At 42.0% G+C, this 130,903-nt stretch overlaps 1 protein-coding gene and 1 long non-coding RNA gene across 11 annotated transcripts; one reads left to right on the top strand and one right to left on the bottom strand.

Moving 5' to 3' along the window:
* Positions 1–23,328: 23,328 nt before the first annotated feature.
* On the top strand, positions 23,329–88,527 carry DCUN1D4 (defective in cullin neddylation 1 domain containing 4). Of its 8 annotated transcripts, none has more exons than XM_031434792.2 (12): positions 23,370–23,447; positions 28,989–29,157; positions 42,161–42,231; positions 42,409–42,448; positions 50,071–50,185; positions 52,971–53,062; positions 60,346–60,416; positions 64,709–64,800; positions 71,015–71,123; positions 82,763–82,867; positions 84,968–85,070; positions 85,176–88,527. In XM_031434792.2, the coding sequence occupies exons 5-12, from the start codon at positions 50,115–50,117 to the stop codon at positions 85,229–85,231; spliced, it is 699 nt and encodes a 232-aa protein (XP_031290652.1). In that variant the 5' UTR covers positions 23,370–23,447; positions 28,989–29,157; positions 42,161–42,231; positions 42,409–42,448; positions 50,071–50,114; the 3' UTR covers positions 85,232–88,527. The 8 variants fall into 8 exon arrangements, with proteins under 8 accessions (XP_031290626.2, XP_031290636.1, XP_031290652.1 ...); XM_064486761.1 differs by lacking the exon at positions 23,370–23,447 and adding an exon at positions 23,736–23,912; XM_031434766.2 differs by lacking the exon at positions 28,989–29,157 and having other exon boundaries at positions 23,329–23,447.
* A 16,480-nt stretch (positions 88,528–105,007) lies between these two features.
* LOC116147643 (uncharacterized) lies at positions 105,008–130,440 on the bottom strand. Of its 3 annotated transcripts, none has more exons than XR_004131191.2 (6): positions 130,208–130,440; positions 128,258–128,550; positions 126,788–126,907; positions 125,706–125,881; positions 123,432–123,604; positions 105,008–105,433 (listed from the first exon to the last, which is right to left on the bottom strand). It is a non-coding gene; the product is annotated as an uncharacterized LOC116147643 (long non-coding RNA). The 3 variants fall into 3 exon arrangements; XR_010381256.1 differs by having other exon boundaries at positions 128,322–128,550; XR_010381255.1 differs by having other exon boundaries at positions 128,258–128,540.
* Positions 130,441–130,903: the final 463 nt, after the last annotated feature.

The following is a 130,903-nucleotide window of genomic DNA, read 5'->3' as shown; positions in this document are numbered from 1 at the left end:
GGAACAGGTCTGATAACCCAGTGACTCTCAGCCTGGGGTGGGGGTGGCCTGTAGACTGGGGAAGGCAGAGCCCGTGGGGGAAAATGGAACCATCTAAACTCCCCCACCCCTCTGCAGTGGACATATTCTTACAGCCGATGTCACCTCCATTCTGGAGACCAGGCTCTCTTTTCTGTCCTGCTTGCTCTCCAGCCAGTTTTCTATTTAGTGGAATCTGGCAATTCAGGAGATGTTTCTTTTGCTTCCCATTTCTCATTTGGTTTTTGAATTCTACTACACTTTTTAAACAATCAGATGGATTTGGGGAACAATGGAAGAGACAAGAAAAAAGGAAAAGTGCTGATCTGCTGTATTGTGGAGTGGTGAATTTATCTAATTTTATACATTTGGGTCAGTAGTTATTTTGATTTCAATATATTCTGGAAGCATCCGATTATTTTAGCCATAGCTTCTTAATGAGCTAATAATGTAATCTCTCTCTCTCTTTCCTAGGTAGATTACTTTAATCTATATCCAGGAGCTCTGAAAGAGTTAATGCTTTGAGCTGCCTTCATTATGTGAGCAGCTAATAGGACCAGTAACATAGTCAAGTAATTTCAGAGTAAAGACATTAAAGAAGACTCTAGAACAGGTACCAAGCAGTGAAACGTTGACTGATAACGCAAATAACCAGACACCCTTAATAAACTATAATTTTTCTCTGCACCCAATTTGCAGGCATAAGAGGCAATTCCTAAGAGAATATGCCCCTTTCAGAATCCTGAAATGCATAACAACAGGGCTGGAAGGGCACCTGGAGATCCCGTAAATTAGCTCTCATTTTGCAGACAACAAAATGAATTCAGAAGCTAGGTATCTATGTAAGGACATACCTAAGTAACAGAAAAGCTGGAACAAGAACACAGGTTTCTTGACTCCCTGGTCCAGGATTCTATGTTCTATGGCTTCTTGTAAGATTTGGGGGGAAACATTTGCAGGGTATATCATGAGGATCTGATAGACAGTCCATGCTTCTACACCACAAGAACTGATGCTCCAAATTGAGTTCCTCTGTCTGTCTGTCTGTCTGTCTCACACACGGCTCTAATCACGGACGGTCCCCCAGCCCTGGATTGACCTCCCTACAGGGACAGACGCCCACTTTCACCTGCACCTCTGCTTCTCTTACCTCTCCCCCTCCCCCCAGGCGCGAGTGCAGTGCCCGTGTCTCCGGTGGAGAAGATTCCCTTCCCAACCACCTTTTGGACCTCATTTCTTCCCTTTGCTCTGTTCATCCTGCTGTCAGCAGCTCTGTAGAGACTCTGCCTCCCCCATCTTATGAGATGCTCTGACCAAAGGGAGCCCAGCACACTCGCTAGCTAAGTTTGTTACTGATGCTTTGCCTGGCTGGCTGGTTGGCTGTTGGAGTTCATCCCCTCCCTCTTTTACTCCTCCAAGGTCATTCCCTCCATAAGGAGGCTGGACCTCATCTTTGCTGGAAGCTGGAGGAGACAGACCCCAAATCCCTCTGGTGGCCTCTACTCACAGCTGGCAGCTGGGCTCCTTCCTTGAGGTGAGTGTCTGCCTTGCTTCAGACCCACTGACTTATTTGGAGAATTAGGCCAATGCTTTCCAAACATTTTGATGGATGCAGCCCAATCAGTAAAAAAAAAAAAAAAAAAAAAAAAAGCATGCTTTCTCAATATATTTACTTATAATTTACATATAGGTACTACTATTACTCCATATGTTAAATATAAGTAAAGCTTAATTTATCTCCACTATTTTGGGGTAAAAAGAAATACAAATGTGGGAGAGGGAAATAGCTCAGTGATCGAGTGCTTGCTTCACATGCATGAGGTCCTGGGTTCAATCCTCAGTACTTCCATTAAAAAAAAAAAATGAAGTTGTAAAAACAAAAAAGAAATATAAATAGAAGTTGTCACAAATTCTCTTTGTACATCCTCCTTCCCCACTCGGCCCCAGAACTGCTGAACTGGGCGGTGGAAGCTCTGGGAGCCACACAAGGGGTAAGTGGTTTCAGTACTAGTAATAATAATTGCCGCCGCTTTTGCGTGCTGACTGTGTGCCAGGCACCATACAAGCCTTTACATAAAATGTTCTATTGAATTTTTGCAGGAGCTCCACGTGGTAGGCACTATTGATTCTCATTTTATTGTCAAAGAACCGAGGCTTAGAGGTGCCTAGCTTTGCCCACTGTTGCCACTAGCAAGAGGCAGGGCAGAATCAAAGCCAGGTCTCTGACTCGAAGCACAGCTTAGCCACTGTGCTGTGCTGCTTCGGGGATGACAGCGAGCACTTGCTGAGGGCTAAGCACTGTGCTGAGCCCCGGACACACACAGGGAACAGGGACGCAGCCTCTGCCCTCGTAAAACTGCCGTCCTACTGGGCCCTGACCTCCTGGGGGCGCCCTAGATCTGACTGAAAAGGCTTTGATCCGCTTGAGCATGTTAGGCTCTTACAAAAAAAAAAGGTCACAGCATGAAATTGTTTGCAGGAAATTTTTTAAACCTTATAATGTGTAATTACACAGTATTGTAGCCCATTTGGAATTCTGCTGGTTCTGAGTCTTGGAATCTTATTATCATTATAGCATTATTTCAATGGGAAAATGCATTTTAAGTTTCAGACACTCAACTTATAAACGAACTTTTTAATAAAGTGACTTCTCACATTTTTTTTTTAAGAGTTTGGACTTCCTGAACAACATGCTCAGACAAAGTTATCAAAGCATTTTGGAAAGATCAACAAGAAGCACTGATGAAATTGTCAGATAATTACAGTATCATGTTCTTTGAATATTCTGGTTGAGATGATTGCTTCAAAATACTCTATGGTGAGTATAGTCATAGGGAAAGAAACCATTGCCCCAAGTTCCTTAATGAAAAAATAATTTAAAGCCTGATGATATTTTCTTTTCCCAGCTGGAGATAACGTTAAAACCCCATACTCCCAAAGCCTGGCCCCCGTCAAAGTAAACAACTAGAAGTCAAATGTATTTCTCTTTATTCCTACCACCGTGACCTGATAGCAGTTGACGTTGCATCCCTAAACAGTAATGGCAAATGTCACAAAAGTAACAATTCTAAACACCTGTGTTCCGAGAATCTTTGTTCTTTTATATACTATTGACAAAACATGTTGCTTTGTAGTCTACAAGCCCTTTTGCTTCAAAGATTTCTTTTTGATCATCATAGTCATCTTTTTAGCTAAAGTTCTAATTATCTATCAGTGTATAATAAGCCATGTCTCATGATTTTGTGGTGTTGACCTAAAACAAATAGGCTACCAGATACTTCTCCAGTAAGATGGGTCTATTCGGGAGACCCATAGCAGAGAATTGCAGCTTGGGGTTGGCAACTATGACAAAGGTACGTGCAAGTCCCCAAGCCAGAAGGGAAGGAGAACACTTTTATGGAGGAGAAAAGGACGTTGGGAGGGCTGTAGTAAACGAAGAACCCAAGGCTTTTCATTGGCTGAGTCCTTGCCAGGAAAGAAGAGGAGCACCCCACTTTGGTCTCCTGACTTTATTTAATTGAGGTTTTTGTTTTAGTATTTTTTACAGTGGGTTAGAATTTGGGGCAGAACTCAGCTGGGCAACCCTTCTGTTCCATGCGGCACTGCCCAGGTCACTTGCAGGCGTGTGGATGGTGGCTGGGCCGGACTGGAGGGGCCTACCTGGCTTTACTCACGTGGCTGTGCCTTGATGAGGGTGGCTGGGAGGACTCATCTGAGTCCCTTAGCTGTCTTCTCTACGTTGTTGGGTGATGGACTTCATTTATGGTGCCTCAGGGCTCCCAAAGCGAGTTTTCTTGGAGACAGAAAATGGAAGCTTCCTGAAGAGTAAGACCTGGGCTGAGAAAGTGGAACAATGTCACTTTTGTCATATCCTATTCACCAAAGTAGTTGCTAAATTCAAGGACAGGGGACAAGGACCGCACCTCTCAATAAAGAAAGGTATCAAAAAGTACGTGGCTTCCTTTAATCTGCCACAGCTAGATTTCAGAAGGTGTTTTTGCATTTTCTAGATGAGGAAACTAATATTGAGGCTAACCGAGTTGACTTGCCCACAGGGGACATCTATCTAGTTAGTGAGGAAGGTGGGACACCGCCCAGGACTGCTGATTCCAAAGCCAGTATACCTGTTTTGGGGGGGGAACTCACTGACCTCAAATATTTTCTGAAGAACCAAGTATGTAACACCGCTACTTTTTTTCGTTTTGTTTTTTGTTTTGCTTCTTGGCTTTTAAAAGCGATTGAGGGAATTCAGGGCATTTGAGGGCCCAGACGAGCCATTGAGTGTCTGTGATTCTGATGGGACATGTGCCCAGAGCCTCTCTTTTCCCATTTGACCTGTGTCCTTCCTGAGGCAGGACTGAGGTGAGGGCCCTGAGGGAAAAGGTGGAGGACTTTCTGTAGGAGGTGGGTGTCCGATAATTGCAGTAGCACCGGATGCTGCCCTCAGCCTAGGCTGCTGGTTACGTCGCCTTGAGTTCCGAGCAAGCAAGAGGCTTCACCCGTGGACTAAGCACCGTTTATTTGAGATTAATGCGGGTGGAAAACTAGTCAGAGTATAAACAGCCATGGGGCGAGGAAATAAGTCTGAGTCAATTCGTTGACTAATAAGAATCAGTCCTTTGGAATCCGGCTTTAAGTCAAGACATTACTCAACAAGAGCCAGAGTGTGCTTCACAGCAGTATTCCTGCACAGTACAAATGGCTTTTTTGAAAAGCACTGCCCAGTACATGACATTTGCTCTATTGCTCAGATTTGGTCACAGGAAATCCTGGGGTTCTCTCTGGTAGAAGGCAGTTACTTTGTCTTTACTAATAAGCTATCCTTTCAATTTCCTTTATTTCAAAATTTCAAAAGATGCTTCTTTTCTCTTCCAGTGATGCAATGGCTATTCCTTTTTCTTATTACAGTGGTGCCTATTGCTATGTTATCTAATATCATTTTATATTATTAATTATGTAATATTTTATTTATAGTATAATAATACTGCTATAATAGCTTATTGCTATGGCTGCTATAGCCAATTGCTATATTATCTTAGATTTAAATTTATTTACCGAGTCTTTGCAAATACCTCATCTCTCCTCTTCCAAAGGCCTGGAATTTGTTTTAATTGCCTCGCAGAAACCTGCCCTATTTTTTTACCAAATAGCCAAAGCACTGAAGAAATCTACATCAGATGCAAGGGGGAAAAATTCCCTTCTGAGTGCTTCTGAATGTAACTGTGCTGAACAGCACATCACAGACGCAAAGCCAGGACTTCAAAGTAACAGCAAAATTAAAGTTCAATCAAAGCATCGTTCACTCAGAAAATTTTTGCTTTGTGGATATCATGTACCACATGTACTTGTTGCAGTGGCTAGAATTTCTATAAAAGGAACAACAGGAGTGCGAGATTGCATTACCTAAAAGCAATGGTGCTGTTATCACAAAGGGAAAAAAGAAATTAAAGCAGACGAAAGATGATAGAAGGAGAGTTAGCTGAGAATGAAAGGCAGAGTGCCTGAGCACTGCTGGGGAGTGTTAGTTGAGCCCATCTGATGTTTCCCCTTATTATCTCCTTTATTTGCAATGTCTGAGGCTTAGGAAATTTCTGTAATTGATGAAGTATCACCAAGCCTGCCTCTCTGGCCAGGAAAGCCATGCTGGCTCAATTGAGAGCCATGGTTTCCAAAATGGGATCTTTCACTCCTGGCTGCAGGAAAAATATTGGAGTTATTATTTTATTCTGTAGTATTTCAGTATTTTACATTTCAATTTGGGGGTTATGTTTTTAGCAAGGCTATTGAACTGAGGTCTACCACAGGCGGCATTGGTATCACCTGGGAATCTGTTAAAACTGCAAATCCTCGGATCACATCTCAAACCTACCGAAGCGCCACCGCTCTGGGGATGGGGCCTGATGCGCTGGGCTTGAATAAGCTCTTGAGGTGATTCTGATACCCGAAGAGTTTGAAGAGCAAACTGGTTTCTAATGAATATATTTGCAAATGAATACACACAGGTGGGACATGCACGCAGACGTTTTTTACTGCTGAGATGCTCAGACAAAAATGTTGGAAGATGATGCTGTGATGGAAACTGGCTGACTCAAGAATCATGTATTCTCCTCCTCTTTTTTTTTCTCCAACTTTGCTAATTAACTCTGGTTAGGGAGGGTCATTTAGCTTCTTTTACTTCCTGGGTGAGCTTAAACAAGTTACTTAATCAGGCTGGAAAATGAATAAAGTGAGATAGTAATCTCACAGGACTATTAAAGAGCGTTGAGTGAGCTCGTGTATAGGGGCAGCAAGTAGAGAACCTTGAGCACAAAAGAGACACTTGGTTCCTCTTTTCCCTTATAGCTGTGGACCCGCAGCATCAGCAGTGTAAGCTCTTCTCTTAGTCCCCAAGCACGTCAGTACATGTATGGAAGCTAAAAAAAAACCCAAAAAACTCTTATGGTCCTATAACCTTATATATTACACTTTGTGACACTTTGCTGATAAAGACAGATGGAGAGGGCAGCAGATGAGTTCATTCAACACATTTACCCTTTCCAAGAGTTGAATGTTATTTTCCATTGAAATTCCAAGCTGCAAAGAGCAGTGTCGGTGATGCTGCAGACTGCAGCAGTTCAACACCATGCTGTCGTGAGGAACAGCCAGCAAAACCCATTACTGACGATCCTCTAGAGCAAGTGGCCCCTGACTCAAGCTGCGCATGCTTCAGCCTGGCAGCTGGACCCAACTGAGTTAGCTCCTGGGCGATGAGGAGAACTATTAGCCAAAGCTTTTGTTGAAGAGATCTGGGACCTGCGCCTAAACTTCAGTGTTCTTAAGAATCACCTGGAGAGCTTGTGTAGATGGCACACTGCTAGGCCTCACCCCCCCAGAGATTTTTATTCTATCGTTATGAGATGGGCCTAGGAATCTGTATTGTTAACAAGCTTCCCAGGTGATTTCATTGCAAGTGGTTCATGCACAAGAGAATTTACATGCCCTGAGTCGCAGATGTTTTAGAACTGATTAGCACTTTGGAGATCATTTGGTGTAAGATTTCTTACCCTTTTTCCTTCACGAGAGCCAGGACGATTGCCATTAAGATAAATGCATGACACTGTCTCATTAGTATATTCACATTTGGCAAAACTACAAAGGATGGGAAGGACGAAAGCATCCCAGAACTACCAGCAGCAGTCAGTAGTTTACGGCAGACCACGGTGTCCGTACTCAGTTCCCTACTATTGAATTTAACACCACCTCTCAAGAAAACCTACCAAGATTTGAAGGAGAGAGGGTAAGTGATGACACAGAGATGACCTTAAATCCACTCATGTTTTAGAACTAATTCATTAGTCATCTTGAGTACTTTGTTGGTAATAGATTTCCTGGTGACACAAATCACAGAGGAGACACACCACTGTGGCAGACACTGCGAGTTGTTACTAGTGGTTCCTTGATGTTTCTTTTCCTCTGTCCTCTGTAATGACCTCCAAATTTTAGCCAGTGGACACCCAGATAAAACGGCTACATTTCCCAACCTCTCTTGCAGCTAGGAATGATCATGGGCCTAAGTTCGTGACAATAGGATGTAGAGGAAGTAGCGTGTCAGACGTCCAGGCAGTGTCCTTACAGGGAGGGCCTGCCTCTCCTCCTTTCTGTGGCTGGAATGTGGAGGAGAAAGCTAAAGCAGCCAGAGGAAAGAAGCACGTAGAAGGAGCTGGAGGCTTGCGGTGCTGAGAAATCTAGGCACTGGCCTTGAGAGCTGCCTGAGAGTGTGATGTTGAAGGAGGGTCTGGGTCCGAGTGTGCGTAAAAATGACTGTGGCCTGCAATGATGTATCGAGGAGGATTCAGGAGAGGATGCAGTGAGGTCTTTACTTCCTATCTTAGTCTGCTCAGGCTGCCATGACAAAATACCACAGACTGGGAGGCTTAAGCAACAGACATTTATTTCTCACAGCTCTGGAAGCTGGGAAATCCTAGATCAAGGTACTGGAAGAGTCAGTTCCTAAGGGGGCCCTCCGCCTGGCTTACAGACAGCTAACTTCTCGCTATATCCTCGTACAGCTATAACACCAGCCCCATCCTTCCCTCTCATGACTTCATCGAAATCTAATTACCTTTAATGGCCCCACCTCCAAATACCATAACATTAGTACTGGTATTGGCTGAACCATTTTACATCCCCACCAGGAACAGATGAGGGTTCCAACTTCCCCCAGATGCTCACTCACACTTTTCATTTTTTTTTTTTTATTATAGCCATCCTAGTGGATGTAAAGTGATAGCTCATTGTGGCTTTGATGTGCATTTCCCTGATGACTAATGATGTTGAGCATTTTTTCACTTGCTTGCTGGTTATTTGTATATCTTGATTGGAGAAATGTCTATTCAAATTCTTGGCCCATTTTAAAATTTGGTTGTTTGTCTTTTTGCTGTTGAGTTGTAAGAGTTTTTAAAAACCATATCCTGGATACCAAGCCCTTATCAGGTATGTGATTCAAAAATATATCCCCCATTCTGTAAGCTGTATTTTTTTTAAAAAATTAATCAAATTGATTCAGAGTTATCTTTATACTAACATAAGTTTCACTCCCTTGCGTTCTGATACTCTATCTTGGGTTAGGGCCATGTACATACATACAAATGTTTGTTATATATTGCCTCACTCCTAACCTTTGTAAGTTTGTGGAAACAAGATGCTCATGAAACCCCATTTCTCAGGTGTATTATGGCAGAAAAAAGACTGAAAATTGCTTTTCTAGACCTAAAGTCCAGATTCAAGAATAGGATGATGTTTTCCTGTTTCCTGCATTACCAAAAGCTGGTACAGAGGTGTGAAGCAACAGCGGGAGGGAGACCAGCTAACGTGACATGTAGGAAGTCTCCTTACCACATTGACCTTGCTGTTCCTCAGCCCTTGGATCTTGAGGCAGAGTGAAGAAAAGCAACCTCGTTCTGTGACTCTTGTTCCCAAGGCTGCCTTGTTCAGCAGCCTCCATAGGACAGAGCGCATCTCAAGCCATTAGAGTTTGGCTTATTAAAAGGGGACAAGAGTCTCACAAAGCCTCAAACACCAGCTTTTTAAAACAAAACTAATAGCAGCAGCAGCAGCATGAGATGCAGCATGAAGCTGAAACCTTTCAGGCCCTGGAGTTGGAAGGGAAGGATAAGCCCAGAAGAGTGACTGCCCTTAACATGGGAATAAGACGAAGACCGATGGGAAAGCATTCTGTTCCTGGCTGACAAAACCACAGAGGCTTTCAAATTTCCCAACACCTCTAGACAGGGTCCTAGCAGATATGGAGCACAGAGTAAAAAGCTTCTTTAACGTTCAGCTGTAGACTTTCAGATCTGGAAAGTGCTTCATCTTAAAGGTGACCCACTGGCACTCAGCAAGTAGACACAGCATAAAAGCCACTGACTCTTCCTCATGAACTCAATCCCACTGGCTATCCACAGTCAAACTCTAGATACACCAGAGCCATCTGTTAACATAAGAATAAACTGAAGTTTGCACATGTTAAGTCAGGGTCAGTAGAAACCGTGGGTGAACTTGGTGGGTGATGAAAAAGTATAGAAAAGCCACTCTGTCCTCTAATCCTTCACCACTTTTCCAGTCCCGGTGGACAAACTGATCACCAGCAGAGAGTTACTCAGTTCTTAGTGGATGACATGTCTACTGAGTTTCTGTTACGTGCTGGAGACAGTCAGAAGCAGAGCTCCTGTTCTGAAGGTGAGGCAGCCATACAGAGTAGGTTTCTCACGTGGAATGATGGGGCCTGGCAGAGTGGGGAGGAAGGAGGGCTGGACCAGCTTTGCTCTGCGAGCCAGCACTCTCCTGGTTGCAAGTGACAGAAACCTAATTTGAGTTACCAAAGAGGGAACGTGTTGTCATGAAACCATTCCCTGGAAGGTTCAGGGATCTGCAGGCTTCAGAAGCAATTGGAACCAGGGCCTAGATAGCCATCAAGACAAGGCCACCGCATGGGCTGCGTCTGGAAAGCTCTTCCTTCCCACTTAGTTCGTCTGCTACTCATTATTCGTGTGTCCAGTCACCTCCTCAGGAAAGCCTCCCCACCCCCAGCTCATCTCCCTGACTGAATCACACCCAGGCTGGTCTATTTAAGCCTTTGGGGCAAATTAGAAAAAAGTGACCCTTTTGAGTGGCCAGTGGCAGTGTGTGAATAGGGTACCCCTTTCTCTGGGCACGTACAGCTTCATGCCAGGCCTCGTGGAGTGGTGAGGAGACTCTTAAGTGGGATTTCAGCCCACTTGCCCCCTTGGCTGTGCTCCTCTGTGCAGTATACAAACTGGCCCATCCGGCTTCGGACCCCGTGGTCCTCAGCTAGCTTGGTGGGCTCTGGGAGACCCCCATCCTTCTGCTGAGCCTCTCCTCAGCCCACGCCCCATCTCCAGTGAGGGACCACATTGTGGCCAGGCAGGTGAGAGACTGAATTTACATTGTCCGAGAGCAAAGATGGAAAACCAAAGGAAAAAAAAAAACCAAACCTGTATTCTACTGTACCTGTTTTCCTTATCACTTGTCAGAGTAGCAGTATTATTTTACTTGCTTGATTATTTAAGGAATATCTCCCCTGCAAGCTTGAAAGCCCCATGAGGACATCAACTGGGCCTGTTTGTGCTCAACAAACGTATTATTCCTAGAGCTCAGCAGTGTCTGACGTGTGGAAAGCCCTCAATAAATAAAGGTTGTTTCATGACTAAACGAACCTGCAAACTGATGAGTGTTTCTTTATTTCTCTTAAACTGGCTTTTTGTTTTTAAATGAGGGGGGAGCCATGGTTGCTGGCAGCTTATAAGCCCATAGACAGAGAAGGCTGCTTCTCCTTAATTCCAAGTTTAAAAATTCCAGGGAAGGATGCTCATTGGCCCATTTGAGATCACATGCTCACTGGGAGTGGGAAGCACCCCAATTGGCAAGTCCTATCAAAGCTCTGTTTGATGAATGGAGGCGTGAGCAGTTCCCCAAAGAAGAGGAGGCTCTTTGGGCAAAAGAGGGGAAGGCTGGGCAGAAATGACTCCCAGTGGCCCCAATGCTGCCACTGACTTGCCGTGGGCTGGTCACTTCTGTCTTTGTTTCCTCACTTGTGAAATGAGGGAAGGAGCTGAGCTCACCTGTGAGATCATCCAGCCCAATGTTCTATTCCCTCTTATTCTGGTTCTGGTTCTGGTTCTGTTTCCTCCTGCCAAATTCTGTTCTAGTGCCGCAGGTGTTAAGCGGAACGAGACATGACTGTGGGCAGCCTCAGTCAAGGACGGCTTAATGGAGGTGAGCGTTACGCTGAGCAGGAAGGGCCGAGGAGGAGTTGTACAGCAGAGAGAGAGGAGGGGAGGCTTTTCAGGGTGAGGGGCTGGCTGGGGAAAGTATGATGGGTCTTAATGTTGAGCCATTTGTTTGCTAGAAGTTTTTTTTTTTTTTTTTGTATAAATATCTTTGCAAGGGGTACCAAGTTAACTCACCTATATTTTCTCTTGAATTAGCTTATTCAAGAACAGCAAGCTGGTCATCCACAAGGATCTGAGGGAATGAGACATTGGACAGGTAAGTTTTAATAATCAAAATAGGTCTTGAGTACAAGCATCTCTTGGTTGTATGAATTAGGCTGATCACCGTGGGGTCTATATATACAGTTGACCCTTGAACATGGTTTGAACCATGTTGGTCCACTTATATGCAGATTTTTTCAATAAATATACAAAAATACACATGAAGAACATCGTGTGCAAGATTTGTGTTGAAGTGGATAGCCTATCCTTACATAGGCATAAGGTGAGTGATATTTAATATAAAATTAATAATGTGCTAGTTTGCTTACTGTTTTATAACTTTGCTTTCAAAGAATGACATTACCATGCAATATGCTTCTCTCTCTCATAATTGGTGAAACTGTGTATCAGCCTATGATCACACAGGTAAGCAGGGTTTTTTTTAATGCCACTGCCAGCCATGCTGCCATCCCCTCCCACCCTGCACCTGTCACTGCATGCTCTGCACACTAGCTGAGTGGTTTTTTAAAAAAAAAAACAAGGTTTCCAACATTGTATTATTATTCTTTTTTAATTGAAGTATAGTCAGTTTACAATGTTGTGTCAATTTATGGTGTACAGCATAATGTTTCAATCATATATGTTCATACCTATATTCCTGTTCATATTCTTTTTCGTTATAGGTTACTACAAGATATTGAATGGTTCCCTGTGCTATACAGTGTAAACTTGTTATTTATCTATTTCTGAAAATGAAAAAAAATTTTTTTTGTTTATCTATTTTATATATAGTAGTTAGTATCTGCAAATCTTGACCTCCCAATTTATCCCTTCCCTCCCTCTCACCCTGCTGGTAACCATAGTTTGTTTTCTATGAGTCTGTTTCTGTTTTGTAAATAAGTTAATTTGTCTTTTTTTAAAAGATTCCACATATAAGTGATATCACATGGTATTTTCTTTCTCTGTCTGGCTTAATTCACTTAGTATGATAATCTCCAGGTCCATCCACGTTGCTGCAAATGGCATTATTTTATTATTTTTTATGGCTGAGTAGTATTCCATTGTATAAATATACCACAGCTTTTTTATCCAGTCATCTGTTGATGGACATTTAGGTTGTTTCCATGTCTTGGCTATTGTAAACAGTGCTTCTATGAACACTGGGGAGCATGTATCTTTTCAAATTAGTTTCCTCTGGATATATGCCCAGGAATGGGATTGCCGGATCATATGATAAATCTATTTTTAGTTTTTTAAGGGACCTCCATACTGTTTTCCATTATGGCTGCACCAAACTACATTCCTACCAACAGTGTAGGAAGGTTCCCTTTTCTCCACACCCTCTCATTTGTGGACCTTTTTGATGGCCATTCTGACCAGTGTGAGGTGATACCTCATAGTTTTGATTTTCATTTTTCTGATAATTAGTGATATTGAGCATTTTTTCATGTGCCTATTGGCCATTTATATGTCTTCATTGGAGAAATGCTTGTTTAGGTCTTCTGTTCATTTTTGGATTGGGTTGTTTGTTTTTTTGTTATTAAGTTGTATGAGCTGTTTATATATTCTGGAAATTAAATCTTTGTCAGTTGCACCATTTGCAAATATTTTCTCCCAGTCTGTAGGTTGTCTTTTTGTTTTGCTTATGGTTTCCTTTGCTGTGCAAAAGCTTGTAAGTTTGATTCTGTCCCATTTGCTTATTTTTGCTTTTATTGCTATTGCCTGGGTAGACTGCCCTAGGAGAACATTGCTAAGATTTATGTCAGAGAATGTTTTACCTCTTTTCTTCTAGGAGGTTTATAGTGTTTAAGTCTTTGATCCATTTTGAGTTTATTTTTGTGTATGGTGTGAGGGAGTGTTCTAACTTCATTGATTTACATGTGGCTGTCCAGCTTTCCCAACAACACTTGCTGAAGAGACTGTCTTTTCTTCATTGTATATTCTTGCCTCCTTTGTCAAAGATTAATTGACTGTAGGTGTGAGGGGTTTATTTCTGGGTTCTCTGTTCTGTTCTATATATCTGTTTTTGTGCCAATACCACACTGTTTTGATTACTGTAGCTCTGTAGTATTGTCTGAAGTCTGGGAAGATTATTCCTCCAGTTTCATTCTTTTTCTTCAGTATTGCTTTGGCAATTCTGGGTCTTTTGTTCAACACTGTATTATGAATATGACTATGATCCTACATGCCATAAAATTTTTATAATGATTCATTCATTAGTGTATAGGCTAGGCTACTGGGAAGCAATTATACCAATTATATTAGGCAACCATAAAACAATTGTATTGCTGCTTCTCTGTTATCAATGCATGAGTCGTTATACCTGTAAATAAATATGAATTTCTTTTTCACATTATCTTTTCACTTTTGATGACAAGTGTTAGTAATATATATAGTGTCCACAGTGTTTTGTGTTATATAAGACAGTACTGATATAGGTACTAACAAATGGCATAAACTTACAGCATCAATACAGTACTGTAAATGTATTTTCTCTTATGATTTTCTTAATAATATTTTCTTTTCTCTAGCTTACTTTATTATTAGAATACAGTATACAATACATACAATATGCAAAATATGTTAATCAACTGTTTATATAATCAGTAAGGCTTCTCGTCAACAGTAGATTATTAGTTAAGTTTTGAGGGGGTCAAAAGTTATATGCAAATTGTCGACTGCAGAGGCACTGGCATCCCCAACCCCTGTGTATTTCAAGGTACAACCGTACTTTGCATGTGTGCTGGTGAGGGGTGGGGAAAGTTTTGCTCCAATAGTGGGAGGCAGGGAAGAAAGATATATCTCCCCTTCATGATGCAAAACTGGCACGAGGCTCTTCCAAACACAACTGGTCCTAAACCCTTCCCATGATCATTAAGTACAATAACTTCTTGGCACCTGTCTGTTCCCCTTCTGATTTTTCAAGTAGGCCCTCTGTAGTTTTCCTTAAGGATGTGGTTTAAGCTCAGTTCAGTCTTTGTCAATCTTGTTCCTATTGTGGAACAGCGAGGTTTGCCTTCAGTCCCTAAGGATGAGCTTCATCTAGAAAGTGGGAGCAGTCCGCCCAGGAGGATCATCCAGCAGGCACCACGATGAGAGCTCTGGGCACCTGGGGTGGGGGTGCCTTGATGAGGGAGAGAAGGCTTCTAAGGGGAAGTGGCAGGAGGAGGACAGGTGGCACAGTGTGGAGCCCGGGTCAGTGGCCATCCTTGAAAGGCACGTTGCCTATAACACTATTTTGAGCCTTGCTCTCACACACCCCAAAGTGTAGTCCTGTTGCTGGACCCTTTAATCTGATTAACAAGGAGGAGAAGAAAATTCCATACCCTAGAATTGGGGAAACCACGTTTCATATTACCACTAATGATGGACAGAGAGCATACAGGACTTGCCTGGACTCCTAGAACTATGTGGGGTGTGACTGCCTACTGGTGCTAGAAAAACAGGTGCAGCTTCTACATGGAAGGCCCTAGAGTGTGTGTTGGATGAGGAGGGATGGGGTGGATAAACAGGCCCCCTGTAAAATGTTATACAAAGTTGCAGTATAGCATAGTGTTTAAATACACAGATTCCAAGCCAGCCGGCGTGGGTTTAGTTCTCCTGGTTCCGCCACTCAAGCTGTGTAACCTTGGGCCAGTTGCTTGACCTACTGTGCCTCAGTCTCCTCACCTGTAAAATGAATTTAACGAAAGTTTCTACCTCCTGGGACTGTTGGGAGGGTTAAATGAGTTAATACGAGCTCCCAGTGCCAAGTGAGTGGTACTTAAGTATTTGCCAATATTTATCTTCCCCAATCTATTGTCTGTGAATTTGAAATGCTTCCCAAAGCTGAAGTTATAAAATTTGAATGGTGACTTAGAGCAGACTAAGGTTGTGGTGATAGAGCTTCAAAGCCAGAAAAAGTGACTGTGAGATGGAAAGATGAAGAATAAAACGGAAGCAGTTGTAGGGGCTCAAGGTTGGGCTTTCGGGATAAACCGACCAGACAGAGGGATGGGGGCAGGAGGCTGGGAAGCCTAGAGCTCAGCCAGAAGGGATCAGTGCCCGGGGTCCGGACAAGGCGGGAAACACTCAAACGAGAGAGAAGGCACAGGGGGACTCTGGGCCCGGCCCAGAGTCCGGGCGTGGGTTGCTGCCGAAAGAGCATTTTTGACTGCAACCCAGTTTGGAACTGGAGGTGAGCAAAACCTGGGAAGAGATGCAGTTTATTTCTGGCATCTCCTCTCCAGAGAGCACCACCCCTCTCTTGCTCTATGTCTGATACTTTCACACTGTCTTGAAAATGCTGTTCCTCTAGAGCCATGCCTTGTCCTCCCCACTGCTCCACAGCGTGGAACCGCTTACCTCACCCACCCCTCCCTGCACAAGCTTCCCGTTATCTGAGCCAAGACTCAGAAGTCAGCCTGCCTCGAGGAGACCTAACAGCGTGGAACTCATCTCTCACTAATGAAATCACTGACAGCCACGGACTAGTCCCTAAGGTGCCTGGGTTTTTAAAAGGAAATACTTGTAAACTCAAATGAATCTCTAACTAGGAATTCTTAATTTAGGGGGTGACGGTGTGAGTGCAGGTAGATTTCAGGCCTTTGACAGAGAATCCTCATTTTCATTGATTCTTAAAGGGAGTCTGTGATTCCCAAAATGTTCAGGATATTTGCTTTAACCTATTTTGGCTAAGGCAGTGGAATAAAGGAAAACGGAAGCCTTCAGTTTAGTTGGAAGAAAATAGTTTTCAACTTCTTAAGTTAGAGGTTTGCATGTGTGCATGTCTCCAAATTCTTTTCTGTTTCTATTTTGGAACCACAGATTGTTTTTTTTTTCTTTAAATGTTTGGATTCATTGCTTTCTTTCCCACCAACATGGCTCCTGTGGTAGCCTCAACTGGGCGTTCAGGTGTGACCGTCAGGAGCTGTGAGGTAGCTGAGGCAGGTGTAACCAGGTTGTAGGAGCTGGAATCTGCTTAGTCACGGGTTTTTGACATCTTACGTCCTCTCCCTCTCTAAAACAGGAAGTTCTTACTTCCATAACGTGTTATCATCACCAGGGAAGTGAGCATATATTTTCCACAGCACCCGCCCCCTCTTCCCTCCCGCATCCCCTATTGCTGTCTGCGTCTCCATCCACTCTCCCAGCATGCTTCACTTTGCCATAATGAGATGCTCGGCTCCTCTGCAGCCACGACGTCTGGAGATGGATGGGGCCTCCTGTACTGCCCTGAGAGGGATGTTAAAAAGACACTGTATTCATGGAAGCAGGCTAGGAAAGGCGAGGAGAAATGGAGAGCCTGACAACACACAGAAGCCATTGTCCAAGTAAAATGGTTATTCTTTCTGTCCATCCCCTGCGAGCTGGAGTAACTGCAACAAAGCCATATTTATGAAAGTCACTATAAAGGTCATGAATTGTTTAGATTCTATTGGAAAATTACACCTTCTGAGATTGAATTTAATGTGACATCATTAGGGCTTGATTAGCTCAATGCGATTAAAGTGAAAACACCCAATTCAGAGAAGAACATGTGGTAATGAATGAATACATTTTTATTCAAATATTCTGTTAAATCCCTAGGCAGGTGTGATTTCTGTGAAATAAAAGGCCCTGGATAAAAAAGAAAAGTGTCAGTATAAGCATGTTATGGTTGTGCTGCAGAAAAAGATTAGCAGGAAAAAAAAAAGGCTTATTAATGCTACAGTAATAGTCATATGTCAAGAAATCTTGGAGGTTAGAAATAATTCAAAAAATAAATGAAATTTCCTCTATATCTAGGACAGGCAAAAAAAATTGTTACTAAATGAAGTCAAAATTGAAACACTGATGTCAAATTTCAGTGTAACTGAATAATTCTTAGCTTTTCTGAGAGATGTCTAAGACGGCTGCTTTATAAAGGAAAAAGGATCTTCTAGAAATTTAAAAATACAGGCTCATTGTTACTTCAAATAGTCCCAAACATAAAAATTAGCCAACTGCACCTCCCAAGATTACATTAGATTCACACAGAAATACATGGCCACATCACAGAGTTGATGCTCACACATTGATTCCTGCTTCCCTCCTACTTTTATAAATGCTTTTACATATTTTATCTTATTTAGCTCTTATTTATCCCTTGAAGATATTACTCCCATTTTTATAGATGATGGAACTGAGGCTCAGACAAGTTTAATGCCTCTTCAAGCATTTAAGTAGTAGGTAGGATTTGAGTTTTAATTCAGGCTGGCCCAAGGGTAATACTTAAAGATATTTTGCCTGTGTCTCTAGTATAGCAGATTTTAAATTGTTTCTATCAGTAACTGTGGCTCTCGGGGAGAGGCAGTATTACATCAAAGTTAAGGAAGAGAAATTATTCATTATGGGAACCCAAAATGTGTCTCTCTTCATGCAGAATCCCCCGTAACTGATTACTTGTTTAGGGTGCTGTCTTTCTATAGTCACAGGCATTTCCTATATCCACTTGAACTTCCAGTATCAATCAGTTTTCATTAAGCAAGTTTCCAGAGAGTTTGAATGACGGGCATTGATTTTTTTTTTCTTTACTGTGTAAAGTCTCACATGCCAGTTCCAAACTAGGGTAATTTCACACTGGTAAAGGACACTTTTGTATGCTAACTCGGTGTTCACCGTAAACTCTAGAAGGGAGGAAGGAAGCCCAGTTAATAGAACACAGCGACTGTGGAGTCAGGGACTAGCTTACAGGGAAAGACAGACTTGGAATGACAAGCTGGATGTGAGAGGGAAGAGTTTATTCTAGAACGTGGGGAGTCCTTAGAGTGTCACACTGACCAAAGCAGATAACATTTATTCAGCATTACTACATGCCAGGTACTTTTAAGCGCTTTACTTGTGTTTATTCATTCATTTACTTCTCATCACATTCCTATGAGGTAGGTCCTACTATTTTCACTATTTTGCAAATGAGGAAACCAAGACAGAGAGGTGTGAAGAAATGTCTTTTAAAGTGGTGGGACCACAGGATTTTAATCCAGGCCATCTGACTCCAGAAAGCCTACATTCTGTTCAGGAAAAAATGGCAAAAGGGCTCCCAAGGCTAAAATAATGTCCAATGTAGAGGTGGTTCCATAAAGTTCCATCTGTTAAGGTTTTTTTTTTTTTTTTTTTTTTTTTAAATATTGGGAGGCACGTTCCAGCCCCAGTAGAGGCTGATTAAGAAATGGAAGTCTCTTGAATGTGCATTTTAAGCCCACATGACAGGAGTACATCGGTTCTATGAAGTAACATGCAGTGATTGTAAAGGGGCTGCTTGCTTGTGTTTAACAGTGTCCTGACCTCAGGTGTAAGAAAGGCAGGGGAAAAGGAAGCTGATGAACGAAAAAGCAGTAAAGCAAGACAGAAGGCAAATGATGACGTATTTTTGGCTTGTCAATTACTACCAGTCTTAAGGAGGGACTGTCCTTTTTGGTGACCATGAGGAAACTGACTACTTCTATGCTTTTTCCTTTAACCTGATAATTGGGACCTGACTACATGGAGGTATTGAAAAATGAAACCAACAGTTGTATTACCTTAGCAGCATCCAGCAAGTGGTTATTTACAAAATTGTTCTATGTATATATGTGAGAAGGAACACATTACAGTGACATGTAATTAAAATTAAAAGCTGAAACTGGTTCCCAATAACACAGGCCTCAGTGGTTAAAAGGTTAATTCCAGTAAGCTGAAGAGGCTGCCCCCTCCCACTGATATAACAGGGTAGAGATTTTATTACATTCAGCAGAACCTCATTAGATCCTTGGGATAAATAATCTTATTGATAATATACCATGAAATAGATAGCTGCTTTTGAAATAAGATAAAAGGATAAAATAGATAAAATGTAGTAACCTGGAAATAATCTTTCTGACTCATATCTTTCATAATATACACCTACAAAGGCAGTTTGAGTGGCTAGATATTCAACTTTACAAAGAGGCCAGATTTCACATACTCTTTTAAAAGTACATTTATATCCATATTATTATATCCTTATAAGTAGAACTCTCAGGTATGTAGGGCATATATTAACTTGATTAAGAAGAGAGAGAACTGAAGTCCAGCCTGGGAACATTATATCACAGGGAGTTTGGCAACTTAGGGGCACTATTACTTATTAGTGGAGTGGCAAGTTCCTTAAGGTCTCCCAGCCTCAGTTAACTTATCTGTAAATTGGGGATAATATTAGTACCCCATCGGGGTGTTGTGAAGTTAGGTGGAATAATTAACAAGCAAAGCACTGTAAGAGTGGAGCATATCACACTGGAAACACTCAAAAAAGTTTTCATCATTTGGGTCAACAAACTCAGTTGGTTATGAGTTTGGAGAAATAAACCATCCTGTATCTCTATGCATATATTTATTTTCCCCCATGTTCTGGAAACCCACTTAGCTGCACTTTTGTAACTTGGAGAGTTCTACGCCTTCTCTCTGTAATCTGAGGGTGAATTAATTCCTCCCTGCAGTGTGTTTTCTCATTCTTTTCAAATCTCATATGGGCACATTTATCTATCTGTCTGAGCAGGCCCAACCTTATTTCAGGCTTGAGGACTACACCATTCTCCATTCTGCAACCCCAACACATGCAGGAAAAGTGGGATGTGTGGAAATTGGGGGAAATTTTATTAAGGAGCACTGTTGTTCTTTCTCTCACTAGACTTTTCCATAACAAATTTTAATCTAGGCCTAAGGTGTTTAAAATATATGATTAAAATCAGTATTGTACAACAAATAAAACAGAAAAATTCCAATTAAATTAGGTTTCAGTTGACACAAAGTACCTTGCTTTAATATTACCTTAAAGCAGTAACTGGGTGAAGCAGTATGGCAGAGAGACTGCATTCCCAAATAGCTCTACCCACCACAGCCCCAAGACAATTATTAACTGTTTTCTCCAAGGATCTGAATATAAATGCACTGAAGTGTAACATTATTATCTCAGTAAACATCCCTACAGGAATCAAATTATTTGGGAATGCTACCAGTGAGAAAAAATGGAAATTTACTATAAATTGAAAACAATTCCTTATTGAACTTCATAAAAAAGAAGGCAATATTCCAGCTCTGAAGTTAGAATGTGGAGATTGACGTAACTTGCAACTGGAAAGGGACAGTAGTAGTTTACCCATCTTTGGAATTTGAAGCTTTGCTATTGGACAGTGTGGTGCAGGGTATAGGAATTGGGAAATTTGCGTTTAAATAATGCTTTGTTATTAACTAGCTGGGCGACTTGGACTTCACATTTAACCCTTTTGGACCTCATGTATCATATTCTTAAAATGAGGAGGCTGGATTTGATAATCTCCAAGGTTCCTTCCAGATCTAAAATGACACCTTACAGTCAACATTCAGTTCACTTTAAGGAAGAGTTAACTAGTGCCTACTATTTGAAAGCACTGTACTAGGTACTAGGGACATAAACATAAATATAACAGGATTCCTACCCTCAAAGGTTTATAATCTTGTGGATTATTAAAATAACAGGGTAATATGTGCAGAATACTATGTAGTCACTTAATTATACCTGCTTTATTTTCCATAAAGCAGGGAGGCTTAACAGACTTATGACCTTTGCCTCTCAATCCTCAGGCTATAGGTGACTCACTACAAAGATCTGTGCAAATTACTCTTGAAATCTGTTTTTTATTTGAAAATAATCATACCGACCCAACTGAAAGTGATGCTGGAAAATAACAAAGGTTGTATACTCTATAAACTTTTATGGACACCATGGGCCAGTGGAGTGTTGGGTGCTGGGGCAAAGGAGCTGGCAGGTCCCTCATGCAGATTACCATTATATACATTATTATACAGTCTGCTGCAAATAAATAAATATATATATAGCAAATGACTACCAAAAGCAAATTAACTGTGACTTTATTTTAATTTAGAGGTGTCAAGAAGCAAGTCCATTCCTGTGCAAAATAACATGTGTCTCAGCCCTTGAAGTACCATGATAAGCAGTAACAAGCCACACAAAAATTACATATACAAAATATTATGAACTTAGATAAACTATATATAATTATTCCCTAGAGGTAGAATGGGTTGAAAACATAAATGGAATAAAGAATGCAGGAGCAGCTTTTCTGCTCAGACTAAGGACAGACATTCTTCCAATTAAATCTGCCCAAAGAGGAATTGCCTATTTCAGAGTCTAAAGGTAGGGCCCAGCTGATGCTGTCAGGTTAAAGGTCACCAATGATGAGATTCTTGTCTGAATTGAACCTGAAGTAGATACATTCAGGTTCAAGTCTGAGATTCTATGATTAGATGAAGTGATTCATAGTGTTTGAATGATGGAAATATGATAGATATAAAATTAGAAGGATGTAACTTATCAATGAGACATTAGGGATTAAGAGGGATGGAGTATATTACAAGGGGAGGGGTGAGGGACAGAGGAACTGGTTTCATCTTGTTCTTTCAAACTTCTTGTTTTTGGCTGTAACATTTATGCCTTGATTTGAAACCTAAATTTCAGAACCCTGAAACTCAAAAGCCTTTCGCTGTATAAGTCTAAAACCAAAACGACTGTGTTGTTACCAGTTGTTTGTGGTGTCATCCATTCGCTAAGGCAGGACGGTGGAATGCCCTGGCTGCGGGATGGGGCAGGGCTTGGGGATACAGAGAAGTGGTGTATGTGTGTTGTAGTTGAGATAGGAATAGGAGAGGGCAGTCCTCCATTAATATCTCAAAATATTATTCTACTACAAAAATATGGTGAGTGTGATGACTTGGTTTGAAAGACTTCAAAAAAGAACTGGTCAGAACTCAAGAAAATGGTACGAATTCTTGACTTGGGAAACTCAATGGTTAGAAGACTTCACCTAAATTAAAGCCTTCTTCTGCCAAATAATAGCCAGTTTTGTTTTCTGGACCGCTTCTTAGCGTTCAGTGACTTAGGTTCATTTAGCTTACGCTAAGTGTCCTTTGAGGGCTGGTGACCTAGCCCCTGGACTTGCTGACGTGCTAGACTGAGCCCGAAGCTCAGAGCGTGGCCCTGGGTTTCCTGCATGCGGTCTAGGGGAGCACATATGTATATCACCGACAATGCAGCATTCGAAGCTTTTAGAACAGACCATTTGTGACGAAGGAGGAAGAAGTGTGTTGACTCTGGAAAAGAAATGCATTTCTTCAACGGGGAGAGGATGGATTGTTGTACAAGGAAGAATTTGTTCCTCACCGGAGGGTTTGCTGGAAATGAAGACACGGCGATTCTGTACCCAGTTTCTAGCTGTAGGAAACAGCAAGAGAAGTCCCAGTCCAGGTTCGGCGCAGACTGGGCTCCTGCAGAGAGACGGTCGGAGCCGTGCGAGACAAGCAGGGGACCCCGATGCGTCGCGCCAGGCGCGAGGGAAGAGCTGATTCCCCTACTCCGTGCAGCGGGATACTAGCTGCCCCAACTGCTCTTCCTCTTCTCGGTTCTTGGGGAAACACTTCGCGTGCTTTGTTTCAGACACCGACCCATCTTTCTCGGTTGGTCTCCAGATCCACCAATCCCGCCCGCCACAGGGCGGGGCTTCAGGGTCAAGGTGGACCAATTCCCCAGCCTCGCCCCTACACGCGCTCTCGGACCCCCAGGGCTGAGTGACAGCGCCCGGGCCCAACAGACTATCTCAGAGCGTGGCCTCCGCCAGGGGCGTTACGGAGACGAGGAGCCAGGACCAATCACATTGGACCTCAGGCGGCGGGGCCTCTTTGCCAGCTCCAGGCCGGCGCTCTCCGCACTCTTTTTGTCAAATGAAAGACGCGTAGGGGCGGTCCCTGAGCCAAGGTTCAGCCAATGGAGGAGGCGAGGTGGGCGGGCCGGGAGTGCCTGGCGGCGAGTCCTCTGCTCCCAGCCGAGGTGCGGCGAGCCGGTGGGGGTACCGCGAGGCGAGCGCGGGAGCCTGGGCGGCGAGCGGGGTGTGAGCTGCCCGAAAATGCACTCGGATGCCGCCGCTGTCAGTGAGTAACAGAGAGCGAGCGGGCCGGGACCAGGCGTCTGCCAACACTCCTCGCTCGGCTCCCGCAGTCCCCGCCCCGCGCCTCCTGTCCCGAAACGCGCCGGGAGACCCGGCCCGGGAGCCACCCCTTCCCCTCCCGGGGCCGGGGCGGGCGGTGACGCTGCGGGCGGCGCGGGGCGGGGGCGGGCGTAGGGGGAAGGGGCCGGCCTGCCAGGGGAGGGCGGAGGTGAGGGGGGTGGGGACTGGCTCCATTTCAGTGTTGGGGGAAGGGGGGGCGGGACGTGCGATGAAGGGCCGGGACCAGAGTGTCCGGGGTGAATGGAGGTGGAGGCAGCGGCAGGCGCTAGCGTGCAGGGCCGGGGGGTGGCACCGGCTGGCGGGGAGAGGGGGCGAGCGAGCGAGCGGGGCGCAGGGGTGAGGATTTCCTAGGGGCTGAGCGGTGCGGGCAGCTCCGTGAGAAAGGCGGGTGAGTGCTAGGGGAGCGCGGGGGCGGGGACAATGGGAAGAAGGGCTGTATGGCGGGGGTGGGGGGAACAATGGGGTGGGGGAATGGGGGCAGCGGCCGAGCGGGGCAGAGGGAGGGCACGGAGATGAGGGCTGATGTAATGGGAGAGAGAGACGGTGGGAGGGATTGGGGTGTGATGGGATAGTTGGGGAGTCCGGCGGGCGGGAGGGCCATAGGAAGCGTGGTGGGGTACCTGGGAGTGGTGAGAAGGGGCAAACGTTGGGTAATAGGATGGAGCAGGTGTTGGGAATATAGGATAATTGGGAGTAAGAAGAGAAGGTGGGGAGGGTTTGGGGTGACAGGATGGGGGCAGGGGTAGAGGAGGTGCGGTGGGGGTGAAGAGCTAGTTGGGAGGAAAGGGAGGTTGGGAGGGGCCGGGGCGAGGGGAAGACTGTCTAGTCCAGATTCGGTCCGCGCGGGGCTTGGGGGGGAGGTGTCAGACTACGTGTTTAGGGGAGGTGTATCCTACCCCAGATCAAGCCAGGGTCTCTCGAGGGGGAGCCCTGAGCTTGGGGGTGCGAGGAGAGGAGGGGGCGGGGCTGATGTGGAGGGGGCGGGACTGAGGAGGAGGGGGCGGGGGAGGTGCCCTGAGGTTGGCTCTGGCCGCGGTTCCCCCCGAGCGGCGGGAAGCGAGGTCAGCGCTGGCGCGGGCTCCGGCTGCGGGACTGGGAGGCGGGGCAGGGGCGCAGGCTGCAGGTTTTCCTTGGCGGCAGCGGGAGGGGTCGGGCCCTGGAGGCCGGGCTGGGTGGGGGTTGCGCAGGGGAAGTGTTGGGGTCTCCGGCGGTCCATGGGTTTGGCAGTCTGTGACGCAGTTGTCTAATTTCTGGTCGTCAGGTGTGGAGGCTGGTGCCTTGAGACCCGCTTCCCTTGGGGGGAGGGCCAGACCACAGGCCCGGCGCAGCGCCCGCGGGGCGCGACCTCTCCCAGTCTTGCAGGGAGGGAGCTTTAGGGGTTTCCTTTAGGGTCCGGCTCCAGCCGCCGGGTGTTAAGGGGAAAGGCGGTCCCGCGGAATTCTGGGACGTGTAGTCCGGGCCGCGGTTGGGTTGGGTGCACGTGGGTAACTGTGGAAACGAGTCCCAGAATGCAGCGCGCCCCTTGGAGCCTCCCTGCTCTGCTAACTCGTGCTTTATTCCCGGAGGATCTGGGCCCGCACTGGGGAGGCGCTCCTGTCCCCTGGGACCTTCTGCCTGCACCACCGGCTGGGGGAGGACCAAGCCACAGGCAGCCCTTTCACACTTGGGTTCTCGATCCCCGAGTTGATTATTTTCACCTGCATTTGGTAGCCTTACTTGTAGAGTAAATATTTGTTTAGTCTTGACCCATTTAGTACAGAGGTTATGGAAAAAGCATTCAAGATGCAACATTCTAAAGCAATATTTAGGATGGTGTATTTTTGTGGCATCCAGTGTATATAAACACTTGGTTAAAAAGTTCTGTCTTATATAAATCTGTGACTGTGGTGGAGATAACATGTAATCCTTATGAAGATAGTCTAAAATACGTGTTTGTAGTTCTTGGGCCATTTGTATTGCCAAAGGGGGGCACTTTTGGAAAAAAGGTGGTCTTGAATTGAGTGTTGGAGGCGGCTTAATGGAATTGAGAGTAGAAATGGTCTCACTCGTTTAAGCCAGTGTGAGGATGTGACCATGAGGGAAGGGAATATATTAAGTCTTTGGTTTTCAAAGAAGCATGGGAAGCCAGTGAGACTAGAGGAAGGTAAACTTAGTGGAGGACCTTAAGAGGTTTATATGTGTTTCTGTTCTGTTTTCAGCTGTGGCTGTAATTTCTTCTGTCTTCTTAATATTAGAAACCATGCTTTTAGCTTGTAGACTCCCCAAACATCACATCCTTTGCCAGTTCCCTTTACCGTTTATATGCGATGACTCCAAAAACTGTAATGTAGAGCACCGTCACATTAGCTTAGAGATGACAGAATATTTTTATGTGATGTATAAGGTGTTATGCAGCTATTGGTAGCATGGTCACTAGAAGAGTATTATAATGACCTTAATGATAAAATTTTACCAAGAAGTCCAAAGATTTGAAAACTGTCTAGTATGGTTACAAACATACTGAATTTGAGTACTTGATTGAATGATGGTTCTTTTCATAATGGCTGAAAAATAGGGCAATGTGTGGTTTTATCCGGAAAAGATTTATGTCTTATCTTATGTTTTATTTAAGCTTATGATGAAATAAATATCCAGGAAACCTTTTGTGATATGTAAATGTGTAACATGGACTTTTTTTTTTTAATGTGCATTTTTCACTGGAATTTGGTATTGTAAAGGGTGAGGTCTATGAGGTTGAGAACAAGAGATGTAATTATCTTCAAGACGGTGTTTTTAAAGAAAACATTAGGTTAGTCATTTCTTTACCTTTTCTTTTTTTCAATTTCATCCCAACGGGCAGGTGCCCCATACACACACGACTACCCCTTTCCTCAGCTCCCAAACCCTAGGTTCCTATGCATTATCACCTTACACTTTCTACTCTGGTGTTAGAAAGAAGTTCCTCTTTGATTTTTGGCCTTTGGAGAGGTCCTTTATTTTCTTATGAACTTAACTTTGCCTTTAGACAGATGTTTCTAAAACTCCACCCGGAATTTTTTGACTGTTTTCAACAGATGGTCCCAACTTAATGATAGTTCGACTTTATGATGGTGCTAAAGCAAAATACATTTGATAAAAACGGTACTTCAAATGTTGGATTTTGATTTTTCCGAAGCTAGTGATGTATGGTAGGTTACTTGCGATGCTAGGCTGGGCAGCCACCGCAGCTTTCAGGCGGCCATATGATCATGAGGGCAAATAGCCGTACACTTACAGCCCTTTTGTACCAGACAGCCTTTCTGTTTTTCACTTTTAGTGCAGTTTTCAGTAAATTACCTGAGATACTCAGTATTTTATTATAAAATAGGTTTTGTGTGAGGTGATTTTGCACAACTCTATTCTAATATAAGAGTTCTGAGCATGTTAAAGGTAGGCTAGGCTAAGCTGTTGTCTGTAGGTTAGTTGTATTAAATGCATTTTCGACTTAGGATATTTTCAGTTTACAGTGGGTTTACTCAAGAGGAAGCTCTGTATTGGGGAGGATTTTCACGTTATTTCGTCCATAATGTTGCCAAGAAAGAAAGCCCCCCTCATTTTCTCCGCTTTAGAGGACTTCTGTGCTTTTTACTCTTTTCTTACTCTGTTCTTGCTTCCAAGAAGTAGCCCGACTAATACGTGACCACATTTTTTCAAATGTTATTAATTGTTATATCCTTTTCTCTTTTTACCTTTAGCTTCTCCCAGAAGCTCTTACTAGCTTATTGCTTTCTTCCTGACTGTATGTTTGCATTGCTCTCATCTCAGTAATAACAATCTTGCTTACTCAGCAGTGTAAATATCAGTGTGTCAGAAACTGACCTCGCGATGACCTCTGTTGTATTAGGTGTGATGCTTCTGACAGGTAAAACTACTCAATCCAAAATGACTTAAGTAGTGGAGTTTATAACTGTCCAGTAGCAAGAAGTTTAGAGATAGATGGATTTAAAGCTAGTGCAGAGTCATAGTGATGTCTTTTGAGAATGTATCCTTTTCCCCTCTATTCTTAGTATTTTGTCAAGATCTCTAGGCTCATTGCCTCCTGTTTCCTGTATGGTTGCTGCAGCACCAGACATCATGCCTATGTAAGAAAGGAAGGGAAGGAGTGTATTTCCTTACAATTCCCACTTAACAGAGAGGAGTCTTTTCCAGAAGGTCACCTTGGAGATTTCCCCTTCAGTCTCTTTGAGTAGAGTTGACCTCATGCCACTGCTGGTTGTGAGGGAGGTGGAGAAAGTGAGTCTGGCATTTTGAGCTTCTGTTGTGTGGTGTGGACTTTGCTAAGGTGGAAGAAGGGAATGCTCTGGGTTGACAGTCTACAATTATATCCCTGATTCAGCTACTTTTTTTAACTGTCTCTGGCTTGGTCTCAATCTTTTTTATCTGTTGACTTGTTTTCTGCCTCATTCTAAAATAATTAGAGGTGACTTACTAAATATAGATAAAATCCTGTTAAGAGAAAGAAATTATACATTTTCAGGCTGCACATAAATGCTTGCCATATGTTAGAAATGGGCCATATATTTGGCTCTGAGCTTCCTAGTTGCCAAAATAAAGAGGAAAACAAGACCAGTTAATTTTATTCATTTGGTTAATGAAACTGCACTTCATTTAATAATGCAGGCTGGAAGCTTAGACATTTCTCATCCTGCCTTTCCCTGGTTGCAGCAAGTCAGAGGCCACATCTCTTCCCATGCCTGTCCCCTCTTTTCTATACCTAGTGCCATCACCCTAGGTCTGATCCATCCTTTCTTGTATTGTAATAACCAGTAATCCTTTTACCAGGCTCAGCCTCCTAACTTTATCTTCTCCATCACCAGTTAATTATCTTTGTCTTTATGACTCCCCTACTCAGAAACCTCAAAGACTCCCGTTTGTTTACCGAAATACAGTCTCCTCAGAAGCTGGGGTTGGACTTGTTCTCTAGTTTAAGCTTGATCTCTTCCTCCCAGATTGCTCCCCCATCGCCCACTGCCCTCTATGCTACGTCTGTGGAAGTTCCCTTCGTGGCGTTCCTTGTTCCCTCTCCAGCAAACTTTCTCATTGAGCCTCCAAAGGGCTGTTTATTTCTCTTCTCAGCTTTCTCTCATTTAACAATAACTGCTTGTTTACTTATTTGTCCCCTCCCCAAATAGATTATAACCCCTGTGGGGTCTGGGACTCTGTCTTCCTTGGTGTCCCCTTTATGGTGCAGCATGATGCCTCTCTTAGGTCCTCAAATACATAATGAATTGGACTTTAACAGTCAACTCTTGACTAGTTAGTGGATTATCTGGAATGTATTCATTCTTCCTCCTGCTCTCCAGCATGCTTCTGAGTCGTCTGTTGTTGTCTTTGGATTTTTTTTCCTGGAGTACAGACTTTCACTTACTCATCATTCTCTGCCGTTTTTTGATAAAGGTGTCTTATGCAAACCAATTTAAATAATACTTCCTTTTAAATCACGCAGATACCAGTTTTGAAGAATGTCTGTGGCGTGGAGAGACTTCTCAAGGACAGAGTAGAGTGCTGGTGATGTGCTGAGGCACCAGAGTCTGTGGACAGGACCCGTGTCCATTTCTGACCTATGTAGCAGGCCTAGGTGGGGACGGCTGAAGTAAGGCTTGGCAAGTTGGATGGTAAGGGGCTTAATGTTTCTGCTTTTCCCCTCTTTTTGTTTCATGACCAGATTCTGGCCCTAAGGGTTTCTTTCTTAATGTTAGCAATGCACTGAGATAACTAAAAGTCTTCCTTTAGTTAGAAGGTAAACTTCGTTAGTTGGAGGTGAATTTTCTGAGAATCTGACATTAATGCTGATCTCTTTTTATAGGTGATCAACTTGATTTGGTGTTAACAGCTTTTCATAGCTTATTTTTGAGATTCAGTGATCTGCCTTTCCACTCTGGTTGGACTCTGGGGACAGGGTCAGTGGTGGGAGCTGCCTTTGCCAGCGGTCAGGCGGGACTCTGAGGCACACATCAGTCACGCCACTGATGCGACCTAACCACATCTTTGTCCCCCCACCCACTCCCACAAATTCTTGGAAGTGTTAGGGATGGAAATTATATTGGTAGAATATTTATTTTGTTTAGCTAAAAATCATCTGATAGTCCAATTGCTTTATGACTCAACTTTATTGAGTATAAATTTACATTCTATAAGATTGTACCCATTTTATAAATGTGTGTGTGTTGTAACCACTAGCAAAATTCAGATATAGAATATTTTCATTACCCCAAAGTTCCCTTGTGTCCCCTCACTGTCTGTACTTCTCTACTTCCCACCACAGTTTTTGGCTTTTAATATATATCACCTTAGGCCTCCTCTGTGTTAGCTGATTTGTCATTTTGCTGTTCGTGGAGGTATTATAGGATAAAAAGGTGTAATAATCACTCTGTCTTTTTTACTGAACTATCAGTGCTGTATAAATTAGAAATCTGATAATTAATACTTTACTACATAGAACTCCTTGAATTAGATGACTTGATCTCTTCAAAGATTTTCTGGTGGATGGCTTTTGCTTCTCTGTGGGCCAAAGATACACAATGCTAGAATTTGCTCCTTGGAGATAATGATGTCTTTTGTCATCTGGGTCCGGTTGGGAGGCAGGAAAGCATAGCAGTTAAGTGTAAACTCTAGAGTCAAAATGCCTGGGTTCAAATTCTGTTTGCCTCTATTAGCTGTGTGACCGTGGGTAAGTTACTCAGCTACTCTTTGTAAGCCTCAGATTCTTCAGGCGTTAAAAATATCTGCTGCAGGGTATGGGGTTGTTGAGTCAGCAGTGTTTGTTGTGCACTTACTGTGTACCAGGCTCTGTTCTTCATCTGTCATGAAGTCCCATTTCAGTGTTGGGGAAGAGGCAGATGATAAGCAGGCAGATCATGCAGTATGTCAGGTGGTGATAAGTTTGTTAGAGAAAAGCGAGCAGGGAAGGGGAGAGCACAGGTGCCCCTCTGTGTACAGGGGCGGGGAGCCCGAGCCGGGCTGTTGTCATTTTACATAGCTAGGTCAGGGAGGGCCTCCCTAAGAAGCTTTTAAGACATGACCCAGTGGAGGTGAAGGGGCATTCCAGGGAGAGGGGACACAAATGCAGAGGCTCTGAAGGGGAGCAGGCGCGTGTTTGACGGACAGCAAAGAGGCTGGTGTGCTTAAAGTGGAGTTGGAGGTTGGGGGGAGAGAGAGAAGCAGGAGGCAAGATCAGAAGTGATCCCGACGATTGAATGAGATAAAGCGCATAAAGCCGTTAGAGAAATGCTTGGCACTTTGCTGTCTTTATTGCAAATGATTACTGTGTAATGTCAGTTTCTTCATTAGGCTTTAAAAGGAGACCTTTGAGAGGAAGAGAGGTTCTAAGAAAAGAACCAACTGAGGCGTTCCCTCACTCAGTCACTCAGCAGCCATTGCTTTCAGGTGCTGCTGTAGCAGACACGACTGAGCCGGGGTCCTTGTGTGGAAGGACGTCCTTCCAGCGGGTTTAATGCTGAGGCAGAGAAGTACTGGGCAGTTGAAGTACGGGCTGGGGCCAGGTCAGAGGGATGCCCAGGGAGCTTTGAAAGTAGGCGGTCATTAGATTTGACTTCAGGGAAGGTTTAGCGGTTGTCATGTGGCTTTAGCTTTTGAAGTTTTATTACAGGAAGAAAAGGTGGGTGTGTAGGGGGTAGGGGAAGAGGTGGGAGGGTGCTCCCAAGCAGAGGGACAGCCTGGCCAGAGCAGTAGCATGGGGGTTGGGCCAGAGTGAAGGGGAGTGAGGTGGAGGGTGGGCAGGAGCCATGTGGGGAGGGCTGAAAAGAGGCACCAGGGAGGGTTGATGAGTAGGAGGGAGGTGAGGGGAGAGAGAAGTCAGAGGATGTGGGGCACACGGAGAGAGGAGGCATGGGATGGGGATGTTGACACACATCAAATATACAGTGATTATTCCTGGGCCAGCTGCCTTGCTTGCGTTAACTCATTTAATCATCACCACAGCCTCTGAAGTAGGTTCTGTATGTGCTGTTTTTCATCCCCATTTTACAGATGAGTAAGCTGAGGTACAGAGAGATTAACAAACCTTCTCAAGGTCACACAGCTGGTAAGTGGTGAGCTGAGATTCTAACTCAGGCACTCTGACTCCAGGGTCTTGGTGCCCCACCACTGCCTATGAAATATTACAATTTCATTTGTGCTTTTCATTTAATCCTTGTGGTAACCTGGCAGGCAGATTGGAATTCCATATTTTGTCACTGGCCTACCAGTGGCGAGGGCAGAGCCAGTTGATAAGATTATCTGCATTTTGTTTGTGGTTCTTTTCTTTTTGGAATGGGTCCCAACAGAATCAGGATCTAGGATGAATTCCTTCTTTCCCACTCCTCCTCTTCCCCTCATTTCTACCATCGTACAACGACAGTGGATATTTAAAGACAGATTCTAGCTGGGCGACTGATTGTGGCAAAGAAAAGTATTTTTCTTAACTCACTAGTGAAAAAGTCATTTTTAGTCCTCTCAGATTTTATTTTAAACAGACATTCATACTAAATACTTTTTGGACACACACTTTATATTATTTTTAAAGATGAGTGACATCTAACAACATTGCAGAAAAGCCAGAAAACGTAAAACCTGCCTTTTAGTAGAGCAACTAGTGTCATTTTGGTGTAACCTCTTTGAAATGATTCTCTTCTTTTTTTCTGTAGTTGAGGGTGAGTTTAAGTCTTTTTCCCCTTTAAGATCTCTTTCTACAAATGCCATTCCCAAAATGAGACCACAGATTACTTGTTCTTAATTAAACAGGAAGCTGAGAAGGATAGTTGTACATTCAAGTCCAGACAACTGGCTACTGAAGTGAGAGTTTTAAAGACCTTTCTGCCCGGCCTTTACTTTTTGTTCTTCTAGGTTCAGTCTGTCTTAGTCTCTTCTATGTTCTAATAATTATAGGGGTTAAAATAATGAACCTTTATTAGTGCTTGGTATGGGTCAGCACTGTGCTGTCCTTGGCCGGCACCGTGTCACTGACTCCTCACAGCAGCCTGCTCTTCTGGCTTTGCAGATGAGGATGCGGGGGCCGGGCTAGGGGCAGGGTCACTTGGCTAGGACGCCACAGAGCTGGGACTCGAACCTGGGGCTTTCCGATGCCAGAGCTACACTCTTTAACCTACATCTAGGCTCTTCTAGCATTAGTAAGATTAAAGGATGATTTTTTTCCCTCTGAGCAATGGAGTGAATCTGTGTTCTTCAGTGGTTAGGGTGGGGTGAAGAGAATGAATCTAGGGCCCTTTGTACCTTGTCCCATTGGGAGGACAGCCAGACTGGCTCTCTGGGAGTGGTCGGCTCCTTTGAGATGGCAGCAGCAGGCTCAGGCTGGGTGACATGCCGCCTCTCTTGGGCAGGTGGTTGCTCCCAGCCTCTTCCACGAGTCCTGTGAGACTTAGGAGGAAGAAGCCAGCATTGATGTGCTCTGATGGCTCTACCTTTGGATCTTGTATTCAGTGAAAACGCTGAGTCACCTGTGGTGACCTGCTCTCCACCCCCTTGTCATTTTTCCCCTTTCCGCGCTCACCTTTCTGGCTTTGCGCCTTGTAAATAGCAAATATTTATTGATAAGGAGAATGATGTTAACCCCTTCCTCGCTGCTACTTTGTTTCTTTTGGACCTTGAAGGGCTTGGATCTTGGTCTTTTTTTTTTCCATGTGCAGAGGGGCTACCTGTGAGTGAGTTGGACTCCCCTCTGGCCTGTGCTGAGATTGTGAGCATGGATTGGTGGCCAGAGCTTGGGGATTGAGTCGAGGGTGGGGATAAATCGCTCCTCTCTGGTTGCACAGTAGAGCTACCTGGGCTTCTTGAAAAAATGTTTGCTGACCACACTCCTGTTTTTATTTAAATTGATCTGGATGGAGCCCCAGGCACTGGCAGTTACTCAGACTCCCCAGGTGATTCTGACGCGCAACCGCTGTGTCAATTTCAGCAGCTTACTGTGTGAGCGGGGGCGCGGGGAAGAGGGCTCCAGAGCTGTGGCTGCCCTGCCTGGCCCTGCCCCTGCCCCTGCCCCTGCCCCGGGCTGCCTGCCCCTGCCCCTGCCCCGGGCTGCCTGCCCTGCGCCCGGCTCTGTGCCAGGCACCTTGCAGCACTCGTTCATCTGATCCTTGCAGTGTCCTTATGAGGCTGGCACTGTTAACTATCCGTTTTATGGATAAGAAATTCCTCCTTCTAACAATGAAGGGCATGGGGTATGATGCTGACCTACAGACCTGGCTTTTGGCTTTTCCTAGTTTTCTGGTATAGAAAACTCGTTTCAGATGTTTATGTTTTAATAATTTGGCCTCAAATATGAATATATTTGTTTTTACAAATGAGACATATTCTTGTGCCCTCTCTTACAGCTAAATGACTGTCAGTTGGTATACAGAAGTATAAACACAATACTGGTTAAAACATTGCTTTTTATAGTGTCAAAAGTAGACTTCATTTTATGATAGATTTTGAATTTCAAGACATTTCGAGGTGAAGTGCATTCTATACTTTTAGAATCACATATACTCTGTACGTTTGAGCTCATACATAGGTCTGCCCGACTTGTAATCTGGCCCGCTCTTTACACTCTGGCTTCTGTAACCCTCCAGGGTACTAAGCAAGTTGGATTTCAGTATTTTAAACGTGCTCAAGTCTCCCCATCATAGAGCTCACACTCAACACTCCTTCAACCCCGCGTGCATTTCCAGTCTCCCCTTCACAGTGAACTTCTGGAACAAGTTGTTTATGCCTGACATGATCTGATCCCTCACCTCCTGCTTTATCCTTGGCCCATTTCATTCTGCCCTCAGTTCTGTCATCACAGTCTTCGTCACGGTCACGGAGGAACCTCCACGTTGCTAAATCCAGTGGCTACTTTTAAAGCATTTATTCCCCTGTGTATTGGTATCCGTCATGTGCTAGGTTTGTGATGTTCTAGGTATTGGAATATAGTGGTGAACAAGACAAAAGAAAGTCCCTGTCAATGTGGAGCTTGGACTCCAGGGAGAGTGACAAAGGATAAAGATATAAATATATATGAAATATAATGTCAGGGTCACAGAAGACCTCATGTTGTTTGACTTTATTGATAGAAAATGTCTAGAATAGGCAAATCTATAGACAGAGTGGGTTAGGGGTTGCTTGGTGCTATAGGGGTGAGGGGAGAAATGGGGAGTGATAGCTGATGGGGTAAAAACATGTTTTAAGGTTACATTGTGGTGATGGTTACATAGCTCTGTGAATATAACAAAAAACATTGACTTGTGCACTTTAAATGGGTGAATTACACGATATGTGAATTATAGTTCAGTAAAACTGTTAAAAGTGATGAGTGCTATGCAAAAATCTGACTCTGGTGGCGGGAGTGGCATGGCTGCTTTGAGTAGGGAAGTCAGAGGAGGCCTCTTGGAGGAGGTGACACTTGAGTAGGTGTTTCAGTGATGTCAACCATGAGGCCTCATGAACCAGAAGGCATATTAAATGAAAAAGGCCCTGAGCTAGGAGTTCACCTGAGTGTTCAAGAAGAGTGTGGCTGGAGAGGAGTGAGGAGGATAATGACATGGGATGACTTAGGGTCAGATCATGTAGGGGCTTGCAAGGACTTGTTGAAGACTTAGAGTTTTTTCTTTTATGCTGCAGTCACAGATCCAAAGTCTCCAGATTGATATCTAAGGTTGTTGCCTGTCCTTTGCAGGTTGGCAGTGGTCTCTCTCCCTCTTACTGACCTTTTCATCTGCAGTGTATCTGAAACCCACAGGAAAGAGGGCTCCTGTTTTTAGAAGGAAGGAGACAGGGCAAACCTAAACAGTGACTCTCAACTACAGTACACCATTGGCTTTAACAACAACATTTTTTTCTTTTTCCATATTATTGAGTAGAATTGAGGTTTCAGGAGGATGGGCCAGGTAACCCACGGTTTGGAAGACCCATGAGCCTTCCAGGTGGAATCCCAGTTAGAGGCCCCACCCTGCGCCGCTCGGTCATGCTCTTGTCCTGTCCCAGGAACGTTTAGGATGAATGCTGATTTTGATAACCTTTCATTTTGTCCAATTTTGTTTCTCTTTTTTGGCAGTGACATGGTAATGGCCCCATGTTCTATCTCCCATCCCCACCCCAAAAGCCATACTAATTTAGTTCATCGTTTTCATTGTCATCAAAATGCCTTTGTAAGTACATATCTGTGCATAGTGCTGTGTTAAAAACTTTTATACCTGAGAGCATTGATTACTGGCCAACTGGAGTTTAGTTAATAATAAAATACTTTCATGAATCTTTAGTGACAAGAGGAAAGAGGTGTACTTGAAAAAAAACATTGGTGTTTTGTATCTTTTCTGCATAATCTTTTCTCTTAAAAAAAAGTTGGTAGATGGTTTTAGATTTCAGCAGTTTTACTGTCTTTTTATTTAATATTAAAGCTCTCTCACTTTGTGCATGCTTGTTAACAACCTTGGGTGGGAGATGCTGCTGCAACATCATTCCCTTGATGGGGTTGAAGACACATGGACACTTTTACTCCTATCATAAATACACTAGAATGGACGAAGGGGCTGAGGATTGGGAATTAAAATGTGTGAATTATCCCCAGCATGGCCACAACAAGTTGTCTGACCTTGTTTAGGCTAGTTTTCCAGATAAAGGAGAATTTCTGAGGAATTGGACAAAAAGACATGAAATGTTGAGCTTCCTTCTCAGCTCCTGAAAGCAGTCTTAGTGGTTTTCCTCCCAGTACAATCACATTTTTAATAGAGGTTAGTTCTGAAGTCCATATGTCAGGCGAAAATCACCAGTATTAAAACTATCACTGGAAACACTTGCAGAAGGTACCCCCTGATTGGAGATCATCTCCAGCGCTGCACTTAGAGCAGCATTTAGAACATGTGGCCGGCTCTTCAGCTGAGTGCCAGTGGAAGCAGCTGGCTTACGTTCAGGGACCGTTTTATGAAAAATATCTCTCTTTAAATATGCAGCTCCTACAGTGCTGTGAGATGCTTGACATGTGATTGGCATGTGGAAACCGGGCCAGCCCAGGACTGTGAGATTCTTGTTGTCCGTCTCTTGCTTATTAAGTAGAGGCCTCCAGGGCACTTACTGGGACAACTGACTCTTCTTCTCTCTTTCTCTCTCCTTGCCAAGCAATTACGTTGAATTTGTGTGAGTTAAGTGTGGATATCCTGCACTCCCACTGTACTCACGGTGTCTCCTCTCCTCTTTCACTTCCACTGTCTACCTCAAGGCCCTGATCATTTGGCACCTCAGGCACTTCCAGTCTTCTTCAAAGGCCACTCTAAATCCAGGCCACACACTTGCTGTAGGGTGATCTTTCTAAAAACTGATGAAAACACTTCTGTGGCATCTAGACTCACAGCAGTGCTTCTTAAACTTCACGCTTGTTCTGCTCTGGCAGAATTATTCTGGATTCTGGGAGCGTAACTTGGTTTGGTAATGTTTTTGTTTTCATGTAAAACAGCTATAGATGAATTACCATTGAGAGAATTGATGCTGCTTGAATGTGCCATGTTTATCTGTTACATTTGCATACCCTTTGGTGGCCCAGTTGGAAATACAAGTCTTTAGGAGATTAAACTCTTACGCAAGATTCAGAGCTGACTTTTCCTGACCTGGCCTGCCTTTTGAGTCTCCTCTGTTACCATACTCTTCTCACAAATGAAGATCTAATGGTGTTAATGCACTGAGATGCCCTGAGCATTTTGGATTTAAGTCTTGATGCCTTTGTACCTGCATTCGTTTATTCCTTGAGTATTTATTGAGCACCCGATGTGTCCCAGGTATTGCTCTAGGTACTTGGGATACAACAGTGTACAGGACCAAGTTCTGGCCTTCATAAAGCTTACATTCTACACAAGAGGAAGCTGAGAAACAAAGATGACATAAAATCAGGTGATACTAGTGCCAGAAAGAGAAGTAAAGCATGGTGAAGTGATTGATAGATAGTGAAGAAGGGGTCCTGTTTGTTGGATCTGGCAAAGTTCCGTAAGAAGGTAATATTTAAATTGCAACCTGATAAAGTGCGAGAGCAAGTCATGTTATTATTAGTTGAAAAAGAGCTCAACACAAAGAGAACAACAGCATGTGCAAAGGCCCTGAGGCCTGAGCATCCTTGGAGTGTCCACAGAACAGTAAGAAGCTTACTGTGATTGAGAAGAGTGAGCAAGGGGAAAACGGGTAAGAGATGAAATTGGATAGATGCGTAGAGGTGGAGTGTGCAAGGCCCTGAGTCCATGATAAGGACTTTTCTTTTGCCTCGAATACCTTCGCCTTTCATCTGTAACTTTTGGGTGAGGTTGGAATTAATTTTAATTTGTTCCCCATGGTAGCTAGTTTCTCCTCTGTTTACTGAATAAGTATCTCTCTCCCCACTGATTGGAAATGCCATTTAATCATGTACTAATTACATGTGTGTTTATACATACATACAAACATACAGGCATGCATGCAGACGTATATTTATTAGCTCTCTTCCACTGACTTGTCTTCTTGCACACGTACCGTACTGTTAAAATTACTGGATCTTTATACCAGGCATTGGCAAGTTACAGCCCGTGGGCCAAACTGAGCCCACCACCTGTTTTTCATAAATAAAGTTTTATGGGAACACAGCCACATCCCTTTGTTTATTATGTATTGTTTATGGCTGCTTTTGAGCTTCAATGGCAAAGAAGTTGCAACAGAGATACTATGGCCAACAAAGCCTAGAATATTTAAGATCTGGCCATAAGAATTTACCAACCTCTGCTTTATGTTACATATTGATATTTGATGGGGCAAGTTCTTCCTCATTCTTCTTTTTCAACAATTTTTTGGCAAGTCAAGCATATTTGTTCTTTCAGGTGAACTTGAGAATCAATCTGCCAAGCTTGCCTGACTCCCTTCCTTTTCCTCCACTTCTTTTGGGCTAGGGAACAAGGAGGCCGGGAGAATAGGCATTTGGTTGCATTTAACTTGCAGTTTAGTAAAGGGTGAAGTGATCACTTTATAATACTGAATCTTTCCATTCCAGGGATATAATATCTCGGCATTTATGTCCTTCGGTTAACTTGTACTGTTTCTTCTTTTGGATGTTGCATTATTCCTACATGTATTATTGCCTTTTGTTGTTGTCATAACTGAAATCACCTCCCAGCTGTATTTTACAAGTGACTATTTATGGCATGAAGGAAAGGTTCGGATTTTTATGTATTTAAATTGTTTCTGACTCTCTTACAGAAGTAAACTCCTATTAGGACTGTTAATTTTTAAATTTGCTTCTTTTGGTTCATGGTCATTGTGTGAACTTACCAATAATTGTTTTATTCCTTATATGTCTCTGTCTGTACTGTGGGATTTTGTACCGAGGGTAGCTTGGGGGAAATGGATTTTGACCCTCTTCAGTGGCATTCACTTTTTTCTATTATACTGTTAGGTACAGCAAATGGTAATAAAAAACAAACCCCCCAAAAACCGAGAAGACTTTATGCCCAGTCAGCACTTGTTGATCGTTTTAAGAACACCCAGAAGATCATTTAGGCAAGCTGTTAATCAAGCAGGCTGTGCCTTTTTTGCAGAGCCATTTGTTGCTCTTAGTGCAGAATGTAAGGTTTGCATGTCACACAGGAGAGTCCAGCCCAGTCACTGCTTTACTGTGGAGGGCCATTTGATCATGGACTGAATTAACCGAGCTTTTATCCTCTGGAGTTGAGATGTGAGCAGGAGATTTTTATAAATCAGTTAGTACTTTCCTAAATACGTTCTCTGTAAAGCATTTGATCTTTACCCTTAACATCTATTCCTTAAGGATGTGGAATCTATTTTAGATTTCAAGGTCTGTTACTTGCCCTGAGCACTGAGTAGATGAACCATAAATTCAATATATGTTAACCTTTGTGGATTTATGTTTTAATGCCATTTTGGTCTCTTTTCTCCCCCCTGAATCTGTCTCCTTCTTCGTGTCTTAACCGTGGTGAAACTAAAGAAAAAATATTCATGTTGCTAGTTCCTTCTCTCTCTTTTTTTTTTGGTGAAGTGATAAGGTGGTTATGGTATTAGACCCCGGATATGTAAATAGAGAATTGCTGACATACATTCTGTGGCTTGTGACATGAACCTGGTTACTCTTGTTGCCTGTAAAGTGAAACTTCACGTACAGAACCTGATCTTAAATGCTTTTGTTTATTTTCTCCACTGTTGAGATTATCTCCCACTGTCATTATGAACATCAGTGGGTGATGTGTGACTGCAGAAATGTCATCATAGGCTGTAGAGATGATCAGCCCATGGGCCTCAGTCACAGAGGAAGCTCCAACTTTGATGTGAGGCTTGACTTGGACCTACAGAAAGTAGAGACCATTGTAGATAGCTCTGTGGTGTGGAAAATAGTATAACTGAATAGAGTGATAATTGATATCTTTTATTGGGCACATACTGTGGTCCAGGCATTACATTCACTGTTTGCCCCATGTAGGTATTGTAATCTCATTTTAGGGATGAGGACATTGAGATTTAGGTTAAGTAACTGGTAGACCTGAGTAACAGTTCAAACTGTTAGACATCAGAGTCAGGTTGTAAAACACAGTGATATTGTGGCAGAGATCCTGTATGTGTGTAGAAGAATTTAGCAATTTTAATTCGTTTAGATTCTCCTGTATGAATTTTGACAGTTGAATTAACATTAGGGGGTTCTGGAGACCTCACTGCTACAATGATATTTGGCAAGCCCGTTCTCTTTTCCCTTCTACGTGGCCTCAGTGAAAAGAGATCTAGACCCTTAAGTTTTCTGTTTTTGTTTTTTGGGGGGCCCAGGAGTTTATATTTCAAGATGTGAATGTAGAATATCATTTGTCTTCCAGTTTTTAAATTGGGAGAGTACAAAAGGGGGGTTATGGCTTGGTGGTAGATGCCAGGGGCTGGGGTGGTGTAAGATTAAGCTCCCCAAAGCCTTTGCAGGTCAGGAGGGGGCTGTTGCTTCTAGCTTAAGAGCCCCCTACCCAGCTTCCAGGTTTATGAAATACAAGCATAAGTAAATAAATACACACACGTATGTGCACCCAAACACCCCACATGCTTTTTAATCTTTTTCTGTGCAAGTGCACTAATTAACATGGAAACTCAGGGTTCTGTGCACATTATGTTATCATTTACCTTCAATATGGCTAGACTATTCAGATGCCAAATAATTGACACTCTTCTGTATTTGAGGCCCTGCCCTGGTTATCTCTCAGCCAAACACTTTGCTGCTTTGGACCTTTCTCGATGGCTGTGCCTGTGGTGTCAGGCCACAGGCTCCCTCTGGGCCGGCCGGATACACGCACGTGTACGTGTACCTGGACGACTGCTGCTCCTGACAGTGGCCTGTGGGTGTCAGGGGCTTTGCTGCCTGCTGGCCCGTCTGCCCTCCAGGCCAGCGCAGACCTGGATTCCTGGCTCGATTTAGAAAAGAAAGTGATGCTTTCTAAATACTGGCAGGCAAGTCAGCTTGCTTTCCAGATTTGGAGCAGCAGCCCCAAGAGTCCAGCCCCAGCAGAGGCAACTTGAAAATTGTAGTGTCTGCTCTTTGCATCTGATGTGTGTCCCGAATAAAATATTCCAGTGAGGGGCAATGCTTTTCTTTTTTATCAGAATGGCATAACTTTGAGAGTTAGAGTATCTTTTCAAGGTTACTTTCAGACTAACCCTTTCTAATCTGTATGATAGTAAAGAAAAGGAACTAATGTAAATCCTGATTTTATGAAAATATTTCTGTTGATGCTTATTCAAATATGAAATTATTCATAGACTTTTAACTCATATTCACATAGCCTAGTATGTATGCAAGCATACTTAACTTTATAAAAAAACATTTGAAATTGGAGATTCAAAAGTCTAACGTTTTAACTTAAAAGTTTAATGTTGTGCAGGATTGTAAGACAGAGCAACTTAATTCGTCTTGTGTGTATGACTTGGTGTGCAGTTCTGAAGTTGTTAGAGATGCTACGTGGAGACAGTCTGATTTGTTTCTCTGTGAGTGTGAGCTCTGCCCTTGTGCTTCTGGTTCTATGGCACGTTTTACTATCGCAGTGCAGATAACTATAAACTCCCTCACAGGGCGCTGGGTGCTTGCAGCTGAGTCCTTTGATCTGTCCATCTTGTTAGATAGCAGGGGGAGGGGCCTAGATTCCCTTTCTGCTTAGCTGTATAAGAGCCAACAAAATGAGTATATTGTAAGAAATGCTGAATGGTTGAGATGCTTTCCTGTTATTTCTTTCCAGGAGCTTGATGTTGTGTTTGGTTCTGGAGAAGAGAAAGGGAAAGAGAAAGTGAACATGTTTCATTTGAGATCTGTCTTCCATTTGTGTGACTTGTTTAATTTGCTGACATTGATACTTTTCTATCAGGCTCAACTTCGTTGCTCATAGGATATTATAACTACTGAAGTATTTTTGTTTTACCTTATAATTCACATGAACATTTGATGAACTTGAACATTTGGTTGGGAACTTAACTTTATTGTCAGACTATTTCTAAGAGGTTGGTAGTTGCATGTTGTATCTTATTTATTAAGTATCAATGGAGATAGTATTCAGTTGTATCAAAACGTGTTTATCTTTACTTCTGAACTCTTTTTTAATAGTCTTTTTGCAGTATGGGAAATAAATGACACTGAATTTTCCCTTTTTTCTTTTAAAGACTTTCAGTTGAACTCTCATCTCTCAACACTGGCAAATATTCATAAGATCTACCACACCCTTAATAAGCTAGTAAGTCAATCTTTTAAAGACAAACTACCAGCTATTTAAAGTAGTTGTTTTAAGTGTATTTGATAAAAATTTAAATTATGGATATTATGATATTGGCTGTTTATGAAAATACTGAATTTTAAAATTTGCTGCATGGCATATGTGATTTCTTGGTAATAATGAACATATTTCTTGCAGAATCTAACAGAAGACGTTGGCCAAGACGATCACCAAACAGGTATCTGTAAATGCTAACACTACTTAATTTTAAATAAACTTCCTAATACAAAGTTATGAAGAAGAAACGCCAGCTGAGAATGCTCTGTGTTATTACAGCACATTCCATTAACAAGTTGTTACTTGGTTGAGGATGTTTTTCAGGGTGTATGAAGGCAGCCATGTTACAGCTCCTTCCCACCAGGAAAGCAGTTCTGGTTTAGGACAGAGAACTTCAGTGCCTTTAAAGGGAAACCTCTAGGGATTCTCTTCAGTGGTTTCAAGATACCGTTTCTCTACCGAAGTATTTTAGTTAATACCAAAAAGTTGCTACTGTAATGCAGTTGAAAAGTATTCCATAGATGTTTGTTGAATTGAGATGTAAAATGAATTGACGGGTAGGGAGGGGTGTTTGTGTGTGTTGTGTAGGTTGTGAGGATTTCTGAATGGGAAAATTGCAAGTTGATTATTGTAAACAGTTCTTTAGCCCCTTGGTTCTCAGGCTCCAGCTGGCATCATGGTTGCCTGGGGAGGGCTTGTTAGAACAGGTTGCTAGGCTCCGCCCCCCCCTCCCCGTTCCTGACTCTGGAGGTCTGGGCTGGGGTCCCAAAGCCTGCATTCCTCACCAGCTCCCGGGCCATGCTGATGCAGCTGGTCTGGGGGCCACAATGTGAGAACCCCTTCTCTAAACCGTTGATGGTCATGAAGTTCAGAAACTTGCACTTGATCTGTAGTTATGAAAATTTCTAGGAAGAATTGTTAAAATGTATTTTAAATTTGTTGAAAAATACCACAGGTATATATGAATACGTGCTTGTTAGAGAGTTGTGAATAGCACAAAAGCAAATGGAATAAAAAGTGCCAGTCCTCCTAAACGGCTCCCAGTCCAGCCTTCCCCCGGTACGCCGTTTAATGTTTGTTCCTTCAGACATTTTTGTACCTGCATGTATTTTTATGGTAGTGGGTTGTTTAAATTTAGCATCAATGAGCTCATACTGTACATTCGATGTAACACTGTTCTTTCATTTAATTTTTTATTTAATGGTATGTCTTGGAGGTTGTTGGGATCTAGACCTGTCCCTCCCCTCCAGATGGGTTCAGGCACAAGATGGAGATTAAAGTAACAGTTTTGTTGGAAAACAGCCTGGATGAGCAGCAAAAAATGCAGAGGCTTTTCAGTATTTCACCTGAATTAAATAGCCTTAGATGCTGCCACAAGTAGTTAGGCACCACCCTCTTGCTGGCCCGCCTCAAACTCCCCACTAATGACAGAGGAAGGGTGTCAGCTTCTGCTGGCCAGCTGATCCGAAAGGGAGTTCAGCTGGGGCTGGGCCCTTCTGCTCAGTTCCTCCTCACTGGACTACCAGCTACATCGGACTCTCCACTCCTTCCAGGGGAGGGGGTGAGCGGAGGGGGCAGAGACCATGATGAGTGTGTTCTAGAAGGCCAGGCCGCAGAGGGTCCCTTCACCTGATCTTTCTGTTTCAGTAAATATAGGTCAGCTCAAAGGTGGTCAAAAACAGCTTCCTTAATAACTTTGAAAGTGATTTATTCACATGGTTTTAAAAGAAGTGTGAGAGGTGTAAACAGACAGCGGAGGCTTCTGTCCCGTTGTATGAGCCCTAGCTCCCGTCCCCACTGGCGCTCCACCCTTGACTCTCCAGACACAACTCCTAGGCTCTTGTATTTGCTTCCTGAATGATGATGACACTGATATATTTTCCCCAAGTACAAGTGTACATTTCTGTTGTCCTCTTGTTTCTGTCAGTATATCTTGGAGATCTTTTCATAGCAGCACATTTATAAAGCTTTATTTTTTAATGACTGCTTGATTTTCTATTCCATATTTAAGTGTGTGTAACTTTTAGCTACTACCAATAATGCTGAATATAATTTTCAGGGCCAGTTTTAATAGTCCAGAAAAACGCAGTTCTCTCATATTCTGAAACAGTATATTGGTAGGCATTGGAGATTTTTTTAAACTTCAGAGTTAGTGTAGTTTTGACTTTTTTTAAAACCAAATTTTGTATTTGTAAAGGCTTTGGGTTGTCTTTTCCTTGGCTAAGGTAATAAAACATCAGGGTTCTGAGTCTTATACGTTACGTAGTGAACGTTGAGCTTTGGATTTAAATGAGTGTTGTTACGATAGTAATTTCATATCTAAATATTTAAACTGAATGTGGCAGTTTAATAATTGTAAGCTATAATTAAGGAAGACGAAAGTGGAGAGTGTGTTTGGCCTCGTGCCTCCTTTTCCGCCCTTGGGGACAGTGGACATGTCTGGTGTTTGGTGCACGACATGCTGGCGCTGCGCCTGGTACCTCGGACGTGCCAGTCAGTGTCAGTTAGCATTAGTAATTTCGTAGAGTAGTCCAGCTCATTAATGTTCCCCCATCTGGTTACAGCATCACGTGTGATCACCGTACCTGACAGAGTATACTTTAAAAGTTAAACAACATAAGATCTCTAATGTTTGGAAATGTGAGAAAGTTCATCACTGTAGTGCCTCTTCAAATCTCTTGGCTCAACAGTAGTCTGAGAGTTTCTATAACAACTGTATATGGAAGAGCCAAACCAAGTGCAAAAGAGGCCAGTGTCTTCCTGCTCTGTCTCCTCTAACACTTTACTTTGGTGCTTTCCGTCTTCCTCCCACCAAAAAAAAAAGGAGGGGGAAAAAAGGAGAGAGAGCGTGTAGGTTAATATTGGAGAAGTAGCCCAAAATACTGGGAGTGAACTTAAAAAGCTAAAGAGGACCAAAAAAACATGATGAAGGAGGATGATAGTTGTTGAAAGTCAGTGTTATTTAGAGAGAAAGGAAAGGAAGTATTTTGGTCTTAAACAGTAGGATAAAAATTGCATATTTAGACACTAATAGTTTTACTCAAGCAAGCAAGTAGTTCAGTGATCTGTTCAGGAAATTGAAATAAAATATTAGGTACTGATAAGATGTCTTAAAATTCAGCCTATTTATCAACTTAAATTACTATGTCTTTGTGACATTGGTTCAGTGAAAAAGAAGGTGAAATAGCTGTATGAAAAGTATTGAAGTGGTAAAGTGTACCATATAAAATGTTATTAAGTGAATCAAGGCTATATGATACAACAGACTCATTAAAATGAAAATTAGTGAGATTTTTATATTGGAATATGCATTTATACTAAGTTCAGGAAAGTCAGAAAAATTTTCTAATTGTATAGATCTCTTATTTGGGGATGATTAGAAACTTGGCACACAATTTAATATGTCTTAAAGGAAATGAATCCTGCACAGGACTTTTTTTTTCACTTGAGGCTCACAAGCAAAAAGATTTTTTAAAAAAGAAAGTAGTGGCACACCTACTTAGATATACTGTTTATTAAGAATAACATGCTTAGTTAAATTAACAAAACAGCCAGCTGCATAGGTATTAAAAGGTCTTCAGTCTGATCCAGGTGAACTCAAATTGCTCTTTAAAATTGATTTTTCTGGGACCAAATATTAGAATAGATATGATAAAAATGTTGGCAGTATTTCTAATTGTTTAATGTGGGGAGAATAGTTATATTCATTGACTACCTGGTTTACTTGAAAATACTGTCAGTTACTAAAATACTTTATTTGTTCTCTTTGAACATTGAACCAAAAAGAAATGAACCTGAACGCAAGTCCTAACCTTTGGGTAAAAAATATAAACAATCTGTGTTGTCTTCCTGAGGATCATACAGACACCTCTGCATCAAGAAAGAGTTTCTAATGATGGGGGAGTTGGGAAGGTTGATTTCAGAGTCCCTGTCCAGCTAATGTAGGGATGTTGCAGACTGAGCACCAAAGACCTGGCACAGTAACACGGAGGAGCCTGGGTCTTAGTCGGGTTTACTAGCTGGGATGATTTGTGTCTTCCTCTTCCCACTTCTCTGTTATATAGGAAAAGCCTTTCCCTCTTTCATAAGACGTTTCTGATGCAATGTAGTTGGATCCCTGAAGTCTATTTCACCACTGTTTTTTCTTGGGTGATTGGCAAAGATTGAAAACTTGCAGCCCTATTATTTTAAATTAATTTCGCGTTTCTTGAAGTTCATTAGGAAGTCGCTTTTATTTGTTAAGTATTTATTTGAATAGGAGCTTTAGTGGCTCAACTTTATCGGCTAGTTTTCTTATTCGTAGAATTGGGGTGGTAATAACACCTCTTCGGTTTGTGAAGATGACTTTGAAAGTGCTTTGTAGTTATTATTTTAAAATGTCAACCTTAATATTTTGTCTCTATCTGTAATGTCAGCTTGTTTGTGCCTAAGTAGATATTTTTAGTGAGTTAGAATAGCTTATTCTTTGAAGCAGGTAGACATTCCATAACAGTCTTGTTTATATTACTTGCTTACTTGATTTTTTTTAGTTTAAAAATAAAGGGTAGATAAAGTAATGCAAGTTTTGAGTCAGTAAAGTCTAAATTTAATGATATAAATAAGTACAAATTTGTAAAACATTCATTTAGCTTTAAGTGTTTATATTATAAAGACATCACAGAGTTATTTTAAGAAGCAAACATTCTTGAATATTTGTATATAAAAAAAAAAAATCCTACCTGCCAGGAAACTTTAAGTCGAGTGCTTGCCTTAACTGATGAATGGGGGGAAAATCTGAAATGGTGATGTGTTACCTATTCATAGAGGTTTCAAATCAATGGAAATTTACTGATTTGAGCAGAATTTGATTGACACAAATTTTGAATAAATGTTTTAGGAACACATTTGTTCAAAAACTTTTTTTGGAAGGTTGACCGTAGGACTGTTAGTGATGTGTGTGTCTTATTATTACCGTGGTAAGATGCTGCATTAGCTGCTCCGTCTGCATAGGTGAGCCAGGCGGGGCCTACAAACAGGTGTACTTTCGTGCATGAACTTAAAGACCCGAGTTGTTGCTCTTGCTCAGGTAGGCTCCCTAGAGCCATGCTGGGGGTGGGGGAGCAGATTTCGGGCCACCAGGCCTTGAGTTGTGTGCCCTCTGTGTGTTTTTGTTGACTTGGTTCATGTTGTCAAATTATTTGAAGTAAACTTGTTTTCCTCAGCATTAAAAAATTGATTTTGAGGTAGCCTGAAACTTTTCACTGTCATACTGGGCCCTAGGGTTCTCCCTGTGGAGCTGTGCTCTGTCGTCCTTTGGACCTTCACAGGGGTGTGACTTTGACTCATCCTTCCTGGGAGAGGGGTGAGAGGTCAGTGAGCCAGTGGTACCTGAGCTGTAATGGTCACTGGGATGAGAAGACACCGTTTCATTGTGAAAGATGCCCCTAGCAGTCACTTGCTTATTATGGCAGGTTAGAGTGGAGGGATCTGAACAAATGCCATGGGAATAAATGAAAATAAAATGCCAAATGTGGGATAATTTGGGGCTAAAATACGAGTAAGTTTTACACAGACATCAGGAAAAGTGATTCGGGAAACTTTAACAGAAAGCATTCATCAGTAAGGAAAAAAAACCTGAAAAAGTTAACTTAGGATGTTTGCATGTTTACCGGAGGCATACTCTCTCTTGTGGGGTAGGAGTCAGTGAGAGCCAGGCGTAGTACCGGTGTTTCTGCGGAGAGACAGATAGTAGAGGAGCTGGTGGATTGATCTTTATTGGTGAATGTTGGTGAAGACATTGTTTTAAATACTGTCCGTCTTCCCACGGGCCGAGGGGAAAAGTGCATTTCCTCTGCGTTCTGCAAACACTGGTGGACGGGAGGGGTTCCTGCCTCCGGTAAGGCGAGGCGTACTTTCTCATTCCGCAGGCCCCACCCCAAGGCATTAGGGACAGGAAGGAATCTTGTCTTGTCTGTGGGTGGCTGTCCAGACCTTTCTGTGTGCCTCAGTGTACGCGGGGTTGTCGCCCACGGGGGAGAGGAGCGGGGTGCACAGGGGTGGCAGCCGTGTCCTGTGTGGCTGACCATCCGGGCCCGCCCCCCCGCCCCTGGTGCTCTCTCCTCCTTGACTTCCCTTGGTTACACTGGCTCAGGTTTTCTCCCCACCTCGGACTTCCCCTTCCTTCCCAGCCCCAATGTCCACACTCCACTCCCCGGGGCTGTGGCCTCGGGTCCCTGCTTCTCAGTCTCTGCTGTCAGGGCCACGTGGAGGTGGCCGGGGGTTTGGGCCTTGCTGCCAGGCTGCTCAGGTTCCTTCCTTAACTTCACCTCCTGCTTTCCAGCTGCTCCTCCATCCCTCTGCTTGAGTTTGCTCATGTGTAAAATCGGGGACGTAGGCAACACCTCCACCATAGGGTGGGTGTGAGGATCCAGTGAGCACTGAGGTTCAGCCCGAGCTCACACCCCCAGCGTGGCGTCAGAGCCCAGCACCTACCTACGTGCACCTGAGCGCTCATCAAGCGGATGTCTCTTCTTCACAAAACTCCTGAGAGGTAGATATCCCAGATGATGTAGAGGTAGATTCTTCAAATGATGAACTGGAGACCCAGAATAAGTCAGTGCCTGATGGAGGCCCGTAGTAAGGTGAAGAGCTGGAACTCGTTCACTGGGGGCAGATCACCCACCCCAGCACCCAGTGCTCTCTCATCCCGTGGCTCACTGAGGGCCCAGCGTCTTGCACCAGGGACCAGTGGAAGTAGGAGAGACGTGCGGTCCAGAATTCACCACTTAACACTTATGAGACCTTGGAGAGCCTCAGCCTTAGTTTTCCCATCTGTCAGTAGAGATAATTATCTCTGCCCTGCCTGTCATTCAGGGTGGTTGTGGGAAGCAACTGACATACTATCTCTGATAGCACTTGTGCCAAGATGGGATGTTTTAATTATCTTATAATTGTCTTGTAATTTATAACAGTTTAGGACAGTGAGACTGTCTGGGTTTGAACTCCAGTTTTTCCACTTTACTGACCTTTCTCTGCCTCCGTTTTCTTATCTGCACAGCCAGTAGTGATTATTCTTCTTTCATAAGCTTGTTATGAGGTTAAGTGAGTTCATACATGTAAGTGTTAAGAACAGGGCATGGCTCATGGTAAGGTCTCAGTAAGTGTTCCATGTTGTTATTGTCTGTTGTTATTACATTTTAATATCTTCTACCAGATGAAAGTTATGCTTCTGAAAACCCTGACCAGAAGTGGCAGAATTTCCTTCAAGTGGCAGAAACAAAACTAAAAATGATTATGGTCGTTTTGCTCAAGATCGTGTCAGATTTTTGCCCTAAAAATCGAAATCCTGTTTTTTAAAAGTCAGATATGCCTTGAAGCTTAAGAATGTTGGGACTGATGTGTTTGTATGTATTTTAGGTCCAAGGTCACCAGTCAAGCTGGCCTTGCTTAATGAGTTACGGAAACACGATAGCAGCACAATTCCTTTTGAAGGAGCATCGACATGTAAAAGAAGCTGGAAGTGTAGATGATTTATATTAGCATTTTTGGAGAGTAAACTGAAGTCATGATAACTGTCATTTCTGGTGTGGGTTTTTTTTGGGGGGGAATAATAGATTATTTGTGTCATTGCTAGGTTTATTTCTTGACCGTAACATTTTCTCTAAGAGGAACTAAAAGCCACTTTTTCACCTTATAGCATTTGTAGATAACATCTAAACTCTTTGCAGTACAAGCCACGGCCGCTTTTCCTTTAGCAGTGATGTCCCGTGGAAGGGTTTCGACGTGGCACTCCTGACTTTTGTGCTCTTCGACCCTGTTTTGTAGGAAGTCTGCGGTCTTGCAGTTCTTCGGACTGCTTTAGTAAAGTGATGCCGCCGAGGAAAAAGAGAAGACCTGCCTCTGGAGATGACTTATCTGCCAAGAAAAGCAGACACGATAGGTACGTGGCAGAGACCCTGCATCTGGAATGGTGGCGTGCATGCCTGAGAGGCACCCTTCTGGCCAGGCCCAAGTGCCAGCTAGAATATTGCTGTGGTCCTGCCAGGCAGACTTTCAAAGTGTAATTCTTTCGTGGTACTTATTTAATGTGTGGGTTTATGAAACAAAAACAAATTAGGTCATCTGAGTTCTGATAAATTCAAGTTTTATCGTAGTCCATTGATCCACTAAAACTGGTGTAGAGTTTCTTTCCTTTTAAGGGCCTGCGGTCTGTGCCTGCTGAGGACCTCAGGATTGCATGTATCTGTTCTTGACAAGGGTCGCACGGGAGTCCCGTAGCTGCCTTGGCAAGGACCGGGTCCGAGCGGCTGGGGAGAGCTGCCTGTACTGAATGCTCTAAGCCTGCCTGGATTATTAGTCGAGCTGAGGTTTATTCTCAGAAGAGCGAGAATTTGCTTGAAACCGTGAAAAACAAAACTGTTGAGATCACTTCTTTCAGACAACTGTTAGTTTTGGTAACTCCCTGGGCCTGTTAAACTTTCTTATTTTAGGCATCTTTACTGATTCCCCCTGATTTTAATAGCCATTTTTTGGTTCTCTCTTTTCTTTTCTTTCTTTTCCTTCAAACAATGACCAGACAGCATCGTTTTCATCTTTCCAGCTTTTTCCCATCTTCCTCCTCTCAGCTCAGTAGGTCACTTCACTTCACTAGGAGGCCTGAATTACCACACTGATAAATCGAGGGGGTTGGATGAGATTTTTCTGCTTCTTTCCTGTTGTGATACTTCATATGCTACAGCTCTCGCAGGGATAGAGAGGGGGACTCTGAAATGTGAAAGTCATGTCACTGTTCATATTTCCATTGAGCGGGAAATAGTACCTGAAAGAAGATAGCAGTGATTAAAAGATAATCACCAACAATGTTTAGACTAGTGATTCAGCTTTATGAAGCCAAGTTCCTTGACACTTTGGTTTGTAGATGTGATTATCAGGGAATTGTTAAATTCTAACAGTCACATAGCATGACTGTATAGAGCACTTACTGTTTTTTCACCACAGCCTAGCATCATTTAGCATGATAAAAGCCAGTCTGAAACCTGGTAGCTGAACTGCAGAAGGGCATGAGGTACTCCTACTGAGAGCATTTTAGTGGTCATCCAAGGGATGGGGAGCTTAGCATTATCTGAGTTTTATTCTCGGTCTTTTTAAAAAAACAACTTTATTTACATACCACAGTGTGCACAACCTTAAGTGTACAATTCAGTGATTTTTTACTAAGTTGTTAGAGTTGTGCAGCCGTCACTGCAAATCAGCCCAGTGTGAAACCCTGATGACCATATACATTTACTCCCTGTTCTTACTCCCAGCCCCAGGCAACTATGAATTTACTTTCTGTCTGTGGATTTCTCTTTTCTGGGCATTTCACATAAATGGTCTTTTTGTGCCTCTTTTATTTCACTTAGCATCCTTTTATTGAGGTTCATCCATGTATGTAAAAGTATGTGTTAGTGTTTTGTTTCTTTTATTTGCTGAATATTATTTCCTTATCCTTTTTTATGTAGAGAATTTTTAAGTAATTCAAACATTACAGTGTCATATATAGGTCTCCAGGTTATTGACCAGTAGTAGACTTTGAGCTGAGATTGGAATGTCCAAGCCCAGGATTTGAACATATCTGTATGAGCCCTGGCCAGTATCCACCTTTGTTTCCAGGTGGTATGGCTACTTTTTTATAAAAGAAATACAAAACTGATGGTTTGCAGTTTCAGTATCTTAATACCCTATAACCATTTTTTTAAAGCTCCAAATCTCTAATCAGCAATATATAGATATTCTGGTGAATGTCTAGGTCATGAATAAGTGCTCATTTAAGAATAATTCTGTATTATTTTCTATGCTATGTAAATAAAAACCACATTTATAAATGTTTATATATATAACTATTTAGACCATTTGTATATAAATAAAGGATAAAAGAAGTATATACACATAATTTACTCTATCAAAATCATGGTTTTAAAGATACTGCCTCTTCTCCCCTCCTCAAGTAGGGAGTGTCTTGGTTCTCAGCCCCATGTCATCATGAGGTAAGGAGTCCCTGCGGAGGGTCCTTGCGTTGCAGGAGGAGGCCGCTGTGCTTGCTGCTTCATTTCTCCACACTATGCAGCATTTCCACAGTCCTAGGGCGTAATGAGAAGAGGGCAGAAGCCAGGGTTTCTCTGTATTTCTTTTCCCTGAGGTTTTGTTCCTGAAGGCTTGGACATAATTTGATGTTTTTTTTAATTTGCTATAACGTTCCCTGGAGATGTCTAATATTGCCAGGTTCATCCTTAAACTGTGCTCTGTGCCCAGGCTGACCCATATGACACAGGAGTCTGGAGAACTTAATGCAGAGGCATGAGTGAGGTCTAGGGTCATCAGTGGAAGAAAGCACCATAGACATTTCTTGCTGTATCTCACAATCGTTCTCTAGCTAGTTCTGGCTAGAGAGGTAGAAGGGAGTATATCAGATACTTGTTCTGTTCAGTTCTTACTAATTATTTGTTCGTCAAAGAAAAACCTGTATTAAGTGCTTACCATTTAATTCTATATTGGGTATGACTGTGTTTAAAGCTACAGTTATAAAAGCTGAAGCTTCCAAATGAAAGAAGTGAAATATTGTAAATATACATGAAATACCGATTGAATAGATGTCTGTTTAGGTAAAAGAATAAAAACTATTTGCTATTTAAAAAAACTCGGTATCTTTACTTTAAATAACTTAAAACTCCTTTCTCAATTTCTAGCATGTATAGAAAATACGATTCAACTAGAATAAAGACTGAAGAAGAAGCCTTTTCAAGTAAGAGGTGCTTAGAATGGTTCTATGAATATGCAGGTAGGTAATCATTTACATCCTCTAAGATTGAGCTTCATAAAAAGAAGGAGATTAAAGAATAAAAAATGAGTACTTTTCGAATTCAGTGTGTGTGTGTGTTTGTGTGTGTGTGTGTGTGTGTGTGTGTGTGTGTGTGTTTCTGCCTGTGCCTGTTTTTGGGAGAGAACACAGTTGAAACAAATCACCAAATATCCTATTTATAGCCAGTAGCTAAGCCAAAGAATTCAGAACACTAGAAGGGAACTGAAAAGACGAAATGTACTTGGGAGAAATACTTTGGATTGCTAGGAAACCTATTGAGCATGCTGGTAAAGGGTGATTATTTGGTTTACACATCAAAGTTAAAATGAGCTTTGCTGCTTTGAACCTTTGTGCAGCACAGTGGAATTTCTTATATTAAGTGTCTCTGTTTTGAAAGATCATTTGGCAGACAGTGTTTGTTTTGTCATTTAAAATGTCTTAAATCCGATCCCATTTTTGCAACTTACTATAATTGGTTGGATAATGTAATACTGAAATAAAGGATTTGTTTTTGTGGCTGTGTATGGTGTAAAAAGGGGGAAAGAAAAATTTTCAGACAAGTTTGAGCTGAGGGCTCTTTTACCTTTCCTCCTCCCCACCGTGTTTCCGGCTCTGTCATAACCTGTCATCTTGACTGTTCCATCTCTACTCCCAGCCAGGATCTATTTGCTTCCTATTGTCTTGTTTAAAAAATAATAAACTGAACAGATCATGCATGTCATTCTCTAACAGTCCACTGCACCCTTGCCCCCCACTTAAAAATTCCTGCTACCTGTAGGATGAAAGACAGCTAACATACTGCTGTCCCTTTGCCTCTAGTGTTTGTCTCCACTTTTCCATCTGACAAATTGCTATACATCTTTTACCTTAATTAGCTTAATAGCCTTCCTTTTACTTATACAGGAAAGATATTATTCATACCTGGTTTTGCTGGGTATCAAAACGAGGATTACTCCTAGGGCCAGTGTTTTCCTCTATCCCTACCCTACCCTTTTTTTGATAAAAGTCTTGCCCCTTTGGTCACAGAGCTGTTCCAGGGGCTGGTGGGTAATCCAGGTAGGGACAATCAGATACGATTGTCTGTGGTTTTCAGGTTGAAGCTGGGAGAGGAGCATCTTTCTCCTCTGGTGGTAGGCTTGAAAGGATGTGATCCTGAGTCCTGTAGTTCTTTGGATTTTTGTGAGCCATCCCAGTGTCTTTCTAGTGAATTCTCTTTCATTACTTGAACTAGTTTGAGCTGGATTTTGTTGGCAGGTCATGACAACATAGTACAAACGCTTATATAGTATTAGAATTTATTGTTTTCATGTTTAGGTCCTGAGAACATGAATCTCTTGAAGGCTTTGGTATTCCCAGTGAATGTGGTCGGCATGTTGCCAGGTTCTCAGTGCTTGGGGGCTTAATGAATGGAGAGTTTCCTTGTATTCGTGTCACTTTGACTATGAAGATCTCTTGCTTTCTTACATTGGTCCACATTTATTGTTATGTAATGTATTATAAAAAGGAAAGTTTAAACAGAGAAAAAGTGTACTTAATCCCACTACCATAGCACAGCTATTTTGACTTTTATGTGTGTCTTCCTTTATAAGCAAATATAAAATTTTCCATAGTAAAAGCCACACTTCTGTTTCCTTTGAAAAGGAAGCAGGCTACAGTTTTCCTTCTTGTTTGCTTTTCTCTAGCTCAGAAAGGTGACATTTAGGACAAAGATTAAGCCACATTCTTTAGGCTCCTTGAGGTCCCTGCGAGGTGGTTCCTTGTGGTTTCATCACTGCAAGAAGTTTCTGTGGGTGTGACTATCCATATTTTTATTAACCACCCACCCTTTTTTTGCTTCTTTTCTTTATATCTTACTGGTAGGGAAAATGGCTTGAAATTGGGAATTAAAAGCCCCAACTAGCACCTGCTTTCATTTTTAATATCCCAACCACATGAATAAACACTGTAGATCAGTATTATTCAAGAAAAACGAATGGTGAGATGTTCCAGGAAGGCAGACAGGTTGTGCTCTGGGCGAGCGTGTGGTAGCAGGCGATGAGGCCACGGCCCCCGATGCTCGGGCGAGGGGCCTGTCCCACTGTGCTGTTCGCATGCTCCCTCGGAGAGAGCCACCTGGCTTTGGCTGACTCCCTGCAGTGCACCTGGAGTGGAGTGGAGGGTGGGAGGGGCCTCGGTGGTGTCGTTGTTCTACATGGGCGGACCTTAGTTCTTCCCAGAGTTCTCAGTTCCACCCCTTACCTCACCCTCTGCCCTCTGCGGCTCCTGCAGCCTGAGCCCAGCTCCTCCCAGCTCCTGCCTGGCCAGTTAGCCCCATGCATTCTATGACGCAGCCTCTCACCTTTTTAAATCCCTCTCAACTCAATTTCTAATTATCAGAAATTTAATACATGCTCCACTGGGGCTCTGGTCCTGTTCTCTGTGGTTGTAGGTTTACTCTCTTTTGTACTTTGGTTCTCTGTGACTTTAGAAAGGATTGGCAGGGGGAGTGTGTTTAGACCTTCATCTGAAAGTGGAATCCAGTTTCTTTCCATTGCATAAAAAGTTTTACGTAAATGATCTAACAAATTCTTTCCAAAATATATCTAGGAATAAGAGGTTAGGCCAAATATACAAGTGCCAACATTGATTTCAGAGCCACACTAAAGTTCACACATGTTGGTTGTAAAAGTTCTGCGAGTCCTGACTGTGGGCTTTTCCTTTCTACTTTGGATAGGTTCTACAGCAGAAGTGTTCACTGAAATGAGATTAGGGACCAGGAGCAGGTGCTCAGTGGCAAAGTGGTCTGTCAGTGAAGGAGACGACATGGCCTGTTTGCTTCAGTGGTGCACCATGGTGTAATTATGGAAACTACCATGAGAGTCTTGGGCCATCACAAAAAGCTTAAATATATTTAGTGAGGGGCCCCTGCTTGAAATGTCAGTGGGAGTGGGAGGATCACTTTTTTTTGAGATTATTTTTGGTGCATCCACTTTCCAAATGTACCTCCAGTATCTTGTCACCAGGGCATTCTATAGCTTATTATTTCAGATATAACTTTTTTAAACCATCTCCCTCAAACCTCACTTTTAATCCACTTTGTGTTAGCCAGTGGCATATTTATTAGATTAAGATTGCTCAATTCTGCAGGTGAATTGATAAATCTAGTGTAAACACATCCATAATCTCAGTGAACAGCGTGATTACGACTAGATCTAAATGCGTGCGCAGGAAAGATAGTGAGAACAAAGGGAACGGTGTGGTAGATGGCAGGGTTACGGGCAGCCTTTAAGTGATGTTGACTGATGAGCTGTATTAACATATTTAGGGTAAAATGTTAAAGTAGCATGAGTCATGCCATTGCAGATCACCCTGTTAAAGCCTTGTTCTTTTAAAACACACAGATGCAAGTGTATATAAGTAGTATGACAATGGCATTGCATAAAAGGTGGGAAGAAGAACAAAAGGGGTAACTTGACATCACTACTGCCCAGCACACCTCAGCAGACCTTTGCGGGCTCGCTACGTGCCAGACTGTGGGGTGTGGATGACGGAAGCGCCGTGCTTGGAGCTCATTTTCTAGTGTGGCAGGCAGCCAGGCAGACAGACAGACCGACCAATGGAGGAACGTCGTCCTTGCAATGAGCATTCACCCGGAGAGGAGGCCGGGTTGCTCAGAGACCCTCAGGCCTTGTGCACAGCCAGCAGGTAGGGCAGGTGGCTTGCTAGACTCAAGAATAGTTTGCAGTGAAGATGAAGAATAGAAACCAAAGACAAGATTATGAAGTACCTTTTTTTTTCCTCCGCTCTATGCAACCACGTCCCAAGAAGTCCCATCAGTAGATACCAGAGAGGCACCTGTTCCTAAAAACAGAACTTCCTAGCAAAATAGGAATAGATGAATACTCTCATCTGAGGATAATGATTCTTTAATCTCACTGAGTACTTTATAGGAGTGGATTGAGGAGAAGAACTATGAAACGTGGATACACATGGTCACCTACAGTGCAGTGATGCAAAGTGTGTCAGCCAGGTGTTCTCACAAGAGGGTTATCAGGCATGTAGTGGACAGAGCAGGGTGAAGATTTGATAGGTACAGCACGAACCCACGTATGCAGATAGACAAATCCAGAACTGCATTTCATTGTGTATTTGCACATACATAAATACATAGCAGAAAGGTCTGGGGGGCTACATGCCTAAACGGTGAGGAAGGGGAGAAGTCAGTCTCTCTGTTTACTCCACTTTACTTGGACTTCTCTGTTTGAACATTTCACCATGTGAATGTATGCATGTATGGTTTGTGTAATTTACACTAGTGTGCACTTGTGGGCGTGCATACTCTCAGCCCCAAACAGTGAAGTGCTAACTATTCCCATTTGAGTCAAGAATGAGATAAGGATGCCACTCTCACTTTCTTATTTGCCATTGTTTTGGAAGTTATTAACTAGTGCTGCTAGATGAGAGAAAGAAAGAAGGGGCATAAATATAGGAAAGGAGGTGGCAAAAATGATCATTGTTGAAGATGAGATGATTGAATTATTGTACCTGGAAGGTCAAAGAAAATTGCGTGAAAAACGTAGAAACTAGTATCTATTTCATGCATGTAGAATTCTGTAAAACGCCTTATTTGGGGAAGGGTTCTTCAGGAAACTCTTTCATAAATAGTTGTCTCTGGGGAGTAGGGAGAGGTTAGAGGGGAAACCTTTGCTTTTTTAAACATTTTGATTTTTAATTTTACTTTTAAGTGAAATTTTGTGTGATGTTCATGGATTAATGTTGCCCCAAAAAGCCAAGTTAAAAATTAAATGTGCTTTTTTATTTGATTTTCCCGTAATAATCAAGGAAAGGAAATTAAGAATATGTAGAAAAACATGTCAAATAAAAGGAGGAAAAAGAAAGTACTGGAAAAAAGTAACAGATTTGGATATGTCAAACAAAATTTTTTTTAACAAAGTAGCCCATTTGTGATTAAAGGAAAATAGCACATGCAGAAAAAGTATTTGCTCTGGCCAGATTAAGAGGAAGAGCTGAGTTTTGACTTTAGGGGGAGCTAAAATTGGAAGCAGAGGCGTGACACAAGTCTTAACCTGCACCCAAGGTGATTTTAATATTCATCCTTCCTTGAGAACAACCGTTTATACTTCTATTTTGATTGAGTTATTACTTTGTATAGAAATTACTCTTAAGCTTTCCTGGAAGTCAGGGATCGTGTATCATTCCTCTTTCGCCACTTTGACAGGGCGTAGTTCCAGCGTGTGCCCAGCACATATTATCTGAATGAAACTAAGACGTTTTAAGATAGTGGGTCCTGCTGGACTTGGCGACTGACTAGATCTAGATGCTGTGGAGGACTGTAGAGTGATTCTGGTATTCATTCATTCATTCAGTGAACTTTATTGAGCAACTACTTTGTGCCAGGTGGTATGCTTACACTATAAGCTATAGAACAAATAGCCCTTAATCTTGAAGAACTTAGAAGGAAAGACAGGTGATCTGGGACTTAAAGCAAATGCAAGAAAAGCACTCCTAGTGTTCCAGGGGGTCAGGAGAACTGCCTGGCCCAGCCTCTGCTGGAGGGGGTGGGAAATAGCGAGGACTGCCTGTCTGGTTCCAGTCTTAAAGGTGGAAGGAGCTTGCATAGGAAGGTGGGGGTCACGTGGCTGAGGCCACAGAGAGTAGTCTGGTGTTGGGTGTGTGTCAGGATGTGTGTGCAAGCAAACCATGGGTAGGTGTTTCTGGATCTTCATTTTTCATTTAGCAATATTTATTTGATTCATTTATTTCCCAGAAACTAGTTTAAAGGTGGAAAGCCCTCAGGCTGATGAGGAATGGAGGCAGTACATCATCGAGAACCTTATTTGATATGCCGGAGACTTTGGACTTTATCCATAGGTGGTAGGGAGCATCGAAGGATTTTAAGCCAGGATGGGGTTTGTGTTTGAGATTGCCTTTCTAGGTGAGTGTGTGCAGGATGGGTCAGAGGGGGGTGGAGCTCTGGAATTAGGGTCATCCTGAGGAGACTGCTGGGGTCATCTGAGGGAGAGAATGATGTCTGGACAGGTCAGGGCCCGACAGGTGCAGTTAAGAAATATTTGGGAAGTAAAATTGGTGGCACACTGGATAATTGATTGACTCTGCAGAATGTAGGAGAAAGGAGGACTCCAGGATGACTCCCGGATCTCTGTTTCTGGTGGTGCCCCCAGCTGAGACAAGACAGGAGGATAATCTCGCAGGTTTCGCGAGGAGAGATGATCAGCTCAGTGCGGTGGTGGTTGCAAATGTGAAATGCAGGAGAAGCAGATTTGGGGCAGAAGGTGCGTTTAGTTGTGACAGTTAAACAGGAGGTGGGAAGCCAGACGGCGATGTAGTAGACAGTCCAGAAGTAAGAGGGGGAGAGATCTGAAACCTCGGGTGCAGGGGGGGTTTCCTACTAGAGTGGGCCAGAAGAGGTTTCCGCACGGAACTCTGCACGTCAGGTTCAATATGTTGAAGAAGCAAAGATAAGCCAGAAGAGGAGAGAGACAGGGCCCTTCCAGAGTCGTGGGAGGGGACAGTTGTGTGAAGAAAGAACTGCTTCACAATTTTCGGATATCACAGAGAAGTCAAATAAAACGAAGATTGACTGTCCACTAGATTTGGCGATTAGGAGCTTACCAGTGACCTAGGCAGGAAGAGATTCATAGAGAGATAGGAGCAAACCCAGACCGCAGGGTTGGAGAGTGAACAGAGCTACGGTAGAGATGGGACGTGTGGGCAGTTCTTTCAGGAAGAAGCAGAGCTAACAGAGTGGGGAGAAAGGGTTTATTTTCTTCTCCAGAACAGAAAGACTGCTGGCTTTTTTTTTTCCTGTGTAAAAGAAACAACTGCTATTTCCCAATTAATTTTATAAAGAATATTAGGTGGTTCTTTGCTGTGTTTCCAAAAATTATTGTATGTATTGAAATAAGAATAGAGATTTAACCTACATTAAAGAACAGGAACTGAATTCATGTAACTGTATCTTTAGATATAAATTATATGTACATATATCCATAGGTTGAGGGACTGGGCGAATTGAATTGACTTGAATGATTGTGCAGAGCAGAGTCCTTTAAAGATAGAGCTGAAATTCCAGAATATTTTTCAAATTGGTGATTTCTTTCTTCAGAGAAGATTTATGGTCTTTAAGCATTATTTGATCTGACTTGACTTTAATAGTAAATATTTGGACAGTATACTACTACTACAATAGTAATAGTGTACGTGGTTAGATTTAATTTATATGAGATTGCATTTCATCACAGGTACTGATGATGTTGTAGGTCCTGAAGGCATGGAGAAATTTTGTGAAGACATTGGTGTCGAACCAGAAAATGTAAGTCTAACTTACCAAGTTGGGCAATCAGTTGATCTGATTTTGTCCCTCAGCAAATAAAGCAACAATAAAGAAGTAACGATGTGTTAGTTTTTATGAGGCAATCTAAGAAGTAAGTTCCAATTCTAACTTGATTTGCAAGCAGAATTTTTTGTTGCAGTTGATATGGTGTAACTACAGTTGGTCATTTTTCCCTCTCATTTAATTTCTTGTCTCTAAAAGGTTTAGTAATAAAGTAATTAAACTAGATGTTTAAAACGCAGTATGGGCATGTGTACCTACAGTGACAGATCAGCGGGGGTACCGACGGTGTTGTATATCTTTGTCCCCCTCTGTAGTTGTTCCAGCCTCATGTAGAGTTTGTACAGGACTTTGAATAAATTATTCATTCATAAGGGTTTTGAGTAGGTTGTAATTATCAAGAATTTCTCACAGCTCTTTTACTTCCAATTGAATTTAGCTCAGAAAGTGATTGCTTTTTTAAAAGCCCTAAGTATTTCCTTTAAAAAATTTAATTAGAAGTTTTTTATATGCTTCATTATTTTTGCCTAATTCTTATCATCATGTTGTTGTTGAATTTTTTTCCTATTCCCACATCTTCTCTCTTACTCTAAAATGAAAAATTAGACAAATGCCCTGACTCGTAACTATGCAGTTTATTTTACATCAGCCTCCAATTTAACAAATGTGTCTTAGATCCTAAATGAATTTGTGATCTGGAAGAGATCTCAAGGGATCATCCCTTTGTTCACACTGTTGGCAGGGTATCTGGGGCCTATGCATATACGTCACGCTCTTCTTTGAGACCTCACACTTTTTTCTTAAAAAATTTCTTGTTACCATTTCTATGCTTCCGTCCTCCCCCGCTTGCCCCCAGTAACACTTTAAACTTTCTAAAGAGCCTTTGGACCGTCTTTAATTTACTACATGGATTTTTGTCTTGTATTTTTAATTTTAATGTGATCTAGTTCAGGTATCTTGATAAATTATTCAGTTTGGTTTGCAAAGGTTTAGGGACAACTGGGTCAGTAGTGTTTTGGTTGATCTGGTCCATAGACTAGTCCTAGACAGACAAGAACATGTCGCTGACTTTCAGAAGGAAGTGTTCAGACGGAGGCCTGGCCAAAGTCGGCAGTGTCTTCCGGACAGGAGTGCAAGAGAGGTGAGGGTGAGCCGGGCCTGAGAGGAGGTCCAGAGGGTCCACCAGGGGACAGTGATCGGCGATGATCAGAGGGGTGGGCAGCGGGGCCGATGGGAGGAGACTGGGAGAGGGATGCAGGGGGCACTTACTCTCAGGGGCAGATTCTAACCGGGGGGAAAAAGGGAGGCCTGGCCTTGAAAGTTCCTTACCCCCAGACACCAGTACTCAAAAAAAAAAAAAAAAAAAAAAAAAAGCTGCCGTTATTATCCCTTTTTGGCAGTGGTGAGTCCTTTAGTGCTGTATTTCTGTAGGAATAGAAATAGTCTTGAAATGTTGAATCATGCTGAAGGCTGAAAGACTGAATTTAGACTATTATTCCAAAGTACTTATTACTGCACTTCAATTAGAAGATGCCGCTAATAGAAGTTTTATTATTTTATATCATCACTAAAAAGGAAAAATGTTGCTGAATAAATTCTGATAAGCCATCAATTGTGGATGCATCCCAATTTCAGAAGTTGTTTGAAAAACGAGCGCTGAAGTAGATTTTTAAAGGCTTGTCTGCATTGATGAGTAAGCACTTTAAAGTATTTAAAACCCTCACCTGGCCTGATATTTATAGCTTATGAAATATAAGCAGGCTTGTAAAATTCAGGTCAGCTTTCATTTACTAAGGTAGCAGCAAAATCCTTTAAGTAGTTAGCTTTCTTATTAGCTGTCCTGATATAAGATCTCTTTTGTGTAAAGAAATACCCGCTACAAGTCTCTGCTTTGGCTGTTTGGCCGCATTTCATACATACTTGTGTGTATGTGTGTTCCTTTACTATAACCGTTTGTTTTTAACTTAAGAAGTGTTTAATAATGGAATTTTTAAACTTTCTAATAGAGGACTGAGTGTAGATATTGTTTGAGAAAATACCAAGTTTGAATTAGGAAATGTAGGTTAGTTCACTAGGTAAGTTGATATACAGAAGTCAGAGTTCCAAGAAAAGCCGAGGGACGGGGAGAAAAATCCTCTATGTGTGAGAAGTTTGAAGAACTTGTAACCTCTTCTTTTTGGGAAATTCTTCTTAGGCCATTGGTCTCTTTAAGTCACCATTTTTAACCTATTTAACAATCATATTTTGTGATGTGCACAATATGTGGGAAAGTTGGTTCACTTATCAGTCCTAGTAATTACCCAATAATCTAGATTTTTAAAGTCTAGAAAACCTAGTGACTTTAAAAAAAGATATGTACTGATTTAACTGATATTTGATGAACGGTCCTAGAGATTGGTGGGTTCTCACTGGTGTTAATTTCCAGCGTAGAAAATCGTAAAGTTAGCATCAAGAGAAAGCTTTTTATTAATCTTCCAGTTATAAATTAGACAAAGCTTGAGATTTAGTCTACAGACCAGCTTGTTGGCAGTTAAAAGGACAGACCTTCTGGACCTCCTGAATGCTGCTGTTCTGGAGTTCGTAACGTGCCTGTTGGCTCTTGAGGCTAATTAAATCATCTAAAGTGATTTCTGAGTGGCTGCTCGCCTCATTTTTTCATGTTATATCAGCCGGATTCCTTTCACTAGCACCATCAGCTGACCCAGTTGGGCACATGGGTTGTGGTTTAATGGTTTGGGGCAGTTCTTCTAGTAGTTGAAATGAAACCATTAGGTCCAGTATAAAGAAATCAGGTTAACTGCTAAATGCCAAGTATGCTAGTCCCTGGCCAGCTGTATTCCAGAAATATTTATTTTCTTCCCACTGCCTTTTTTTTTTTTTTTAATAACAACGAATGGAGATACAGCCATTCAGCAGTGTTGACGTGATGTCCAACTTCGCATTTGGGTTCCCTTATGTATGAACAACTGTCCAGAGGTGATCAGCCCTGCAGAGTGGCAGGACCGGGAAGGCCCTGTCTTCTTCACCTCTCTAGGAGGGGCTCACTTCCTTTTTCAGTTACTCTTCATCTTACCCTGAGTCTTTGAGGTAGATAAGGTGAGAGGGCTTCCTCTTTCCCCGAATGTGGGACGGCCTCAGCCCTGTCCCTGTGCAGAGCCCTGGAGAGCTTGCAGCTGGAGGCGCCTTTGAAATGTCATTTTGTCTTTTATACCTCAGGTGTTTATTAAACTCATCATCACTATCTTGGTGCCACCTTTTCCAAAGCAGCCAAGTGAAAAAGTGATGAGCAGTGCCAAAAACCAGAGTTGTCACCGTTCCTGATATCTGCAGAGTTTCAGAAGAGCCACTGAAAGTGAGGGCGATGCCCCACTGAGAATTGTCTGGGCTGTCACTCACCCTGTGCCCGTTCCAGGACTGGTGCTGTTGAAGTGGAGTGTTAAGCTGCTTTAAAATCAGACCTCCCCCGTCACCCCCCACCCCTGTATAGGTAGTTGACTTCGCAAACATTGATGTGTTTGTGATACAGCTCCCTACCGCCTGCCTTTTTGGTTCTGCACCTTGCTTTCTTCATTTTCACTTAACAGATCTTGGAAACTGTTCCATATTTGTGTGGATGGCTCCACTCATTTGTCTTGCTGGTGGCATAGTACTATTTTGTATGGAATGTGTTTAGCAAAGAAGTATTTAAGTAGTCCTTTATTAATAGACGTTTGGTTGTTTTTAATCTTTTACTACTACTAATAGTACTATAGTGAATATGGTTGAGTAGACATGTTTGTGTACCTGTGCTGGTGTGTCTGTAAGTTTCCATTGGTGAAACTGCAGAGTCAGTAATTGGCTTCCATTTGGGTAGATACTGCAGAATTGCCCTCGGGAGAATTGCCCCTTACACTTCCACCGTTATGCATCATAAGAGTTCATGTTTCTCCAAGCCCTTGTCAGTGGACTGAATTATCAAACTCTTGGATGTTTGCCAAACTGGAACTCATTTTTTGGGTGGGACCTCATTTTTATTTATTTATTTGTTTGTTTGTTTATTTATTTTTTAATGGAGGCACTGGGGATTGAACTGAGGACCTTGTGCATGTACTGTACCACTGAGCTGTATCCTCCTCCCAAAACTGGAACTCATTTGTGAAGTTACCCTGTTCATGTTTCAGGGACTAAACTACCATGAACAGGAGCGTTTGGCGTGGTATTCATGTGTTTACTTGCTGAGCTCTGTCCTCCTGATTTGATTGGTCTTTCTGTTTTGTTTTGTTTTTAAACAGGTAGTTATGCTTGTCCTAGCTTGGAAATTGGATGCACAAAACATGGGTTATTTTACTCTACAGGAATGGTTAAAAGGAATGACTTCTCTACAGTAAGTCCTGAGGCTGCACTGGGGCAGGCGGGCGGGGGTCTCCTCTCCCTGCTGGCTGCCTCCCCGCTGGGATCTCGGCGAGCCCTGGTTGGGTGACTGGAGGAAAGCCAGGTGCCGTGGACAGGCTTCATCTGTGGCCATAGGTGTAAAGACTAAGCCCCATTTTTATACGATGAGGAGGGCTATTATGGATGAATTTTAGCAATTAAGGTCTTTATATAATGTATATTGTTTATTTTAGTGTTCTAGAGCAGCTCGATAAAAATAGGCCATCCTTTTCTCATATATGTGAGCCACAAAGATAATTTAAAATTTTCTAATAGCCACATTAAAAAGAAACAGGTAAAATTCATTTTAGTATATTTTATTTAACCCACAACATCTAAAATATTATCATTCCAACATATAATCAATATTTTAAAAATCAGTGAGTTATTTTACCTTCTTTTTTCATATTAAAACTTCAAAATCCGGTGTGTATATTTTACATTTGCAGAGCATGTCAGTTTTCATTAGCTATGTTTCAGGTGCTCCGTACCCACATGTGTCTAGTGTCTTCTGTATCGGACTGCACAGGTTTAGAGCTTAAAAATCAGAGTATTAGCACCTACTGTACAGTTAGTGAGAAACAACTGAGTAAAGTATAACTTTTAAGTGAAGATATTTGTTATCTTTTATTTTATATATTCTGATATTAGCTCTGGGCACAGTTAGAACTTCCTTACCCTAGTGATTAAAAAAATAGTAACGGTAAGGATTCTGTTTTTCTTACCTGGCCCAGAATGAGGAAAGTCAGTGGTTTTATGTGTTCACTTTGTGCTTGCATGCATATGTATCTGTGTGTTGTTTACCTATGTGCTTGCCAAGAGTTTCACTTAAGAAAACACAAATTGTTCTTCTCTGTCATCCGGGGAAAGACACACTTGAGGTGGATGGTGAAATGTTTCAGATGATGCTGGGGGAGGAGTGCTCATTCTTTCTGTAGGAACTGAAGTGCCTGAAAGGACTTCTCTTCTTCTTTTCACTTGAACCAGGAATAATAGACTTTAGTTTTCCTGGATTGAAATTGGAATTGAAATGGTTTTATGGCTTTATTTAAATAATTTTGGAACTGATCAACTTTTAATATCATTGACCATTTACTCCTGGTAATAATGCTTTATTTGCACTGTGCCTTAGTTTGTGAGGACTTTTCACATTTCTCTCATTTGAGCCTCACGGCTCCCGCGACAGTTCAGGCTTTTTTCTGCACATTTTACAGATGAGGAAACTGAGGCTTAGAGGGGATTCGTGATTTCTGAAAGTAAGTGGTAGGAATGGGAAGAAAACCTAAGACTTCTGATTCTTAAGTCACATTCTTCCTCTAACAACTGTTGCCTGATGACAAATGAATTTTAAATAAAAGCCAAATCACCCTTTTACAAATGCACTTTCCTCTCAGCCTGCTCTAGAATTTTGGGGTTAGTCTCTGAAATCTCTCAAAATTGTGTTTGTTGTGTTGGGGAACATCTCCTTGCGATTTTAAGCCTTCTAACCCTTGCATTGCTCTCCACGCTGCCTCTCTTTGTTGCTTTCCAAATAGAGCGCACGATGGCTGCTCTTTTTTTTTTTTTTAAGGATCCTTGTTATGATGAATGCACAGCCAAACTAAGATTTCATTCAAGGCTTTTGAGGAGGTGCCATCAACATTTTTTCAGGCACATTTCTATTTGTCTTAAGAGAGTATAATATCCGTTTTTGTATTGTTCTAGATTCTTTTTTACATTTGCCTTTACGAAGAATATTACACATTGCCAGGCCTTCCCCACGTTTTAAGGATCACATCACCTGGGAATTGAAATATGTGGTTTCCTGGAAGAAGTCTATTTGTACGTTCACAGGGAGGGGCCCAGGGTTGGGGGCGTTCTGCAAACTCTTTGTCGGTAACTCTGCTCGCCACTCTCTGTGACACAGGAGGTGGCAGGTGGGTTCCTGTAGAATGCTGCCACGGGGTCCTTGCACTTCATGATGCGGTGACAAGCCCGAGCCACTGTAAAGGAACTGAGGAAGCTGCTTTCTTTCTTCATGTGAAAGTCTAAGATTAGATTCCTTATCAACGAAGTGAAGATGATTACTCAGAATAACCTTTAAGGTTCTTTGTAGTTCAAAAATAGTGCAATTTCAAGTTTTAAGAACTTCTGCCCCTCCTCTCCTTCCTGCCTTCCTAGATTCGTCATTTGTTCTGCAAATATTTAAATGGCAGTGATGTGCCAAGCACAGTATTCTAGGTCCTGTGAAACAAAAGCCAGGAACAAGACAAAGTCCATTTGGGGCAGGAGCTTGGAAGCAGTGTTCAGGCAAAACATCCAAAAGTAGTAATAGGTCATTTCTCTTTATGCTGCTTGAATTAACTAACTAAGTACTGAATGTACAAGGTATGTACACCCAGTAAATAAGAAAACTCAGAGGCTAATCATTTCTATGCTCTAAAGATGGTAAGTAGTTCATCTTTGAATGATCTGTTTTGTCTTCTGTTTTTCCTTTTTTGCTCATTTTTGGCTTTATTAAACCTGTCCAGTGAACTTTTTGGGGCTCAATCTGTAATTAAAGTGTATTTAACAAAACCTTTCTAAAAAAATTATTACCATACAATAGGAGCATGCTAGAAATCAGAAGCCCATGAGTTTTGGCACCAGACAGTTTTGAATCAGTTGTGCCACTCCCTGGTGTCCCTGGAAGCGTCCCTGAGACCAGGGTGGTGAAGTGATGAAATGTGGCTTCCCCTGGGCACCTGAAGTCAGTCTCCTTGACACTGTCTAGAGCAGTGGTGTGCTTGGCCTCTCCAGGGCCACGTCTTGTGAGAGTCTTGGAAGAAGTGACGGCAGCTGGTAGGGAACGTCCATCCCCAGGCTTCCAGGGTCCCCCTCAGTCAGAGAAGGCCACAGCTCTTGTTTTAATCGACTATTTCATTTATTGCCTCATTCCAACATGTGAGTTTAAGGTTACCCCTGATGAATTAAGCTTACAGGGATGTTTAAGGTAAATAAAACCAAACCGAAAAAAATAAAGTGTGTTAGAGTTGCAGCTAACTTTGCATAGAAGCAATGATGGACTGGGAAAATACCTTTGGGCTGACTCAGTGAAGGGGCAAAGCCTGTCCCAGGGTCGTCGGGTAGAACTGCCTTTGATTTTATAACCTTTGAGGATTATTGACCGGATTCCTATTGCTGAATGTGTTACAGCAGCAAAGCTCAAAAAAGCCATGATTCTATGATACATGCATATTTTGTTGTGAGAAATGATGCTCCTTAGCGGTGTGACACTGTCACTCTACGACTCCCACAAGTTTTCTTATTTGTGGTACACAGAAAAGCCAGGGGAAGTGGGTTAAATGATGTGGCTACTTTCGAAAAGTCTCAGGCCAGGCCCGGTTCTTCACAGCCCCTTTGTTCTAACAAGTCCCTCTGCAGGTGGCCTTGTCGAGTGGCCACTAGGTGGCAGCCTGCGGTTCGGACCTGGGGACTTAGCAGCTGTCTCCCTGGTGGGGGTTAGTCCATAGCTCCATGAGACAAAGCCCCTTTTAAAGCAGGTTGAACTCTTTATTGACAGTATCATCTCTAACCCATGTAACCATCCTTAGTGATACATGATGTGAAAAACCTACTTTGGGCAGTTTATGCTTGACACACCAGACAAGATCTGTGAGCGTCTTTCTTGATGTCTTTTGCCAGCACGGCTGGACTCACTCCCGGCATGCTGCAGAACTTCACGTTTTGTCTTGAAACGACTTTGCTTTCTGTTAGCCGTGCAGCGGTTGTATAAATGAGTGGTTCCTGCTCTAGAATCAGTTGAAACAAACAACTGCTCTTCTTCCTGGGAGCCGGGGAACCTTGGCCTTAGATGTTTTGGGGTTAGCTGATTTCCCTCCTCTTTGACCCTCCCCGATGTTACTACTAATAAAATATGTTATTTATATACATGCTGGGAAAATCAAACCATACGGTAGAGTGCCCAATGCGACGTAAGCCCTGCTCCCACTCCTGCCTCTGAGACCCCCACTCACTGCGTTCTTGTGTATCCGTTTAGCCTTCATCACCCTCATTTCGGTTCTGGCATTAGATCTCTAACTAGGTTATCCATCAGTCTCTTTTTTTCCTTTCCTAACCCTTCTACACACAGATCCAGTATGGGCTTTTCAGAATGGAAGCCTGGTTATGGTCTCTCCCATGGTAGGGGGTGGCTTCCATTGTTTCCAGGATTTAAAAAAAAAACAACCCAAATCCAAAAAACCCACTGTGGACCACCGAAACCCTTTGTGGTCTGGCTCCATTTCAGCTTCATCTTGTACTACTCTACCCAGTCTAGTCAAAATGGTTTTCTTTTAGTCTTTGGACTTGGTATGCTCCCTTCTGCCACTGGGCCTTTGCACATACTGTCCTGTAATCTGGAAAGCCCTCTCCTCCAAAAACATCTAGTTTCTGCTTATCTTTCAGCTCTCAGCTTACATGTCAGTCCCTTAAAAGAACCTTTTCTGACTTCTAAAATTGTCTAATTTTAATCTTTTTAAATTTTCAAACATGAAGAAATAAAGGACATTCTAAATTGTTGTAGACTCACAGAAATGATACATTTACTTTAACTTTTGGCTTTTAGATATTTTATCATCTCAGTGGATCAGGAAGATTTTTTGTAGATAGCTACAAAAAAGCTTTCACAAACTTATTGCTAAAAATACATCAGTGTTCTCTGTTATGAACCATATTTTAATTTATAAAGTATTTAAATACTTATGTTGATAATATCTGTAATATGTATTATCCATACTTAGTATGTAGAAGCTCTACAGAGAAACACAAGGAAACACATTTAGCATTGAAAAGCTTTCACATCACCAGTGAAAACAGTGACTCTTGGTTCTCATTGTTAAGGGCTAGATATTATGAACAGAAAATTAGTTTGTAAAATAACCAGTTAGTCTACTTCCTTAAGGAAAATAAACAGTATGTCACTTACTTGTGAAAATAGGTTATCATCACCAGGGCTCCCTGGAGAAATGGCTGATTCAAGTCTAGTCTAGAGAGAGTACAAGGTGAGCTGGAATATTTTGTGCCGGAAAGCAAGGACATGCTCAGAGACTGTTGGGGACACGTCAGAAGGACCCTGGAGCCAGCTCGAAGGGGCCACTGCCCAAGTGAGGACAAATTGTGCATCAAAAATAATGAAGACAGTAACAGATGACAACACTGAATAAACAGCAAAAATCTTTAAGTCCAGAAAATAAGAAAGGTGGTGTGTAAAACTCTTCTTTCTAGAACAATTCCAGCCAGAAAGTGTAAAAACATGATAGAGTTAGAAAAAGCACCATTCTGCATCTTCAAATGTAAAATGGATTCAGGCAGGGATCCTCAGCAGATGTTAAAACCATCCGGTGAGAGGTTTCTGAGGAACAGGAGTCACAGTCTCAAGGAATCATCCCCAGATTACATCCTGTTTCAGAGTGGGGAAGGGTACCATTAAGTGGAGACTGGCGGACATTACCTTCTCCAAGTGGTATTCTGGCGGCATCACCAGTGGCAGGGCACACTGACATATGAGCCTCCTCGTGGGGGTGTACTGAGAAGGACATCACGTGGAGTGTCATTCAACCTCAGGGAATCACAGGGAAATTACCTGACAAACAGATTCTGCAAAACAAGAAGTCTAGTATCTTCAAAAATGACATTGTCAAGACAGACAGAAAAAGGGCAGGACACCCTTGCAGAGACTAAGGAGATAGCTGATAGTGATGCGTGAGCTTTGAGTGGGTCCCAGATGGGAAGAAAGCAGCAGCTGTAAAGACAGTTGGGAAATTGCACATTGGCCATGCATTAGCTAAGAAAGTTAACGTTTCTAGAATATTAAGAATGATGATGGTATTTAAGCATTCAGGAGTAAAGCGGCATTATGTTGGCAATGTACTTTGCGAGTGGTACAGAAAAAAGTGCACGTGTGAGGGGCGCACAAGCATGACCATGTTCACGGTGAACCGAGGTGGGCATGTGGGTGCTTAGTTACTATTTCTTCAACTTTTCTGTACATTTGAAATTTTTTAAAATAAAAACTTTATAGAAAAATATAGCTCATTGTGGACGTTTTCCAACCCCAGGGTTTTTATTCTTTCAGTATTGTGTTTTATATTATTACCCCACTTAAGAAAAAACTCGGGTTATAATTTGCCTTTATTCTGTTTTTCTAGATGTGATACAACAGAAAAACTCAGAAATACTTTGGATTACTTAAGATCATTATTAAATGATTCTACAAACTTTAAGCTTATTTACAGATATGCGTTTGACTTTGCACGGGTGAGTTCTCTGGAGCCTATCCAGATGTTTCCCTCTCCTCCCTCCCCTTTTTATTGCCTTTTGAGGTTGTTTAACATGCTTCAGCAAGGAAGCTGAATAAGCTACTCCCAGGATGCTAGTTAGAATTTCTCTCTACATGTGTACTTTCTACACTGACTCTGATTTGAGCAAAAATCCAGTATGTCAGCAAAGGCTCTAGTGACGGACCTTTAATAGCTCTTGAGATTAGCTTAGAAGGAGCTTATAAATGAGCATGTAATAGACACTATTCTATAAGTCTCTTAGGTAAGTTTGGGAAAGCTTTACTTCCCACGGAACAGCAAACCTTCACCACTGAGTTTGCTGGAATCAGCTCTCAGATAGAAGCCAGTTTCCCTTTGGGTGCTATATTGTATCTGGAAATCATCTGAATTTCAAATGTGAGCTAACTTCAGTGGACATTATTCAAACATAGTTTCCAGTCATCCTTTTGAGAAGTGATCATCTTGTTTGTCACAGTTCTACTGGGGTGAAATAAAGCTCTGTTTTTCAGCCTGGTCTCCATAGGTAGTGAATTCTGAGGCACTGGTTGGCATTGTGTTCATTCACAGCCCATGGCCAATATGTACGATTAAGCTGTATTCCGGAATGGTGGTTTCTGTTATGTTTGTATGTATGGTGGGTTTAGGGCACTAGCTTTCTAGAGTGATGATTTTTTTTTTAAGCAGAGAATTCAGTGACTTTTTTTTTTTCTTATCACCATGTTGATCTTTTTCACTTTTTCCTTGCTTTGGTTCTGTTAGCTCAGCACCGAAGGTTTACTTGATGGTGAATTCTGGTGCATCTGTAATAACATTAGTTGTTCCCTGTAGTGTCTTCATTTGTGAATTTTTGCATTATGTTTGCAACCTTCAAATAAAATCAGGACATGCGTGGAAATGTATAGGTGTTAGAAGTGATATGGTGAAATTCAGATGCAGTGTTTTAGTGGATGGTATTTGTGTAATTGTAGATAAAAGTTGTTTGCCAGATGCTTTTAGAATGGATGCATAGTTTCTAGGATTAAGTTTTTTTTCATGGGATTTTTTTCCCTCCCTGAGGTCAACTGCTGCTTATTGTATGGCTGCAAATTTGTTTAGAAGCATTATGCCTTCTCACCAAAATAAGCCATATTTTCTACCATCCTTGTTTGGGGGTCAGATTTTCCCACGTGTCCACTGCTTTAGAACCAGGTTCCATCTTGTTCCTCCCTGGCTTTATGTCCCCTTCTCAGTCAATCACTGAGGCTCCTCTGTTCAGCTGCCTCTTTCTTGGTGCTTCCTCTACAGCCTTGGGGTTGAGGCTGGGCTCCTCCGCGCCTGTACTCCTGGGGCGGTCTTGTCTCCACGCGCTTTCCCTTTTCACCTGGTGCCACCCATCAGCTCACAAAGCCAGCAGCACCCATCACCTCCCTGTGAATGCAGTGCTTCCCCGTGTAGATGGCACAGCTTCTCCCACAACAACCCTGAGAGACAGACAGGGATCGTTTCACCATCCTTCACAGCAGAGGAAAGTGGAGAGATTGGGCCTGGGGCACATGGTCGACCAGCAGCAGATCCAGGACGCAAACTCAGGTTGTGGCCCCAGGTCCCACCCGCGGGTCACTCCAGGCCCTCACGTTCAAGTCCCAAGCTTCCTCTCCCGCAAGACACCTGTGTGGTGGTGACATCCAACTAGCTGTTGGCTGACCCTGCTGCTTGCATCTTTGCCCTTGGCTCTCCTTGGAGCCCTGTCTGTGCTCCGACAGCTCCCTCCAGCATCGGGCTTCTGGGCCCAAGCCGCATGCTGCCACTTTCACGCAGCCTCCCCCGATCATCCCGCCCCGGCCATGTGTGCCTCCACTTACACAGCCTTTCTGTCCTCTCTGTCTTGCCTGTGGAGTTTGGGGACAGGCCTTAGTTTTTTTATGACAGATTAAGGGGCTACGTGTTTTCTTTCTTCATATCCCTTGTAGCAGCCTGCCAAGATCTTTGCTTTTAAGGAGAGTATCAGTAAATGTCAGTGAATTAAGCCCTTTCTGTAAGATAGATAACAACCACCCATATTTAATCATTACCAAAAAGATTCAGTTCAGCTAAAATAGGCTGTAAGATGAATTTGTTATTGAGTCCTTTTTTTGTTTTGTTCAGCTGTATCCCACAAGTTTTGAGATGTGTATTCATTTGCATTCAGTTCAAATATTTTCCAGTTTCCCCTGTGATTGCTTTGGACCCACTGGTTATTTAGAAGTGTGTTGTTTGTGTTACTTTCCAACTGTTGAGAATTTTCCAAGTAATCTTTCTGTCGTTTCTGCTGTGGGCAGAGAACACACTCTATACAATGTCAGTCCACTTAAATGTATGGAGTCTTGATTTACGGTCCAGAATATGGTCTGCTGTGATGAATGTTTTAAGTGTACCTGAAAAGAATGAATATTCTGCTGCTGTTCAGTGGACTGTTGTATAAATGTCAATTAGATCAAGTTGGTTGATGGTTGTTGTTTAGGTCTTCTGTATCCTTATTGATTTCTGCCTACTGTTCCATCATCTCCTGAGAGAGGAACATTGAACTCTTCAACTATAATTACTCCTCCTGTTGCTTATATCATTTTTTGTGTCATGTATTTTGAAGTTCAGACATTAGGTTTAGATATACTTAGTATTACTACGTCCTTGAAGAATTGACCCTTTAGCAGTGTGACATGTCTGCCTTTATCTGATAGTATTCCTTGTTCTGCAGTCTACTTTATCTGATTCAAATGTAGCCATTTCTGCTTTTTTTTAAATTAAAGTCCATGTGATATGTCTTTTTTAATCCTCTTACTTTAAACCTATTTGTGTCTTTATATAGTGGGTTTCTTGTAGGTCGCATATGCGTAGTTAGGTCTGGCAGTGTGTGTCTTAATTGAGGTATTTAAACCATTCACATTTAATGTATTTGTTGGTGTGGTTGAGTTTACATCTCCTATATTGCTGTTTATTTCCTTTTTTGTCCTACCTGTTTTTGTTCCTCTTTTGCTCTTTCCATGACTTGTTTTGGATTGGGGTTTTCTTTTTTCAGATTTATTTTAATCACTCCATTCCACTGTCATTAGCTGTGTATCTGTTTTATGTTGTGTGTGTGACTGCTCTAGGCTTTACAGTTTACATCTTTAAATTTTCACAGTCCATCTTCCAGCATTGCACCACTTTATGCATAATGCAAGAACCTTTTACAACAGTGCACTTTCGTTTTGCCCTTCCATCCTTTCTGCTGCTGTTGTCATGCATTTTACTTATTCACGCACTGTACATCTCATAATACATTTAGTCTGTTCAGGCTGCTGTAACAAAATACCAGAGACTAAGTAGCTTATAAACAACAGAAATTTATTTCTCACAGTTCTGGAGACTGGGAAGTCTAAGATAGCAGTGCCAGCAGTTTAAGTGTCTAACCAGGACTTACCTCCCAGATAGCTGTCTTTTTGCCATAAGCTCACATGAGAGAAGGGAGGAGGGGCCTCTCTGCAGCCTTTTTTTTAGGGGCACTACTCCACGGTCATGAGGGCTCCACCCCCGATCACCATCACCTTGGGGTTTAGGATTTCAACATACAGGTTTGGGAGGAGGGACAATGACATTCAGATCATAGCATATACTGTTATCGTTTTTGGCTTAAAAGGGCAAAAATAACCTTTTATATTTACCCGAATATATACCACTTTTGTACTCTTTCTTCCTTTTGTGTACATCCAGATTTCTGTCTGGTATCATTTATCTTTTGCCTAAAAAATTTCCTTCAGCATTTTTCATAGTACAGATTTTCTGGTGATGAATCTCCAAGCTTTTATCTTGCCTTCAGTTTAGAATGTACTTCTCTGGATAAAAGATTCTAGTTTGACCATTTATTCTTTTACTACTTTAATGATGTCTCACCATTGTCTTCTGTCTCATGAGTTTCTGTTGGTAAGTCTGGTGTCATTCATTATTCCTTTGAACATAGTGTTTTGTTTTGTTTTCTGACTACTTTTATTCTCTTTTCAGCAAGTTGACTGTGACGTGCCTTGGCATAATTTTTGTTGTGTTTATTCTGGTTAGGACTTGTTGAGTTTTTTTTAGATCTGTGGATTTATAGTTTGTATTAAATTGGGAAATTTCTCAGCTGTTATTTCTTCAACTATTTTTTCTGCTCTCCCTCTGTCTTCTGCCATTAGTGATACCTACGTTAGATGCTTGATATTGTCCCACAAGCCACCGATGCTGTGTTCAATTGTTTATTGTTGCTTTCCCTTTTTGTTTCCCTTTGGATTTTTTTTTTTTTTTACTGTATCTTCTAATACTATTATTTTCTTCTGTAGTGGCTAATCTGCTGTTAATCCTGTTAATATTTTTCATTTCAGATACTGTATTTTTCATGTCTAGAAATTCCATTTTTGTCATTTTATATCCATTTCTTTCATCATGGTAATATTTTCTTTTACCATCTTGATCATCCAGAACTTGTCTATCACAGGTGTGTGAGCACCGTTTTCTTCTGGTCTCTTCATCTCTGTCATTTCTGTTTCTCTTGCTCTTGGTTACATTTTTTATGTTGGTTATGGGTTGTATTTTACAGCTTTTTGCATTCCTAGTAGCATTTTTTCTTTTTTTATTGGATGTTGGATAGTGTGAGTTGTATACTGTTGGTTGCTGGGGTTTTTTGTATTCTTTAAATAATGTTGGATTTAAATTTTTTTCTGGTGTATAGTTAAGTTACTTGGAATCAGACTGATCCTTTGAAAGGACTGGTCCAGAGCTGCCTCCGTCTAGGGATGATTTAGCCCTACTAGTAAGACAGTACCCTTTTGAGGACTCTGCCCAGGGCCCTGTGTGTTACATTATCCCCTGTGGCTGGTGGGAGTACAGACAATTCCCAGCCGCTGTGAGCTCCGGCAACTTCCGCATACTCTACTGCCGGCTCGGGGGGCTTTCCTCTCAAACATGCACAGGTGAGTCCTCAGCCACTGACTGAGGACACCCTGTGGCTCTCCACATCTCTCTCTCTGCAGCTCCCACCTTGCTGATTTTTTGCCCCACAAATTATATGCCTCCTTGGACTCCACAGACTCTGTCTTTTCCAGCTCAGCAAGCTGGCTTTCCACTAGGCTGGGTTTGGGTTCCCTGTCCTGTGCTGTGGCCTGAGATCCACCTCCACAAAGTATGCTAGTGTCACTGGACGGCTTATCTTTTCCCTCAAGGGTCACAGTCCTGTACTGCATGTTGACCAGTGCCTGAGAGCCATTGTTTCATATATTGTGTCCAGTTTTCTGGTTGTTCGAAGTGAAGGAGGGAAGGGAAATCTGGTTTTGTGACTCCATCTTGGTTGGAAGCAGAACTCAAACCCCCATTTTTCCCCCTCCATTTTTTTTCCCCTACTAGAGAAATGGCTCCTAGAGGTAATAATGCATAAGTGCACATCAGACCTTTTAAACTTAAACTTCTAATACAAACCAAACTTTGTTATAGTTTTAATATCCTAAATATTCTCTATTGCAAATAACAATGGCATGTGTTAAATACTCTGCATTATACTTTAATGTACCAGGAAAGAAACTGTAGTCCAATACCAGAAAATGATAAAATGTCCCTTTAATATCTCTCCGCCAGACTTATAGTCCTAAGCGTGTGATTGTTTTTTCCCTCATCTTTGAACCTTGTAGCCAATTAAAAGTAATACTTGGCTGTAAAACTATATTATTTTTCTCCTACTTTTACTTTGACTTGGATTTATTTATAGTATGATGGATGCCAGAGAGTCATGAAACTTTAGAGTTAAAAGAAACCTCAAGAGGACCCTTGGTCCAGTCTTGTCATTAAGCAGATGATGAGACTGGGGGCTAGAGAGAAGGGGACAGCATTAGGGCTGAGCTCTGTCCCTGAGGTGCAAACCAGTGTCCTCTCCACAGAGCCACACTGCCTTCCTGACTCAGACTGTGACCACCCTGTGGTGCCCTGGTAGAGGAAGATGGTGGGATATAAACTGGGGGAACAAAATGACCAGTTCCTTCATACGAGTGGAATTTTGTCAGAGTATTTTTATGCTTAGTGTTTTTCCCCCGGTGTAAATTTTATTTACTATATAAACAGATACTGTTGTATGGATTCCTTTAAGTAAAACAGCCATTTTTGTCTTGATTCCTAAAAGGAGAGTAAGATTGGACAAAGAGAATGAGATAAAAGATTTAAATATAGTAATTTTTTGTTGATTGGGAATAATTATTAAATACAGGTTAAATTTAACTTTTCTACATTCTCTGGGGCAGAGACAAGGTACTCTGCCGGAAGTCACAGAGAGAGTTGCCACTTGAGTTGCAGAGAAGGATGGACGCTGGGCTGGGTGAGGTGCTGCTAGCTGCAGCATCTTAGCCTGGATCAGAGCAGACACCTGAACTGACAGCGATGCCGCTCTTGGATTTTTCCTAGCAGTGCAGCACCGCATCCTGCAGCCCTGGTGCAGAACGGAGAGAATGATCTGAGGACTGAGAAGTTTGTGGGCTTGGCGGGCTGAGGGGAGCTGAGGGGAGCCCTCCTAGAGTGGAATCAGGAAGGAACTGAAGTTAGGAGAAGCTGCTGGATGCAGAGAAGGGAGGCCTTCAAGGTGAGGGAGAAGGAAGGGAGTGAGCAAGAGAAGAGAGGAGATTGCTCCGGGCCGGGGAAGCCCTTTCTCTTTTGTTCCCTGAAGGAAAGCCTTAAGAGGATGTAGCAGAGGGGTCTGTGGATGCAGAAGCCCCCAGTGAGACCCCCTTCCCGAGAGGTGATCCTGTGACGGTTAGTCTGTTGCAGGTCAGTCCTTACAGCCCCCACCTCGGCGTGGCCACGTTTCCAGCTGTAGGTACCGGGGCTGTTTTTTAGTTTCCAAGGAGGTGTTTCAGGAAGGGTAAGAGGCCACACGGATTAAAGCTAACGTCTAAGTCTCTTCCATTTAATGGAATGATTCTGGAGGTCGCTTTTGCTGGGTCTCGGGTTCAACACCCTCTTCTGTCTGCGAACTCTGCCTGGCTCTCACCTAAGTCTGTTGTGACCATTTGATTCATTTCCTCTTCTAACTTGAGTCAGTTTCCTACTTCTTTACTGTCTAATTTCCCCTCCACACAGCTCCCCAACACACCACACACACGGTCTCCTCTCTTTCTTATGCTTTCATTGTAAATTATGTGGAAAACCGAGGGTGGGCCTGGGTGAGGACTCAGAGGTTGGGAAGACCCGGTGGTCATCTGATCCCAGACCCGTTGCCCTGAACTCTGTCAGTTGACCTTCAGGATTACCCTTTGGTTGTTGCAGAGTTGCCCAGATTTGCTCAGCAGTTACCTGTAAAGCTAATTGGACGGTGTCTCTCTTAACATGGAACGCCCTCTCCTCTCCTTCCTGTTCGGGGAGGCAGATTGGTACACATTGAGATGCTCAGGCTTGGAATCAGACTTCCTGGTTCAGGTCCCAGCTCACCCACTTACTGACTGTCATCTATCTCCTGTGCCTCAGTTTCCTTATTTATAAATTGGGGATTATGATCATGCGTCTCCTAATACGGTTATTGTACTAAATGAGTTTTAAGCACTTAAAACAATCTCTGTCTTAGTTTAAGTTCTCAGAAAAACTTATCCATAGGATAAGAAGTAGTTGTTGAGTTATTCTTCACTGACGTTATTTAGGTGTTTGTAAAACCCAAGTTTCAAATAATGGCTTTCCTTCCAAGAGTAGTGCTTACAGCAGTAATCTATGCCAAATAAAACAACTGTGGAATGACTTTTTAATTTTGTTTTAAAGGAAATGTCAGATCTTTTTTTCTTTTCTTTTAAAGGAAGTGTCAATAATTGAGCTTAATCAAGTAATTGCCTTACAAACATTGTTTATTTGAAAGCTATGCTGGGTAAATTCTAAGAGCATACTTTTTTAGTTTCATTTTTCCCAGTGGGAAGGGCACTCATGGGTTTTATGACCTTTTTGCTTGTTTTTAATTTTTTTTTTTAACTCTCTTTCAAAAAACTGGTTTGCTATATTTTCAGCTTTATAAACAACCACATTAAGATTCAAATTCTTTAGAGTTTTTTTGTTTGTTTGTTTGTTTGTTTTGCCTTATATTTGTTGAACTGTGTTAAGGAGGACTACATTTTCTCTTTATTTTGTGTAATCCCCACGGTCTTAAGTGAGAATTCCATGACGTGTATTATAGGTTTTCAGTTAAGGCCTTTTGATTTCACATACCAATTTCTGACTTGGTCCTGGCCATTTATGTTTGTGATCGTGGTCACTTGTATGTTGTTTCTTGAGTTCACTTAGTACCTCTTGAAAATCTTAGGGAATTCTTTTTTAATATTGAAGGTTTTTTTCTTTATAATTTTAGTAATTCAACATTCCCCTTTTCAAGTACAAATCTTTAAGCTATAATAACATTGTGAAAATTGGAAATAGATCATTGAAAAAGTTAGAGGCCTCTGATACAGCATATCTGGATACCTAGATGTTTGAAGATTCATTCATTTTTGTCGTATCATGTTTATAATCTATATATTTACAGTTACCTACTTCATTTCAGTTTGGTCATTTGTGCCATTTAAGAAGAAGAAAATGCCTAATTTTACATCTTACAGGACGACCTGTATTGGAATAGTTTATATGAACAAAGGCATTATTTGTTTTTGTATTTGAACTTCAAAACAGAACTTAATAAAAGTTCACTTTTCTCTAACATTGGCTGTTAGTAATCTTTAGCTTGAGGGGTGCATTTATTCCGTATACAAAACATAACTTCTTAGAGTACTCGGAGTAGGATCCCTTGGTTTTGCAGCTGCAAATAAGCAGTCTGATCTCACCTGTAACTGCTCTTTTAAACTCTGTTTAAGGATGACAACAAGGCAGGATCCAGTTGTGTATTGTAGGGGGTTAGTACAGCTTTGGTGTATAGAACCTGGTCAGTTCCTATTATTATTTGAAAAATAAAATTGTTACTTAGTTTGTTATCTTAGAAAAGAAAACTCTGTGAAATATATACCTGGAAATCTTGGGTCAAGAGGTGGGCAGGGAGAGAAGTTTGATTTGTTCTCCCTTAACCTTGATGGGCTGATTTACTCTGGACAGTCTGTCTCAAGGTACTTTCTGCCTAGATTCTGACCTTGAGATGCACAAATCTGCCCCTTGCTCCTCGGTATTTACAAGTATTAACAGTGTACTATTCGAATTTCCTGCGAGGGGTTTCTGGATGTCTTTGCTCTATTCTGTGAATTTGTTAAGGTGATTAAAAAAAAAAAACATAATGTTGATGGCTGTTTCATAGCATCTTGGGAGATCCATTTCACTTTTAATTGGGAACCTCCTTGCAGAGAATGCCATCAGAATCACTGTCAGTGAATGCCCTGGGCGCGTCTCCATTTTGCTTTTAGTAGATGTTTGCTCTGGGATCTCTCAACTGTGCTGTCCTAGGAGTTCTGCGTGTTTCCAGTTAGGGTCGTTTGTACTTAGCCTACGTCCACCCACAGGCAGTGTTGGTTACCAGCGAGCTGTTGCGATGGCGAGTGCATCCATAATGTCTCTCTCTCATTTGCTAGGCAGAAGATGGTGTTAGTGATTGCGAGCCCCCAGCTGGCACCCTTGCAGAGCAGGAGTGAGTGAGTGCTGTTCAGCTTTCCGGTCCTGTGAGTCTGATGCCTTTTCCCCATGTTTTGGCATCACTGCCAAACACATGCATTGAAATCCTTCATGATCATCAGTTTGTCAGATGATTACACTGTTTCAAAGAGTCTGTCCAGGTCCTTTGTATCTTTTTTTTTTTGTCACTTTAGTGTATGTCCATTGTGATGGGGACATTGATGGTGTTGGAAGAAGGCACAGTGTGTATCAGGGCAAGACTAGTGATTTTGGGTTCAGTGAACGACCGCGGACTCCTCAAAGGGAGACTCCCCAATGCGCGCCCGTGCCTGCAGCCCAGGGCTGCCCGAGCTGTCATTCTCCACGTGAGGTTGGGCCCAGCCCTGTGGTGCCGTGGGCAATGTCAGCAGTTTTTCTTGTGGCTGCTGCACCACGGGGTGTGGACAGGGTGTGCCATTGCCATCTGCCTCACGCGCATGACAGGGTGAGAGGTTTCCGTTTCCTGGCACAGGGCACTGCCAAAGTTTGAGCCCATGTAGTGCAACAAACCCGTGAGGCTGGTAGTGAAAGGTGGACTGTCTCGAGGGAGGGCACCTGGCCCACTGCATCCTCCACACGGAGCGAGTCCTGCTGCCTGAGCAGGATGATACAGCCAGAGCAGGTAGTGGAGGGGAGGCCCGCCTGTTGGCGTTAACTGTGGAATTGGGGTCCCCCACCAGAGCAGAGAAGGGTGACTCGGAGCCACCTGACCTGGTCTGTTCGTGAGCCGTTGTCATGCTTTACAGCTGGTACCGAAAGCCAGACCTGTCACTCATCTCCCCATATCTTCATCTCCCTTGGTGGTGGTTGTTGAGTGAGGCCCTTCCTTACATTTGCTGTATTAAGTCCTTCACTTTAAAGTCTCATGTCGTGGCCAGAAATTCTCTGTGTACTAAAGAGCACTTCACTGGTAGACTCCTTGAGGTCACAGTTAATCTTACCGGTGTGGCTGCACATGTGGCTGACAGTGGTGGTCACGGCATCATCCCTTAGTTTGGTGAACATTTAGATTCCACCCCACGTGGGCTAGCCCGGCACTTTTCCCCCTTGTAGAAAAGTACTTTTGCAAACTTTCTTTGAAGTTAAGATACCTTGAGGAGGTTAGCTTTGAGTATATAAGATTGCTGCCTAGGGTCCCAGATCCTCTGCCCTTTTACATAGAAACTGCCCGCTTGTAGTTCCTGAATGGAAACTTTGTAAGAAAGATTAGAGTGAGAAATTAGATTCTTACTTGCAGCTCAAAGTGGAATAAGCTTAGTCTGCCCATGTGCAGGTTTATGTAAGTGTCTTTTCTGGTTTCCTTATAAAATGTTGTCTTTCACCTGGCTCTCGGTTAGGCGTGTTCTGCTAGGAGATTTCACATCCAGCAAGTTCAAGGTAAGGAGGTCTGTAACAGGTAGACACCCTCCTCTTCCCCAGAGTGGGTGGATGAATACGTCCTCTTCCTTGGAGAGACTCTCCAGAGCCCTGGCATTCATGATGAGCTCAGTTTAATTCCAACATTTTTAGGTACAAGAAAACGTTTACCAGTGAAATAAAATTGTTGGAAAAATGACTTTTATCAAGGAAGCCTGATTCCTAAGCATGGAAATAGAAACCTTTAAACTCCATTTAGTTAAGTTTATGGGCTTTGGGGTCTGTAATTGTGAATTTGATAACAATCATAAATGTCAAATAGCAAGTGATTGTGTTATAGATTTTTTAATTTATCCCCTGAAATAATCATAGATATTGTAACCACATAACTAATGGATTTTGCATTAGGGTGATCATTCAGTTGACCTGGAACTCTCACAGTAAAATTATGTAGTATGAAAACGTTTAAGTCTTCCATTGTGTCTGACTGCTTCCCCTCCCCCCACCATAGTCTTGATTCAGGGTTTTTACGGTATGTGATAAATGAGCTGTTTACTGATTTCTCGTTGAAGTAAAATGGAAGTTTGGATTATTGGAATTTATTCTTTGGGGGCATCTGGCTCATCCTTGTTTTTGTTTGTTAAACAGGAAAAGGACCAGCGCAGCCTAGACATAAACACTGCCAAGTGCATGTTGGGACTGTTATTAGGAAAAATCTGGCCCCTTTTTCCAGTTTTTCACCAATTCTTAGAGGTACTAAATTGTTATTTTATGGAATGTATGTTTGCTTGCTTAGAACTACCAAGTATATTTTATTTAACCATTTTATGTAACTTTGTTTGTTGTGCCTTTCTGCCTGTAGGAACTATGGCGACACAGTGGCTGTCAGTGAGCACGTCCCTGTGCTCTGAGTGTACGTGTGCGTGCATTTCGCATGCCGCATTGTCCCTGGTGCAGGTGCAGGTGCATCAGACAGCCACAGCTCTGTCCTGTCCTCTCTCGTCCCCATTTTAAAGCTTTATTTTTGTTTAGATTTCCTGCTCTCTATAACTAGAGGAAAACAAGATTTACTTTCTTTTGTGGCTTTAGATGAAGTTCTACTTTTATGAAGCAAAGGTTAAAGAACAGCCATCTGCCTTATTACTAAATTAAGTTTGTGATATATTTATCTACTCTTATCTCCAAGTAACTTGAGGACCTGGATCAATCTAAGTGTTTGGCAGACTCCTTCAGACAACATCTCTCGGTTTAAGGTTTCTCCACATTTGTATTCGAAGTAATCCAGCACTTCCCTCCATTATTTCCTTTGCATTAGGTATTAATGATTGAAATTTTGAGCTGCTGGTTATTAGGAACTGGCTTTGATGCCCTGTAATAATAATGTAGGATCCAGGAGAATCTGAGATGTGAGTTTGAGTTACTTGGGTTGTCACATATGGCATCCTTCTTGCCTTCCAGACCTAAACCCCTTTAAAAAATGCTTTTTTGCTGAAAAGGATGAGGGTGCTGGTCTTTGAGAAAATCCTGGGCCTTACCCTGACTTCAGCTTCACTCTTGAAACCACCTTCCTTATAACTTCTTTTGTGTCATGGTCAGAAAAACTTCCAAATGTGATAGGATTCTTTGAGGACTATTACTAAAAATTGCCTTCAACATTACTAACTGGGGCTCCTGAAGAAAGGTATAAAAACTAGTTTTTAATGTAAGAAATATGTGTTCACATAACAATCCATATTTACCAGTGATCTGTTCCAGTTTCTCTGACTGCCCCGAGAAATGTTGGCTTTATTTGGAAAATAAGTAGAAACAGGTCTTGTTCTCAGAGAGTTGAGCAGAACTGGAGCCTGGGCGTGAAGGGCTCTGGAGCTAACAGACCTTGCCGCCAGCAGGTTGGACTTCGCACAATTCCAGGAGCGCCATCAGCTGTTTCAGTGACTGGGCTTTGCTTTTGGTTGCTTAGAAAGTTACACTTGTGGTCTGTGCTTTGTTCTCTGTCTTATATTAGTTTACGTTTTTCTGTTAAAGGGAGACGGTAGTCCTTTCATTCGAGCTTTTTTTCTCGTGTTTGCATCCTCAAAACCATTCACTCAACTCTCTGCTTTTTATGTACATGTATTGTTTTCCAATATTCCCGATTTTAGTGGTGAGGGTTTAAAAGTTGTTGGACTGGGTTCTATTTTTAAATCTTTATACAGGAAACTGCATTTTAAAATACACACACAGCGTATTTCTTGTCTGGGAGGAAGAGAAGAACTATTTCATGGCTATGCTAATTTCTTTTATGATCAGATTCAAAGTCAGAGTTACTAGAAGAGTAACCCTTCAGGGGCCAAAGCACCTAGTCCTGAGGCCGCTTACAGCACGCGGCAAGTCCTCCTTGAGTCCCCGGCGCTGCGCGCTGCAGGCTGAGGAGACAGTGAGCGCGCTGTCCACGTGGTGGCTCCTAATGGGAGCAGCGCTTTATTTAGCACTTACTCTGTGCCAAGCCCGAAGTGAAGTGCCCTGCACAAGTGAGCTCTTTAATCCTTGCTGCATCTCTGTAAAGTAGGTATTATTGGTCTTTTATGTGAAAGGGCCTTTGCCGTCTAGAAATTGCACTTCTGGAATATAAAAAATGGTGTCTCTTTGCTGTGCTTGCCCTTTTGTGTTGAGCCCCCCCGATATTTTTGTGAAGAAGATTGTCATCTGGAGTTCTTCTGCTCTGTCTCTCACCCTTCTAGATCGGTGCTTAACACACCTCATATGGAAAGAGTTAACCTTCATGAACTTTCCTAAGTTGATTCGTACAGCAATTGAAACCATCCCATTTGTTAATTATGTGTCAGTAATTCATCTTACTTTTCCCTCCATCAGCAATCAAAATATAAAGTTATTAACAAAGACCAGTGGTGCAATGTGCTAGAGTTTAGCAGAACAATTAACCTGGACCTCAGCAACTACGATGAAGATGGAGCATGTGAGTACCGGGCCGCGCGGCCCTTCACCCGTCGCCGCCCACCCGCTGCTCTACCTCGTCCTGAAGAGCTCATGGCTGTGCTGTTTTCTCTCTGTCTCTCTCCAGGGCCAGTTTTGTTGGACGAGTTTGTGGAGTGGTATAAAGACAAACAGATGTCCTAGGACTTCACGCATTGCAGCGAGAGAGTCACTGTTACCACAGTTATGTCAACCATTAGCCATAAATTGCTGTTTATACCCAAGCGCATGCCGCTTTTCTTGCACTGTCTCCCTTTGGCAGGGCCATGTTGGTGTTTGCTGTTGAATGGGCCAGCTCTGCTTGCTGTGTAGCATTGTTCTCTTGGAAGGCTGCTTTGCAGTTTGTATTTACACTACAGATTGGTGAATTTGCCAACGTCCTCACTGTGATTATGTGTATATTGCTGTTTAAATTTTGTATATGTGTATAAAAAGAAAAAGCTTCACCTAGAGATTATTTCTGCAAAAATGTATTGTAAAATAACTTTTGTGGCATATTTCTAGTCCCTTTTTTTCAAATGAACGGATTATACTTTTATTTGGTCTCAAATGTAGCATTTCAGAAAACAAGACAGAACAACCGTTAACCATATGCAAATGAAGCCAGAATAATTAACCTTCCTGTTTAAGAGGCCAACTTTTAGGAGAGGGGAGTCATAACTTCTCAGAGGCATATGCCAAATACAGTGTGGTTTACTGAAATAATAGCATTTTTAAATGATGAGAGTTATAATAATTGAACGTAGAGACAGGTACCATGCCACAAGTCTTTTCTACCACGCAGGGTGTAGGTTTTGATTTTCTAATGTTAAAGCTGAAAGCTGTTATATTTTGAGTATAGGTACAGATGAACAAATTACAATTGCACCTTTATTTTCCCATGGGTTTTAAACTCTTGTAAATTTTCTTAATATATATATTTTTTCTTTTGCATTCCTCTAGTCAGTGTTTGGTCTGCTGATGCTTTCCATGCCATTCTAAGTAAAACTTATTCTGCCGCCTCCATGAAAACCTAGTGATTTTGCTGGCAACTTAGAACTACGGAGCACGTTTAGTTGTGGCTTAACTATTTAGTTATGCTTTCATGGTGTCTAATTTTCTAAGTTTTGCAGGGAAAAGAACTATACTATAAGTGAGAGGTGTTCTGTTTTGTTTTGTTTTCCTTTTTCGTTTCTTTCACGCTAGGCTTTTCCTGGCAGACTGTCCATTGCAGGCAGTGGACACGACACCACCAGCACTGAGCTAGTAACTCTGTTACACGGTGGGACCTTTCCCGGAGGGGCCGCTCGTCATTGCCTGAGTAATGTGGACAGAGGGGTGATAGCCATTATGTGTGTCGATGAGGAAGCAAGAGTAAACAGGACGGTATTTTTAGGTTTGTATTTCACGTCTTTTCCTTCTTTAGCTTGTCTTACGCTTCTCGAGGAAATGTATAGATAACTATAGTGTGTTTCTCCCTCAACTATCTGGTGCTATTGAATGACTAATTTAGTCCCTAAAGTTTTGTGAAAACACAAAAGTCTAATGACTTAAACCAAGTGAATAAAAAAACTAATGGTGCATTTGAACAAGTGAATGCTGTAGTTGTGAGCAGACTCCATGATGGAACATGCAACGGTCAGAGGAGGTTTGGATTATTCCAGAATCTGGCCCCCAAATCTTTTGGGTCAAATGTGAACCTTTAATGGCATCACGTGAGTAAAGCACACAGACAATGCTACTCTTGACCACGATTTCACGGTTTCTTTGTAAACAGTGTTCAGATTTTCATATTATTTTTTCCCTAACTGAACCACCAAAGACAGAAATTTTGTATGTATATACAGTGTGTGTGCATATACAAAATCATGATACGGTAGAATGAAATTACTTCCTTTTTCTACCAAATAGAAAGGTTTGGTTTGCTGTGAAATAAACAGAAGTTTGGAAAACTCTGTAGTGATTAAGCATACTTCATCATTCCTTGTTTAGAAGTTGTAGACTCCCTTCTACCTTATGCATTCACACCAGTTTGCACAAATTAATCTCTGAAAAGAAAAGAAGGTGTGGACGGCAAGCACAGTTCCTGAGACGGAGGTGCTGGAAGGGTTTCCATTCCGACAGGTGCCTGGGGTTCCAGTGGCGACTGGCCGTAGGCCGGTTCGAATCTGTGGAGAACTTGGTTCCTTTTTCAGAAGTATCCCGTAAAGTTAAAAAAAAAAAAAAATCACACCTTAAAAGCAGCAGTTCTGAAATTTGATCAAACATTTATTTTGTTTAAATCAAGTATAAATCATAGAAATTATTTTAAAAGGTATTGTTAGAGACTGGAGAATTTTTAAAACACTAAGCACAGTTAATCCTAAAATAAAAAGACTGTTACGGGGACGATGTTACATTTCAACCACAGCGAACATTTTGATGATAGGGGTTTTGGAGAAGCCAAGTAAAAACTATTTCATGATGTATAATATGAAGGTCAGTATTCCAAAAGGATAACCTTGCATATTTAGGAAAGTCCAGATAATCTCTGAACTCCCTTGAAAAATAAATCTCTGTGGCCACAGAGTGCTTGCCCTTGGTTTTCTTGAGTTTATGCAGTTAATTTTTAAGGGGAGGAAGAGGGGCCAGAGTAATAAGATACTTTTTCTTAAAGACGTCCCTAAGTTACGTAACACTGAGCAGTCACCGAGCACGTCCTCGTGAGCTAATAACGCTGAGTGAATGAGGGTGCCTTCTGGGTTTCTTTTGTCACCTACGCCTCCGCCCTTTCTCTTCCATCGTGCTTTGAACTCCACGCTGCAGTTACTCCGTCATAACGGAATACAACTTTTAGATGTTTGCTGCTGCGGTAGGTCAGAAATTTCATTATTTGATTTGCCATAAACGCCCTCTGTAATGTTACGTGCAGCTTATTTGAAGCATGACCTCCGAATTAAGTTTTTATAAATCTGACTAGACCAACCTCTAGATTCTGGTTTAACAACAGATGTCTGTAGCCTCTCAGCCTCCATCTTAACAGTGCTTTTGAAGTTTATACAGAAAGCTTTAAAAGTTAGTTTGTGCCCTTGGTTTTTATTCTTACAACTGCTAAAATACCTCTGTAAGCCTTATCTTTTATTCTTTCATACGTTGTATAATAAATGTATAGAATTCATTGACCAACTAAAATGTTGGGTGTCTGTAAATGAGACCAAAATGTGGGTTGCTTTTTTCATAAAACCATTTCTCTCGGGGTTACTGTTAAGTGAACAGCAGCTAACCTGTGACTGTGAATGCTTCGTGTCGTCAGTATTTGCATTACCTTCATGAACGTGTGCAGGTCCTGTGACTCCCAGCTTAACTGAAATACTGTTATGCCACCTAACTTGAGTACAGCAAACTGGTTTTAGGTTTTAATGGAATTGATGTAAAATGATATCTCATAAATAAAAAGTATTTGTGTTTGGTTTCAGAACTGATTTGTGAATTCTTTCTTCTCTTCTTTGGCTTTTTCTTCAAAACCTCTTGAGGTAGTTTTATTTTTTTTCTAATTTTTATTTTTTTTTAACAATTTTTATTGATTTATAATCATTTTACAATGTTGGGTCAAATTCCAGTGTAGAGCACAATTTTTCAGTTATACATGAACATATATGTATTCATTGTCACATTTTTTTCTCTGTGAGCTACCATAAGATCTTGTGTATATTTCCCTGTGCTATACAGTATAATCTTCTTTATCTATTCTACAATTTTGAAATCCCAGTCTGTCCCTTCCCACCCCCCGCCCCCTTGGCAACCACAAGTTTGTATTCTATGTCTATGAGTCTGTTTCTGTTTTGTATTTATGCTTTGTGTTTTTGTTTTTGTTTTTTAGATTCCACATATGGTATTTTTCTTTCTCTTTCTGGCTTACTTCACTTAGAATGACATTCTCCAGGAGCATCCATGTTGCTGCAAATGGCATTATGTTGTCGGTTTTTATGGCTGAGTAGTATTCCATTGTATAAATATACCACCTCTTCTTTATCCAGTCACCTGTTGATGGACATTTAGGCTGTTTCCATGTTTTGGCTATTGTAACTAGTGCTGCTATGAACATTGGGGTGCAGGTGTCATCCTGAAGTAGATTTCCTTCTGGATACAAGCCCAGGAGTGGGATTCCTGGGTCATATGGTAAGTCTATTCCTAGTCTTTTGAGGAATCTCCACACTGTTTTCCATAGTGGCTGCACCAAACTGCATTCCCATCAGCAGTGTAGGAGGGTTCCCCTTTCTCCACAGCCTCTCCAGCGTTTGTCATTTGTGGATTTTTGAATGACGGCCATTCTGACTGGTGTGAGGTGATACCTCATTGTAGTTTTGATTTGCATTTCTCTGATAATTAGTGATATTGAGCATTTTTTCATGTGCTTTTTGATCATTTGTATGTCTTCCTTGGAGAATTGCTTGTTTAGGTCTTCTGCCCATTTTTGGATTGGGTTGTTCGGTTGTTTCTTATTGAGTCGTATGAGCTGCTTATATATTCTGGAGATCAAGCCTTTGTCGGTTTCACTTGCAAAAATTTTCTCCCATTCCGTAGGTTTTCTTCTTGTTTTATTTCTGGTTTCCTTTGCTGTGCAGAAGCTTGTAAGTTTCATTAGGTCCCATTTGTTTATTCTTGCTTTTATTTCTTCTAGGAGAAAATTTTTGAGATGTATGTCAGATAATGTTTTGCCTATATTTTCCTCTAGGAGTTTTATTGTATCTTGTCTTATGTTTAAGTCTTTGATCCATTTTGAGTTGATTTTTGTATATGGTGTAAGGGAGTGTTCTAGCTTCATTGTTTTACATGCTGCTGTCCAGTTTTCCCAGCACCATTTGCTGAAGAGACTGTCTTTATTCCATTGTATATTCTTGCCTCCTTTGTCAAAGATGAGTTGACCAAAAGTTTGTGGGTTCATTTCTGGGCTCTCTTTTCTGTTCCATTGGTCTATATGTCTGTTTTGGTACCAATACCATGCTGTCTTGATGACTGTAGCTCTATAGTATTGTCTGAGGTCTGGGAGAGTTATTCCTCCAGCCTCTTTCTTTCTCTTCAGTAATGCTTTGGCAATTCTAGGTCTTTGATGGTTCCATATGAATTTTATTATGATTTTTTCTAGTTCTGTGAAGTATGTCCTAGGTAATTGGATAGGGATTGCATTAAATCTGTAGATTGCCTTGGGCAGTGTGACCATTTTAACAATATTGATTCTTCCAATCCAAGAGCATGGAATATCTTTCCATTTTTTAAAGTCTTCTTTAATTTCCTTCATCAATGTTTATAGTTTTCTGTGTATAATTCTTTCACCTCCTTGGTTAGATTTATTCCCAGATATTTTATTACTTTGGGTGCTATTTTAAAGGGGATTGTTTCTTTACTTTCTTCTTCTGTTGATTTATCGTTAGTGTAAAGAAATGCAACTGATTTTTGAACGTTAATTTTGTAACCTGCTACCTTGCTGAATTCTTCAATCAGCTCTAGTGGCTTTTGTGTGGACCTTTTAGGGTTTTCTATATATAGTAACATGTCATCAGCATATAATGACACTTTTACCTCTTCTTTTCCAATTTGGATCCCTTTTATTTCTTTCTCTTGCCTGACTGCTGTGGCTAGGACTTCCAGGACTATGTTGAATAGGAGTGGTGATAGTGGGCATCCTTGTCCCAGATTTTAGTGGGAAGCTTTTGAGTTTTTCACCGTTGAGTACTATGCTGCCTGTAGGTTTGTCATATATAGCTTTTATGATGTTGAGATATGTCCCCTCTATACCCACTTTGGTGAGAGTTTTTATCATAAATGGGTGTTGAATTTTATCAGATGCTTTTTCTGCATTGATTGAGATGATCATGTGGTTTTTGTCCTTTCTCTTGTTGATGTGATGTGTTATATTGATTGATTTGCGTATGTTGAACCACCCTGTGTCCCTGGGATGAACCCCACTTAGTCATGATGTATAATCTTTTTTATGTGTTGTTGGATTCTATTTGCTAAAATTTTGGTGAGGATTTTGGCGTCTATGTTCATCAGTGATATTGGCCTATAATTCTCTCTCTTTGTAGTGTCTTTGCCTGGTTTTGGTATCAGGGTGATGGTGGCTTCATAGAATGAGTTTGGGAGTATTCCCTGCTTTTCAGTCTTCTGGAAGAGTTTCAGAAGGAGTGGTATGACTTCTTCTTTGTATGTTTGGTAGAATTCCCTGGTGAAGCTGTCCGGTCCTGGACTTTTATTTGTAGGGAGGTTTTTTATTGCTATTTTGATTTCATTTCTAGTGATCAGTTTGTTCAAGTGGTCAGTTTCTTCTTGATTCAGTCTTGGTGGACAGTATGTTTCCAGAAACTTGTCCATCTCTTCTAGGTTATCCAGTTTGGTTCCATATAGTTTTTCATAATATTTTCATATGATATTCTGTATTTCTGTTTTACTTGTTGTAATTTCTCCATTTTCCTTTCTTATTTTGCTAATTTGTGCTCTCTCTTTTTTCTTCTTTGTGAGTTTGGCCACAGAGGTTTATCGATTTTATTTACTTTTTCAAAAAACCAGCTTTTGATTTGATTGATTTTTTTCTATGGTCTTTTTAATCTGTATTTTATTTATTTCCTCCCTTATCTTTATAATTTCCTTCCTTCTGCGGCCTTTTGGGGTTTTTTGTTCTTCTTTTTCTAGTTCATTCAGCTGGTGGGTTAAATTGTTTATTTGAGATTGTTCTATTTTGAGGAAGGCCTGTATCGCTATAAACTTCCCTCTTAGCGCTGCCTTTGCGTGTCCCATAAATTATGTGTGGTTGTGCTTTCACTTTCATTTGTCTCAAGGTATTTTTTAATTTCAGCTTTGATTTCCTCATTGACCCATTGGTTTTTTAATAACATATTGTTTAATCTCCATGCTTTCCTTTTGTTCTCCTTTGTTTCTCTGTTGTTGATTTCTAGTTTCATGGCATTGTCGTCAGTAAAGATGCTTGAGATAATTTCTATCTTCTTAAAATTGCTGAGGTTTCTTTTGTGCCCAAGTACATGATCAATCCTGGAAAATGTTCCATGTGCACTTGAAAAGAATGTATATCCTATTTTGGGGGGGTGTAATGCTCTGCAATATCCACCAAATCTAATTTTTGTAATGTATTATTTAATTTCTGTGTTACCTTATTTATTTTCTGTCTGGAAGATCTGTCTAGTGATGTTAATGTGGTGTTAAAATCTCCAATTATGATTGTATTCCTATCAATATCCCCCTTTATCTCTGTTAGTAATTGTTTTATGTACTTAGGTGCTCCTATATTGGGTGCATATATATTAACGAGTGTAATACCCTCATCTTGTATCACTCCTTTAATCATTATAAAATGTCCTTCTTTATCTTTCTTTATGGCCTTTGTTTTAAAGTCTATTTTGTCTGAAATCAGTACTGCCACACCTGCTCTTTTGGCTTTTCCATTTGCATGGAATATCCTTTTCCATCCTTTCACTCTCAATCTATATGTGTCCTTCTCCCTAAAGTGGGTCTCTTGTATGCAGCATATTGAAGGTTCTTGCTTTATTATCCAGTCTGCCACTCTGTGTCTTTTGACTGGAGCATTTAGTCCATTAACATTTACAGTAATTAATGATAGATGTGTGTTTATTGCCATTTTGAACTTATCTTTGCAGTTAAATTGGTATATCCTCTTTGTTCCTTTCTTCTTCCTTTTGTGGTTTGGTAATCTTCCTTTGTATTATCATGGATTTTATTTAGTTTTTGTGACTCCCTTGGAAGTTTTTGGCTTGTGGTTACCCTTTTCTCTAAGTCTATTAGCCCATTACTGTATCTCGAACCCATCCTACCGAAAACAAAAAATTTAAAAAAGAAAGAAAAAAAATACTCTGTATTTTCTTGCTTCCCTCTCCCACTCTTAATGATTTAAATGTCTTCTTTTACAATTTCGTGTTTATTTTATTTGTAATTCATGAGTTATCACCTTTCCAGTTATGAGTTTCTCATTTCTGTAGCATCCTGCTTCTTTTCTATTTATAGTAGACCTTTCAATTTATTTTTTAGCATGGGTTTAGTGTTGCTAAACTCTTTTAGTTTTTACTTGTCTGTGAAATTCTTTATCTCTCCTTCTATCCTAACGGATAGCCTTGCTGGATAAAGTATCCTAGGCTGCATCTTTTTTTCATTCAGGACTTTGAATATATCTTGCCACTCCCTTCTGGCCTGTAGTGTTTGTGTAGAGAAATCAGCTGAGAGCCTTATGAGGGTTTCCTTGTAACTCACTCTTTGCTTTTCTCTTGCTGCCCTTAGGATCATTTCTTTATCCTTGACTCTAGCCATCTTGATTATGGTATGTGTTGGTGTGGGTCTGTTTGGGTTCTTCCTGTTTGGGACCTTTGAGCTTCCTGTATTTGGATATCTGATTCCTTCTTTAAGTTTGGGAAGTTTTCAGTCATGATTTCTTCAAAAACCTTTACAATCCCCTTTGATCTTTCTTCCCTTTCTGGGACCCCTATTATGTGAAGATTGGAACGCTTTATGTTATCCTATAGGTCCCTTATGTTGCTTTCATTTGTTTTTATTTGTTTATCTTGCAGTTGTTCTGATTGGGTGCTTTCTGTTGTCCTGTCTTCTAGGTCACTAATTCGTTCCTCTGCATTATCTAGTCTGCTTTGCATAGCCTTTAGATCTGTTCTCATCCCAGCCAATGAGTTTACCAATTCTGTTTGGTTCTTCTTTATAGCTTCAATTTCATTTTTGACATATTTTATATCTCTAAACACTATCTCTTTTAGTTCCTTCAATACTTTGATCACTCCTTTTTTGAAGTCTTGATCTAGTAGGCTATCGATGTCTATTTCATTGATCATTCTTTCAGGGGATTTCTCTTGTTCTTTTAATTGGGAATGGTTCCTCTGTTTCTTCATCTTGCTCATATGTCTCTGGTACTGTGGCTTATGGAGTATCAGTTATCTATTGTGGTCCTTAAAGGAGTTTATTTATTTATCTATCTAATGCCTATGTAGGAATAAAACAGATTTTTAGCATCTTTGCCTTTTGAAGAGGACAGTGTTCTGTTGGAGTTCCGCAGGTACTCTAGTTGGCTGAATGGGTCTGTAGATGTGAGTCTTGGTGTATCTGTGGGAGAGGGTGAGCTACGTGCGTCCTACTACTCCGCCATCTTGGCCTCCTTGGAGGTGGTTTTAAAGTATTTTATTTTTTATTCTTCTTTATTTTTCCCCAACTTTTTATATGGAAAAATTTCAAAGCTATAGAAGGAAGATGCAAGAATGACATAATAAACACCCCTACACCTGTTCCCTAGGTCTTCCAGTGGGTGATGTTCTGAGTGTGTGTACTTCTCCTTAACAATACATGATAATGTTTTCTCTGAACCATCCTAAATTACATTATTGACACTTCATATTTTGAAACAAGGACATTCTTACCAGAGTACTGTGATCATACTCAGGAAATAAACATTGATACAGTATGATTACCTAATACACAATCCAGACTAAAATCTCCCGCTTTGTACCAATAATGGCCTTGGTAACTACTTTATTTTTAATCCAAGGATAAACAATGTATTTAGCCATCATGCCTCTTTAGTTTCTTTTAATCTAGAATAGTTCCAGATACAGTATTTTAATGTTTTCATTAAAGATAGTACAAACACTCCTCAGCCAAAAAAGAAAAAAAAAACCAGTTTAAAATTTGCTACCGTTATGTTGTGTATTTCTAAACACTGAGCTAATAATTGAGTGCTTACTATGTGCCAGGAGCCAGGGAGAAGTGACCATTTCTGCTGCCTCCAAGGCTACAACCCACTGAGTCCCTGAGTGTGTATCAGTCCTGGTTATCAGTTTCTAAAATTGTCTTACACTAGAATCTTAGCTCCTTGGTGCCAGAACCTCAGGCCCAGAGTAGATGCCGGGGAAGTAGACATGGAAGGAAGAGTTCCCAGTTGGCCAAGAATCGTCAGGTCCTGAAACCTCGTGTAAAGATCAGATAATCCAAGAAGGACTGATACAGACTTTAAGACTTTTAGAAGCTTAAAAAGCGAGAGAGGAGGTGGACAAACAGGATTCCTGGAAAACAGGATCCAGGTACGCACAGTTTCAATTGGTGATGTAAGTGGTTCTTTCAACTATAATTTGGGCCAAAGCTAAGGATCAGACCAGGAAAATCCCTGTTCTTCCAGACATCCACAAAGGCTGAGGGTGGACGGCGGATGGCGATAAAGGAAATGCTTACCCTAAACGGATGGCGAGGAGTGGGAGGTGACCAATCTTAGGACAGGGACTTCTTAGCCTGGCCTATGGCAAATGGCAGAAGGTCGGGGAGCACATTATCCACTAATAGAAAATTGAAACAAAGTTCTCCTGCAATGCAACTGAAACAAGGTAGACTGGAGAGAGATTGAGTCACTAATGCCTGCTCAAGACAAAAACAAGTAACAAAAACAACCCAGCTGAAGTGCACTGCAGACAGACCTGTGAAGGGAAGTTACAGGAAGATCACTTTAAAGGAAAAGGCATTTTTAAAGATAGGTTTTTGAAATAATGGGGCGAAGAGGAAAGTGAACCAGAAAATGAACCATATTACCCATAAAGAGAGGATGATCACTGGGTCAAGCCCCAGGGCTACAGAAATGAGGAAAAGAGCTACTTTTGGATGGAAATTTTTTTCAATTTGTTCAAACCTATAGGAAGGCAAAACCTGTTCCCCAAGGTGCCCTGACACGCACTACATCATGTTGAAATGACTCATTTGAATGTTACCCCCAAATCCTGATGTGATTTGAACCTGAACTTTTAGGCAGAAGATTAAGCTTTTATGATTCTTTTAGAAAAGAACTGCCTTTGGAATTTTGTCATAGCTAGAAAGAAAAAAAGAAAAACCATCACATGAGGAAATAATACATCAGGCTTTCTGGCCCTGTTTACTTGTAGGGCAGAAGATAATCCAAAGTAAGTCATGCTCGCCACTTTTGGCACATGCAGCAGAAAATAGTTTGTTTTTACCCCCCTGAATTTGTTCCGAACATTTCTCTTCGATTGCCATAACAAAAAACTAAAATCATCCCATGTATAAAAGTACTTGCTTAGAAATGATGGTGAGTGAGTAGCTGTGCTGAGAATGATAACTGGGAACTGAAAAGCAAAAATTGACTATAGTAATTAAATGGAAATTAAAAAAAAAACCATTTAAAATGTAAATCTCTTCTCCCAAAGAAATGCATTCAGTCCTTTGAGAGAAATTCCTTTGCAATCACTGAAGAATCCTGGCTGTGAGAAAGCTAAAGAGATTTGGTTTTTCCCTCTGACCCTTTCAAGCAGAGACCTCAGAATTGCCTAAATTGGAATAGCTGGAATTCTAACTGGGGTTCTCTAGATGAGTTAGGATAAAAGGGGCTGTGGCTGTCCTCCTTACTAGTGACCTCACTCGCCAAAGAGTTTGGGGCCAACTTTTAATATTGAAAGCCACTGCATTTTGTCTCTAACTTGCTTATTTTGGCTTCATTCCCTGTCATGGCTCCTACATATTGCATCTTGAGAGTAGGACTTGGACAAGGGTTGTAATCCTGTCACATATACTCCCCAAACCACTGAATAAAATAGGTGCCTTTTAGCAACCTATTGTGCATGTGTTAAAGTGCTCACAAAACCTTCCAAACCTTATTCCTTCTCCGTTAAGTTTGATTTTTGGATTCTCAGTATAATCATTGTCTTAATATTAACTTTAATTGTATGTTTTCCTATGTGAAATTGGGAACATAAGCACTAACATTTATAAGCATGCAGAGAGGGGACTGGGGTAAATAGAAAATCAACAGACTGAAGAATTAGGAAGGACCCCCGGATGGGAGGTCTTGTGCTGATCAGGTGTGAGTGGCCTCAGCCACTTATAAGTGGTAGACCAGAAAGACTGATTCAGTTGAAGCTGAGGATTCCTTTTGGAGATCTGGGCATTATAGGGACAGATGGGGGCTCAGCCTAGGACTCTCCTTAGGGAGCTTCAGCGAGGTACACAAAGATAGCGATAGAAGCAGCAGAGAGGTTGGACTTCAGGACTGAAGAGTTTGTGGTTGTCACCAAGAGATAACAATATAATTGGTGAAATGATACCAACAGAAGAAAGATACTGACAGAAGAAATATCCTTTAATGGTAAAGGATATAGAAGGTCCTGAGGCATCAAGTAAAGCAAGAGATGATAAAGTGTGTTCCCTGATGAAGGAACTGCTTCCCAGCATCCCAGAGCCCACCATGGGGCTGTCTCCCACACTGCAAGGGTTCTGCCAGGCACAAGGTGCTCTCTTTGTCATCAACCCGAAATCTCTCTCTGAACCCTACCCTTTTGGGTTTTTAAGGAGGCTTCATAACATAGGCCTGATTGAGTTCAATCATCTATAGCCAATGATTTAACCAATCTCCAGCCCCTTCTCTTGAGATGGGGGGTTGGGCTAGGACTGAAAGCTCCAAACCTCTAATCACAGAGCTGGTTCCCCTAGCAACCAGCCCCATCCTCAGGTTACCTAGGGGCTTTCTAAAAACTATCTCATTAACATAACAAAAGACACCATAATTTCCAGTCACTTAGGGAAATTACAAGGATTTTAGTAGCTCGGTGCCAGGAACTGGGACGAAAAACAAATACTCTTTATTATAAATCACAGTATCACACATAGGTACTGACACAAGGCTGTCACTGATCAACAGAGAAGTTAAACAAGTTCTAGCAGCTCCATGTTCCTGTGGTCAGGGAATATCCACTTCTCCCTCCTTTCTTGAATTTGGAGTATTCTCAGGATCAAGGGGAGGAAGGAGATGCTGATGGAATGAAGGACTGAAGGAAGCAGGAGGGACTGTAAGGCACAGGAAGAGGTCTAGGGGAGGGACCAGTTTTCCCCTGAGAGAAGCAGAAGCCAGAAGATATTTGTAACTGGGTAGGAGGTAGTTAAGGGTTCTCCCCTTATGACCTTGATTTTCTTGAGACTGATTCAAAGATTTCTGCTGAGAGAGAGGGAAAGAAAAGGTGGGAGGTTCAAGGAGAGGTGAAAGTTTGGAAGAGCCCCTGAGGAGAATGGGAACAGATGATTAAGGAATAGATCTCATTGCCCTGAGAGAAATAAAACATAAAAGTAAGACCTGGCTACGTAACTGTGGCACAGTCAGAAGTGATGGATCCAGGACCTCAACATTAGATTCAGGTGACGTGGCTGGCCAGCTCCAGCCCCAGCCTAAATTGGTATAAAAAGCAGGATTTGAGCTTTGGGCTCGTCTCCCTCTGCCAACTGCTGAGACCACCCACCTTCAGACATGCCTTTTGAGAACTAAGGGAGACCTAGTAAAGCCATGTCCCCTGGCTTGACTTATCACATATCTTTGAATGCTTGCATGTACTTTGCATTGTTTTCTAGGTGAAGGGGTGGCGAACCAAAGTGGAAGTTTCCCTAGCTGAGCTGAGCTGCCATTCCTTCCAGTCTTCACACCCAGACCAGCCCTGTGGTCAGCCCTGTCCCTGTCGAATGATCAACAGACTTGGGCACAATGATCTCATGTGTAAGAACGTAGCAGGGAAAGACCAAGGCAAGCATGAGAAACTTCCTAAATTACTGGAGTGGGGTCGTCCAGCCAGTGGCTTTCTGTGGCTTTTGAGCTGCAGGCACCATGGAGGGTGCCATCTGTGTGATTATCTCAGGGCATTGGAGGGGATCAGCCGGTGGATTAAAAAGGAAAGGTGTGGCAAAGAGGCGTGTTGTGCCTCAGAATTACGACACCAGGAATACCAGATTAGTCCTGACTAATTTAGAACAAACATCAGAGGAGGTCAAATTTTTCCAAGGTAGAGAGTGAGATATTAAGGTAGAAGGACAATTAATGATCACTTAGGTAAAGAGGATTCACCCAGGGATGTTCCAGTGGGTCATTGCCTGCCTGGCATATAGGAGATCTTGAAGGGTGTTCTGGAGGATGGAAGTATAGACCAAGAATAGAATCTAACTAGGCAGGAGACACTCCAGTGGGGAGCAATCTAAAAAAGGAACTGATGGTGAGTGGGAGGAAACTGAAGAATGGGTCTGGTGGCCTTACCCCAGGACTATGACACCATCATTGGCATGTCAGCATATTTAATAGAGAAAAGAGGAAGCAGAGGTTGACCTTGTTCATCATTATCCAACCCTACACTATCCAAACAGCTCATCCAGCTGGTCTCCAAAGCTTGGACCCAAGTGATCCTAATATCAGGTCCATCAGAAAACTATACCTCTCTCAAGGTGTTAGAAAAGTGGAGGGGTTGGAAAACCTTTTCTGAGGGTTTTTTTCAATATGAGAAGTCAAATGATAGCTGGGTAACCCCCGTCACTTTCAAAATGTGTATCCTATTTGGTGAGAAAGCTGAAAAGATACATTGCATAAGAGCCAGATTGTCTGGGACCCACTGGGTCGTTGTGATTGTGGGAGACCAGCCAGCATGCACTGTGGACATATTAGGAAACAAGGGGAGGGGTGACAGTCTCTTCTCTTCTGTGAAGACCCATGTCATAATGGTGGATAGGATTGACTCAAAACTTCTCCCTTTACCCCAACTCTCCCATTAGTTTAATGCTTTGTCATTACCCATATGCCAGGCAGAGTGGAGTAAATCACAGCCCTCATCAAAAACAAAAGTGGTGGTTGGGGTAGAGGAGGACGTATATATCATGCTAGATAACACTTTTCCATATTCATGAGTTGCTCAGCCTGAACTGGGGGTCTCTTTTCGAGACAATGGGGCAAGAGCATAGAGTGTACCCTATTGGCTTATGTTTTTGAAAAGCTCTTGAGAAAAACCATCAGGTGCAACAGCTAATGTAAAAGTTAGCTGTAAGATCTTTCATACTATGGAGGGACCAAAGGTCCTGGGAAGTAAGACTAATTTATTCTAAAATGAGAACATTCTTGGGAAGTATGTGGATAACGTGTGAACTTGGGCTTCCTACAGTGGCTAAGGTGTCCTGGACAACCTCCTGCTCATCCAGGGAGATGAGCCTCGTACTCGAGACACATCTTTTTCCCTTCTGGCCATTGTCAATTCTGAAAGTGAAAGCAGAGGTTGAGGGACTCAGAAGACCTTTTCAAGGTCTCACTGGGATGGGGGTGACAACATTAGAGTTCAGAGTCTGCCAAGGAGGATGGGCTCTGGTAAACCCCCAGACTTCTGGTCAGGACCCTGAGAAGTGACGGGGTCTGTGAGTAAGAATGAGCTTGAAGTAGACTAGTACTCACAGGATTAAAGCTCAATTCCAAATCAGTTCAGTCCCTCATGGGATTAGGGTAATTGCCTGAGTCTAACTGCCTGACGGAACTAGAATTAAATTATCTCTGGAAATATATATCATCTGTGAGTGATATGCTTCATGAAGTAAAATTCTATTCAAATTCTATTCACTCATGAAAAAAAAAGAATTCAAATTTAAAGCAAAGAGATGTGATTTACCTTAAGCTAACAGACGAAGAAAATAACACAAAATCTAGTGATGCTGACATGAATGTTTTCCTACAAGGTATGAGAATCTTTGGTTTCTGCTGAGTCTTACTTCTAAGCATGATCTTGCTGTCTTTTTTGAACATGTGAGATCACACATCTCCAGCCATGGCAGAGTGGACCTGGGGTACACACCTGTCCTGACAGGTACCTATCCACAGACTTGGCTGAGTCTTTCATAGTCTCTTCCTCAGGAATTTGAACTAAGATATATGGAAATAGGAGGAAATAGGTGAATATAGGTGAGTATGAGATCTATAATGTCACACAGATTTGGTGTAAGTTGACATCTTACATCGTTTACATGTCAGCAAGTCAGAAGTAAAAGCTGATGAGCAGAGAGTAGCAATAAGAAGCAGGTATGAGATGTGTAGTTCCCAGAGAGATGGATGGGGCAGTTTCGGTCCCCACAGTTCCAGGTCCACAAACCATTTTCCCAGCTCTTTGTTCTGCCTTTTGATGTCCATTTTTGGATATCTATAAGACTACTGAAGCCTTGAAATAAAACTTTCTTTTATTAGTTAAAAAATAGTATACAGAACCTCATGCTATATCTAAATTTCTTGTACATAGTGTTAGCAATCATTAAAAAAAAAAAAACAGGCCTACAAAATGACAAGTTTTTTTTAAGGGGAAGAAAATCAATAGAAAAAAAACTCACAGGAAATTCAGATATTAGGGTTATCTGACATGGAATCTAAACAACTATAAATGAATATTATGACACAGAATTTCAACAGAGAACTGGAAACTATAAAAAAGAATCAAAAGGAAACTCTAGAACTGGCAAACTCAATTAGATGAAATTAACAACTCAGAGGATTGGATTTAACAGAAGATTAATCACTACATAGAATTAGTGACTGGAAGATACGGCAGAAAAAATTGAAAGCACAGAGAAACTTTGAAAAAATGTAGAAAATATAGAGACAAGTCAAGAGATTTATGGCACAGTAAGAAGGTCTAAAATACACATAATTTAAGTCCTGGAAAAAGAGGAGAGAGAAAGTTTAAAGAACATTATTTAAAGAAATAATGTTCAAGAACTTCCCAAAACTAATGAAAGGCAACAAGCCCCAACTAAAGAGTTCACGAACACCCAAGCAGGACAAATAGAAAGAAACCAAACGAGTAAAACATACAAATAAAACTTCTGAAAAAACAAAGACAGAAAATCTTAAAAAGCAACCACACCTACGGGTAGCAGCTATAAATTACTACAGAGAAATTAAAAATAAACGACAACCAAAAGGCACTGGAGAGTAAGCAGAAATAGGCGGAGCCTGAAGGGAAACTGACACCTGGGTTAAGATAGTGGCACAGAAAAAGTTATCAATTTATTATAGCATTTAACCTAGGGTATGCCCCAGTCTGTACCACATGGGGTGAGTAAAACTTTGATAGAAACCCTGCAGGAGTCTTCCAAATAACCAGAGGACAGACTTCAGGGCAATGACGACCCCTGGAAAGTGAGGGAGGAATCCCAGAAACTGAGCCAGAGAGAAGGCTCTAATTCTAAGTCTAAACTCTCCCTAACTCTTCAACAAATCCCTGAACCATGCGTGCACAGGGCAGTCTGCAAGATAAAACTGCTGAAATGAATTTTGAGTTGCCACACAGTCAACAGAGTGCCATTTGAATGGAAGCAAGTTAATCAACACTTTTTGGAGGCACTTAACAGAACTCAGAGTTTCCACAACAAAACTGTCACAATATCCAGGACACAACCCCAAATTACTTATGAATAATCAGGAAAATATAACTGAATCTCAAAAGAAAAGACTATAAGCAGAGACTGGTCCTGAGATGATCCGGATTAGAATTAGTAGGCCAGAAATTTAAATTGGATACTATAACTCACTCAACATAAAACAAAATATGATCATAATAAGGGAAAGGATAAGAAGTCTTTGAGAAATTGGAGTATCTTATAAATATGACCAAATGGGAATTCCAGGACTAACAAATACAATACCAAAATAAAAAGTTCACAGGAAAAAGATTCAATATAAATGATGCTAAATCAATGGACATTAATCCAATATGAAGAACAAGGGGGAAAAGATTGAAAAACAAATAGAAGCTCAGGCATCTACAGGACAATGGCAAAGATTTCACCTACATATAACGAGTTTCAGAAGTGAAGAAGAGGAAGAACGAGGGGAAAATAATAGAACTCAAGGCTAGAATTTCCCCAAATTTGGTGAAACACATACTTATATAGATTTGAGAAGCTCAGGAAACCCAAAATAAGATAAATATGAATAAAACCACGTCTAGGCACATCACAGCCAAACTGCCGAAAACCAAAGATAAAGAAAAAATTACAAAAGCACCCAGGGTAAAAGACAATCTGTTATCTATATGGGAACAGCCACTTCAGTAACCACCGCTTCTCAAACACCACGCGCTTGAACACAAACCTTTGATGTGCTAAAACTGAAAATGAGCTTGTTAACCCAGAATTTTTACATCCAGTGAAAATATCCTTCAAGAATAAAGACAAAATAAAGACAATTTTAGATAACTGAAAAATCAAGAGAATATATTCCGAGCAGTTTTGCAGTACAAGAAATGTTCAAGGAAATTCTTCAGGCTGAATTGAAATCTTATTAGCTACAAATAGTTAAGAATATAGGACAAGTTAATAAAAGGGAGGCAATGGAGTAAGCCAAAATAATTAAAATGAGAATAAGAGATATAAAATGAACACCAAACATGTAATGCAAGTATAATACAAATAGTAAGATGGTACATGTAAATCCAGATATATCAATAATTAGAGTCATCGCAAATGGCTGAATTACCCCACTTAAAAGACAAGGATCTTCAGGACAACAACAACAATATAGGCTGCCTGTGAAAGACAAACCTTTAAAAATAGCAAAATATTTAAATGATAGGGTAGATAACACAGGTCACTGCAGGGGGGAGGGTTTAGCTCAGTGGTAGAGCGTGTGCTTAGCATGCACGAGATCCTGGGTTCAATCCCCAGTACCTCCTTAAAATAAGTAAATAAACAAACCTAACCACCTCCCCCCCAAAAAAACCAACCAAAAAACAAAACCAAAAAGATAGGTCACTGTAAACATTAACAAAGAAAAGGCCGGTAAAGCAATTCTAACATGAAACAAAGTAGATTTCCAGGTAATTAAAGATAAGGAGGGACATTTCTAAATGGTAAAATGTTCAGTCCATCAAGAAAATACGACAGTTCTAAGGTTTTATCACATCTCTCTCACTGACAGAACAAGCAGACAAAATAGGTATTAAGGATATTCAGTGTTTGAAAAACACAACAATCAACCTTGACTTAATTGACTTACATAGCACACTGCTTTCAACAACGTCAGAACAGGCAATTTTTTCAAGTGTACACAAAACAATACCCAAACCATATACTGGTTCAAAAAGCAAATCTCAACAGATGTCTAATAAGGTACCTGTGTGTTCTGCTTAATAAGAAGTGAATAACAGAAAAATCTTCCTACAAAACAAAATGAAGGAAAACTTCAAGCCTGGATGACCCCACCAGTGAATTCTTCCAAACATTTAAGGAAAAGATAACATTAACCTTTTGAATCTTATTTTAGAACGTCAGTGTAAGTGTAACCTAAGAACACTACTGGGAAGAATACTGTTGGTCAATTTTTGTGGCACATGTGCCAAATCTTAAACAAAATACTAACTTGAATTTGATAAGATTATCAAATTGGGTTTATTCCAGGAGTGAAAAGTTAAACTTCTGAAAAATCAATCCAGTCTATTGTATTTACAATATAAAAGGAAAAATCATAGTCATCTTAATAGTTTAAAAAAAGATTTCACAAGGACCTACTGTATAGCACAGGGAACTATATTCAGTATCTTGTAATAACCTGTAATGGAAAAGAATCTGAAAAAGAATAGCTAATGTATAACTGAATCACTTTGTTGAAACTAACACATCATTGTAAATCAACTATACTTCAATAGAAAATAAATTTTAAAAAGATTTCTCACAAGCATCTGAGATTCATTAATTAAGCATCTGATGGTTTATACAATTAATCATCTGAGAAATACAAATTAGAATCCCAGTGAGAGAATTTTACTCAAACTCTAGAGTGACTGAAATGAAAAATAAAATAACTGGCAATACCCAGTTTTAGTGAGGATACGGAACAACCGAAATTCTTATCCATGGCTGAGTCAGTACACTGTGGTACAAATACCACGGAAAATCATTTACTTTTATCTACTAAGTTTGAATGTACACATTCCCTGTGATTCATCATTTCCGCCCAGCTATATACTCACCAGAAACACTCACATATGTGTGCCAAATGACGCTGAAACAAAAATTCAGAGTAAAACATGCCTCCATGCAACAGCATACGTGATCATTACAATTCTAACACTAAATGAATGAAACAAGACGTAAGTCACTGTCTGTAATTCCCTTTACATGAGGTTCAAAACCAAAACCAGAATTTGTAGCGTTAGAAGTCAGGACAGTGGTTACCTGTGAGGAAGAGGGAAAGATTCATCATTTGGAGACGTTATCAACGCAAGTTCGTGTGCCCAACGCAGAGTGAGGCCAGACAAACTGAAACGTCGGAGTTTGGAGCAGAGAAAGTTTTATTGCTGGGCCAAACGAAGAGAATGCATGGCGCATGCCCCCAAAAAACCCCAGACTCCCGGAAGGGTTTCAGCTGAGCATCTTTAAAGGTCAGCTGAGGGAGGGATGTGCATCATTCTCTGATTGGTTGATGGATTGTGGTTGATGGTGATCAATCCTTAGGCACCAGAAGGTCTGGGGGCTACATCCTCATGATCATCAAGTGGTTAATTTCTTCCATTTGGTGGTGGTTTTTAGTATCTGAAAAGCACAGGAACTATGCATGAGATACTATTATCTGGGTACTTCAGAGAGGAGCTGCAGCAGAGGATACGGGGGAGGAGTTTGTCCCAGGTCCTGCTGGGTTTCGATTCCCCACTTTTCTTTGCTGTTCCTCAATCTTGAGCAGAACAGGTGTTGGACAAGAAGGAGGATGATGTTTTGGATAGAGAGGTTAATCATAAACTTGGCAGGGGAACTTGGTTTCAATCTCCAATCCTATTTCACCCCTCCCAATATCTTTCAGGGAATGGGGTGACAACCACTCTGGCTGCTTCCTACTGAAACAGGCCATAGTCCTACCTCAACTTGGGGAATGGACACCAAGTCAGAAATAGTCCAAGTCCTGGATCAGAGTCTCATATGATTAAGATCTCATTCCCTGAGGAATTCAGGAGAGTAAGCCTGAAAATCAGTCTGTACCTGGCACTCTGGGGGAGACTTATAGCCAGGTAGCCAGTTGTCCACTTTTATCCAAGTAGGTTTTAACTTTTGATGTGGTATTAAACATATACATAACAGGAGCTGATGGCTACTGCATGTTTCCTTTTTCTGCTAACATAGGAACTAAAGCAACTTTATTGTTTAAAAATTTAATAGCTACAAGAGGAGGCCTTGAGGTCATAAGGTTGCAGCTGCCATCGGCCAGCAGACGCTGCTTTCAGAATGGCTGGTGGCGTTCTGAGGATGACACGGCTCATGAAATTCGAGTTCTCAGCAATACAGGAATGTGCTTGAAATCACGTCCAAAACGGCCACCTACTTTTCCCTTGGATGTCTGAACCACAGCTACCCCATTTTGACTTCTGAATGCATTCTCCTCCTCTAGGCCAAAGCAGATGTACAATGCATGTCCAAAAGACCACAAAACAGGCCACTTTGGTCAGTAAAGTTTAAGTTAAACCATGTATGAGCCAGAGTGACTTCCCCACAACTCAATATGTGCAGGTTTTTCCATCATTTCCCCTTTTGATTGTAAATCTTTCAGCAGAAAGCACTTAATGATCAAAATCTTTGTCCCTTGAAGCTGGGGTGGTGCTCCTGCCCCAGGTTTAGATCATGTCCCGCAGTGCTGGGCCTCCTTTATATTTGCCTAGATACTCACATTGGGGGAAAATGAATCACAGTGTATGTGGTACGTGAAGCATCCAATTAGATTCCCTAGGCCCTCACAGTGGGGCCACAGAGCAGCCAGGAACCTCAAAGACCAGAAGATGATATGATTGAGGAAAGTCCTTTATGAGGCAGAGGCTTTGAAGAGGCTCAGCTAACAAACATCCTGCAGGGACTCTCCAGCTCTGCTGACTGGGAGTCGCGAGCCAGCCATTCAAGTGTGGAAAGTCTGCCGCTGAAGTGATAGCTCGGAGTGTCTGGGGACTGCTTTCTATGACCCAGGCCCCACTCTGCAGGCAGTGATTTGCTTAGTCCTCACTGTAACTTTATTATTCTCATTAAACACGTGAACATATCAGAGGCACACTGGGTAACGATTTTCCACTTAAGAGTAAAGAGGCAGGATTTGAACCCAGATGATCTGGCCTCTTTTCTTAAGAAACTTTACTGTTATTATTATTATTTTTTTTGGTAGGGGGGTAAGTAATTAGGTTTACTTACTTTCTTTTACAGGAGGTACTGGGGATTGAACCCAGGACCTCATGCATGCTAAGCATGTGCTCTACCCCTGAGCTGTACCCTCCCTGCAAAGAGCCCTTCCTCCTAATTTCCATCCACGCAGCTCCTCCAGGCTAATCAGCAGATTTACAAGCTGCTCTCACACACATCCTCAGTAATGGGATGGAGGGAACACAATTTTTTTATGTGCTGGAAGAATGTTTTTCCTGCCCAAAGAAAATACTAAATTTTTTTCTCCGTTGGCTGTGGTTAGGAGCTCATCTGCATGGAAAACCCTTGCTTTGGCAGCTTTGCAAGAGAAAACTCTTCCTCCCGCCTAGTAAAGGGGGAGGCTTGGAATTCGGGGAGGCTGCTGACCAACTAGAAACTTCTGACCTCAGGAGAACTTGGCTGTGCTCTCTCCCCATCTCCAGAAGCAGTAGGAACCCTTTCTTTGCAAAGCCCTGTTCTGTTCAGGACCCTGTCAGGTTCAACCCCTAATTCTTCAGGAAGAGGGGAGATTATAGACTATGTATCATTTTGTAACATCAGACTTTCCTCAGTGGGTCACCGTTCAGTTTTTTGTTTTTTTTGTTTTTTTTTTGTTTTGGTCAGAGCTTCTGGTTTTTATTTATCTCTTTATTTGAAGATACATGAAATTTTTATGAATTTGGTTTTTGTTGCTCTGATAAGCAACTGGGCCAGTGTGGGAACCAGCAATCCAGATTTTGACACTTTCCTGCCTCCTTTAAGCTGGTAAGAACATTTGCATTTCCAGAATTTCACCTTTTGGCTTGATCTGACTTCATCTTAGAGTAACTAAAAGCTAGTTATTTCTTCAAATGAAGTTCTAAGCAACTAAGTGTCTAAGGAATTCACTCACAGCTAAAATATTACACATGGTATCCTTATGACTCCTTTCTTTCTATAAATGTATTTCTGGAAGTGCTTGATTAAAGAAAGTGACTTAAGAGAAGACAAGGAAACCCTGACATGGCTCAGATTGCGTAGGGGTGCTGGGCTGTCTGGGAACTCTGATTCCAACCCAGGTAACTGTTGGGTGTCAGGAGATGGCAAAGTGCTTACTGGAATGAAGCTTGATTGAAGCCAGTGTGGATTGTAACTGCTGCCACGTTTCTACTTGTCCGGGCAGCAACCTCAACATGTGAGACCTACTAGCATGGCTCATCTCACCCAACTTAATTATATGAATACTAATTTTAAGATGCTCTTGGATGCGGACTTGGTGCCAAGAGCAACTCAAGTTTTTTTAGTTATCTAATAGGTTAAGGAGAGGCATAGAACTGACAAGAGAAGGAAGGAAGGAAGGAAGGAAGAAAGGAAGGAAGGAAGAGAAAGAAGAAAGAAAGAAAGAGAGAAAAAGAAAGAAAGAAAGAAAGAAAGAAAGAAAGAAAGAAAGAAAGAAAGAAAGAAAGAAAGAAAGAAAGAAAGAAAGAAAAAAGAGAGAAAGAAAGGAAGGAAGAAAGAAAGAAGGAAAGAAAAGAAAGAAAGAGGAAGGGAAGGGAAGGCAAGGAAGACAAAGGCAAAGGCAAAGAAAAAGGAAAAGAAAAAGAAAAAGAAATGCCAAGATCACAATGAGCCAGCCCTTCTCAGACTTCTACTTTCTGTTTCTTGGATAGGCGCTGATACCAGTGTTCTCCGTGGGACAGATATGGATTCTGTTGTTTTGATGATGTGTCTCCAAATCTCAGCAGCAACCAACAACATACAACTGGGATGCTTTGCTTATTGCTCGTGACAGTGGTAAGATGTTGTGTCCCTGCCCTAAGCTCATAATAATATTTTTGTTAAAATAACAAATGTGTGTGGTTATGAATTATATAATTCAGAGAGGATGTCAATGAAAACCAACAGTCACCTGCATCGCGTATTCATTCCCAGCTCAGTTCAAGCTAAAATGTGAAACTTTGGAAATGCAAAATTTTCTTAACAAATTAATATACTTAATGTACAAGAGTTTTCTCTTGCTGTTTGATGGTTTGTTCTCCAATTTCTCTGTTTACTACTGAGTCGTGTCATTCAGTTGGCTTTTCATCTCTTTCTCTTTAATGTTTTAGGCCTTAATCAAGTACCTGATGATCTGCCAGAAAATCTGCAAATCCACAACTTTTCTTGAACCTATTGGAGAGCTGAGGTTGCAGGTCAACCAACTAACTTGAAATCTAAGGAAAGACAGGCACCTCCGAGAAGGAATGAGCCATGGGCACTGCTTCTAGATGCATACAAGTTAGTAAGAAGAATCCAGCTAAGATTTTTAATAAATTGCTAACTGCTGAACGTGACCAGCAGAAGAATAGAAAACCTCTCGGAGCAACAGAATCTACACCAACTTGCAGGTTCTTCACTGGTGCTCACCAGGGGTTCACAGAAAGCCTGGGGACAGGGTGGGGAGCATGGTTTGTGTCCTGGCCAAGGAACACTGAGTTTAGGGAGTTACCTCTTTGTAGCAAGCCTGCTCTTTGTCTTCGGGGAGATGCCACCTCATCCCTCAGGCTGCCCCCTGCACACACAACCCTGAGAAGTGGCCCAGGAAGGGTGAGAGCTCGCATTCTCAGCACACCCAGTAGGAACTTGCAGGGACCCACATGGCAGATCACCTCTCCCAGCAAGGTCAAGAACCAGTCTCAGAGGACCTGGCCCAGAGCCTTCCCACCGAGTAGGAAGAGCCCTTTCCTGCCCACCAGGTCTAGACCACGGGCTGCTCGCTGAGCACAGGAGGATGTGAGACAGTGGAAGTAAAAGGTCAGACCTGCCCCTCTGGCCTTGAGGGATTGTAGGAGGTGAAGAGAGAGGAAGCGGGAGGGAGAGAGATGAGGAGGGAGGGCCTGGGTGAGAGGAGACCAGGAGAATGCTGAGGGCGTCAGGCGGGACTCTGGGAGGGGGTCGCCTCAGACGATATCCCCCTGCACCGACCTGGGGCCACCAGAGCCAAACTGCTCAGCCTCAGCGAGGCCAGGAGATGGGGGCTGGAAGTTAGCTTTCCAGAGCTGCTCTCTGTCCCACTGTGGTGCGGCTCAGACCCAGGCAACCCCTAAATGACCCAGAAGGGGGTGCACTGGACCTAACTTAGGTGCCTCCGGGGATTCCTTTGGCCCTGTGCTCCTGGGCCCAGTTCTGGGGCTGCTGCCAGCCGGGCTGGACCCTTCCCATCCTCTGCCGCTCTCTTCTCGTTGTAGGCAGCAAAGTACAGTAATGCCTAGCCTGAGTGTGCCACTGCCCCTGGCCTGCTATTGACCTCACCCCCTAACTGTTGAAAGGTGGGCCCCATGGGAGCCATTGTGGCTGAAACCAGACGCCACCATTTTCAAGTTCAGATGCAGCCTGACTTGACAGGGATGCGGCATCTCTGAGTGCTGTGTGGAGCGGCAGGGAACACAACCCAGAATCGCAGAAGAATTCTGACTTGTGGGGTGAAGTGTGAACTGGGAGAGACAGGAAGTGGGAAGGAGCCAGCGGATGCATTCTTCGCCCTCTCCCTCTCCCCTCCCTCCACCCTCCCCACACTCTTTGACTATCTCAAGACTCCATGATCCATGCAGCCACTCCAGAGATATCCATGTGCCTGGGCAACCAGCTGCGTTCCCCTGAGCATCGTCTTGTGCTTGCATCCCTTGTCCTCTGCTTCAGTGACTTTTTCCTCTCACTCTGGCTTCCCCAGGACTGTTCCCCATCCCCATCTCTCCCTGACAATAATACACTGGCTTTTAAGTTTTGCTGCAGATTCTTTTCTAGTGACATCAGACTCAGGCAGGGTACATGGAGGTTGGTTAAGGTTTTGCCTGGGGACCTCGTGCCAAAGAAGATCATAGAGATAGGGTTAGGGGGTCCTCGGTGAAGGGCTTTAGAGCTAGCAGTGCAGGGGAGTCTCAGTGTTGGTGAGAGCCTGGGTGGGGTGGGCCATTAAGGGACAGGCCTTGAGGAAGTCAAGGAAAGTGACAGCCGGAGAATGACAGGAAGATGCACAGCCACTTGGCGGTCCGGGGACACCTCCTGCAAAGCCTAATTTGAGACTCCTTTGTCCCCAAAGCCTCAGAGACAGAGCATGTCCCTCATACACCCCAGACGCCAACCAGCGGAGAAGAATGGAGAAGTCATTCTGACGAGGCTGCTGAAACCAGTTCTGATGGAGAGTTCAATTACTTCTCAACAGACTAAAATTTTACACAAAAAGAAGGCATTTAGATTGGAAGAGATAGAAAGACTTTTTATTGGCAAGTCTGTTATTCCTGCTATCCCAGGAAGAGTATCAGTTACAGATGAAAGAAAGAAATTGCATTTGCTCTGCAAGTCTGCGTGCCTTTTGAACGGTTTTGTGGCCCTGCTATAATTTACTGGAGTTTTGGGTGAGAGCCAAGAGTATTGGTCTCAGGAACAACATATGGCCCTGGGCGGGCAGCCAGCCGGGCGAGCACTACTGTTAACCAACTTTGTGATTGGGAGGTAATTCTTTCTTTGTCTTGAAATGTGGCTATTTGGCCAGATACATGGTTCCAAGTCAGGGGCTGCAGACGGCAGATGCCCACGTGGGCTGGGCAGGTAACGAAATGGGTGGAGTGGACTTGCTGGCAACTGTGTCGATCCAGAGTATGTTTGCCCTGTATGATCAGGACAGCCACCGCTTGACTGCTGCAGAAAAGAGGGTGTAGTGTTCCCAGGAAATAGCTTACGTTTACTGAGGCAAAGAGATGATCTCATTTTAAGCTCACAATAACCCTATGTGGGAGCTACCATTACTATCCCTATTTTTCAGAGGAGGACAATGAACTTGAGTTACTTTGAATCCTGAGGCACAGAAAGCTTAAGTAACCTGAAGGCCAAGCAAGTAGAAAAGTGCAGAGCTGGGCTTCGGACTCAAGCAGTCTGCTCCAGAACCTGTCCGGCCATGATGGCACAATTCTGCCGATTTTCCATGATTAGTCAGAAATTGAGATTAAAAAAAATGTATATAGCATGGGGAACTATATTCAATATCTTTTAATAGCCTATAATGAAAAAGAATATATGTATTTATAAAACTGAATCACTATGCTGTATGCCAGAAACTAACTACTTAAATAAAAATATACTTAAATAAAAAAATTTTAATCTCCCAATTTAAATATTCAGAGTTAAAAAAAATATTCTGCAAGCCAAAGAATACCAAAATATGGGCCAAGATATGGCCTGTGGGTTGCCAGCATGTGTTTGGTGTTCCAAGAGGGTTAAGTTAGAAGGTATCCTTGGAAAGCAGTGTTTTTGTTTATGTTTTCCTCCCCCAAATATTCATAGCAGAGTTTAAACTTGTGGGTTTTCCTTCAGAGTAGTCAAATTGCACCCCTACACATTTTTACTGGCAAAATTTCCATTGCTCAATGTATTTCTGGAAATTCTTCTTTTGGAATTGCCTTCAGAAAAGTTTACAAACCAGCTAATTATTTTGTAGCCATATCTCCTTTTTTTTTTTTTTGATGAAACTAGCATTTCCCTGCGTGATTCCAATCATCTTCACCAGATGTGGCTCTGAATCACTTAGTTATTTCCCAAAATCACATCCATTCTGAGTGGATGGCAATTTACTGCCCCAGGAATCATTCAAAAGAATGTGTTTCAAAAATCATTAAAATACGCTGATAGCCTTCAAGATAACATTTAAAAGGACACACCAATTCATCTCTTCATGTTCTTATTGGTTAAAAAAACCAGCCCCTAATATCAGGCTTCATCTCATTTATATATTAGCCGGGTTGGATATTCTGAGCAATGATGTGATATTATCCCTGGTTGACGCTGCCATATAAATTCAATCATCTCTCTCTCTTTGGTGCTGGAATTATGACAAGGTACAGAAATTTAAATGGTTTTAGGTCTACAATGGGATGATATCTGAAATCTTGAAAAGCTGAGTAGTGTGCATTAGATTACTTTTTCTAGACTTTTTGCTGTGTGCAAGGTGGCTCTGTATAGCATGGCATTTCTAAATGCACCTGTTATGTGCAGTTTCCCCTTAGTTCCTCTGAAACAAATTCCAATGCAGCTACTAGCTGCATAAAGAACGCCATTTAAGTGAGGCATTTAAGTGGGAAAAAACTAAAGAGGAAAATGAAATAAAGAAGAGTATCAGCGGGGGAGGGGATAGCTCAAGTAGTAGAGCACATGCTTAGCAAGCACAAGGTCCTGGGTTTGATCCCCAGCACCTTCTCCAAAAATAAATAAACCTAATTACCTCCTGCCCCCAAAATAAAAAAATAATTAAAAAATAATACAACAGTAAAGAAGAGTATCAGCGATGACCAGTTGCACAGGTCATTCTGTTTCTGTTGCATCCATCCTCAACTCAGGGATTCCCCAGAAGTCAGAGTAGGGGGCGGGTACAGGGCTCTATTCTACAGCCTCTGATACCATTTGCTAATTCCGCTAGATTAGAGTGAGTAGGGTTGGCTTCCAGCTAAGTGATACTATTCTGTCTCTATTGCATCTGTGGTAGAATCCATTTATTTTTCTCTCTTTTTGTTTTTAAAACACATTCTCTTCTTACCCCAAGCAAGTGTTAGTGCCTTCATTGCTCTTTCCTGTCCAATAGTTTCTAGACTTGGATTTTGTGACCTGAAATTTTTCTTCTAAGGGCACAGATTGACATAGCAGTGACAATTTTAAATTTTTCCATCTAAGGATATTAAAAAAAAAAACTACTATCATTGCCACCATTTGATGAAAGGAAGGAGATTTTAACCTTTAAAAAAGTATGAAAAGACATAATCCTAGAATAAAGGATGATGAAATAAATTTATATTTTCACATCCTACAGGATCACACCAGTTCTTCAAGGGAAAATAACAAATGTTGGTGAGAATATGGAGATATTGGAACCTCTGTGCTCTGTTGGTAATGTAAAATGATGCAGCTGCTGTAGAAAACAATAGAGTGGTTCTTTAAAAAATTAAAATTCAAATTTTCACATGATCCAGCTATTCTACTTCTAGGTATATACCCATAAGAATTGAAAGCAAGGTCTTGAACAGATATTTGTATTCCAGATTCACAGCAGCACTATTCACAATGGCCAAAAGTAGAAGCAACCAAATTGTCCACTGACAGATGAATGGATGAACAAAATGTGGTATGTACATATCAAATACTGTACATATTAAAAAAGAATAAAATTCTGACACATGCTACCACATAAATGAACCTTGAGGACCTTATGCAAAGAGAAATAAGCCAGTCACAAAAGGACAAATACTGTATGATGCCACTTATATGAGGGACCTAGAGTAGTCAAACGCATAGAGACAGAAAGTGGAGTGGTGGTTTCCAGGGGCTGTGGAGGAGGGATATGGGAGTTACTGTTTAATAGTTACAGAGTTTCAGTTTTGCATGCTGAAAACTTCTGGAGATTTGTGGCGCAATGATGTGAATATACTTAACACTACTCAACAGTACACTTAAAAATGTTAAGATGGAAAATTTTGTGTTTTATGAATTTCATCACAATTAAGCATTAAAATAAATAAAGCCATCATTCTCTTCAAAACAAAACAGAACCCTTCCTCCATGAGTGTATTTCTTGCTTCCTCCACATCTCGACAGGCTTCTAAAACTTCATCAGAGATGGGCTCTGATCCCCTGTGACTGTCGGGGAATCAACAGACAAGGAGGCCTCATGTTTCTGGAACTAACCTCAGGTTCTAGGCTAGAAACAGAAGTTAAGTGTCCTTGACCTCAGCCAACAAGAGAGTTTACCTGGGACAGGGTGGCTCTGTGGAAGGAGTCTGGCTGTGTTCCCCAGGCAGTGGAAGCCGGCCAGTCTCTGGCCGCTCTTAATTTCAGATGAGGAATCTGAGCTCTGAAATGCATAATCTTATTTATTTCCCTTAGCACAGGGGTAACATTCAACTATTTTAAGGACATGCATTAATCAATAGAATGGATGCTGGCTCAGTGCTGGGGCAAAGATCTGGAGCCCCTCCTGCTGCTTTACCAGGTGCTCTGCCTTTGCTGGTGGGTTTCAGGAGGCCAGGGAGGCTGCTGAATTCGTGTTTCAGTATCTACCCACACCTCCAGCTTTATGAAGGTATAATTGACAAATAAAGATTATAAATATATACAGTGTACAACGTGATGTTTTGATATATGGATACATTGTGACGTGATAACCATAATTAATTCAACATATCCATCACCTCACATAGTTATCCTTTGGGTGTGTGTCAGATGAGAATACGTAAAGATTTACTGCCTTAGCAAATTTCAAGTACACAACACAGTATTACTACCTTTAGTCACCATGCTATACATTAGAGCCCCACAATTTATGTATCCTGCATAACTGAAACTTTGTACCCTTTGACCAACATCACCTCATTTTCCCTACCCTCAACTCCCTGGCAACCACCATTCTACTCTCTGCTTCTGAGTTTGACTTTTTTAGATTCCACATACAAGTGAGATCATGCAGCATTTGTCTTTCTGTGCCTTGTTTATTTCCACTAGCAGAATGTCCTCTAGGTTCATCCATGTTGTCACAAATGACAAATTTCCTTCTTTTTTAAAGCTGAATAATATTCCATTGTGTATATATACAGCACATTTTCTTTATTCATTCATCCATTCGTGGACACTTAGGTTGATTCCCTATCTTGGCTATTGTGAATAGCACAGCAGTGAACATGGGACTGTAGATACCTCTTCAAGATCCTGGTTCCATTTCCTTTGGATATATACTCAGAAGTGGGATTTCTGGATCACAATGTAGTTCAATTTTTCATTTTTTGAGGAATCTCCATACTGTTGTCCATGATGGCTGTACCAATTTACATTCCCACCAACAGTGTATATGTGTTCCCTCTTCTCTACGTCCAAAACTTCTCTTTTGTCTTTTTGATAATAGCCATTCTAACAAGTGAAGGTGATATCTTATTGTGGTTTTGGTTTGTATTTTTCTAATGATTAGTGATGTTCTATTTTTTTCATATAGGTCTTCTTTTGTGAAATATCTATTTAGATCCTTTGCCTATTTTTTAATAGAGTTATTTGTTTTCTTGTTATTGAGTTTAAATTCCTTATATAATTTGAATATTAGCTCCTTACCAGATGTTTAGTTTGTAAACCTTTTATTCTGTTCCATGGATTGTCTGTTTATTCTGTTGATTGTTTCCTTTGCTATGCAGCAGCTTTTTAGCTTGATGCAATCCCATTTGTCTATTTTTGGGTTTGTTGCCTGTGATTTTGGGGGTCATATTCAAAAAATAATTGTCCAGACCAATGTCAAGAAGCATGTCCCTTATGTTTTCTTCTAATAGTTTCACAGTTTCAGGTCTTATATTAAAGTCTTTAATCCATTTTGAGTTGACTTTTTATATGGTGTGAGGTAAGGGTCTAGTTTCATTCTCCTGCATGTAGATACCAAGTTTCCCCAACACTGTTTATTGGAGAGATTATTCTTTTCTCATTGTGTGATCTTGGAACTTTGCCAGAGATCAATTGATTGTAAATGCATGAATTTATTTCTAGAATCTCTATTCTGTTCTATTGGTCTATAAGTCTATTTTTATACCACTACCATACTGTTTTCATTACTAGAGCTTTGCAATGTATTTTGTAATCAGGAAGTGTGATGCCTTCAGTTTTGTTCTTTTTGTTCAAGATTGATTTGGCTATTCGGGGTCTTTCATAGTTCCATATAAATTTTAGGATTGTTTTTTCTACTCTGAAAAATGCTATTGGAATTTTGATAGGGATTGCACTGAATATGTAGATTGCTTTGGATAGTATGGCCATTTTAATAATTTAAGTAATTATTCCAATTCATGAACATGGGATATCTTTCCATTTACCTGTGTCTTCTTCAATTTCGTTCATCAATGTTTTATAGTTTTTTTAGTGTACAGATATTTTACCTCTTTGGTTAAATTTATTTCTAAATATTTTATTGGTCTTGATGCTATTGTAAATTGGATTTTTAAAAAATTTCCTTCTCAGATACTTTGTTGTTAGTGTATAGAAATGCTAATGATTTTTGTATGTTAATTTTGTATCCTGCAACTTTACTGAATTTGCTTACCACTTATAACAATCTTTCAGTATAGAGTCTTTAGGGTTTTTTATATGTAAGATCATGTCATTTGCAATATTTCAATATCTTTACAAACAGTAGGGTCACACTGGTGAATGCCAGCTCAATACTAGCTTCCCAGTTAGGTTCTTAATAAATGTCTTTTTAAAACTTTCTGAACTCTGCCACGCTGAACTGAGGAGGGAGGAGATTTGTCTGTATCTGGAACAAGTTAGCTAGGGAAAACAAAGTGGCTTAGATCAGGTGTATGGGTTTGGGGGGAGTCAGGGAGGAGGGATGGTAACAGCTGGCCAACTGGAAAATCAGGGAAGAGCCAGGTAAACTGTGGTAAGGATGTGGGCAGAAAGGAGAAGTTGGAAAGAGTAAGTGGAAAAACATTTCTCCCCTCCTGCTTTTCAAGGGAGTGTGCAGAACCATGGCATCCATAATTAACCTTGCAAATTCTGAAAGTAAGGACAGTAATAGTTCATTTTCCTCCCACCATTTTGTTGGATCTTGGAGCAAATCACAAAGCAGATTTTCTGAAGCCAGCAAACCAAGTACATAGCTGGTGAGTTCAGGGAAGAGTTAGTTTTTTTGTATAAAGTCAGGCTCAGTGGCTTTTGGCATCTTGTGGGCACGTCTCAGTGTAACCACTTTTTTGTTTTTCCATTGGGAGGTGATGATATTGACAGACAAGAAAAGCTGAAAGCCAAACAGGAAATAGGAAAGGCAGCACAGGGTCTGGAGAGCATCCCTGAGGACCAGGGCATCCCTGAGCAGGCAGTACCTTTAACTGGAGAAGCTTGACCATCACAATTTAAACCTGAGAATCCTCCCACACTGGGAATGGGAGTGGGTGGGCTGCCAACACCATATCACTGAGCACAGCTGGGAAGAGATGCACACAATTTGCTCCTGTGTGCCCACTCTGGCCATCTCTGCTTAGAGGAGTTAAGCAACTTCCTCCAAAGCACTTCCTGTCATCAATGCAATACAGCACCTCGTGATAAATCACCTAGAATGTAGAAAGGGCCCACCTTGGGGAGGTGGCAGTGGCAAAGGGGAGGAAAGGATGGCTGAGAGAGATTTTTGCAGAAAGCACTCCAAAAGACAAATGTTATTCACTTTTCTCAGTCCAGCAGTCTGAAAAAGCATAGTTCAAAGATCAATGACCAATTAATATCCAGCTGCTGAAAGAGAACAGTGCTTTGACCTTAGCCGAAAGTTACATAAACTCTACTTGGGCAAGAGACTTCTTAGGGAGAATTAAGAGGGAGCATAAACAGAGCTGGTTGGGGAAGAACTGGAAGAACTTTCCTGTTTAATCTCTAGAATCCACTGAAACCTGTGGTGGGTGGAGGACAGAGGGGGAGCTCTGTAATAGCCCTGGAGGTTCTGGGCTAGGGAATCAGGTTTTCAGAGGTATCTCAGAGCCAAGACAGTGGGATGGTGGTGGTGGTGATCTCACAATTAGGTGCAGGTTGGGAATTTCAAAATTCTTTCTTTGTGTTCTGTGTTGGCTTCGGGATCCAAGCTTGATGGCAGCAAAGGCTCTGGCTTGATCAGGGCCACGGGCATGTGGTGCTTTACGTGGTAAGAATGGAGCAGAGTGTGGCATGTTGGAAAGAGCTCTGAACTGATTCTAGTCCCAGCCCTGCCGCTGTGGGCTGGCTGATCTTGGGTAGGCAACTTTGAGCCTGTTTTTGTCATTTGAAACACAAAAGTGTTGGGCTTGATTAATTTTTAAAAATCCATTCCAGCTCTGAAAGGCTATGATTCTGTGACCCTTAAATATTCTCATTTCCAAAGTGCTATCTTCATGCAAAAACTTTGATGAAGCAAATCTCACTTGGAAGTAGAATAAAACAGTAAACATTTGTACAGTGCTAATTAGTACCAGACCCTGTTTTAAATGCTCTAAGTATGCCGAGTCATTTAATTCTTACATCGATCATTTGAAATAGATAATATTATTACCTTCATTTTGCAGATGAGGAAACTGAGGTGCAGTTTGGTTCTATAAGCCTGTGGGATAGGTGCAGTTCTCAGCCCTACTTCATGAATGAAGAAACCAAGGCTTTCAGACAGTGCTGTGCTGCTGCCTGTGGCAGAGGATGGGAAGGGTCCAGCCCGGCTGGCAGCAGCCCCAGGACGGGGCCCAGGAGCACAGGGCCAAAGGAATCCCCAGAGGCACCTAAGTTAGGTCCAGTGCACCCCCTTCTGGGTCATTTAGGGGTTGCCTGGGTCTGAGCTGCACCACAGTGGGACAGAGAGCAGCTCTGGAAAGCTAACTTCCAGCGCCCATCTCCTGGCCTCGCTGAGGCTGAGCAGTTTGGCTCTGGTGGCCCCAGGTCGGTGCAGGGGGATATCGTCTGAGGCGACCCCCTCCCAGAGTCCCGCCTGACGCCCTCAGCATTCTCCTGGTCTCCTCTCACCCAGGCCCTCCCTCCTCATCTCTCTCCCTCCCGCTTCCTCTCTCTTCACCTCCTACAATCCCTCAAGGCCAGAGGGGCAGGTCTGACCTTTTACTTCCACTGTCTCACATTCTCCTGTGCTCAGCGAGCAGCCCGTGGTCTAGACCTGGTGGGCAGGAAAGGGCTCTTCCTACTCAGTGGAAAGGCTCTGGGCCAGGTCCTCTGAGACTGGTTCTTGACCTTGCTGGGAGAGGTGATCCGCCATGTGGGTCCCTGCAAGTTCCTACTGGGTGTGCTGAGAATGCGAGCTCTCACCCTTCCTGGGCCACTTCTCAGGGTTGTGTGTGCAGGGGGCAGCCTGAGGGATGAGGTAGCATCTCCCCGAAGACAAAGAGCAGGCTTGCTACAAAGAGGTGACTCTCTAAACTCAGTGTTCCTTGGCCAGGACACAAACCATGCTCCCCACCCTGTCCCCAGGCTTTCTGTGAACCCCTGGTGAGCACCAGTGAAGGATTTGGAGGGGGACTGACTTGAGTATCTACCTCTTTTCTCATTGTAGGCAGTGTGAATCACTGAGTCTGAACGTGTACAGAGCCAGGGGGCTAAGTGTTTCCAGAAACAACCAGCTATTTATTGGCTTCCTGGCTCCAGATAATATGATGTGTGATTTGATATGAGCTCCAACAGAGTAGTGGGAGGGAGATGAGTTATTAAATGCCCTTACTTTTAAAGTTTTTAAGATAATTTTTTATGCCAGGGTTGTACACACTTCTTTGAGAAGATTTTCCAAGGTAAGGTGACAGAAGAGAGATCTCACAACTAGGGGCAGGGAGGTCCTCGGTGGCTGATTGTACTCGCTGTCCCGGTTTTGCAGACTGAGGAGCTGAGGCCCATGGAAGATTATAGAAACCTGCTCCTTGTCCTGAAGGAGGAACTCAACACATACCCACTGATGGGACTGATGGAGACTATAATAAAAGACTCCCACGGATGCATGACTGTGTTAGGCACTCGGGTCATGTGGAAATCAAGGTGGGGTCCCAGTATGGGTGGAAAGTCAGAGCAAGTGCAGGACTTTGGTTAAAGCACTGAAAGAGGCCGAGGAAGGGACGTCAGGCTCAAGAGACAAAAAGGCAATGGTAGATGCCGCAGGGGACCTCGAAATCTCATGAGTATCTACTCAACCCCTTTTTCAATTACACTTACGAGTGGGTTTCCATTAACCAAAGCATATAAAAGTTGGGTCAAAGCAGCCATCTTCCAGTGGTGAAAATTGTCAGAGAGTCAGAAATCGGTCACCCTATGTATTGAAATTCTATGAAAATGTCTTAAGAGAAAGTTAGACTAAAAGTCAAGACTAGTTAACATTCCTCTCCTAATTTTTAAATTTACTACAGCAGGAGATTGCTTTCCAAGAAATTACATAAAGTTATTTTTCAAAGGAGATTGACTGCATTCTTCCTTAGTGATTTCTAAAAAGGGAAGAGTCTGGGACCTCCTTCCCATCACTGACATGTGTCCTTTCTAGTAGAAGTATGTTGAAAAGCCCTGTTTCTGGCTGCAGCTGAAATTTACTTGTTCAATCAAAAATGTTTACTGAGCACCTACTCTGTGTGGGGACATTGTCCCCAGCCCAGGGGATGCTCTCATGACCAAGATAATTAAGACTGTGCCCTTATTATAGGGAAGACAGACAGTAACACAAGAAACACTTAAACAAGGCTTTTGTAGATAATTTTACGAGGTATGAATGCGATAAAGAGTGCATTGGGTGGGGTGTGCTACTTCAGACAGGATAAGATGGGAAGGCCTGTCTGTGGAGCTGAGATTTCAGCTGAGATCTTTATGACAGTAAGAAACCCTGGTGTGAACACAGTACACTCCACATGGAGGAGCAGGAGACAGCACACTCCTGCAGTGGGACCAGGCTCGGTGTGTGCTGGGAGCGGAGAGGCCAGTGTGGCTGAAGCAGTGAAAGAAGGAGAGTAGCAGGTGGTAATATTAGGTAGTTAGGTGGAGGAGAGGGAGGAGAGGAAGGAGAGGGAGGATGGTCTGGAAGATGGTATTATGCCCGCCTCCAACATAAAGGGGCTTTATTTCCTCTAAATGAGTGCCAGCAAGAAATCAGTTAGAACCTGATAGCTGCAGCTGTGCAGTAGCGAGAAGGACCTAACCGGAAAGGACCCAGTGCTCATTGTGATACAATTAGCATTGCTGTGTAGGCCCCGCAGGGGTTTTTCTTTGTACACCACGGGGAAGGACATGCGCAAAGAGGACAGACTTAACTAAGCACTCCAGGGAGAAGAGCCATCAATCAATCAAAAGACCACCTCTAAGTGAGGGTGTAAGAGGAGGGGCAAACAAAGACCACTGCTCCCCTCCCTTGGATCCGCCCACCTCCCATTCTTGGAGGTGCACTTTTCCTTCCCTAAATAAATCCTTTAAAACCTTGCTGTACAATGCACCATCTCTTGTCTGCATTCTTATCTTTCCAGTAAGACAAGAACTGGGGTCTTTTCCCTTCTCCTCTTGGGGTAACGGCAAGGGTGGCCAGGAGGTGGCAGAGTGGGTGGCAGGTTTTGCTGTGAGCCAAGGAGGGAGCCCACTTGGCAGGTTTTTTACAGGACAGTGACGTGATCTGGCCACGCTGTGGAAACAGTGCAAATCCCAGCTAGGTTTTAAAGGAGAAGAACAAAAGAGCAATCCGTATACCTTCACTTTTGGGTCAGGATTCAGGTTTTTAAAATAACCTCATCACGCAGTTTAGTGGTGACCTTCTTCGAAAAGGGGGAACCGAGTAGGAGCACATCTCCTCCGGGCTGAGTTTTGCTCACATATTGCAGTCGATAACATCACACGTTCAAAGACAAAATTCTATGTTGCCATCTGCAGGTTTAGGCTGTTACACAGTTGGGACTTCATAACCAAGTGGAAATCAAATCTTGGTGAATCTGTAAATTGATTTTTCCTCTACTGACCATGTAGGGCTGGAGCCCATTACATTTAGCACTTTTGAATTCAGTTGAGCATCTATTACTTAGATATGTGTTCCAAACAATACATTGACATTCTTTCCACATACATCCATAGATCACTTAACAAATAGACTGAATATGCATCCTTCCCCCTGCCCAGCTTCGCATTCCCACCCCTCGCCTCCCCATCTCCCTTCCCAAACACAGCATTGGCAGCACCTGTTGTACTGCTGGAGGAGGAAGCTTGTCTTCCAGAAACTTTCCCTCTGGATTCTAAGTGCTCTGAGGGCAGAATGGCGTCAGTGTGGGTCCAGCGCTGGCCCCATCTTCCCTTACACCATGTACCCCATCCTCACCCAGTGTTCCTCACAGCATTTTGCACATGAGTGGCTTTCTGTTGAATTGAGTGGTAAATCCAAGAGCGTTTCCGTGTGTATGCCTGTACAATTTAGCAAGACAAACATGGCCTGCCATAAATACCATAAATACTTAGGGGATTTTTAGATGTGCCACCGAGTTAAAGGAAGTAATTCATTCCAGGCTGCTGAGTCAGCCAAGTAAAACCTGATGTGTTTCGAAGCCATGAGTAGTAGGTAGAGTGGGTGTGCGCTGTGTGCCAGCTAGTGGCAGGATTTACAGAATGGGAAGCTCTCAGGAGCCTTTTCTATCAAAGTCCAAAGCTTTTATATAATCCACTCTCCTTATAAGTAACTCTTTCTGTGCAAGGAAACGCTTTTGCAACAATTTGGTTTTGTCACAGAGTGTTTTGCTTTCCCCTTGGCAACTGCAGGCAGGACTTGATGTTCTGGGATTTCTCCTCCTCTGGATTTGGGTGTGAGTTAATTTCCATTTTTACTGCTTGTAAATCATTGTCTAGGCTTTACAGGCATGTGTGGCATGTGCTTAATGCCTCATGCAGGACTTACCAGACATCTAATTCCTTCCTGGAGGCGGCAAACGTAGGTCAGCAATGTTCGCTGTCCCGCAGCCTTGCTGGAAATGCAGACCCTTTCAGGATCTTGCGTGGAAGATTTTTCAGCTCCTTTTATTTGCATATTAAAATAGGGTTGCCAGGTAAACACAGGTCACCCAGTCGGATCTGAACAACAAATAATATCTTAGTATAAATAAGTCCCTAATATTGCATTGAGAAATACCTACAAACTAAGAGTGTTTGTTTACCTGAAAGGCAAACTCAGCTGGGCATCCTGTATTTTCCTTTGCTAAACCTGGCAGCCCTGATTAGAATCACAGTGGCAGCCAGCTCTGCGGGCTGATACCCTCCCTCCCTCAGTAAACGGAAGACGGCGAATGGAGCAGTTCTCTTGGCTTCCAGGTCTCCTGCTGTGCCCAGTGTCTCGGAGTGAGGGGAGCGAGGCCCGCAGTTTGCAGCCGCGACGTGGGGCTAGGAGGAGGTGGGGAGGCTGTCCTTACAGCAAACAGCCTCTGCAGCTGGGTAGGGGCTGCCTGTGGCAGGAGCTCCAGAACAAACACACTCCAGCTGCTTGAATTAAAAGAAACCAAACAAACAAAAAGCGGGGGTATGGGGAGCAGTCGACGGCCGTTTTAGCTTTTAACACTCTTTCGGGTATAGGGGGCCCTGCTGCCTGCGAGGAGGAAGCAGCGCAGGGAGGGATGGAGAGCGAGAACGGGGAACCCTAGTCCCTGAAGATGGGTCCGTGGAGCCCATCACAGATGGCAGGAAGGTGAAGTTAGGGCTGGAGCTGTGAGAAGCACAGGGCTACTCCCAGACGCCAGGTACCACCCTCTGTCCCCGTGCGTGGAGCAGTGAGGACACCAGGTGTGGCATTTGCTGCAGCAGAAGGCCCATCTTCTTGGGAAGGAGGGTCTGGAAGATGGTGTGACATCCTGGAAAGGTTTTCCAAATCTGCTGGGTGACAAGGCATCCCTGTCAAGCAAGTTGGCAGCGAGTAGGAGAGGCAAAGGTATGGATTGCCCTCACTGGTGGGGGACATCCAAAGTGAATTCTAGTTGATAACAGGGACTAGCTGGGTGACCCTGGGCACATCAATTTACTTCAGTTTCCTCCTCTACAGAATGAAGTTGTAATAAATGGTGGGCTCTGCCAGCTCTGATCTCCTTATTTATCTGGAAACTGCTCCAAATGGGAACAATGCTTCCTCCAAGTCAGTTCAGCTAACTACACTGTCGATGAGAAAGAACAGAATGACAAATATGGAAGAAGGAAAAAAAAAAAGAGGGGAAGGGAATTTATTTCCTGCATAATTATCAACATTATTTCTCATCCAGCATCAGATGTTCACTCCCCTTGCTGAAGGGTGTGTGTGGATGGCTTTCGGGGAATGTGACCAACATTAATAAACTGATGCTGAGGCAGAACAACTGTATCAATAGCAATTTTGGTGTCTGCAAGGTGACTGTGGAGTCTGGAATCATAGATGATACTCTAACTTTTTTTCAGATTGAAGATATTTGTGACAACATTAAGTACATTCACCTATGTTACTGGAATATACATATATATATATAGAGAGAGAGAGTGTGTGTGTGTTCATACACATGAGGAAAAAAGCAAAATGTAAGTGATTAGTGAATCTAAAAATAGTCAATGAAGGTGTATGTAACTAGGGTTTTCACAGGTGTATTCAGGTAACTGCTATTTAAACAGTGAAAGCATTGCATCTGAATGGAAAATGAGCTTTTAAAATCAATGAGGTAAGAAATGACTGCAGCATTTTTACACTAGAGAAAGACCTGACTTTGCATTCACAAAGAATTTATGGGAAATATCTAGTATTAATAAAATGTTCTCATTTCCAAAAATAGACAGTGAGGGATTATTTTTCGCTTTTGTTCATTTTGGAACTTTACATTTGATTTGAAAGGCGTTTCTAATTTCTACACCACACCCTAGGCAAAAACTGCAGGAACCCATGGGTTCGTGCCTTCTAGCTCCAGCTGCTACTGAGCGGGTTGCAAAGCCCTACCCAGAACTGGTCAAGGCTGTGCTAGTGCCCCTTGCTGATGGGCTACACCTGACTACTTTTCATTCGAACTGAAACGTCAACTCTATGCTTAATTTACTTTGATGAAATAATTCACCAAGTAAGGATTATTTGGAATCTGCCTTTCCCCTAAGTTCTCATTCAGTGTTTGATGCTGGAATGCAGGGATGGGAGTTATGCACAAAGCATGATCCTTGCTCGCAGCGTACTTACAGTCCAGGTGCTGTAGGACACAGGCTGCATCAGGACTGATGTTTTAGTTCCCGGGATGGAATTGGAAGCAGGTTCTTTTTTCTCTAAAGGAGTGGATCTTAATTCAGCCCCACGAGATATGGGTAAAACCCTGGTGAGCTTCGGTGCCATCTCCAGCCCTTCTGGGTGAGCATAGCCTGTTGTCAGAGAAGAGAAGGAAGAAGGACTTGTTCTGACAGCCTGCAGTCTCCAAGTGGTACCCAGTGTACCACCCAGGGCACACTCTGTTGCCTTGGGCTACCCCGTGGAGAAAGTCAGTGGGCCCTCTCTTTACTGGGGTCACTGACGTAGTTTTCAGGGCATGGGCTATGCTGCCACAGCAGCCCACTAATCCTATAAAAATATATGGCAAAAAATCCCACGCTTACACTTCACACATAGTATTGGGGCCTAAATTTAAGCTGCTATTGAGCAATCAAGTTTCATTAGTCAGCTTTTTGTCTCAGTACATTTGGAGGACCACCTGATTACGAAAGAATGGATGTCTGAAGTCTTGTTGTAATGTGGTGTTTCAGGGAAGCTCCTGAAGGAGACTATCCAGGGTCCCCTACCAGGACACAGGTCAGAAAATACGTAGTGCAAGGCAGGGTGAAATAAAGGCTGCAGAGAATGACAGGGTATGCGCTTGTGGAGCACAGAGAGAGGAATGAGGAGGGTTGATTCTGGAACAGTCAGGAGAGGCTTCATCTTTAAAGAGAGGAGCAGCTTTTTGAGCAGGGTTCTCAAGGGTGGGTGGGACATTCACAGGCAAGTACTGCGGAAACATGACCTCTGCACTCAGGAGCAGCAAGAACTCCAAATACTAGATGAAATAAAATGATGCTAGGAGCAAGTAATGAGCCAAATCCAATTTACCCTGTGTCTTTAGCAAGTCAGTGGCATGGAAAGAAAGAGGTGGTGGAGAAGTGAAGATTAATCTAGATTTAAAAAGACCTACTGCACCTCCTGTTAGTAGAATTCTCTGCCTTCCCTCCCTTCTTCTCCAACGCCCCCCCCCCCATTCCCCCGTTCATGTATTTGACAAATACTTATTTGGCACTCACTGTGTGACAGGCACCGGGTTAGTGAATCAACGCCGTGGATCCTACCGTTATGTCTCTCCAGTTGATGTTTTCATTTCCTCCCCCAACTTCAGTCTCATACCTTTTCCACAACCTGTAAAACTAATGTAAACATGACCTGGAATCAGTAAATTCCACAGGCCATCTACAGGGTGAAGGGCAGGTGCATGGACCTCCATGGAAGAGGGCTCCTTGGAACAGAGTTCACAGACAAAAATGACAAGACGTGGTGAAATCACATGGCAAGGAAGACAAATAGAAGATTATACACCCCAGAGTAATACAAACCCATTTCTGAGAAACGTAGGATGCAAAAAATTTAAGTCTCTTTAAGAAAGGAAAACTTTTTAATTAAAAGGAACTGTAAGCAATCTTTCTTGCTCCTAAATGTCTATACATTTGTTTAATTGAGCATTATATGCAAATAATACCTCTTTGTTGAAAAGAGGAGATGCTGCCACCAGTGCATATTTGCTAAATAAAGCAGGTGAGACAAGGTCTCAGGTGAGACTGCCTATCTCCAGCGGTGATTCTTTTTGGCTGTGTTTCCCAGCCATGCGGTGTAAAGCCATCAGAACTCTTGTTATCAAAGTGTTTCATGATAAATGTTTCTTTTCACCCACGTGAAATGTAAACCTCTGTTGTTTGTTTGGATGTCAAAAATCATGAAACAGATTCTAGAGACGTTTTAAAACGTCACAAAATGCAGGTAAGAGGTAGTAATAGATGAAAATGGTATTTTTTAATGACTGCAAATGTAAATAAAACAAGTTGTGTTTTCTCTTTCTCTACTAAAAGCTGTTTCTGGTTCTACTAATACTTTAGAAAATACATTATGATTTCTGGTATTTGGAACAGTAGCATGGTGAAAATAAGGCTTTTAACAATCTCAAAACCTAAACACAGCAGGAAGTTTTACGTTTCAACCCCAATAAATCAAAACAAAGGAATCCGAGCAGCAATTAATAATGGCTTATCTCCATATACGGCTGCCAAACCACTGCAGTGTTAAATCTTATTAACCATCCATTGGTCTTATTATCTGTGTTAATATTAACATTTTTACTGTGGGCTCATTTTGTGTGGAAGGATAAAACAAATGCGTAGTTAATTATTTTATTTTAACTTATAAATAATTCTATGGTTCAGCAGATTATGAAAGAAAAGAAGTTAAAGTTTGGAATAGGAGGTGACATAGTGGGTATGCCACAGACCAAATGTAAAACCTTAAAAGTGTTCATGTGTGAACTCATGTATACAAAAGGGATCTTTTCTAGCTCTGACTCTAAGTAGCCCAGTTACAGTTACCCCAACACTACACTGAAGACAGGTAATCTATTCTTTATCCCTTTGCCTAATTTTTATGTACTAATACAGTATATTCCTCTAAGTTCTGGTTAACTGTGCATAACAGAGCACCCTAAAACTTAAAGGCTTGAAACAACAACCTACTATTATCTCTCACAGTTCTGGAGGTTGATTGGTTCAGCTGAGCTGTTCTTGGTTTGGGTCTTACAGGGTTGCAGCCAGGTGATGGCTGTGGCTGACGTCGTCATCTTTAAATGTCTGGCATCCGGGATGGGAAGTCTGGAATAACGGGGAGCTGGTTGGGCATCTCTCTCTCCATGCGGCATCTGCATATGGTTAGCTTGGGCTTCCTCACAGTATGGTGGCCTAGGTAACTGGACTTCTTGCATGGTGGCTGGCTTCGTCCTGAGCGAGCATTCCAAGGCACCTGCGGGGAGCTGCAGAAGTTCTAATGACAGTCTTGGGAGTCCTGCAGGGTTAGCTCTGCTGTACTCTGTTGGATAAAGCTGTCGTAAGTCAGCTCAGATTTGAGGAGGCGGGGGAATAGCCTCCTCCTCTCAATGTGCCCTGCATGTACGAACAGGGAAGAAACTGGTGGTTTCACAAAGCATGCTTCTACCACACGAATTAGTTCATGTGTGGTTAGACAATGGTCTCAGTCTAACTTAGAAGTCAAGTTTGATCATATCAGACTTTCTCTAGGCGAGGGGAAGCAGAAGAGTAGGAGTAGAATTACAACCTTCAGCAGGAAAGAAAACAATCCCACAGCTCAGTGCTGCACTGGGAGTAGGGTTCCTTTAGCTGAGTTTTGCAAAAATTGAAAATGAGCACCTGCACCAGGCTTTCTGGGGAGGCCCAGACAGTGCACCCAGCCTTGTGCCACATTTGGCTCCTGTGCCTGAGAAGTTCCTGGCTCAGAGATGGTTCAGTCTGGGTTGACCCAGCAGCCCCCAGCTCTGCTCTAACCAAACTGTGGCCAGCATTTCCACTCGACGTTTGTGTGAGTTTTTAATGTCTTCCAGTGTAGCCTCTAGCCATGTCTAGCTGCCTGCCTGGGTCGTCCAAGGTGATTGCCAAGGTACCAGTGATTGTTTTTCTTAGTGCTTTGGTTGCAAGTTTGCCTGTCTTTTGAGTGGTCTCCCTAACTTTATTTACCCCATAAACTCCATGACTTTTAATGTGTGATTTTGTAAGAATGTGAGATTTTTCAGTTACACACATTTCACATTATAGCAGACAAACCAGAACTATTTATTCTCCTCTAAATGAAAGCAGATCTCCTTGGAGAGAAGCTGATTCCATTCTGGGGGTAATATTCTAGACTTGGAACATTTATGTCAGAAAGCCATGATGCCTTAGAAATTCTGGAGAAAGACACAGAAACCAGCTTAAAAGGGGGGATCCACTGGCCAAATTTCAGCAATTTGAGTATCAAAAAAATACACCAAAAAATTATGATTAATTAAAATATATTAAGTCATGAAAAGCCAGGGTCAATAATGATACTCAAAAAAAAAATAATGAGAATTTTCTTTTCAAAAAGCAAGTGTTATATTTGGGGCGCATTTATTCAAATGAGCAAAGGTGTTGCTCATGTCTAACCGTACAACTTGCTTCAGTATTGCAGCTACATGTACACACAAAGGCAGACTAAATATATGCCAGCAAAAGACTGGAAAGATTTCACGTCCAGGTTTGGGACATGATGGTGACTGAAGTACGATCGTTATATGCTAAGTTATGAAGAATGTAAAGAGCCTTAAAATTCACTAATACTGTCATTGCCCACATCACCTAGAATTTACAGATAGTTGTAGGACATTAACGTGAGTATCTGAAAAATATAAACTGGCTGATGTTTGTGTAGAAACAGTGTTCAGAGGGCCACAGCTCTTGTCCTGAAGTTCTCATAAATTAACATTTTCAGGCAACAGAAAGACAGCACTCTCCCCCCTTACTTATTAGTGGACAGGCTCGTGAGACCTGCTGCTGCCAGTCTGTGGCCGGCCACTCACGCTATCTGATGACACAGTAATCTAGTAGAAAGCACTAGTGAAATTCATAAGCCAGGGGAACCCCTTCTCCCCTTCTCACCTCTGTCTCCCTTGGGTCTGAAGGTCCTTCAGAGAAGACTTGTAGCCTTGAGTTGAATGGATTTTGTCTTTCGAACATACTGGAAATGCGGCGATATCTCTTTGCTTGCATTTATTTGCTGCCTGGTGGTTCTCCCGGTTACTCCTGGTGACTCCCGGTTACTCCTTTGATTTTCCTCCCTTGCCCTGCAGAGAACTGGACGAACCCTTCCCGCGGGGGAGGGAGGGAGGGAGAGGCCTGGGGACCTACCTCTTGAACCACTCTAGAGGGTTACAGGAAATTTTTGTTGACCTAAACCAAAACGACTTTATTGACCCTGAAGGGTAGAAGGTAACATTAGAAAGACAATTAAATATGGAACTAGTTGTTCCTCAAAAAAAAAAAAAAGTTTCAATGTTTCACATGTTATGTTTGCAGCCTTTAGTCCAACATGTGTTTAATAGTTTTAGTTTTAGAAACGTATAAAGGTAAGTTAGGCCAGGTATTTCAAATGTTTCTTAGATGAAAATATGCTATTATGGAATTGTTAGGCTGATAAAAAAACTGAATTACTGTGCTAAAGATATGCAAAAAGACTTACCTTAATGAAAAGAGATTTTAAAAGGTCATTTATGTAATAATAGAACTAGAGACAAGTGAAATAAGTGAAACTAAAACAGAGGGGAAAATTGGGGCAAAGGAGATGGATGCAAATTA

Source organism: Camelus dromedarius, chromosome 1 (genome assembly GCF_036321535.1).
Source record: "Camelus dromedarius isolate mCamDro1 chromosome 1, mCamDro1.pat, whole genome shotgun sequence".
Classification (NCBI taxonomy): domain Eukaryota; kingdom Metazoa; phylum Chordata; class Mammalia; order Artiodactyla; family Camelidae; genus Camelus; species Camelus dromedarius.
This window is presented reverse-complemented; position numbering and strand designations above follow the sequence as displayed.

Coding starts and splice junctions, on each gene's coding strand:
- DCUN1D4 (XM_031434766.2), top strand. CDS start 23,423: ATGCACTCGGATGCCGCCGCTGTCA. Junction 23,448..42,160: donor CTCGGATGCCGCCGCTGTCA/GTGAGTAACAGA, acceptor TTTCTTTTAAAG/ACTTTCAGTTGAACTCTCAT. Junction 42,232..42,408: donor ACCACACCCTTAATAAGCTA/GTAAGTCAATCT, acceptor TATTTCTTGCAG/AATCTAACAGAAGACGTTGG.